This window comes from Canis lupus, chromosome 34, assembly GCF_048164855.1.
Source record: "Canis lupus baileyi chromosome 34, mCanLup2.hap1, whole genome shotgun sequence".
NCBI classification, from domain to species: Eukaryota; Metazoa; Chordata; class Mammalia; order Carnivora; family Canidae; genus Canis; species Canis lupus.
In genome coordinates this window covers 2,533,201-2,677,379 of record NC_132871.1, presented here as the reverse complement: position 1 = coordinate 2,677,379, position 144,179 = coordinate 2,533,201, and the positions used below count along the sequence as shown (strand labels likewise).

Sequence of the window (144,179 nt, the reverse complement as noted above, 5' to 3'; positions counted from 1 at the left end):
GTTTCTATTACTATGACAAATGACTGTAAATAAACAATGCAATGATAGTGAACTCAGAATTTCAAAACAGTTCATTATAAACATACATCATGCAAGAATTAGGAAATTATCTCTATGATTTATTTTGATCAACTATGTTCATATCACAGTTGAGAAAGAAAAGGGAAAATCAGTATGAGAAAAATGTAGTTCAAAAATTATCCCACATTAAATTCTGTGAAGTTATTTATTCTGAATTAAAAAGAAAAACATCTGAGTCTCATGACACATCAACTGTCTTAAGAATGATGGACAGATACAAAGGTAATTGTATTTCTAGTGAAATGAATGAAAACAAAGGTAAAGGGAACACTTTCTGACTCTAAGAATAACTGCATTGTAAGCATGGATTCAATTATAACTGGATTTGTCCTGTTGTTTGTGCTCATGTCCAAAGTAATGATAATCTTGTGAGAAGCAATTTCAAACGCTGAATATGACTGTGAATTAATACAAGTGTTATATTTAGACATCCACGACTTGTTTTAATACTCTATACGATCCTCGACAGGCCAAGGGTAAACATATAGCCCTCATTACTGCTTTCATCCAGTCATGGGGTAGGTTGCTTCATTTTCAGTAAAATAACTTTGGGTATCTTAACCCTTAAAATATACTTTTGTGCATTGCCTTGTTCTAGCTCATAGGGCCCACTATCATTTGACAATTTCACAAAGTTTTTTTTTTTTTTTTTTTAAACTCTATCTCCATCTGGCACATACAACAAACCAAATGCTGAAAATGTGGTCAGATGGGATTTCTCAGGTTTATTTGAATACTCTAGATCTTTTGTGCTCTTATTTTGAAAACATTATATTTTAAATAGAGAATATATGATATGTTTCCAAAATATAAAACCATATTTTATTAAGAAACAGATCTGAGGGGAAAAAAGTGAAAATGAATCAAGTTTCCTGAATACAAAATTACTACAGAGATTGTTTTAACTGAGGATGAACATATAATAAAGACAAGGTGGAAAGAATAAATGGAGAAGCCCTGGGATACCTGTAAAACGCCTACGTGACAAGCAGCTCTATAAAGAGCACATGTGTGAATGACCATAGTGCAGACTGAACAGTTGAAAGCTTTAGAAGACAATGGGTTGTATATTCCCTATATCTTAAGAAATATAGATCACGAGTACCCGGTGCACATCTACTGAATGGAGAGGTCATACCAAGGAAAGGGAAAATATCTTAGCATAATAACTTCAGTGTTCTTGGAAAAAGATACCTAGCTAATAACAATAACTATAATAGAAAAAGCACCATAAAACATAAAGTTCATAAGGGCAAATTCCATTTTGCCTAAAAGTGAAAAGACTTGTTAAATAAAACAAAAAATATTCAGTATGTACCTAAGAAAAAAAAAATAGAAAAAAAAAAAACAAGTGCCAGACAGAAAAAGAATAAATAAATTCAGAAGAATAGATGCAAGAAAATGGCCTGGTTTTGAAGCAGATTTAGATCCTGCAGAGGGTAGGAATGTGTGGATTTTTAATACCTACGTGGCCATCCTTTCTGGCTCCATGAGGCAGGAACTGAGTTGCCATGCCAGATTTCAAAATATGTTTTAAAGCCAGTGCTGTGGGATACATTTTTCTTCCTTATAAAAGAAAACTTGAGTGAAGTTTTATCTTTGTGAATAGTGATGCTGAGGAGAAAAGGGTAAAAACATTTCTGGAGAGACACAATTAATTCATTTTGATGGGATAACAGCTCAAGGCCTCAATGATGACTGGGAGACCTAAGTCTACGGGAATTTACATATTTAACAAGATTCCAAGCTGATTCTTAGTCACACTACAAGTTGAGTCCCACCGACTTGGGGATATGGTCCAATAAAGATAAAAGTATTCTATTCTAAATAGGTTAGCCCAAACTGACTAAAAAAAAAGAAAGAAGATGTATTCCATTTGATTCACAATCAACTCTCAAGTTATTTTGTACATGATGCTAAAATGAGATTGCATAGAATATCCATTGTCTAAACTTTCCTTTCATGCAAATACCTACTAGAGAAATTATTTCAATAAGCCGATTTTATTTCATAAGTTTTAAGTTAATATTTTAATGGCAGCAAGTAGCTAAATTGGTGTCATTTTAAAAAGCATAATAGTTTCCAGAAGTATTGAAATAAAATGTTCTCCGTAACCAGAGACAATGGAAAAAATGATTTTATTGCCCTCCTGGATTCTTTCCTTTTTCCCAGGAACTACTTAATGAGCCAAAGACATCACTATTTAGGGAAAAGGTTTGATTATCAATTGCTTAAATAATAAATTAATGCAAAGTGATTATGTGGATTCTGAATCCGACAGCTCGTCAATTTATAACAAATACCTATTAAATGCCTTCTGCATATAAGTTACTGAATAGTACAAATACTCTTTGCTTCACTGAATTTACCTTCTTGTATGAAATAATTGTCATTGGTTGAATTCAATTTGGGGCTGAAAATTCACTGTTTTATCCTCCCCTATGTTATCATAGGCAATATATGAATATTGAAAATTGGATTGTTTGGGAGGACAAGAGTTTGTTTATCTTCTGAAGGGAATTTGAATTTTGGTCATAAATGCTTGGAGCACATCTGGCATATAGGATAAGGAAAATGATAAGTCATTAGACAAACTGCAAAGGGTCACAGTGGAGCATGTGCCCGTGCGTGAATATGAGGACTACACCCTGGGGGAGTGCAAGGCAAGTTTGGCCTGCTGCTTTAATTTGTCCTACATGATTTGTTAAGCAAACAAAAGACTATGGGAAGCTCGCTCGTCTGAGTGTGCCAGGGCGGCAGTCGGGCACTGGCCCCATTCTTTCCAGCCCACCAGCCCTGTGAGAGCTGCAGATGCAGGAGAGCTGGCTGCTGCACCAAGGTAAAGATGGCACAGTAGCCACAAAGAATTACCAACTACAGAAATGTAAACTGCAGCTGCCGTCCTGGAAGAGTAGACAGAGAGGGAGAAAGCTAAAACAAAAAACAAAGCAGGCATAAAACACGCACAGAAGCCAAAAATTAAAACCCACTCTCTTAGATGTGTATTTAAATACATTAAAGGTAATCGATACAAATATCATAGAAAAGTGTATGACATATATATATATATTTGTATATATTGAGTTTGTATATATTGAATATATATATTTTTTCAATATATATATTCAATATATTGAATATATATATTTTCTTTTTTTATATATATATTTTCAATTCAATATATTGAATTTGTATATATTAAAAATATATATTTTATATTATAAATATATAATATAAATATATAAAATTATATACAATAAAATTATATATTATATAATTATAATTTTAAAATTATATATATTATATGAAATTATATATATATATATATATAAACTGAGACATGAGGAAACTGAATTGATAGAGGAGAAACACCTGTCACCTGTGATGGAAAATGGTTTTCTACGTAACACCATAAATTTGAAGCAAGGCCAGAATTACAACCTGAGACTCATAATTTCTAGTGTAATCCTTTTTCCACAAAGCGTGCTGTGTCTTACCAACACTACACGTTCTCTGTATCACCAATATCACTCATGTTATGATGCAGTTATTTGATTATTTTCTCAAATAGTACCACTTAATAAATTCAACTGATTATTTGATGTTCTGATAATATGTGGAATGAACATGCGCCACTTTTGTTAAATTTCTCACTTTATTAAACAAATTATAATAGTGGTTCTAAAATATTTTAAGTACTATACGTTATAATCTTTTCTGTGACAATGTTCCTTCTATTATTTAACCCTTTTGTTGTTTTGGTTTTATTTTAGTTTCTCAAAAACTAAATATGTGGTACCCTTGATCCTTTTAGGAAAGATTAATTAAGTGTAAAAAATTCTCTTCCATTCTTTACATTACCTCTGCATGTTTTGGGAGCTGTGGCTCAATTTTTATATTCTGACCTTGCTTTTTCTGCTGCTGGCTATCTTCAAATACTTGTTAATCTTCAACCGGTTTTTAATATTTACAAATGAAGGACTATGTTGTTTAGTATTACCATTAGCATTTTATTCTTTCGCAATGGTAGAGGGTTGCAAACAAATTACAACAATGGTGGGAGGTTGCAATATTCTTTGCATTATGCAAGAAATAAGTCCAAGCTCTGAAAAATGGACAAGTTCTAAGTAGAGGCAGCCTTCTACTTAGGGAATGTTGTTAAGGAGATGTGTAGACCCTTCGAAACACTACAATAATAAAAAATATGCTATTCTGGGGTTGGCATACTTAATATTTATTTCAAAAACGAGTGGCATGAAATTCTTTTCTTCCCGCCAGCCTCTTGACTAATTTGGGGATGGAAAATTGTCTGAGCCTTTGTTTGCTCTCCAATTCTCACACTAGTTCCCTTCTTTGAAATGACTATTTTAGAAAGCATGTCTTAGTGTCATAGCTCCTCGTACACAGAACATATATGCTTTCAAAGATAGGTCTTTCGTTCATTACTGTGATTGCTCCTCCAACAGCCCATCACCGCATTCAGATTCTTTACCACATCCTCTTCTATGCAAAAATCAGAGTTATACCTTCTTTTTAGAGGTCTCAATCAATAATCATCCACTCTATTCTAGAAATTTGTCAGTGTTTCTCTTCTGTTGAGTCACTATTTCTTATTTTGAAATGGATTTATTCTTTTGTTATTAGTATTTTGTATACATCAACTCCCACTTCAGTTAGATTTTATGAATGAAAAAGGGTAAATCATATACTCTGCCATCTTGAATCAGACACTCATTTGTTCTTCATGCTAGTTTTTAATAGTTTGTTTTGACTAATTTTTTAATTAATATAAATCTGTGTCTATTTTTTATAGTTTCTTTCTTGTTTTTATTAGAAAGATTTTGCTCTCCCTAATATTATGTGGTATTTTATTGTTAATTACAATTATTTCAAAGTTTTATCCATATTTTCCTCTTTCTATATGACCATGAGAAACACAATGGATAAAATAAATAAATAAACAATAATTATGGACACCAACATGTGACTTACTTGGCTCCACTTGAAGAATTAGGGGGAGTTCTAAAGGGTAGTGAGTAATGAAGAAAGAATAAGACCAAGATGGCATAAACTTGGGTTTTAAGTAGATTAAACTGTAATGAAAATGCAATTAAAGCATTTATAGGACATCACAGCTCTATAGATCTCCCAACTGGCATGGGTTATAATCAATGTGAATAAATTAAGTATTAAGTATCCATGTATTTACATCCTCTAACTTGGCATTGCTTCCAGAAGGAAACTGCAGAGTCAGGAAATGATGGTGCAGATTTCCTGGCTTTTTCTGTCTTCTGGCTTGAGCTACTAATCTCTTGCTGATTTGTTTGATCTTACTTCGAGTTTTTACCAAAATAGATCACATAAATCCAAAAGAAAAGTCACCATATTGAACACACAGGGTTTTTACCTGAAATTTTGGATTCTATTAAACTCCCTATGGGAATATAATGAATGCTCGCTTTGACATAATTATGTGATGACTCTTTCTTTGTCTAACACTATAAAATCTTTCAAATTTTCCTAGGGATAATTTTTTTTAAGTAAATGGTTAGAATAATTTATGCTTGATACATTAAAAATTGCATATTACAGGTTTTTTTAAATTACAACTATTATTTAAAGCAGTTTAAAGTTCACCAAAAAATTGACAGGAAAGTGCAGAGATTTCTCATATACCTTCAGTCCCCACATGTTTTTTTAAACCTAAGAATCTGTGTTTCTCTCTCTCCACCCCCACTCCACCCCACTCCAACTCCATACGGGATCTCATTCAATAACATACGTAATAAATAGTATACTCAGACTTGCTTTCCATATCTTGCTTCAGTCTTTCTGGTTTTAGGTTCTTTTTCTTTTTTGTCTTTATGTGTTTCATTTTCCAAAATATAGTTTGTTTTAGAGCTTTACTAAATTTCTTAAAGATTATTTATTTATTTTTAATTTAAATTCAATTAGCCAACATATAGAACATCATTAGTTTCAGATGTAGAGTTCAGTAATTCATCAGTTACATATAACACCTAGTGCTCATCACATCACATGCCTTTCTTAAGGCCCATCACCCAATTACCCCATCCTGCTACCCACCTCCACTCCAGCAACCCTCAGGTTCTTTCTCAGAACCTGAGAGTCTTTCATGGTTTGTCTCACTCTCTTTGATTTCTTCCCAGTCCACTTTTCTCTCCCTTCTCCTATGATCCTCTGCACTGTTTCTTATATGCTTCATATGAGTGAAACCATATGATAATTGTCTTTCTCTGATTGACTTATGTATTTATTTTAGAAAGGGAGAAAGACAGAGAGAAAGTTGGAGGGGCGCTGCAGAGGGAGAGAGAGAGAGAGAGAATGTCAAACAGACTGCCTACCAAGCACAGAGCCCGATGTGGGGCTCAATCTCATGATCCATGAGATCACGACCTGAGCCGAAAACCAAGAATCAGATGTTCAACGGACTCAGCCACTCAGGTGCCCCTAAGCTTTACTAAATTTAAAAGGGAAATCTTTTATATTATGTAAGCCAACTTGAAACTAAATTCTGCTTATTCAGCAATAAAATAAATGAAAAAAAAATCTATTGACTAATCCCACAAATAATCTCCACCTGTTTCCTAGACTTTGATAATATACACTGGAAGGTTCAATGTTGAAGAATAACAGTAAAATATCTTAGTTTATATTATGCATTTTCTTTATAAAAAATAATAGCTTCTTTTGTTTGCCATTTATAATCAACAACTTTATAGATATTTAGATCTTCATATTCACTTCAAATGTTGTCAAAGTACGTCATCATCCACTTGTTCTATTTCCCTTTCCTTATCTACTCCTAATACACACTGCACAAAGTGCTCTTCCTCCTCAGTTATCTCTTTCATGAACCTACCTACTAATTAGTTGCACAGGCCAGAAATATGGAAGTTATTTTTGATGACTTCCTTTTCCTAACTTCAACATTTAATTAATCAATCAGCAAGACCTCTGTATCATTCAAATCTATCTACTTTTCTCCTTTACATTGCTATAGTTTAAGTTCACACCACCATGTTTTCTTGTTTTCTGAGCCTCTGAGGGTTTCTTGCATTATTCCTGCTTACATAATTTCACACACTGTAGCTGTAGACATTTTTTTTCTTTCTGCATTATTTTAACCCATAATTAAAATATGTTAATCATAGAAGAAAATATTTTCCTATGTTAATAACTATACAGATTTAATAAATAAAGTGGGTTTATCATGTTTATACTTCTGGATTTTATTATATGTCTTTTTTATTCCTACATAATTGTAACTTTTAGATATGAGTACATTTTGCTAGTAATTATTTTTATTAAAGTTGAGGAATCTTGCACAATAAAATCAAATATTAATATATGAGAAATATGCTCAGGTACACTTTTTCTAAACATATTTTCAAAACTGTCAAGTAGAATTAATTTCATTTTTAAAAATTTGTGAATACTTATTTTTTAATATATCATGATAAATTGAAACTGTCATTAAAATTTTGTGATATTTCAGAATCAGTTCCTTGGTAATATTACATTCAAGGATAATTTAGACATAAAGAGAAATATGATATATTTTCTAGGCAATTATGCATAATAACCTTGCTCAAAATTTGTAACAAATTAACATTTTAGGAACTAACTATCCAGAATGATAAGATGGAAGGTGAGAATAAAAGAAAAATTATTAATTCTGCATATTTCTCTATCTTTAAAAGATTATTATAGGTTATTATAGATACTATATATTATTAAGAGATTATTACTTATGAATTCTTATGATCTGTTGGCATCAGGGTATAATTCTTATTTAAATTTGCAGGAATAAGAAATGACCTAATATAGCCCACTTCCTATTTAATAATGAGTTATATTAATTTCCAATTATTTCTTCATATAACTCGTCAAATTGTAATATTGGAAATTAACATTGCTATTGCAATTTAACAGTATTTGTACATTCTAGCAATACTCTCAATCTTATAATAATTTAATAAATTGAAAGTCTGTTCTGAAAGTACTCCTATAATATTAGGATCAATCAGAAAAAACACATTTTTATTTTTGTGAATATATTTTAGTGTCTTTTCTTTCAAATGTAAGGACGTTTCTTTCCTTCAAGTAATTTATCTAGGAAAACACAAAATTGAGAACTTGGGTTAATAATGAAAGAAGATATTAAACAATCAACTGTGTTTTTTTCCTGATTAGTGAATCTCTACAAGAAATCTAGTTCAACAATAACAAAAATTTACCTAAAATGAAATACTACAGAGAAGGAAACTAAAAAGAAAGGCAACTCCAGAGATCAACCGCTTGTTGACAAAGAAGCAAAGCAATTTAACTGAGAAAGAACAGTCTTTCCACAAATGGAGCTAGAAGCCCTGGATATCCATATGCAAAGAAAACAAAACAAAGCAAACAAAAAGCAAAAAGAAAAGCAAGAATCTAAATTTTAAAACTTTCCAAAAATTAACCCAAATGGATCATAGATATAAATATAAAATGCAAAGCTATAAAACTCCTAGAAGATAAAAGAAAATCTAGCTAACATGGGGTTTGGTGATGACTTCTTTGGTACAACACAAATTTTTATGATCCATGAAAGACAAAAAAAATTGACACATTCAAATTTAATAAAATTAAACACTTCTCCACTGTGAACAACTGTTGAGAATGAAAAGACAGGCCACAGACTAGAAGAAAATATTCATTAAACACATATCTGATAAAAGACTAGCATCCAAACTATGCAAAGAACTCAATAATATACAAAATATTTTTGAAGGGTCAGAAAGAAAATAACTCAATTTAAAAATGAAAAGACTTGAAAGACATGTCACCCAAAAAGATATACAGATGGTAAATAAACATGTGGATAGATGTCCAACATCATGTATCATTAGGGAACTGCAAATTTAAAACATTAAATCCCACTATCCGCATATTAGAATGATTAAAATCCAAAACACTGACATCAAATCTTGGTGAGGAAGCAGAGCAAGAGAAACTTCTATTCATTGCTACTGAAAGTGCAAGACTGTGTACGCACTTTGAAAGACACTTTGGAAGGGCCTTACAAAATCAAACACACTATTAACCATATGATCCAGCCATTGTGTTGTTTGGTATTTTCTCAAATGAACTGAAAATTTATATATTCACAAATGCCAGCACATAAATGTTTATAGCAGCTTTATTCATGATTGTCAAAACTAGGAAGCAGCCAAGATGAACACTAATAGGTGAATGAATAAACAAATTGTAGTACATTTAAAAAAAATACAATACTATTCAGCACTAAAAAGACAAGAGTTATCATGTCATGAAAAAAGACATGGAAAAAATCTTAAATGGTGATTTCAGAACCATTTAAAACAAGCCAATCTGAAAAGGCTACATACATTTCCAACCATATGATATCTGGAAAAGGCAAAGCTATGGATACAATAAAAAAATATCAGGGGTGTAGAGGGAGGGAGAAAAGGATAAAAGGGAAGGAAAAAGGAGGGAGGGAGGGAAAGAAGGATAAAAAGGTGGATCACAGTGATTTTGGTACACCAAATCTATTCTGTAAGAGACTATAATGGTGGATACATTATATATATATATATATATATATATATATATATATAATGATAAAAAATGTAATAGAGTGAACTCTAATGTAAATTAAGTATTTCAGTTAATAATAACTCATCTATGTTAAGATCATCTATGGCCCATCTATGTTAAGAAATGTACCACCATGCTGATGCAAGATGTTAGTAATAGGGGCAGTGGAGAATGTACTCGGGAATTCTGTATTTTCTGCTCAATTTTTCTACTCTATATACCTAAATTTGTTCAAATAAAAAAAAAAGACTGTTTAACTTAAAAACATGGACAGGGAATTGAACAGACATGTCCCCAGAGAAGATAAACTGAAGGCCAATAAGCATATGAAAAATATTCATCATAGTTAGTCATTAAGGATCCTTCAAAACCACAATGATATACCACTTGATACCCACTAGGACAGCTACTATGAAAAAACAAGAACAAAAGACAAATATTGGCAGGGAGTTGGAGATATTGAAAGCCTCTTACAACACTGGTGGGACTATGAAACAGTATAGTCTCTGTGGAAAACACTTTGACAATTTTTTGCAAAGTTAAACATAGACTATACCCTATGACCCAGAAACACTGCTTCTAAGTATATTTCAAAAGTAAATTTGCATCTTGATTTTTTTAAAGAGATTTTATTCATTTATTTGACAGAGAGAGCGAGACAGCACAAGCAGGGGGAACAGCAGAGGGAGAAGGAGAAGCAGACTCCATGCTCAGATCCCTCCTGGGATCATGACCCGAACCAAAGGCAGACACTTAACCCACTGAGCCACCCAGGCACCACTGTTCTTTCACAGTCTTATACTTTTATAGGATTCTTATATTACACTATGTAAAGTAGTTTAATAGTATTTGTAGGTAGACTGTGAAAGAATAAAGACATAAATGATATTCTTCAGAGCAGTGAAAAAAAAATAAAACCAAGAGATACAGATAGGAACCCATAGAGGAGAGAGCATGGAATACTAAAATATTTTAAAAAACAACCAGATTGGGCAAAGAGAAAATCAGAGCAGTTGAGTCCCAGATATGATATGTCCTAAAACAGTTTCTTCCTTGAGCCTTCGTGTCACTTCTTTCAAGTTATGTTCAGTTGTTTCAGTTTCCAAAACTTCTGATATATATATATATATATATATATATATATATATATATATATATATATATATATATTTTTTTTTTTTTTGGTCTATATTAGCTAAAATTTCCACCCCACCTCACTTCTCAAAAAGTCAGGATTTAGCTCCTTTAGCTATAAAGGGAATTTCCTTCTCGATTGAAATAGGCCCTTATGTTAACTCTGAACCATCTGACTCTTAGGCACAGCTCATTTAAAGCCTGTGTGTGCACACTCAATGCTCAGATGTTCTTTTTTTTATTTTTTCTAGGTTTGTATTTCTATTCAATAAGTATTTTGCTATAATTCCCTAGATGTAAGGAGTAGATTTGAGGTTATTTCTGAGGTTTCTATGTTAAAACTAACTTTCCACTTAAATACAACTCATGATTTTGTGTCTGTTTTGTGTTGATTCTGCTTTCCTGAGTCTCTGGAATCCAGGCTTCATATTCCCCGTCACTGTTTGAGAATTTATGTCTAGATATTTTGTCATCCTTTCTGTATCAGTTTAACAACTGGGTTTAGCTAAAAAAAAAAAAAAAGAGAGAGAAAGCTGCCTACAGAAGCTTTAAGAAATAAGACTATTTTTCTCGTGCAATTAAAAGTCTGGAATAGGTAGTACAGAGCTCATTTAGCTGTCAAAAATAAAAATAAATAAAATAAAATAAAATAAATAAAATAAAATAAAATAAAATAAAATAAAATAAAATAAAATAAATAAAATAAAATATAAAATAAAATAAAATAAAATAAAATAAAATAAAATAAAAAATAAAATAAAATAAAATCTTCCTTCTATCGAAAGATAACATTTGAACCTCTGTGACTTTTTCCCTCATGGCCTAAGAAGGCTATTCTGAGTTCAGTCTATCTATATTTTAGGTGTAAAGAAAAGAACAGGATGAAGCCAAAAATTTTCCCAGAAACTCAGGTCTACTGATTTTGCATCTTTTTATCCAGAACTGTAATACGTGGCCTCACTGGCTGCAGGACAGTCTGAAGAGGTGAGTGTATTTAAAAGGACACATGCCTCTCTGGACAAAAACATGGGTTGTAAAGAAGGGGGACACTGGAAAACAAAGATGAAATTAGTATAGCCAAAAAAGTCTATTTTAATAACTACTTTCTGGGTTCTTCAGTACAATCCAAGTAGTAGAATCTCTTTTGATCCATATCAGTAGTTTACACTTCCCAAGGCAAACAGCAATTCACTCCCACAAACATTATCCTCTTGTCAAAATCTCTAAAGATCTAGGAAATGCTCCTGTCCTCCATCCAAGGACATGCATAGACTCAGTAGTCCTATTGCATTCTTTTTCTTTATGAAATCTCAAGTTGATATGAAATCAGAATCCAGATAATTCAATTTCTCATTCTTTTTCCTCCAGATGATCACATTTTGTCCATTTCAGAACCTTTCCTCACAGATCTGAGCTGTAAAATCCTTGATCTATATCAAAAATTTATTTAATCTGTATGCTATATCATGAGAATCTTAAAAACACTATTGTGACTTCTATGCAGATATTGCTGATATTCTAAAGTTCTACTGACAAAATTTTGATATATCTAACAAATTATTTAAAATATGTAATATTTGGTTATTATTTGGTCATTTATCATTATCCATTAATCTGAACAAATTTTTTTCTTTTTTCTTTTGGGAGCTGACATGGCAAACTGCATCAAACTAAAATTTTTGAATCAAATATTCATGGCTTTCTTCTTATAATTTTCTCATCAAATGGCTATTTGTTGGGGCACCTGGGTGGCTCAGTGGTTGAGCATCTGCCTTCAGCTCAGGTTATGATCCTGGGGTCCTGGGATCGAGTCCCACATCGGGATCCGCATAGGGAGCTTGCTTTTCCCTCTGCCTGTGTCTCTGCCTCTCTTTCTGTCTCTCATGAATAATAAATAAAATCTTTTAAAAAGTGGCTATTTGTGGCTCTTTAATTAGTTTTCCCATAATTCATTTTATCTTTTCCTTCATGCATTTCAAAGTGAATGCTAGTATCATTATATTTAATGACATAGTACTGTCTGTATTGAATACTGGAGTATGGACAGAATTCAAGGATTTTTTTGATATAAATATTCACCTGCAATAAAATGGATGAATTTTAAGTGTACATTGGCTGGATTTCGATGAATGAGCATTCCTATGTAACCCAAATCCTTACCAAAGTAGAGAACGTTATCATCACCTCAGAAATTTCCTTTATTTCCCTTCTCATTCAGCTCTTACCCACACTCCTTCAAATGTCAGCATTGCCATGATTTTTCCCCTTTAAACACTAGTTTTACTTGTTCGACAAACTCACGTAAATGGACTCCTTCAGTATACATTCTTTAGAGAAGGCTTATTTTACTCAACAAACCGTTCTTGAGATTTATGCTGCTGTTGTGCATATTATTAGTTTGTTCCTTCTCATTGCTGAGCAGCGTTCCATGTGTGAATATACCACATTTGTTTAGCAAGTCTCCTAGTGTAGGACGCTGGGCTGTTTCCATGGTTTGGACTATTATGAAATAGAATGGTTATTAACATTCATCTGCACCTCTATTTTGAAAAAAATATTTATTTCTTTTGAATAAATACTCAGATGGGGACTGCTAGGTCAAAGAGTAGTTTAGTTTTACTTTAAAGAAAAAAGAAGGAAGGAAGGAAGGAAGGAAGGGAGGAAGGAAGGAAGGAAAAAGCTTCCACATTGTCTTCCAAAGATATTTCACCATTTTACATTCCATCACCTATATATTTGTTGGTTATCCCAATCGAAAATCAAATAGGTTTGGTTATGTCACATTCTTGCTGATATTTGATATTGGCATTCATTTTAATGGTGGACATCCTGATGGGTGTGTAATAGATCTCTCTGCAGTCTTAAATTGCATTTCCTTAATAACTAATCGTGTTGATTTGTACTGTTTTGAGTCAGCTTCAGGTATGCATGGCTTTCAGAGTCAGCCAGAGATTTTACCACAATTTATACATACAATTTGGAGCTCCTTATCTCTGTACTTTCAGAGCTAATATTTCCACTGAATTTTTTTTTCACTTTGCTATTTTCTGCTTATACTTCCTATATTTTCTCATTGTAAATATATGTTCCTTTACTTCACTGAACGTAGTCAAAATAGTTGCTATAAAGTCTTGGTCTGACAATTGCAGCATTGCATTAATTAGCATTTACCATTTGTTGATAGTTTTTTTTTTTTAATACTAGATCACATTTTCCTCCCTGTGTGAATAATTGGATTTTGTCCCGATCATTATGAATAATACATTGGGTACATTCTAGATTCTGTTATTTTGCTTGAAAGAGTACTAACGTTTTTGCTTCAGACTGTTTTACTTAAATTGCTGATTCATGCTTGCATTGAATGGCAGCGTAGATTTCCATTCAATTTCTTAATCATTGGTTGCAAGTTGCTTTCAATTTGACCTTCACATGACTTGTTCAGGGATCATTCAGTGACTTGGACTGAGGTTATGAAACAATCAGGAATTTTCTCCTGGCTTTCTCTTTTCTGGTGACTCCTTCTCCACTTTCCTGTAGCTCTGGTTTACTGGCGCTCTTTCATTTGGTTCCTCAGCTTGAAAGATTTCACATTTTTCTGTTAAACTTTTGGAAATCTGTGCCGCCACTTTTGCAACTATGGTGGGAATTATTCCCTTTTGATTGATTCTCCTAAGTTTTGCCTCCGCACACAAAAATTAATAACATAATTGCTTACTTTTTAAAGCTATAGAGCCCTAATGTAGTATTTTGTTTTCTCCCAAAGTTATTAATAACTTACCTAGAACTAGTACATTAGGTGCTCATTCCTCCAAGCCGAACAACAAATTCTGGAAGAATAGGCTACTTTTAGTATCAGATTAAGACCCTGCCATTTCAAGTGTCACAAATATCACCTAATGACTAAGGAGACTAGCTTATCTAATAAGACTTTTTATGGACCTTTTCCTTTTATTTAAACTATATTACTGAACAGCATCAAATGAATTCCTGACCTTTCTCCTGTATTTGCAATAGACAGCCATTCTATCGGTCCAACTATTTCAGTAGTACCGTTTATTTCTACAATTCTTTATTATTTTTTAAGATTTATTTATTTATTTATTTATTTATTTATTTATTTATTCATTCATTCATTCATTCATTCGTTCGTTCATTTATTCATTCATTTATTTATTTTAGAGAGAGAGCAAAAGCAAAGGGGAGGGACAGAGAATGTGCAGCAGACTCCGCACTGAGCCTGAAACAGGGCTCCCTTTGGGGACATTGAGATCAGGACCTGAGCCAAAGCAAGAGTCAGACATTTAATCCACTATGACTCATAAATGTTTAGACGAGTGGGATATTAAAGAAGGGATACAGGCGCGAGTAAAGGAAATGGAAAAAATGAATATTAATGTATGTCTACAATGTACTAAGTATTTTGTTAGAGCAGTGAACCCTAAATATCTGGTACTGAATAAGCTTAACCCAGCTACTGGATTTTTTCCACATGGCTCTCATAGCAAGACCTCAGTTTTAACCATGCAAATATGACTTAAGCAAATTAAATTAAAAAATGAATTCTATTTACTATATAGTTGTCGAATTTAAAAGTTCTCATAGTAATTTAGTACTTTTTAATCCAAGTAAGGGGGAACTTTAAAATATACTTCTGGAGACAGGATGGAAGGTGAAATGGGTTCATAAAATATAAACATGTAGAATAATGTCCAAATACAAAATAAAAGATTCAGAAAGATAGGATACTGTTCATGTGTACATAATGTCACTAAGAATAAATATGCCTTAAATTTTACCCAGGTTAATATCTGATGAACCTTTGTCTAACAGGCTGATTAAAATCAATGTCAAGTGTAAATTTTTCTTTCTTTTCATTTTCATATCAAAAGGATTTATATCTTATGAATCATAAAGATACATCTACTTCACATTTTAGAAACAGTATACATAAATATTATATAACTTAAATAATAAAGGAATCTTAGATTCCCTGTGATTATTTTACAAGTATACAACCTTTGTTATGTATTTTGCAGTAAATTTAACTTAAAAATGCGATTATTCTTTTGAGTTACTCTATTAGTATTTTAATACATTAAAAATCACATTAAACTTAATACCAGAGTGAGAAAAGACCTTCCATTTAGTGAAATCCAATCATTCTTTGTGCTTCAGTCTACTTTCGTAAATCTTTTCCTCAGTTCTGATGATATCATAAAACGTCATTCACTTGCAGAGTCAATCGTGTGCCATCTTGTGATCTCACTTTCATTTGTGGCATTATTTCTATTTTTCACACAGTTAATGTCCTGTTTCCCTAAATGAGCTTAATCAGTCCCTGAGGGGACTTCACATTGTACTTCCGGCTGTTTCTATACAGAGACACACAAAAGACACACACACACATCATATGGTGCCTACATACAAAAATGAAATATATTAATGTTTGAAAATGTGAAATGTCTATTCTTTTCTTTGGTTTGAGTAGAAGATTTACTAGAAATCTTACATTTCTGAAGATATAGATAACAAAAGAATTCTATAATTTCTATAGCTGAATTTAGCTAGTTATATGTTTTCTGTCATCCTAAAAATGTTTTAAATTATATATGTAAATTCAATTTAGTTAACACATACTGTATTATTAGTTTCGGCGTAGAGTTCAGGGCTTCATCAGTTGTGTAGAACACCCAGTGCTCACTACATCAAGTCTGCTTCTAATGTCCATCACCCGATTACCCCATCCCCCCACCCACCTCCCCTCCAGCAACCGTCATTTGTTTCCTAAAGCTAAGCATCTTTATGGATTGCCTTCCTCTCTGTTTTCATTCTATTTTATTTTTCCTTCCCTTCCCTTATGTTTTTCTGTTTTGTTTCCCAAATTCTACAGACGAGTAAAATCATATGGCATTTGTCTGTCTCTGCCTGACTTATTTCACTTAGCATAATACCCTCTCGTTCCATCCATATCATTGCAAATGGCAAGATTTCATTGTTTTTGATGGTTGAGTAGTAGTCCATTATATATATAAATATATTTATATATATTTATATAAATATAAATGGTATATATATATATATATATATATATATATATATATATACCACATCTGTTTATCCATTCATCTGTCAATGGAAATCTGGGCTCTTTCCATATTTTGGTTATAGTGGACATTTCTGCTATAGACACTAGGGTGCGTGTGCCCCTTCAGATCACTATGTTTGTATCCTTTTGAAAAATACCTGGTAGGCAATTGTTGGGTCCTATGATAGTCTATTTATAATCTTTTGAAGAATCTCCACACTGTTTTCCAGAGTGGCTGCACCAGCTTGCGTTCCCACCCATAGTGCATGAGGGTTCCCCTTTCTCTGCATCCTCACCAACATCTGTTGCTTCCTGAGGTGTTCATTTAAGTCATTTTGACAGGTATGACATGGTATCACATTGGGGTTCTGGTTTGTATTTCCCTGATGCTGAGTGATGTGGGGCATATTTTTCTGTACCTGTCGGCCATGTGTATGTCTTCCTTGGAGAAAGATCTGCTCATGTCTTCACCTATTTCTTGACTGGACTTTTTAGGTTCGGGGGTATTGGGTTTGAGAAGTTCTTTATAGATTTTGGATACTAGCCCTTTATCTTTTTTTTTTTTTTTTTTTTTTTTTTTTTTTTTTTACTAGCCCTTTATCTGATAACATATTCGCAAATATCAGAGGCTGCCTTTTAGTTTTATTGACTGCTTCCATTGCTGTGCAAAAGCTTTTTATCTTGATAAAGTCCCAGTAGTTCATTTTTGCTTTTATTTCCCTTGCCTTTGGAGATGTGACTAGCAAGAAGCTGCTGTGTCCGAGCTCAAAGAGCTTGCTGCCTGTGTCCTCCTCTAGGATTTTGAGGGTGTCCAGCTTTACATGTAAGCTTTCGCCCATTTTGACTATATTTTTCTATATGGTGTAAGAAAGTGGTCCAGTTTCATTCTTCTGCACGTGGCCGTCCAAGTTTCCCAACACCATTTATTGAAGAGACTGTGATTTTTCTATTGGATATTCTTTCCTGCTTCATCGAAGATTAGTTGACCATAGAGTCAAGAGTCCATTTCTGGGTTCTCTGTTCTCTTCCACTGATCTCTGTGTCTGTTTTTGTGCCAGTACCACACTGTCTTGATGACCACGGCTTTGTAATAATACAGCTTTATGTCCAGGGTTCTGATGTCATCAGCTTTGATTTTCTTTTTCCACATTCCTTTGGCTAATTGGGGAAATTAATTGGAAATTCCTGGTTCCATACAAATGTTAGGATTATTTGTTTCAGCTCTGTGAAAAATGTTAGTGATGTTTTGATAGGGATTGCATTGAATGTGTAGATTGCTTTGGGTAGCATAGACATTTTAACACTATTTGTTCTTCCAGTTCACGAGCATGGAATGTTTCTCCGTTTCTTTGTATCTTCCTCAATTTCTTTCACAAACACTCTAGAGTTTTCACAGTGCAGATCCTTTATCACTTTGGTTAGGTTTATCTCTAGGTATCTTATTGTTTTTGGTGCAATGGTAAATGGGATCAATTCACTGATTTCTCCTTCTGCTTCATTGATAGGGTATAGAAATTTAACTGACTTCCGTGCATTAATTTTATGTCTTGTGATTTTGCTGAATTCCTGTATTAGTTCTAGCAATTTTGGGGTGGAATCTTTTGGGTTTTCTACATACAGTATCATGTCATCTGTAAAGAATGAAAGTTTGACTTCTTTCCTGCTTATTTGAATGCCTTTTATTTCTTTTCATCATCTAATTGCTGAGGCTAGGATATCCAGTACTATGCTGAGCAGTGATGACAGTAGACATTCCTGTCATGTTCCTGACCTTACGGGAATTGGTCTCAGATTTTTCCCATTGAGGATGATATTTGCGCTGGGTCTTTTGTATAAGGCATTTATGATATTGAGGTATGTTCCCTCTATCCCTACTTTGTTGAGGGTTTTATTTTTTATCAAGAAAGGATGCCATATTTTGTCAATTGCCTTTTCTGCATCTATTGAGAGGATCATATGGTTCTTGTTCTTTCTTTTATTAATGTCGCGTATCACATTGATTGATTTGCAGACGTTGAACTACCCTTGCAGCCCAGGTATAAATCCCACTTGGTTGCGGTGAATAATCCTTTAATGTACTTAGATCCTATTGGCTAGTACCTTTATGGAAATTTTTGCATCCATGTTCATCAGGGATATTGGTCTGTAATTCTCCTTTTTGGTGAGGTCTTTGTCGGGCTTGGGGATCAAGGTAATGCTGGCCTCGTGGAATGCGTTTGGAAGTTTTCCTTCCATTTCTATTTTTGAAAACAGTTTCGGGAGAATAAGTATTCATTCTTCTTTAAATGTTTGGTAGAATTTCACTGGGAAGCCATTCAACCCTGGACTCTTTTGTTGGAAGATTTTTTTTTTTATTACTGCTTCAATATCTTTTTTAGTTATGAGTCTGTTCAGGTTTTCTATTTCTTCCTATTTCAGTTTGGTAGTTTACATATTTCTAGGAGTGTATCCATTTCTTCTGGGTTGCCTAATTTGTGGGGCATATAAATGCTTATAATATTTTATTACAATTGCTTGTCTTTCTTTGGTGTTGGTTGTGATCTCTCCTCTTTCTTTTATGACTGTATTTATTTGGGTCCTCTCTCTTTTCTTTTTGGTAAATCTGGCTAGGCTTTTATCAATCTTATTAATTCTTTCAAAGAACCAGCTCCTACTTTCATTGATCTGTTCTACTTGTTTTTATTTTTTAAATTTCTATATCATTGATTGCTGCTCTAATATTTATTATTTCACTTCTGCTGGATTTAGGCTTTATTTGCTGTTCTTTTTTCCAGCTCCTTTAGGTGTGAGGTTAACTTGTGTATTTGAGACTTCTCTTGTCCCTTGAGGAAGGCCTAAATCGCCACATTTTTCCCTCTTTGGACCCCTTTCCTGCATCCCAAAGGTTTTGAACTGTCGTGTTTTCATTTTCATTTGCTTCGATGTATGTTTTAAAATTCGTCTTTAATTTCCTAATGACCCATTCACTCCTTAGTAGGATGTTCTTTGACCTCCAAGTATTTGTGGTCCTTCCAAATTTTTTCTTGCATTTGACTTCAAGTTTTAAAGCATTTTGGTCTGAAAATATGCATGGTATGATCTCAATCTTTTTGTACCAGTTGAGACCTGATTTGTGACCTAGTATGTGATCTGAAGAATGTTCCATGTGCACTTGAGAAGAATGTGTATTTTGCTGCTTTAGGATAAAACGCTCTGAGTATATCTGTGAAGTCTCCGGTCCAGTGTGTCATTCAAAGCCTTTGTTTCCTTGTTGATCCGCTTAGATGATCTGTCCATTGCTGAATGGAGTATTCATTCCCCACTATTAATGTATTATTACAAATGAGTTTCTTTAAGCTTATTATTAATTGGTTTATATATTTGGCTTCTCCCAAGTTAGGGACATAAATATTTACATTTGTTAGACCTTCTTATTGGATAGAGTCTTTTATGATGATAGAATGTCCTTCTTCATCTCTTATTACAGTCTTTGGCTTAAATCTAGTTTGTCTGACATAAGGATCACCAGTCCAGCTTTCTTTTGATGTCCATTAACATGATAGATGGTTCTCTGTCCCCTTACTTTCAATCTGCAGGTGTGTTTAGGTCTAAAATGAGTCTCTTGTAAGCAGTATAATGATGGGTTTAGTCCATTTACATTCATAATAATTATTGAAAGATATGAATTTAGTGCCATTGTATTATCTGTAAATTTGCTGTTCCTATACATTATCTCTGTTTCTGTTTTTTTTGGTGGGGGGGCTCTCTCTTTAGTCAAAGGATACCCTTTAATATTTCTTGCAGGGCTGGTTTAGTGATCATAAAATCCTTTAGTCTTTGGTTCTCCTGGAAACTCTCTCTCTATTCCGAATGACAGCCTTTCTGGATAAAATATTTATCCATATTTTTAATATGGCTGCATATTTTTCACATCTGTACATCAAATAGGTCATGCCTGGCAGTTCTGGCCTGTCAGGTCTCTGTGGTCACATGTGCTGCCCTCCTCGTAGGTTAAGGACTTCTTGTCCTGAGCTGCTTTCAGGATCTTCTATCTTTGAAATTTGCAAATGTCATAAGTGGGTGACTTTTTATTGATTATTATATGTCAAAGTGGGTGACCTACTTTTATTGATTTTGAGGGGAGTTCTCTACAGCTCCTAGACTTGAATGCCTGTTTCCCTTCTCAGATTAGAGAAATTCTCAGCTATAATTTGTTCAAATGAACCTTACCCCTCTCTCCTGTTCTTCATCTTCTGGGATCCCAATTATAAAGATATTATTTCGATTTATGGAATCACTGAGTTCTCTAAGTTTCTCTTATATATCTAATAGTTTTTTTTTTATTTTCAGATTTCTTATTTTCCATAATTTCATCTTCTATATCACTGATTCACTATTCTGATTTGTTCTTTCTTCTTTTTATAGCCTCCACTTGGTTCTGCATCTTTGTAATAGCATTTTTTTAATTTCAGTCTGACTAGATTTCAGTTCTTTTATTTCTTCAGTAAGGGATTCTCTAGAATCTTCATGCTTTTTCTTTTTTTCCAAGCCCAGCTAGAATCTTTATAACCCTTATTTTAAATTCTAGTTCAGGCATCTTACTTATATCCATATTGATTAAATCTCTGGCAGTGAGTTCTATCTCTTGCTCTTTCTTTTGGGGTGAATTTCTCCATCACATCATTTTGTCCAGAAAAGAAAAGAAATGAGAAGAAAACAACAATAATAACAACGATGGGAACCCCTGGGCAGGGCGTGATCCCAGGTTCCAGGATTGAGTCCCACATCTGGGTCTTTGGGGGGAGCCTGCTTCTCGCTCTGCCTAGGTGTCTCTCTCTCTCTCTCTCTCTCTCTCTCTCTCTCTCTCTTCCTCTTTAAATAAAATCTTTAAAAAAATGGAAAAACAAAACAAAATGAAAAAACTAGACCTGGCATGTATTTTGGTTTACTTGTTAAAAGAAACTAGATTCCAAAATAAGAAAAAAAGAAAAACTTTCTATGTATACATTAAAAAAAGAATTGAAAAAAAAAATACTGAAAGACTAAAGAATAAAAAACAAAGAATGCTATATACTGTTTTCCCCAAGAGCGGAAACTTTGCAGTCCTTTATGATTAGTAAACTTGGTGTGAGCGGGTTGTTCCTACTAGGCGTCTGGGGGAGGGACCTATTGTGCTGAATCTCAGGTGCACTTGCCCTTTGCAAATGCGTCTCCCTTGCCAGGAGGCCAGGCTCAGTGTAAGCAGCTCCAGGTTCTACTCGGTGGTGCTGTTTTGCTCCCTGAAGACTTTCAGCCCTGATGAGTGGGATGAATATAGCAGCACCCATTCTCGAGCCCCAGGACTGAAAGTTCACAGCCCCGACTCCTCAGTGAGCCTCACAGGAAAACAATCACTCATCTCTCTGGTTTCCATCAGAACCCTGTAGTCACCTGGCCCGTGACCAAGTGTTTTTACCTCAGGCACACAACTGAGTTTCAAAACTCCAAATCCTACAGACTCCTGTGGTGTGGATCCATGCTACTCATCCTGCAGGAGGGAGGCAGGTCTTGCCACTCTTCTGCCTTTTGCTGGGCCCCTGCCAGGAAAGCAGTTGCACAACCACACAGTGGTTTGCAGTTTATGGCAACACAGAGCAGAAGAAAGCAGGCACCTAGACTAGCTGGCCTTCCCACTCTTAGGCCTGGGAACCCTGCCACTATGCTTCCTGTGACCCAGGGAACCCGGAGATGATGCTGTCACACCTGGGACTCCACCCTCCTTTGCTAGCCAGGGGTGTCCTCCACTGCAATCGGACTTCTAAAAGTTCTGATTTTGCACTCCACTGCTTGTTATATTTTGTAGTAACCTCCTTACACAGGCTCCCTCCCCTCCATATGCTTAGACATATCACCCGGGTTTCAAGTCTCCGCACCTCCTACCTTCCAAGAAGTGGTCACTTTTCTACTTGTGGAATTGCAGCATTTCTTTTCCCAGATCTCTGACCGATGTGTCAGGTGTTCAGAATGATTTGATAACAATCTAGCTGTATTCAAGGGTTGAAACAACGGGATCCCCTACTCCTCCACCATCTTAACTTCTCCCCCCTGTCATCCTAAGATTTTATCGTGTATGTGGATTAGGTTGTTAGTTGGTGTGCTCTTTTTTTTTTTTTTTTTTGGCTTATAAAAATAATTTTGACATGTTAAATCTTGTAAATTTAAGTTATAGAGCATATTACTTTTTTAAGATTTTATTTATTTATTCATGAGACACAGAGAGAGAGAGAGAGGCAGAAACACAGGCAGAGGGAGAAGCAGGCTCCATGCAGGGAGCCCGATGTGGGACTCGATCCCGGGACTCCAGGATCAGTCCCTGGGCCAAAGGCAGGTGCTAAACCACTGAGCCACCAGGCCTGCCCAGCATATTACTTTAATACATTTATATATTATAATACGATTGCCATTGAAGTAATATTTATCACATCACAATAGTACAGTATTATCGTCTGTATTCATCATACTGTGTATTAGATCTCTATGACTTATAGCCTGAAACACAATCTTAATCCTTCACACTCCATCCCCTGGTAACCACAATTTTACTCCATTTTTTTTACTGGTTGGACTTTTTTAGACTCCACATATAAATTGTATTATTCAATACTTGTCTTTCGCTGTCTCACTTATCTTGCTTAGCATGATGTACTCAAGGTCCATCCATGTCATCATAAATGGTAGGACTTCCTTGTTTTTTATGGCTGAATAATATTCCATTGTGTGTATATACAACATACTTTCTTCATCCATTCATCCATCAAGGAACATTTAGTTTAAGCTTAATTTGTTTCTTTTTCTAGTTCTTTGAGATATAAAATTAGATTATTTGATATCTTTCTAGTTTCTTAGTTAAATAAAAATTGCTACAAAATTCCTTCTCAGAACTGTTTTTGCTGTATGTCACAAAGTTTGGTATGTTGTATTTTCATTTTAATGTGTTTCAAGGTAACTTTTTATATTTTCCTTTTGATTTCTTCTCTATTACTTGTTTAGAAGCATGTTGTTTAGTTTACACAGATTTGAAGATCTATTCACTTTCCCCTTGTTGATTTCTAATGTCATGCCACTGTGGTCAGAGAAGATAGCCAGTATGATTTCAATCTTCTTAAATTTGCTAAGATTAGTTTTGTGGTCTAATATATATTAGGATCTATCCTGGAGAATGTTCCATGTGTACTTGAGAAGAATCTGTATTCTGCTGTTGTTGGATGGAGTGTTCTATGTATGTCCACTAAGTCCATTTGTTCTAAACTGTTGTTCAATTCCAACATTTCCTTGTCAATATTCTGTCTAGACAATCTATTCATTGTTGATAGTGGGTACTAAAGTCCCCTACTACTATTATATTGTTGTTTATGTATTAGTTAAGTCCTATTAGCATTTGCTTAATGTATTTCAGTGGTAGGAGCATATATACAGTTGACTCTTGAACAACAAAAGTTTGAATCATGTGAGTCCACTCATACATGGATCTTTTAAATATAAATATCATATAGTACTGTAAATGAATTTTCTCTTATGATTTTCTTTTCTTTGTAATTCTCTTAATAACATTTTCTTTTCCCTGATTTATTTTATTATAGGAATACAGTATATAAAATGTATACAAAACACATCAAATCAACAGTTTATGTTATTGGTAAAGCTTCCAGTCGATACTAGGCTCTTTATAGTTATATCAAACTTTTGAATCTCTGAAATACAATATTAAAAGTATATACTGAAAATGCTTATTAGGCAAATTCCTAGTCTCTTTTTTCCTAGAGTCTCTGGAACCCCCCCCCCCCACGAAGAACAGTAAACCCAGAGCTATATAAACCTCATAAGAAGGGCAAAGAAAAATTCCTGTGACTGGCAGAATCAGCACCATTTGGGGGTCTCCTAGGAGGTCACACACACTGTGGTAGCACATTATGAGAGCTCACACTTCCACATACCTATCAATAATGGCTTTTTATTGAGAAATCTGAAAATACCACCCTCACCAGGTAACTGAGTTCAGGGCACAAGTAGTAGGGCAAATTAACTTCATCATCTGCTGATAAGATATATTGAGAGAAAGGTGGTGCGGCATCTGTGGTATTCTAGTCAAATATGCTTAACCTGAATCTAATGACCAGGAAATGTTATACAAAAACTAAATGAGGAAAAAATCTACAAAATAATAGGCTTCAGCTTGGAATTATATCAAGAACTCAAAAGACAAGTAACAACTGAGGAACTGTTCCATATTGAGGGAGTCTTAAGTAGAAATGCATCCTTTAATACATGATCCCAGATCCTGGGTCCTGGATTAGAATGTGTTTGTTTGTTTGCTTTGTCATAATGGGTATCTTTGGACAATTGGTAAAATATGAATGAGATCTTTGGATTAGAAGGTAATATTAGTGTTGAATTTCTGATTTTGATTATTGTGCTACGTTTATACAGAGAATGCCTTTGGCTTTTAGTGATTATACACTTAAGTATTTAGCAATAATGGCACATCAGGCTTTCAAATTACTATCAATTTATTGAAAAAGATCTAATGGGGGTGTTTATCAGGGAACTTAAAGGGTGTGTGTGGAAAGAGAGAGAAAAAGAGAACAAATGTAAAATGGGGAAACACTAGAAACAATTGGGGAACCTGGAATTTCTTGTAAGATTGAGATTATTTCAAAATTTAAAAAGTATAAATAACATCAAAGGAATGAAAAAGGAACTTAGTAAGTGGAGAGAATATTTATAAATATCCTTAAATGGAAAGCTGTTCTCGGAATGGAAGACTGAATACAGTAAGATATCTATTTTCTTCAACTTTATCTATAGCTTCAATGCAATTCCAATCAAAATTATAGTATATTTTTATTTTTGTAGAAATGTAAAAGCCAACTCTAAAATCTATATATAAATGCAAAGTTCTAATATGTCTAATATTGTTTTGAAGAAGAAAAATGAATCTAGAAGCTGTACAATACCAGATAAGTCTACAGTAATTAAGAGAGTGGGGTAAAGGTGTAAGGATAGACAAATAGCTCAGTGAAACAGACGAGGAGCACACTGATTCATGTTTTGTCACCTGATGTATGCCAAAGTGCCTCTGCACTGAAATGAGAGAAGCACCTTCAATAAAAGGTGCTGTATCAGTTGGAATCTATATGAAAAAAAATACAAGTTTTCACCCCCACAACCCACAGGCATTAATTCCAGCAAACATCTCCAAGAACCTAGGATAGGCAACAAATCTCTGAATAAGTATATAAGAAGTAAAGTATTAAGGGAAAGATGGAGAAATTGAATGTCAAAAACTAAGAGACTCTTTATCAAAAGACACTGTAAGAAAATGAAATCAGGCCACAAGTGATAGAAGATATCTGTAATACATGGAAACAAGAAAGAACATATCCAGTTACATGGAGAACACCTCAAATCAATAATTAAAAAGGCAAATGTCCCAACAAAGAGTGAAAAAAAACCCTGAACTCTTCACAAAAAAGTATACACAAATGGCCAAAAGCAAATGAAAAAATGTGCAACATCATTAATCATCAGAAAAATGAAAATTAGATACTACTCCATATCTATCAGAAGGCTAAAATAAAGCAACAACAACAACTGATTATACCAATTTTGGGTGAGGATGTGGGGAACTACAATTTTTATACTACTAGTGGGAGTGTAAATTAGAAATCCACTCTGGAAAATAGCTTGCAGTATTTACTAAAGCTAAAAGTGTTCATGGTACTGCTCATCAATTCCATACCAGAAATAAATATGTGCATCAAAGAACATGTACAATAATTTTTATAGCATCATTATTTGTAATATCTCTAAACTGGAAAGAACCCAAATGTTCATTGATAATAAAATGGAAAAGTATGGTTTGCTATACCCGTACAGTGAAATGCCCTTCACGACCTACTCGTATATGCAACAGGGATGAATCTTACAAACATAATATTGAATAAAATAAGCTAAGCATAAATGATACACACCCTTACACTTCATTTATGTAATATACAAAAACATTCAAATTTCACCAATACCTACAAATGTCAGAATATTTCGCTTGGAGACATCATTGATAGTCCTCTGGTGTGCTGATAACATTCTACATTTTGATCTAGGTGACAGTTACACAGGTGAGTTTATTTTGTCAAACTCAGAGACATGTGCCTAACAATTGTGCATTTTACTAGATATAGAGCATACTTCTATAGAAAACACTAAATGAACAATAAGAAATCAAATTCTAACCCATGCACAGTTTGGTCGGCTTCATTGCAATTTGTAGCTAGTAGAAATCTTCTATTTATTTTAGTAAGTTAAAGAAGCTGTTATAATACTTTTGAAAGCAAATATCACAAGTGTGAAATGCAAATTGATGGTAATATGTGATGCTCAACATTGAACTAAGAAAACATTTGTAAAAATTTTACGTTTCGTAATTTTAAGATTACCTTGTGCAGCACATAGTGCAATGCTGTTAAAATATTAACAATGCCAACGGTAGTGATTATCATCATTATCACTAATAATTATCATTATTAGCGACACTATTTACATTGGGAGTTTACATATGGGTGACAATAATGTAATATGAGCTAAGATGTACTTAGTTTTGTGAAATGCAAAGCTGTTGGTATCCTCCTGCATTCATTTTGGTCTAATGACTTAGTGGAAAATATCTTCTCAGCAAGTATATTTCAACAAAAAAGTCACAAACCACAAACTACTATTTAGATACACTACAACAATGAAGCAATGAAGGGAAGAAATAAGGAAAGAGAATGAGTGGGAGGGGGAGGAGACAAGAGGGGAGATAGGAAAGGAGAGTGAATGAAAGAATGAAAAGAATCAATAATGTGAAAGATTTAGATAATTCAATTTATGGCAATGCTACTATGCTGGAGTAACACAAAATTTTGCCAGTAATTTAACACTAACTTTCTTCTAAATGTTTAATTCAATGATACATCACTAACAGTTCACTTTCATTTAATAAAATGAATAATATAAAACATACTTGCTTCACATTTCAATTGCATTGTTTAATATTACCAACTCAGAGAAATTATAAAAATAATCATCACTATTATAATCTAACAATCATCATATAAAGACACATTTGCAAGTCTACACATGTTGCAAAGCAAATACATTTTATTACAAAACTAAATCATTTGTGAGATGAAATTATATGTAAAGAAAGTTTTCAAATTGCACACTTTTGATAAAACATGGTGCAAGCATCTGAACATTAAAAGCTAATTTAAGCAAATCAATTGCTTTATTCTTTGTACTACTAAACAAGAAAAAATCTGGGGAAATTAGTTTAATAAGCTATTATCCAACACCCTAAAATCTTCCATTGTAGGAATTGTTTTTTTTAAGACATAATTGTTTCTCCATAATTCAGTACCTACAAAAATAATGGTTTCAATGATTACCAAGGTTATCCAAGGCAAACACAATAAATTTAAAATGAGGACAAATCTAAAACGTGTCTCTAATATTGAGAGCCATCAGAGGCTAATAAGATCATACTGAAAATGAAGAACCTACATAATTGAGGGCACGAGGAATATTCGATTCGTAAATGACAAACTTTCTCTGAATTTTCTTCTCTTCCTCACTTAAAACATTTTATTTTCTGTACTTTCAAGATCTTAGCAAGAAACCACGGATCTGACAATCTCTTAAATATGGCCAGAATTGTCAGAGGACATTATTCCCTTTTCAATATGCACTCCCTGGGCCAGAATGGAAATATTAAGAGTGTACCCTTGTGAGTCCATAACTGAAGATGACTTTACTATTACTATTTGTATAAAGATATCAAAGAAATTTAGAAACAATATTTTAAAAGGCAGTAAAGGCCTTTAATAAGGGTTAGCAAAAAAGACAAAGTCATCTAAAGAATCTTAGTAAATATAGCATCAACTAATTTGATTATCATGTACACGTTATTTATGGTAATAAGTGAGCTGCTAGCATCACACAACATAGAATTCAGACAGAAAGCCTCAAATAAGGAGGAAAAGAAATAAGGGAATTTATTTTTTTCTACAGAATTTCTTCTAAGGTCATTTTTATTCCCACCATTACTTTTTAAATCATGCTAAAAATAAAACGTTTCTCAGACTGTTTGCTAATTAGGTGAAAGAACTAAGCATCCAAACAAACAAACAAACAAACAAAAAAGCCCCATAACTGATAAGCTGCTTTCTGAAATAACCCTGCCATGTTAATATAAATGACCAGCTGGCTGAAGATGATAAGGAAGTAGTAATATTTTTAATTGGCACTTATTCCGAATACTTATAATACCAACTACATGAAAGGCTAAAAAATTATTCCATGTTAACAAAAAACAAATTTCTCTTAATTCAATATCAGAAGGATTCAAAAGTAAAGATATATAACCACAATTAGAGGCACTTTATTTAAATGGATATTTATTCTTCAAAAAAAAAAAAATGAAAACAACCACCACATTTCCATGGTGATTGCACTTACTGTAACAAATGTGTTTATTGGGAAAAAAAACAAAAAACCTTAACTTGATGCCAGTTTCAGCTTAATAAGTAGAACAGATCCAGAGTTATACTTGGACAGCATTAAACATTATATTATCTTAACTTTTATGATTTGATGGTAAATTGACCGAAGACTTGAGTTATAGCTTAAAGTTCCCACTAATCTAATTTCTAATGTTGGAAGATTTCATTTTATTAATCCCTATTATCCTTACTTGTAAAATAAAAGTACTCACTTAAATAATGTCTAATAACATATTATGTTCTAATATTTTGAAGGGTTTTCACTTTTTAGAATCTTTATTGAAATATGAAAGCTCATAATCAATTATCCTGTGTTACTTTCAAAAACTACTTCCTTAAATCCATAATACACATATTATACATCTTATATATTTATATAAGCAAATATGTAAATTTTATATCTATAATTAAAACAAATTTTCATAAAGTGATATTCTTGTTAAATCTGAAACACACTATTTCTATTAATTCCTCTTTTGTTTTATCTTTAAAAATATCGTCTTAATCTACTGAGTAAATTTCACAAGTTACTATTTTTTTCCTTCTTTTAACAAAATAGCTATGTTTATGTACATCAGTAAGCCTGGTACTTTTTCAATCTGCAGATACTTATAGTTTTTACAACCGTTCGCGTATGAATGCTGAACAAATGTGATTAAAATATTCTGATTCAAAGAAAGTATGCAACAAAGTTATTGCTACAGATTTAATGATGTACCTACTCTTGAAATAAATGAGAAAGGAATGATAAGCCATGGCATTGATATTTACTATTCTATAGCTCATATTCTTAACACTATTAAGACAATAATTAAACAATAATTCAGGAGTTAAAAACATGCTATCTTAAAGGAGACAGTGTCAATCAGAAGGATCACTGTTCAGAGATCAATGACAAAAATAAATAAATAAATAAAAAACCAGAGATATACCGAAGTAAAACATTGGCAATGTCCATTTAAGCGTGACCAAGAAAAAAAAGATAACTGACTCACTAACTGAAGTTATTTATTGAATTCCTACTATTGAATTTTTCCTACTTAATAATAATTACTGGGCACCTTTCTGGTTATTGAAGAGTATATAGGCAAAAATTGTATTGAAGAAGACAGGCATAAATCTTCCCCAAAGAAATTTCATTTTATTGTGATGAGACATACCCATGTCTTCACATGGTCTTCTTTCTGTGCCTGTGTCCTAATCTCTTCCTCCCATAAAAAGACCCATGCTATTAGATTAATATCCATCTTAATGACCTCATTTTAACTTAATTACCTTTTTAAAGAACCTTTCTCCAAATACACTCAGTTCTGAGGTACTGACGGTTAGGATTTCCACATATGAATTTTAGATGGACACAGTTCCATAACAATGCCCAAGTTTTTATAGTAGTTGATGATGTAAGCAAGCACCTGCTGCTTAGTACGTATCAATTTTCTAGACTCCCAGATAGAAAGCATAAGTCCAGGATGAACCACGCTGATTTTATAATCAGTCTAGGCACAGTGAACCAGTGTTACCAGTTCTTTAATGGCTCAACTGCCACGTTCCCCAATGCCAGTCACCAGGGGAGGGGACCTTTCAAGTAGGCTTTGCAAAAAATACCAACCTCAGATCTTCTTCATTAACTCTTTTGAGTATTGTCAGGCTGACAAGTTCAGCGTTATTTTTAATTTGGGATACATTTTAGGCCAAATACATACATTTTTATTACAATTACTAAATTTTGCATTGATTTTAAAAAAAAAAATACCAAATTTACTTTTTGCAAATTAGTCCATAATATGCAAACTGGCCACTATTTTCATTTTACTTATCCTCTAAGCTTGTATAATTTTAAAAATAACAGAAAATTATCCAGTGATTTAGCTAAAAGTCAGCAGAGTGAAGGTTTCAAAAACAAAATTAAAAATACAAAGAGGAAAGAGTCTCTATTGTCTCTGAAACAAAACAAAACTAGAAAAAACTAATTTTAGCTGATACTTGAAACCACAACCTATGAGAAAGATTTGTCCAGGATAGAAAGGAGATGCTAACAGCAGGCACATGCCTTATCAAATCTCTATTTGTGGGAGGATAAATCAGTGTAACTGCTTTGAAGGAAACATGATGTTAACTATATGAAAAATAGATGAAATCAACATACCCTTTAATCCATAAATCTATGTAATAGGATGCTTATTATAAAATTTTTATAACAGCATAAAACCTCAAAATCCATAAATAGAAGATTAATTAAATAAATTTTTGGTAATTACAGCATTAAATACCACTTATGTATAGTGAAAAACTAAATCAGTGTAGTCATATGGAATGATCTTCAAGATATATTGGTCAGTTAAAAATGGAACATGGGGAACCGTGAACACTAAATGCTTGATAATATAAGTTTGCACATGTTGGGGAAAAAGAATTTCCTCTGCCCCTCAAAATCCTTCTAGCTGGACTAAGAATCAAATGGATATGAGACAGAGTAACAGAGGAAAATCAAATTTAGTAGCATATGCATGGGGAGTCCACACAGATATGGAAATTTCCAAAGTGAGGCCACATGATGCTTATATGAACTGAGAAGAGGGGTAGGGCCCTGAAAATTTACAGCAGTGAAAGATCATTAGCAAGAAGGTAAGAGGGGATGTTTGGAAACCACAGGTTGCCCTATTATTCAGATCAGTTTCTTAGGTAAAGAGGAGTCTCTGTTAATAGCTCCATGCCTGGCACATAGAGACAGCTGGGGGTGGGGGTGGGGGAGGTAAAGAGCTTTTTTTTCTGAATCTGCTGTGTGTAGATTGCTTTTAACTCAAAATGATGTTCATGCCAAAGTGGCGCCTTGGGCAGAGGGCTGTCCTCGGCTTCTACGCATATGTGTAATGATACACAGGCTACTCTTGTTTGCTTGGTTGAGAGACTCAGCATCTGGGAATAGGATAAATTATTTTATTTTACATTGTTTTGATTTTTTTTACTCACTCATGTTATTACTTGGCCATTCCAAAATTCTGCGTCCTGTGCCTCTGAGGGACACCTACATGATTAAATCAATTAGATGGGTGAAATCTGAGGACTATCATAGAAATCGATGCATCTTGGACTTTAAGATCACATGAAAGGTCAGATTGAAAATTCAGACTCACAGGACTCAACGATCTTACTCAATATCATTTTAGTAATAGTTCCAAGGATATATGTGATCATGAGGCACAGATAGATGAGAGAGGTCCAGAGCCCCTAGTGCAGTTCCTTCCACAAGTTCTATTAAACCACATCAGATGGGCATGCTAGTAGGGGTTTCTATGAGTTATGGAGTTATTTATTTCACTTTCATATAATAACCCGCTCAGGTTATAAGACACTCAGATTTTATATTGAGAGGGTTATATTGAATCTGTAACATTTTCCAACCAGCCATTATCCATAACTCCGTATGTTACAGTTTATTTACCATAAACAATTTTAGACAATTAGGCACATTCTGCTAAAAGAATTCTGCATAAAAAGCCTCTTTTGCTAGCAAAAACATTTGTTGCATTTGCTGTGCCAGAAGGATTGTCAGTATGTTTATAAGGGAACTAGTTCAGGCTACTCGCCTTCTTTCTCTTCCTGGGGCACCCCCAGTAAAAGAAGAGATTGTATTGCAGACCTGTGACTTTTAAACTTCGTTCCATATGACAAACTACCTTGGACATACTGAGCAAATATATTTACGTTGGAATGAGAAGAGCAGTGGGTATATCTTAAGAGCCGAGAAAGAGACTACAATTTAATTCAGAATGTAGTGAATTTATATTCTTCTGTATTAAGAACAAAAAATGACTAAAATGGATAAAAGTAAACAGAGATTTCAATAAACAGATGTGTGAGATCCTAGTGAATTACTGAGGTGGTGAAGTAGTTTAGAGATCGTATCTTTGACATGTGAGAAAGACTTGAGGAGAGAAATCAGTACATGGATCGTGCCTCTCAGGTCTTATTCAGGCTCTGTCGAGGTCATAATGGTACTCAGCAGAGATAATGAAGTTTACACCATGTGGCGGCAATATTGTTGGTTTTCTATTATACTCCCTAATTTTATACTGGTGAAGCCCAATGTGAGAAGTACGTAAAGTACTTCAGTTTGTTAAGATTAAAGGGTATGGGGGACTGGAGAAAGGTGGTCAAAAGGTATAAAGTTCCAGTTATAAGATAAATACCAAGGATATGATGTACAATAGGAAGACTATAGTGAACGCTGTACTTAATACATAGGAAAGTTGTAAAGTAAGTAAATCCCAACATTTCTCATCACAGGGAATTGTTTTATTCTTTTCCTGTTTTCTTTTTTTAAGTATTTTATTTATTTATGATAGACATAGAAAGAGAGAGAGGCAGAGACACAGGAAGAGGGAGAGGCAGGCTCCATGCAGGGAGCCCAACGCAGGACTCGATCCCAGGGCTCCAGGATCGTGCCCTGGGCCAAAGGCAGGCGCTAAACAGCTGAGCCACCCAGGGATCCTCTCTGTTTTCTTTTTATTGTATCTACATGAGATTACTTACTGCAGTAATTATTTCATAATATATGTAAATCAAGCCATCATGGTATAGGCCTTAAACTTTTGCCATGATGTATGTCAATCGTATCTCAGTAAAACTGAAAAAAGGAAAAAAAAAGATTTAAGATCTAAGAAATGATTTTATTTAAAAAATGATGAGAAAAATAATTGTTTACTGATTAAGAATCCCTTAAAACAGAGCCAGTTTCAAATTTCAAAGCTTTATGATGACAAGCAAATTACTTTTTCCAAGCCCAAGTTTCCACTGTAAAATGGATATTGGAATAGCTAGAAATATGTTTGAGCATTACTTTTATTTAATATTTCACAATGATTTGTGCTATCACACACATACACACACGCATATATATATATATATATAGAGAGAGAGAGAGAGAGAGAGAGAGGAGAGAGAGAGAGAATAAATGAACAAATATCCCAGCCAACATTGCATTTGGCCCCCTTCTTTCTACATAGTCTGCACCACTTAACAAATCAGGAATCTGTATTCAATGTCAGCTTTTCATCATCAAGGTAAATATAATATTTTTAAAATAATGCAAATATAAAGTGAAGTATTTACATGGGTGGGATACTAATAAAGAGATATAACTTATAATATGAAAAGATACCGTGTGGTCCTTACCAGAGGCTGTGTGTGGGTGCGGGCCTGTGCATGTGGGGCCCTGTGCGAGTGTGTGTGTATGTGGGCCTGTGCATGTGTGTGTGCACATGTGCGTACACTACTTAGCAATGACTGAACGGTAATCAAGAAAGCAGCCTGAGTGCCCAGCACCACACTGGGCACTGCTGACCCGGGCAAGGTACTCACATCAAAGGACCCAGACTCTTATGGGGTGTGAGCCCCACAGAGCCTCATCGCGTATTGAGAGGTAAGAGCCAGACCATACAAAGCCCCGGCTAATCTGTTCTGCCCTGGAGGGAGTATTGCCCTAATGATAGAGACAAAATTTCTTTTTAATATAATTTTTCATTTTCTCCTTTGTAAAGATTTTACAAAAGGTTTTCCTTTTGCAATTTGTAAATCATTTGAAAGACTAGAAAACATCAGCAAATAAGATGTTTTACAGAAATCTAGAAAAACACCTGGAATGCCTGGGTGGCTCAGCGGTTGAGCACCTGCCTTTAGCCCAGATCATGACCCCGGGGTCCTGGGATCGAGTCCCTCATCGGGCTCCCTGCGTGGAGCCTGCTTCTCCCTCTGCCCGTGTCTCTGCCTCTCTCTCCGTGTCTCTCATGAATAAATAAATTAGATCTTTAAAAAAAAAAGAAAGAAAAACAGTTAACATTTGGTAAGTTATATATCTTCAGAGGATGGTTTACTTTAATATTTGAGTCCGTTTTGTCGGCAAAATAAGGAGGAATGTTTAATCAGAGGCAGTGACTAACCAGAAACTGAGTAAGCTTAAGTCACGTGGGAGAAACAGACCACTTCAGAAAGGAGATGAGGGTGGTTTTCATTTATCCTTTTTGCCTACTTTTACTGAATCAATTATGGGAAGTTGGGTAATTTTATTCTTTAAGTCTTGGAATCATTTAGAAACTCACATACATCATGATGGTTCTGATATCTATAATTTTGTTATTTCTAGACAGATTCTTATTTTGAGCCCTCTGCCTAATAGATGTCCCAATAAAGCCTTTTTTTGACATGTCAATATATCAAACTTTCTCCATTAGCAGGATGCTTTGTAACTTTTTGTACTTGGTTGAATGGTGTCCTCCCTGAAAATTTAATCCACTCAGAACCTCATTATAAAATTATTTAGAAATGGAGAATCTGCAGATGTAATCTGGTTAAGATGAGGTCATACTGCATCAGTGTGGACTCTGACGGAAGGATTGGCATCCTTAGAAAATTTTATACTGGTGAAGGTTTGAAAAGCACAAAAGCACACTCATGTTTATCCCCTCTTGATGCTGGAAATCCCAAGACTTCCATGTAAAAAAGCTTGATCTAACCACCTGGAATATGAAAAGAACATCTGTGGAGCAATCCGAACCATTTCAGCCGTCCCAGCTGAGGTCCTAGACAGGAGGGTGAAGCCACCGTAGATAATCCAGCTCTGGCTGAGCCAACTGAGGCTAAAGGAAACATCCACCAACCCAGAGAGCTGAGAGAAATAATAAGCCATTGTTGAAAGCAATTAAATGCTGTGAAGGGTCTGCTATGAAGGAAAGGCCCCAAAGTTCATAAAACTTCAAACGCATGCTCCTCTGTCATCTCCACGAATACAAGTACTTCTTTGCACAATTATCCTAGACCTCCTTCTCCATTCTCACTTCCCTGCTACTCTCCTTATAAAGAGAACTCACTTGTTTGATATGCTTTTCTTAGGGAATTTATTTACTTTTCTGGCTTGACTGTTCTCTCCAGAATTCAAGCTAATCATCTACCCTTATCAGCCTTACAACAGCAATTATTCCCTCCAAATCTGTTTTTTAAAGTAGGTGAGATAGAGAAGAACCCAAAGTTATGACAATGTTGCCTCAAATGTCTCTCAAATCCATTCTCTCCCCCACTTCATTCCTGTTGACTCATTATTTTAGGACTTTTTTCTTGCCCGTGTAACTACATGTCATAAAGTCTCCTAGGCCTTTAGTCTCACCCCTACAAATCCATCCCCTTTACGGTCGCCAGAATGATCTTCTAAAATAAAAATTTGCTTAAGACCCTTTCATGGGTTCTCATTCGGGTCTGCCTACGTCAAAAGAAACCAACAAAAAATAGACCGGGGTTTCACTAAATACTTGCTGGACGCTACACCAAGCGTTATGCATATAAAGTTGAATAAGCCAATAGCTGCTCTCATGGGGTTTCTATTCCCTTAAAGGGGGACTGACAGATAAAGACATATTTTTGATGTAGTATGAGAAGTGCTACAATGGAGGGAAGCACAGAGGAAGAAAATTGGCAAAAGCTTAGGATGTCAGAAAAACTCCCTAGAAATGATGATACTTAAGCAGTCTTACAAGCTGACTGAAATTAGCCGAGCAATGAAGTGCAAAGGGCTGCCAGGCAGGGGGACAGCACAGCAAACATAGAGTCTTGAATCCGCAGGCTCAGTGGAGGGAATAGACCACAAAGAGCTCCAAATCACTTGAGGTTCAACTTGAGAGGTGGTATAGGGAAGTCGTGTCTTAAAAAGGGAGCAGAGTGGTAGTAGGCAGTCCAATATCCTGCAAAGGTGTCTACATTTTAATTCCCAAGACTTATGCATCTGTATGTTCCATGGCAATGGGAAATTAGGGTTGTTTGGTGGAATTAAGGCTGCTAATCAGATGACCTCAAAATAAAGAAATTATCAGGGTGCCTGGGTGGCTCAGTCGGTTAAGCACCCGATCCTTGATTTTGGCTCACGTCTTGACCTCTAGGTCATGAGACTGAGCCCATGTATGCTGGGCATGGAGCCCGCTTAAGATTCTCTCTCTCCCTCTGCCCCTCCTCCCTATCCATGCTCTCTTGTTCTCTAAAGAATAAAAATAAAAGATAAATTATCACAGGTCATCTAGATGGACCCAATGTAATCAACAGATTTTTGATTATAGAAAAGGAGGCAGAGATCCTCCTGTCTTAGAGATCTGAAGACACTACATGCCAGATTTGAAGAGGGAGGACAGGCAAGCTTCTAGAAGCCATAAGGAGGAAGGACATAGGCCCCAGAAGAATGCAGGCTTGCCAACCCCTTGACTTCAGTAGGATGGGATTCATTTCAGACTGCTGAGCTCAGTTATTTTAAGACAATGCCTCTGTGTTGTTTGAAGCCACTAAAATTATGGTCATTTGTTACAGCAGGAAGAGAAAACTAATACAGGGACCCAGTCACAGGGGCTGTCATATGCTTCGTGGTAAGTTTTACAGCAACTGGGGATTTCCTAGAACAGGGAGAGACGGCATCAGAGGCCAGTTTGATTTAAAAAAAAAAAAAAATGTACTGTTGGGTAAAAGGTGGCAGAGAGCTAAGACTGGTGATCGCAGAAACCAGAAAATGATCGATGGCTTCACTGAGGGAGAAGAGTGCAGATGGAGAGGAGAGGACCAGTTAATTTGAGCGATAAAATCAGGAGGACAGAGAGATCCCCTGAATGTGGGGAGTCGGGGGGAAGGGAAGCATCTAGTATTATACTTCCAGCTTGGGTAGGTGCTGATATCATCGCCCGGATGGGAAAGGCAGGGAGAACAGGCCCTTAATTCTGCCCTGTTTTGGTGACGGGGTAGCTTGAGATTTGAATACACTGAATTGGAGATGCCTGTGCGACGTCGACGACGGGGAGCGCTGGCAGGGGACTGTCTCTCACCCAAACCCAGATTTCAGATTCAGGAGTCCCATGCATACGAGGGGCATTAAAACAGACAGAGCAGACCTACGACTAGCGGGGTGACTAAGAAACTGTCTCTGGGGCCACTATTTAACGAAGTAACTATCATTCTTCTTTAACCTTTGGGGAAAAAAGAGGTCATTATCGGCAAGGCTGTTATAAAGATGGAATGTGGGGAGCACTCAGCACGGTGCCTGGAGTTCGCAGAGTCTCAGTAAATAGTAGGTTACTATTACCAAATGGGCCAGAAAGAAGAAAGAACAAGGATGAGTTAAGGAATCCTAGGGGCCGAAGGCCTCACTCCTGACAAATCATACTGTCCGTGCCCTCAAGGTCCTCATGGTCTGGTTGGTTCCTCCAAGGAAGGGCCAGGTTTGACTCAGCAGCGGGTCCCCAGTGCCCCTTCCAGGACGGGCCCCAGGAGTCAGGCATCTTACAGACCCTAGACCCTGTCTGGAGGGCTGAGAGGAGGCAACAGAGGGGTGTGGGAGAGAGCAAGCCTGGGTGTGGGGTGTGACCCGGATTCGGACCCTACAATGGGCTACACGGTCACTCCTGGTTTATAGTAGCAGTGGGTGCTGTCCCCACCCCCCCAAACTGCAGCTCCTTGGCGGCCAGGAGCCCTTAGCCCCCTACCCTCCCGCAAAGCGTTCAAAGCTTGGACTTCGGTTTGCGGGACTGATGCGGGCCTCTGGGACCAGGCCCCGTGTGGGGCACCCCCGGCCCAAGCCCCGAGGGCACCGCCCTTCCCCGCCCCCGGGTTCGGAGCCTAGAACGCCGCGGCCACCGAGCCTCGCGGGCGGGGTACTGGCCAGTCCGGGTCCAGGCGCCACGGAGGGAGGACGACGAGGAGGGAGACGGGGGGCGCGGAGGGGGGCAGAGGGGCCCGGGGGGCATGGAGCTGTACCTCAGCGCCTGCTCCAAGGCTGCCAGCGACGCGGCCACCAAGACGGCCAGCAGCAGCCTGGCGGCGGACAGCCAGCGATGCGGAGACGTGAGTGCCCGCCCGGTCGGCCGGGGGGGGGGGGCGCACACCTGCCCGCGTTCCTAACCTCCGCCTGGGGCGCGTGCGGGTAGGTCCAGGCCGGGGGGGAGGGCGAGAGGGCACCGCACACCTGCTGCACGTTCCTAACCTCCCGCCTCGGCCACGTGCGGGCAGCTCCAGGCCTGGGGGGGTGGGGGGGGCGGGTGCAGGGGCATCGCACACCTGCCGCGCGTTCCTAACCTCCTAACCTCCCCCCTCAGCCCCCCCCCCCCGCCATGGGGACAGCTCCAGGCCTGGGGAGGGGGGGGATTGCAGGGGCGCCGCACACCTGCCTGCGTTCCTCACCTCCTAACCTCCTGCCTCAGGCCCCCCTGTACCGGCAGCTCCAAGCCTGGGGGGCGGGGTGCAGGGGCGCCGCACATCTGCCTGCGTTCCTCACCTCCTTACCTCCTGCCTCAGCCCCCCCCCCCGTGGGGACAGCTCCAGGCCTGGGGGTGGGGGGCGGGGGGATGCAGGGGCGCCACACACCTGCCCCACGTTCCTAACCTCCTAACCTCCCGCCTCAGCCCCCCCACCCCACCCCATGGGGACAGCTCCAGGCCTTGGGGGGGTGCAGGGGCATCGCACACCTGCCAGGCGTTCCTCACCTCCTAACCTGCTGCCTCAGCACCCCCCCCCCCCCGTGGGGACAGCTCCAGGCCTGGGGGCGGGGGGCGGGGGGATGCAGGGGCGCCGCACACCTGCCGCGCGTTCCTAACCTCCTAACCTCCCGCCTCAGCCCCCCCACCCCACCCCATGGGGACAGCTCCAGGCCTGGGGGGGGTGCAGGGGCATCGCACACCTGCCAGGCGTTCCTCACCTCCTAACCTCCTGCCTCAGCCCCCCTCCCCCCCCGTGGGGACAGCTCCAGGCCTGCGGGCGGGGGGTGGGGGGATGCAGGGGCGCCGCACACCTGCCGCGCGTTCCTAACCTCCCAACGGCCGGTCCTGAACCGCAGGTCCCGGGCTCCCAGTGCGGCGGCGGGTGGCGGTGGCGCGGGCTGCTCGGCAACCGGCTGGGGAGGCGGGGGCTGCTGGGACGGGACCGGGCCGGACTGCAGGACTCTCCGGCCGGCTCCCGGGCTGGAGGCGAGCGGATGGGCCGCGGGCCTAACATCCAAAGGGCTTCAAAGGCCCAACTCCCCGATTGCATCCGCAGGGCGTGCACAAAACCCACATACGAGGGGTCGGAGCGGGTCAACTCCTGGATCTGCCTCTCGGGGTCAAGCTGCCTGTGATCCCGGGGAGCAACACTTTATACTATACCACGAAGATAAGTGAAAAGGTAAAGTGGTTTTTAAGGACCTGATGTTGCTCTTCTTTGCTCTTTCCTACCGGCTGTTGGATTGGGGCGCTGCAGGTGCAAAGTCCAACAGGAAACAATAAGGATCCCACACCCAACCTAAGACAGGGCTGAGGATGCACATCGAGCAACTTCATCTTAGTAGACTTTGCCCGGAACCTTGGGCTATATATAAAGTTTAGATTCTTAGTTCTGTCTTATAATGCATGGGACCACATTAACTTTCCTTTATAATAACTTTATACCTGGTTAGTGAGATTTTTGTCAGAAAGGCCGGAGGTTACTGGTGCCAGCTGGCCATCTAATTGTGTCATGATTTTAAGGCATCATAACCTGGACAAAACTCGCATTGCACAGCACTTCTCTACGATTTTGCTTTGAGCTGCATTCTATTTCGTACACTAAGTGAGAAAAAAAAGTGAAGTCGGAATAAGCGAACATGTTTACTATTTAACTAATGACTCCATGATTTGCCCCAACTTCCGCATCCAGTCCTTTCTGTAATCCCACCTGTGGTCTCCTGTGCCTTACTCACACATACCACGTTGATATTTCTGGGAGTTTGTTGGCCTTGCTTCCCGAACCTGACATATCCTTTCCTCTTCTGCCCAATCTCTGAATCTGAACCGCCCTTTGAGATTCTTTCTGAACTATTACAGCCCCCAGTTAGCTTATCTTTCCTTAAAATTTGCATTGTCCTCGGTTTGTATGATTTTACTCAACACTTATGATTTTATAATTATGATTGTATAATGAAGTCATCCTGGGGTACAGTGTGCTTCCCTCAAACCCTTTCATGCTTTTAGTCCTCAACACTACCTCTACCTTCAAACCCCCCCAGCCTTTGACTCAGTAAACTAAAGCTTAAGGAGGCTCAGGACATTCTTTCTCAGGTGGTTACTTTGGTCCATAGTGCAAACAAACAATTTTACATGAAAGAATTCCGAGTGACCTTTGTGCCCTCCTTCTATCTATGATGTCATCAGAAATGACTAGGGCCCCTTGGTATCTGATACTTGCCTAACCAACATGATGTCTTAAAGTGAGTTTTGTTTCTGGGAAACACATAATTTCCCTTTGTTCTACTAGACTAAAGCAAGCTAAGGAAAAAGATGCCTCCTCACACTGTTCGAGCCACATCCAAACCAGCTCGCTTTCCTACGCGTGCACAAAATCTTTCACAACCCCTTTTTAGGATGTAAACTTAGCCCTGCCTTTCGTCTGCTTATTCAAATATATTGGTTGCCCAATTACCATTTCTGTCAAATAGTAATTCACTTTTCAACTACTCTTTTCAAAGATGTTCCATTCTTTATTACATTCATTCCTCACCAAACTGTCTTCATTTAATCATAGTTAGGAACCAGACTATTTTCTTAAAGACTGACTTTGTGAGTCCTTCTTTTTCTTTCAGTACAATCTCCTCAATAAAGTGATGCTTTGCGTTTACACTTTTAGTGTTTTTTTTTGTTTGTTTGTTTGTTTGTTTGTTTTAAGAGAAACCAATCGCTTTAATTGACAACAGAATGCATACCCTGGCTGTAATGAATGATGTGTCTAAAAGGTGTTCCTCATCTACAGGTCAACAGCCTAAGTTTGGTCTTGAGAAACATATTGCCATCATAGCTAAAGTTCAACAGCTAAGAGATGTTGACAGCTAAATGTCAAGATCTTAAAAAAAAAATAAAATAAAAATCCACTCTTGAGTCATGATTGTTGATTGTTCTCCTTACAGGAAAGGTATGGGCTTTATAACTAAATTCAAGACACCATCCTAAAAGATTCTTTTCTTTGCCTTCTCAGAGAAACATTAGTAATTAGGGAATTCTGCTGTGTGATGTACACGCTTGGAAGACATTGAAACCTCGTGTTAAGCAAGAAGTCAGAGACTTATCAAGGAAGCTTCTAAATGGAAAAGGAAAGCCGGCATTCTATCAGATTCCTCCCGTCTGCCCCTTTGCCCACATATGAAACATCCTCCCACCTGAATCTTGAGGGAGTTCTTTATAGGGTCCTACCCAGCCAGGCTCCTCCACTTTAACCCTCCACTTTTTCCTTTCACAGGTTCCCCAACTACCCATCGTCACCATCTTGCCATTGAAAAATGGACTAGGAACTCACACACCCACACAAAACCCACCCCACTCTGGTATTAATGTTTTCATTTACAAAGGAGATGAGATAATTCAGCTGTTTCCTCTCAAGTAACAGAGAAACGTGGCTATTAGCTGATATTTTCCTTCTTTTATATGCTAATGATTACTGTCGTTGGTCTTTACATGTATGTAGAAACCTCCATCCTTATCAATATCTTTTATAATTGGTTTTTCAATATATTGAACTTTATAATACAGACCTTGGTTTTTTTCCCTGACTGTAGCACTCCGAGACCTATGGGTTTCTTGCCTCAGAGAAGACGCCAACACAAAATGACTTTTATTATCTTTAACATCTGAGTTTTGCTTCTACTTTTCTTGGTTAAAATTGTTTCCATGAGTCTATTTTCTTCATTTTCAGATTACTGAGATATAATGATCATAATTAATATCATCCCTTTATCCTTTTAGATGAAGTGAGTACCTTGATTTGAAAGAGGGAGAAGGAAAAGGAAAAATCATAGCTTTTACATCCTTTATACATTAAAACAGATTTTATTCATTTTCTTTTCCTTCTTTCTTTTCTGGCTCAGGACTAGGGACTGATAGTGATCAGGGGAGGAATTAATTGAGTGAGGGTAGGTTTTTAGAGTAAGTCAGGTCAGTGGGGAGAAGTCGGGATAATAGATTCATGTTGCCTAATCCAAATCTTTCTGCTGCTGGTTTTTCCCCCACTTCAAATTCTTCTGGTGTGCTTTATTTTCAGTGAACAGTCTAGTCATTTCAATGGATTGACATTTAAAAGTGAAATTCATTAGTTTTACCTTTTAATATTTTAAAATCTTGTATTTGCAGCTTTTTCGACCTTCTTACGGTTTCAACCTGAATGATCCTTATTGTCGACTTTTGGAAAACCAATATAAAAGTCTCCATGATCCACATTTAAGAGAATACTATAAGCGCAAAGATATCCTGAGAAGATTAAAGAAAGGTGGCTATATCACCAGCAATAATAAAGTGGGTTGCAGATTAATTCTTTTTAATCATTGCAAACCTCCGAGAATTGATAAAGTTTGCTTCTGTACCTCACTGGGGGGGTCTGTATCACCTTTAACTTGGTCGTGAGAAATATTTAATGGGAAATTTCACAAATTACTCAGGATTTGGGTCAAGAGAAACCAGACAACTGTCTTTTCTAAATGAAACTACTTCTTCCCTCGCCATTTTTTCTTTATAATATCAAAAGATGATTACCAAAGAATATGAGGATGTAAAAGTAATTTCCCCAAATGTAGCATGGTCCTCTTTCTCTGTCTCTAATGTCACTGCATGCTTGTCAAGAATTATGTCCCATAAGCTTTTTAAGAAATTGAGACAAAAGAGGAACCTAGAAAAATCAGCCTGATAGAATCTTGATGGACTATATTCTTATTGGGGTTAAACATTATTATTACACTGCTAGTTTCTTTTAATAACTCTATTTGTATAATAAATCCCTTATCATGGGATAGTGCATATTAATGAGGTGATGTTATGTGGATAGAAACTTGCTGTTGACTAAAAATTGCTTTTAGATACTGCTTACAAAATTGTTGGCAATCTATTGCTCTTAATACCAAAATATTATCAAATGGTATGTTATTACTATCTTTCCTTGGAAAGTAATTGCTATGATTTTTAAATAATTGTATTCATATATTTTTGCTATTTTGTTTTTTAGATTGTATGTACCTTGAGGGAATTGAATAAGTACAGGCAATATCTTACCAGTATAAAATTAGACTTTGAAAGAAACTATATAAGAGATCAAGTAAGTTAAATACCTAAATTTGGTTTCTCTACATAGGGTTTATTTGTATGCAAATAAATAAATAAAGCTTTATTTGTATGCAAAATATTTTCATATAATATTTTTATTATTATATTTCATGTAATATTTTTACTTTTACTCTTAATTTTTATCAAGAACTTTTTCCAAATGAAAATTTAGAAGAGGAATAAATAATATTTTGAGGTTGCTATGTTAAACCAAGGAAAGGAAAAGGGCCAAGTCATCTATTAATATGCCAATGGGAGCTTTCATAATTTAGCAATTAAATTACTACTTAGATATGTCATTCCTACCTGAGCTAGGAGCAATAGGAAGAGTCTTTTGTGGCAGCAAGATTCTTCGGCTTGAGTAACAAGAGAAGGAGTATGACTAGTGACTATGTCCTATAAGTGACTAGAAGAACATGCACACTGTGTACGTGTACCCACACATGCGGCTGTGTTTGTTCAATAAAAATGTTGTGAAGTGGAATGATTTGGTGTAGAGTGGGTGTGGATAGTGACTTCCTTTCAATTTTTGACTCAAAGTTTGTGTGAGAGTGTGTGAACACATGCAGGCTTTGGGGTCAAGAGAGTTGGATAAAAATGAGAGATGTGTGTATACATTTATAAATTTATGTTCAAAGGTTAAGAGAGTTGTAGACGGGCACCCGGGTGGTTCAGTCAGTGGAGTGACTGACTCTTGGTTTCAGCTCAGGGTCATGATCTCATGGGTCACGGGATGGTGCCCCATGTCGGGCTCCACACTCAGCCAAGAGTCTGCTTGAGAATTCTCTCCCTCATCCTTTCCCCCGACTCATGTGCTCCCACTCTCTGTCCCTCTAAAATAAATAAATAAATCTTAAAACAAAAGAGAATTGTAGAGAAATGATAATGACTTCCTTACACTATTAATTGTTCTATATTTTCCCCAGTTTCACCCTTGTCCCTAGAGCGTCTCCTCACCTCTTTCCTTATTTTCATTTGATTTTTAAAGAAAAGATAGAAAAATAAGATGAAATATTTATCACTTATTTTCAGCGAAAGACAACTCTATTTTGGGTCAGTTGTCCTTGTCTATAATAGCTTTAAATGCAGTTAAACAGAATGAGCTATTCACAAAGTACAGGAATTTTACTAAGCATATAATAGGACAGTTTTATTTCTGGAGGATGTGAAAAAAAAGGTTTTATATATACATACCTCCATTTACATACCTCTATGTATATATGATACACACTTTTTTTTTTATAGGAAATGCTTGCAAAGCAAGTAAATAGACTACATGAAAACAATCAAATACCTGGACGTTCTGATGTTGCACAGTTCCAAAACTGGTTGTTACAGGAAGGCACCCAATCTATGAAGGACCAGGAACAATTAATAAGGCACAGGTAAGACTGAAGTTAATGCAAATTTTACTTAAATATTGTGGACCCAAATACGTAGGAAGATACTAGAAAGAAGTGAGGGTAGGATTTTTTTTTTTTTTTAGAGAACTAGACACTGTTTAACACCACTGTGGTCCTTACAATGAAGAAGAAAGGAGACCAAGAGGTACAGGGATTGGGAAATTATGGCAGCAAGGTTATAAAGAGAAATTTCCACTAGGGAAGACAGGGTTACTGGGAGTCCACAAGGTAATCTAAGCTGGCAACTGAAGAACAAAATCAGATCCAAAGCCCTTCCCATTGGAGGAGATAGAGGGAAAGTATCCTTAAGCACAGTAGCTCTCACAGTAGCTTCTTCTGATCATCTTGAAGGACTGATGGTATGAAGTCTGAGGAAGTTAGTGAAAAGTCAAAAAAGGAAACTTTATCTAATGCCAATATAAATACGCGTTGTCTCTAAACTTTCTAAGTTCTTCGGATGTTACCTACTAACGTTCAGTCATTACCATCCTGTGATCAAGACCATTTGTTAGGAAGTGAAGGGATTTTATAGGTCTTTTTCCTCCTCCTCCATTAAAGTGAGAGATCGGGCTGCAGTACCTGACTTCTTATTTCCATAGTTTCGTTTCATGGTAGTTCCGCAAAACACACTGACATACCAGAGACCCCGACAATAGATGGAAGATTTGTTTGAGGCCTTGTAAATTACAAGGGAGCCAGAATACATCGTTTTCTTAGGAATTCCAGATCTGCTTTGCTCGTTTTCCCAGAATCAAAGCCAGTGTTGCAGTTGTTTGAGCTTTCTTTCCAAACCAAAGTCATGTAAACTTACTGCGCAAAATCTTTTCAATCAATCAATTTACTCCACAGTTTACCATTAGCTATGCCATAACAGGTCCTTATATAGTAGAGAGATTCGTATAAGGAATAACGTATGATGAGTTGGTGGGCCAGGCTGGCTTAAAGGTCCATGAGCAGAGCTCATAGAAAAACTGTAAAATTCCTGTAGTTTAAGAAATACAAAGCTAGCAAGAAAGGTGGTTTGGGAATATCAAGGCAGATGATGCCATCATAAGGGACGCACCTTGACTTGTATTTGCACTTTTACTTAGATATTTGGATATGATAAGTAGGGAATTAGAACAACTTGAGCGCACAGCAGAAGAGCAACGCCTACTCCAGATGGACAGAGAAGAAAGACGACAGCGAGAATACACCCGAAGAAAACTTAGCCTTCGCAGAAAAATTGAAGAGGTGAGATGACAAATTGAAAATATTTAGAGGAAAATTGCATACAGTTGTTTCATTTGTAAGAAATTTAGCTGTGCATCATACTTCTTGAAGTCATCTCAGGTCTGAATCATTTATCCGCATTACTCTTCTTTTCACCCCTATAGTGTGCAAGTTGTTACCTAAAATAATGAGGCTGACACCACAAACTATATACATAAGCCAATATCTGCTTTTAAGGAGATGATGGTGAAAGTGGCTAGACACTATTTAACCCCCTAACATCCGCATTGTGGGGTAGAAAAATTTTAAAAGTTAGCTTTATTTAAACATAACCACACGTGCATTCCTAGTAGGAGTGGGTAGGAATAAGGCCATCCCAAACCCAACGTATGGCTTTAATTACGCTTGACCTGATTTCTACTGGGCCCCTGCCTTGTGCTAATATGCCTGGTGCTGTGGACAGAATACAAAGGTTTATTGTGAACGTGTACTGAGTACAGTAACACCGTGCTTTCTAGGAATGGAAGACAAAGGAGATGCTACTCCTGACCAGGATCGGAGAAGACGTTAGAAGAGAAGCCAGGATAGAGGAACAACGGCGTAGAAGCAGAGAAGAGAGTGACAGGAAGGTAGGCTGAGCCCCACCTCTCACTGGGGCTGTTTGACGAGAAGCGTTTGCCAGTTTTGATATTTGGGAGTCCACTCTGTGACATAACAGTGGACCAGTTACCCCGAGTGATATGCATGGTACAGAACGGAAGGTTGTGGAGTTCACTATATTTTGCCTAGATTATATTCCGACAATAATCTAAAAAGTCCTGCCCCACTGTTTGATGCGACTGCTTTTGGCTTTATCTCCCACCGTAAACTAATACTTGGAATTCCTCTAGAAGAAAAATGATAATGATTTTTCCTACACTCAGAATTTCTCGGAACACAAGTTCTCAATATTTCCCCACCAGCTAATTTTTTAGAGTAACTTTTTAATTTTAAATGACACATAATATTTTGTGAGAATATAAATTGGTATAAAGAGAAAGAAAACTCATTTGTAATCCCACCCTATCATACACACGCACATTTTACAATGTTCCTATGAAAATCTATTACAAAAAAAAAAAGAAAATATCTATCACAATAAATAAATTCATGTTATTATGTCTTTCAGGGTATTTTATAGATTGCTTTTTCATTTCATAAAATAACATTGACAACCTTCCTTGTCATTTAATGCTTGTCAACAATTCCAAATAATTTAGGTAGCTTATTGTTGACAAACCTAGATATGTAGTGTAAGATAGATGTAATTTGGTTATATTGATATATACTACTATGTAGAAATTATTTTAATATTATAAATATAAATATGTATGATAAGCTTTTATTCTACTTTTGTCACATGTACCTGTTAGTATTGTCAGGGCTGGTATGCTTAGCTCAGCTTGCTCCACTTTACCATAATTATTATTTTCCAATATTCACCCCTTTTTATTCAGTGGCATTCTCTCCAAGTTGCCTTTTTTATTTTTATTTTTTTATTTTTTGTTTTTTTGGAGAGCAACAGAATGCCCCAGGTCTCCTCTTTTTGCCTGATAGCAATTAGTATTCAGTGAGTCCTGGCCAATTTTAGTGACAACTAGTGCATTGGGAGAAGTTCTGGCTCTGGGAGGGCCCATTAGACATGACCTGATGGTAGGCTTGGGAACTCCACTGGCTGCTGGAGCCAGGTTATTGGCGGAGCTATTTGAATTTTAGATATTTCCAATGGAGTCATTCTAAATTGTTTTCTTTTGAATTTTGTTTTAATAAAAACAGATTTTCAGTCCTCTGCTATAACTTCTTAATATCTTAATATTTTTCTTCCATTGACATTTTTTACTCCAAAGTATGTGCTTAAGTTACAGTTAGCGAAATCTTTCAAAGAGTTTGCTTTTGCATCTTTGTCAAAAAATCAGTTGTACAGACTGATTTTTGACTCTTTTCTGCTCTTTGACCTCTTTGTCAATTATACTGTCTTGATTATTGTACCTTTAATGTTTTTTTTTTTTAAATCAGTAGTGTTAACTTTCTAAGTCTGTTCTTCTATTTTAAAGTCGTGTTGGCTAATTTAAGCCCTTTGCATTTCAATATAAATTTTAGAATAAGCATTTCAATTTCTACAAAGAAATTCTGCCAAGACTTTGTTGAGAATTGCGTTGATTCTATAGGTCAATGTGGGCACAACTGATCTCTGATTATACGGAGTCTTCCAACTCATGAACCAAATTTCTTTAGGTTTCCTTAATTTTTGCAGTTAATTGGTCTTACACATCTTTCGATAGATTCATCCCTAGGTATTTCATAATTTGTAAGTTATTATAATTGGTATTTTTAATTTCAAATTCTGGTTATTTGATATTCGTCTATAGAAAAGGAATTTTTTATATCCATCTTGTATTTCGCATTGACAAAATCGCTTATTATCACTTGTAATTTATTTCTAGATGCCAGTGATTAATGATTATGGTATCTACCAATAAAGGTCGTTTTATTTCCCCTCTTTAGATGTGGATGCATTTTTCATTTTCTTGCTTGATTGCACTGACTATAACCTGTGTTATAATATCGGATAGAAAAGGTGATAATGAACATTATTATCAAGCATTTCCTTTGCCACCTCTCTCCTCTCTACAGGCATATTAGGATGCTTGATGTTGTTCCACACCTTCTTTTTATTTTGTAACTTTTTTCTCTGGTTTCCTTTTGGATGGTTTCTTTTCCTGAATGTGCATTAATCTCTCCTTCTGCAATGTCTATTCTATTATTAATGCATATCTCATATTACTCATACATTTAAAAAATTGATTCTGATCCTTTTTATATCTTCAGTCTTTTATTTACCTTATAAATATATGGAATACAATTATGTTTTAAGATTCTTATCTTTAATTCTAACATTTGTGTCATTATGGTTGACTGATTCATTCGTTTTATGAGTCCTATTTCTCTGCTTTTTGTATGCTTGGCACTCTTTGATTGGATACCAGATATTATGAATTTTACTTTTTGGGTGCTGAATGTTTTCAGATTCTTATATCCTTTAGCTTTTTTCTTGAATGTAGATAATTTCTTTGGAAACAGCTTGATTGCTATAGGTTTTGGTTTTTAAGATTTGTTAGATGAGGCCAGAGCCATGTTTAATCTGAGGCTAGTCACTCCCCGCAACTGAAGCAAGACCCATTTTAGTACTCTACACAATCCATGGCTTAGGAACCTCCTCCAAGGTGGATGGTGAAAACAGGCATGATAGATAGATGCCAAGCACTGTTCTCTCTCATCCTTTAGTACTGTCCTTCCTGCGGCTTTGGTTAGTCTCCTCACACACTTGTACTGACCCATTCTATTGCTGAATCCTCTAGGGAACCCTTTGCAGATTTCTATGGTTCTTTCTCTGTGCAGTTATTTCCTTTCTGGTACATCTAGGGTCAACATTACCCGGAGATTCTCAAAAGGAAGTCCCGTTTCATATATAACATGTATCTCTGGTAGGCCTGGGTGATACTGGTTTAGTCTTTCAGAAATCCTCCTGTTGAAGGTGATTTCTAAATTGCCTAAGCTCTCCAGGATAGCTAGCTCTGATTAAGAGATGCCACCTCATTTGTAACTGGACCAGTGTGTGCAGTGAGGTCATTGTATCTAAGCGCTCATGTTTGATCACAGATGGAAACTGACCCCTTACTGCACTCCTAAATTTGTACCATGTGACCTTACAAGTCACAAGACAGGAGTGACTACTGATTTCCAATACATGCTCATATTTAAATATTTGTCTTTCATTTTTAAGCTGATGTTAACATATATATATTTTTTAATATTTTAGAAACAGGCCCTTATAGAGAAAAAAATGGCTTACCATTTACAAAAAATGCAAGAAAATGGCTTTAAAGGAGAAGATATGAGGAACGACACGTTTCATTATAGAGGACAAGATGGAAGATACTGTGAACGTGAGATATTAAAAGCTAATGGAGCTATGTAGAAACGCTTACATATATATATTGATTATTTATATATTGATGTAAAAATCCTTTTGTAAAATTCTGTTTGCTTACAATTGCTATCTGCTTTGTGCTAGGCACAGTTTTAGGCATTTATTATAGTTCAAGTTGAACTATAAACACATAAAACTTTTGTGTTCTGTTGTTGTAAAAATTAAAACCAAGTAAAGTAATCTTACCAAGTGGTTCAGTAGACAAGCTTGCATATACTGCAGTTCTAACCAACTTCCCTATGCTAAAACTAATGTGTTTTGTTACTGAAACTTTAAAAACTTGTGTGTACGATTGCTATCATATACCAACATAGTAATGTACCGGGTTGCCAGTCAGAAAGGACAGTGCCAGAAGAAAGGGGGAGAGGGAGGAAGGAAGTTGGGGAATAAGGATGGGAGGAGGTAGAGAAGAAGGGAAAGTAAGGAAAGGAAAAAAGGAGGAAATGAAAAAGGAGGGACATCAAGTCACGACTCTACTATGCCCAATCTCTACCAGCTTTCTTTTATTTATAACATTAGAAAAAATAATGAGTATTAGATTGAATTCATTGAAGTTATTAATTACAATTTCGTTGTTAGAATGCAAAAATGTAGACTTGCTTTAATTATCATGACTATGTAGTATCAGGAAAGAATAAGATCATCTTCCATCTCATCAATCCTCTCTCTCTCCCATCAATCCTGTTTCCAGGTGAGAGTAGATTGCATCCTTGCATCACTCTAGTAGATTGCTAACTAGTCTCCATTGGCTGTTTTTCCTACCTACTTCAAATCCATTTTTCACGCTACTACTAATTACACTTTAAATCTGTTCTGAGGCTTTCTTCAGGCCCCCAAATGTAAAGATCCCCAATACCTCTTAAATGAAGCTCAGACTTTTGAGGCAACCATTGACCATCACCTTTAGCCCAACTCAAATCTAACTTCTAAACTTAACTTCATACCACCTCCTTGAGGAAGGCAGCTATGATTTCGGAGTGATGTGCATGGGCTCTGGAGACAAACTGCTGAAGTCCAAGCCCTGCTTTATCATCATCTAGCCATGTAAATAGCCTGGCCAAATAACCTCTCTGAGCTACAGTTTCATCATCTGAAAACAAAAATAATACTCCTAAATTCTCATAAAGATCTCAAAAGCTCTGGCCCAATGTAAGCACTCAATTTATTTCATTGTCCAATCAAATGAGACTATGGACCATTCCTAAAACACAAATAACTTCTCTGACTTCTGTGCCTCTCTTCATCAAGTTTTCTCAGCCTGCAGCGATGTGTTCATCGTCCATCTATCCCAATCCCACAATTCCTTTAGCTCAGCTATCAAGGACACTCCACAAAGTCTTTCTTAATAATAATCCTTATTGGAAGATTCTTCTCCTTTGAACCCTTTATAGTACTTTGTATCATTCTCAATACACTTATTACATACTTCCCACTGTCTTAATCACCTGTAATAGTCTAACTCCCACTTTTGTGTTCACAGAATAGTACGCTACGTGAGTGTATGTGTGTGTGTATGTGTGTGTGTATTTGCTAAATGGACTAATTCAATCTATTCAGCTCATTGAAATAATGACAACAATCTCATGTTTTGGGAAAGAAACCACCTTAGGGGCACCTGGGTGGCCCAGTCAGTTAAGCAGCTGACTCTTGGTTTCAGCTCAGGTCATGATCTCCCAGTTGTGTGATCGAACCTTGAGTCAGGCTCTGGGCTCAGTGTAGAGTCTGCCCCAAATTCGCTCACCCTCTCCCTCTGTCAAATATATAAATCTTAAACAAAAAATAGAGAGAAAAGAAATCACTTTAGCAACAATATGTATCCCTACATCTTCAACTGTTAACTTTCCCATTTACTAGGAAGAGAGGTTCAACTAGACATTTTAGACATTGGTTACCTTAAAACCCCTTTTTTGAAGATGCTAATGAACTTATGTTGTCAAGGTGACAAGACTATCTACTTTGCAAATGAAATTGAATTACCATTCTGAGTAACATTGTCATCTTCCACTAAGTAGACAGTTTCCAGAGGGACGGAGAACGAGAGGGGAAGGGAATACGAGGTGAATTTGCTTCAGTGGGGAGACAGATCACTCTCACATCACATCTCTAATGAAAACCCACTGAGTGCACTTGATGTGAGGAGACTTTGCCCTCCTTAAACAGTCAGAAACAGGAACTACAACTGGGTCTATCACAAAGGAGGAATATGCATACAGTTGCTTGTGCCAGGCTGGGGGGCACATCCAGGAAGTGCAACACTCACTGGGGGCTGACAGGTCTCCAGCCAGTAGCTACCTTGGTTGGTATGCATCTCCACAGATGGGAAATGACATGGTACGGGGGTCTGCATGTAGCTTTTCTCTCCACCAGAAGAAAATTCCATCCTTCCAAGTGTATCTTTTAACCCAAAGTGATAATATTTCAAGAGTGTCTTCCCATGTCATATCTCTCTGGCTCCTCTAATACCACACCCCATCCCACATACAAATTAGCATAAGGCTCACTTCTTCTTGGGGATGAAAAAAAATAGCCTATCTTGAGAATTCATCATCACTATCATTAAAAATAAATATCTTATTACATTTCTTTAAGCGTATTCTCTAAAGAAGAAAAAGAAGATTTATGACAACATGAACTTAGTTTACCCTGTTGGTGACCAGAGAGCAAATAAAGCAGTAAATGGTAATTGAATATTTTGATAAGAAATACTAAGTAATAATTTTGGGAAAGACTGAGTTTGGATAGCACTGTTTGCTTAGATGCTTTAAATGCTTGAATCTTCTGTTTTCTGTTGTCAAGTGACTGAGGAAGAGTGATCCCTACCAACAATGACACAACCTCTATGGGTTTCAGAATTTGATCTCTATACTGATTTAGTGTTCTAACCCTAACATTATGTCCTTGTTTTAGAAAAATCAAATGTACAGTCTACTGATGTTAAATAAGTGGGGTATACACATATACACACACACCTAACAAACTGCAAAATAGTTTTAATAATGTTCAAAATGATTTTAGAAAACTCTGAAATAGGTCAGAAATGAACTCCAAAGCCACTGTGAACTCTACTCATACTATATTACTTGATGTTGTCTCTTACAGCTCACTGGACTAAACCAGGAACCCAAATGACAGCATTAAACTCCTCCAAATAATACACTATCAAAAGTGTGAGATTATTCAAAATTGAACAATCTGAATTATCAAATTTCCAGGGAAAAAGTAAAGCGTAAAGAGTTAAAATTCCTTTGGCTTTATCAGTTCAAATCTAAAACAAACAAAAAAAGGTCCAAAATCTTTCCTCCCTGATAATGTGATTTGATTAGTCTTAATCAAGAATTAGAAACCTGGGGAGCCACAGGGTGCCTTAGCGGAGGCTGTCTTCCACTCTTAGGACCATGAGGTAGACTTAATTCAACTCTAAGTTTCATGGGTCCTATTTTTAAAGTTTAAAGACTTTTTTTTTTTTTTTGGCACCAAAGTTATTATTACCATGTACAAAATTAGGACAACACCAGCCCACCTCTACTAAGTATAGACAATATAAACTTACTTTCCTTCAATGAACCCTGAGTATGAACTCTGTAGAGTATCACAGCTTTTATATAGTTCTATGGCCAATTTGCCCTGTGTTTTGTGGTTGGCAGCTCCCCAATCAGAGTTGTGAGCCCTGAACTCTATTCCTTGCTTCTGATCTTGTGTCTGTATTTTCTTATGTCCTCGAAAAAAGTCCTGACATGTTTACCTTGATTTTAAATCACCTCAGGCAAAATGGAATTTTTTTTTTTTGTATAATTGCATCCAATCACATGTATGGATTTGTGTGATCTCTACCACAGTCACACAGGATTCATACAATCACACCATTCCAAAACTTTCCTTTTCCTGTCATACCTTGCTCCCTCCCATTACTAACCCTAGGTAACCACTGATCGTTCTTCATCACTCTAGTGCTTTTTCCCTTAGAGCATGTCTTATAAATAGAATCCTATAGTATTTGACGTTGTGATAACGTCTTCTTTCACTCGGCGTTCAGAATTTATTCAAGTTATTGCAGGTACTGATCATTTACTGATCATTTACTACTAGTATTCGATAGTATATATGCACCAGAATTTTTGTGTACATTCATCAGTTGAAGGACATTTTGGTTGTTTCCAGGTTTGGTGATTATGAATAGAAAAAATCAGAAGTGTTTACAAGTCAGATTTTTGTGTAAACAAGGGATCGTGGAGTCGGATGGTGAACGTATGCTTAAGTTTGTGAAGAGCTGCCCAACTGCTTTCCCGAATGCCTACACTGTTTTGCATTCCTATCAGTAGTGTAGGAGAGATCCATTTGCTATGCAGTCTTGCAACCATTAGTATTATCAGCAATTTTTTAATTTTAGTCTCTCTAGTAGGTGTAGTGGTGACTCATCCTGATTTCCGTTTCCATTTCCTTAATGGCTAATGATGTTAATATCTTTTCATATGCTGTTTGCCTTTTGTAAATCCTGCTCAGTTCAGTTATATGTTGAGGGGTTTTTTGCTCATCCTTTATCAGGTAGTTTTCTTACTGTCAAGTTTAAGGAGTTACTTATATATTCTGAATACAAGTGTTTTCCAGATTGCAGTTTGAAAATATTTTCTCTCCGTCTGACTTACCATTTCATTTTCTGTTCCAGTCATCAATTAATGTGTCTATCTCTTTGCCAGCATTGCCCCATCTTAATTATTGCAGCTTTTCACTCTCTTAAAATCAGGTAATATAATTCTACTACCTTTATTTTTTCCCTCAAAATTTAAGGACTTTTAATTCATTTGATTTTGCATATAAATTTTGTGATCAGCTTGTCTGCAAAAATTATGCTGGGATTTTTTTAAATGAAGTACATTAAATCAATCTATAGATCATTTTGAGGAAAAAAGACATCTTTACAGATCTTGGTCCTCCGATTCATGAACATAGTATCTCTTTCTGTTTGTTTGGGTTATACTTGATTTCTGTCCCAAGTGTTTATATAGTTTTCAGCATAGAGATCTTGTATGTGTTGTGTTATACATAAGTACTTCATTTTTTGGTACTATTATACATGACATTCTTAAAATTTGTTTTTCAATTGTCTATGACTTTTTTTTAAGATTTACTAATTTATTTTAGAGAGAGAGGGTACTCGAGATAGAGGAGGGGCAGAGGGAGTGGGACAGAGAGAAACCCCAAGCTGACTCCCTAATAAGTTGAATGTGGAGCTTGATCTCATGACACTGAGATCATAATCTGAGCTGAAATCAAGAGTAGGACGCTCAACTGACAGCCACCCATGTAACCCTGTCCATGACTATGCTTCCTTTGTACAGATTTTTTTTTCCCCAGTGGCTATTCCAGATAACAGTGTACTTAACTTTTCACAATGAACTATGAATAAATATTTACCCTTTAAATGGAATATGGAAACCTTACCACTATATATGACCCCTTATCCCTCCTTCCCTTTGTTATAGTTGTTCTACATATTACATCTATTCATCAAACATCCACTCGGACAATGTAATACGTTTTATTTTAAATAAGTAGAAGACTAGCTTATTATATTACTCAGATAGTTACCATTTCAAATGCCCTTTAATTTCTGATATCCCAGGTTTCTCTCCCATATCATTTTTTTCAATCTATAGAACTTCCTTTTAGCATCTCTTTTAGAACAGATTCTCTGGCACTGAATCATCTTAATTTCCATTTTTATCTAAGAGTGTCTTTATTTTACCTTTCTCCTTGAATGATAATGTTTTCATTTGATATAGAATTGTGTAAGTTGACATTTTTTTTTCCAGAACTTGAAAACTGTTATTTTATTTTATTGTATTTCCTGGTGCTGATATCAGCCGTAATCGAGTTGTTGATGCTCTATAAGTAAGGTGACATTTTTCTCTGCTTGTTAAGATGTGGGGGGGGGGGTGCTAAATAGTTGTTAGCAACTTGATTCTGATACATTTTGATATGGATTTCTTTTTCTCCCTCCATTTTCCCTGACTTTCCTTAAGCTGTAAGTTCATAGCTTCTGCCAAATTTCTTTTAAGCAGGCATCCTTCTCCCACAGAAAGAAACACTATCTAAATCTGGTGATTGCTATAACCATCATTTTTTCAATATACTTACAATGTGAATGTATATCCTTAAACTACACATATATATAAACACAGATACCATTAAACTATTTTAATGTGACTTATATGCTGTTCTTCCCAGTCTTAGGTGACTTGCTTTTTACACTCAGCATTATATTTCAGAAGTTTTATCTCTGGGCTGCCTGACATTTTATTTCATTTCACTACTGATCCTATCCCATTGTGTGAATATACCACAATTTACACATACATCTGTTTTCCTATTGATGCAAGTATCTGTTATTTGAACAATATTGCACTGAACATTCATATATGTATGTTCATATATATTATATATATATATGAATACTCATATATATATAAAATCTCCTCATACTCATAGACAAGAGATTCTCCAGGGGTTGTATGTCTAGATACACGAGTTCTGGGTCATGTTTCCTCTACTAAGAAGTTATCTTTTCAAATCTCTTGTCCATTTTTCCTACTGGGTTTTCTTTTTTCCTATGGATTTGGAAGATATTTAAAGCTATATTAGACATTTTTCTATTATATACATAAATATAGTATAATAAATAACTTCTAATTTGTGATTTTTTTTCTGTTCTTTCTTTTTATCTTTTGATGATGGAAATTCTTAATTCAATATGGCTGATGTTAATTTTTTGTCTTATTTGGAGCACATATTCCCAGTGTTGTTAATTATTTTTTTTAGCTTTTCTTATGGAACATTTCAAACATAAATAAAAACCAGCAGTTCCTGGTTTTTAATGTGCCTATCATTCAAGTTGGACATCCAATCGTGAATAATTTTGTCAATGTCCTCAACCTTTCTCTGCTGCCTTGTTGTTCCAAAGCTCATCCCATCAAGATGTAAATAGTAACTAAAAGATATTTTAAATGGGTAACAATACCATTATCACATGGCACAAACAATTCTTTAGCATAACAAAATATTAAATCACTCACCCCCAACCCTGCCCTCCCTGGCAAGGATTAATCTGTTCTCTGCATCTGTGAGTTTGGTTTGGGCTTACTTGTTTTATTTTTTAGATTCCACACATGAAGTGAAATCATATTGTATTTGTCTTTCTCTGACTTGTTTCACTTAGCATAATGCCTTTTCTACATATAAAATCATGTTATTCACAAATAGTGACAATTTTGCATCTTCTTTTCCAATTTTGATGCCTTTTGTTTCTCTTTTTTGCCTAATCGGGGTCTCAGCAGGTCCCTTAAGCAACCCATAAATTTTTTTAATCTATCTTTTAAAAATCCTTTTTTCTTTTTTTTTTTTTTTTCTGCTCTGGGTGAGTGGTGCTGCCCTGTATTCTAGATCCCTAGCCCTTCCTTCTGGTTCATCCAGTCTGCTGTGAACCCCTCGAGTGTCTTCTTCAGTTCAGTTATTGTATTCTTCAGCTCTATGGCTTATGTTTGGTACTTTCTTATATTTTCCCTCTCTTTGTTGATCCTTCTGTGTTCATCCATCTTTCTCTCAAGATCCATGAGCATCTTTATGACTATTACTTTGGCCTCTTTATCAGATAAATTACTTATGTCTGTTTCATTAAAGGTTTTGTTTTTGGAGGCTTTTCTTATTCTTTCGTTTGGAACACATTTCCTCATTTCCTCATTTTGCTTGATTCTCTGCTTCTATGTTTGAGGCAAAACAGCTCTCCCAGTCTTACGGGCATGGTCACAAGAAGATTGGGGGTGTGTTTCATCTGTTATCTGTGCAGCATCCCACCAAGAACTGTCTCTCTGACTGTTTCAGTCCCAGGGGCCCCAAAATGCAGGACCCCTTGGCCTCTGGAGACAGGCATTCAAAGGGTGCCTCCTGTGAACGGTGCATACTGCTAGCTTTGGCAGGGCCACAGGGTGGCATGGGGGCAGGCAAGCCCAACCACTGGCTTTCGTGGGGCAGGGCCACCGGAGTGGCACTAGCAGGGTAAAGAGACTACAAAAAATGGCATCTGGCATTACCAGCACTTAGCAATGTCGGAGAGCGTAAAATGGCAGTTACCAGCACCTCCTTCCCTGGAGAGAATTGGAACAGACCTCTGCCCTTCCAGCAGGTGCCATAAGAATAGCTGGGGGAACTCCTTCCTGTATGGTCTAAGTGCTCTTCAGCCTGCTGCTTTTGTGCTGGGTCCCAGGGTAAGCAGTCTGTGCACAAGCCCTTTAAGAACAGAGTCTCAAGTTCCTAATGCTCTTTGAATCTCCTGGACATACGCCATGTTAATTTTTAAAGCCAATCACCATACTTTTTTTTTTTTATAATGTTCATTATTATTTTTAGTACTACCTATAGACTTCTGTTTTGCTGTTACCTCTAATTTTCCTGATGCTCCTCTATCTAGTGCAGGTCCCAAGGGTTAGTAGGGAGCTCAGACTCAGGGATGTGCTCCATATTTGTGAAATCCCTCTCACCTGCGGGTTGTTGCACTGGAGTAGGGGATGGGGGGTGTCGGGTGGAGCATGCCTCTGCCTCTCCTCCCAACCCATGTGTGGCCTTTTATCTTTTGTCGTGGAGGAACTGTTGGGCTAGCTTTCAGGTCTTCTTCAGAAAGAGTTGTTCCAGATGTAGCTGGAGATTTCCTGTGTCCAGGGAGGAGATGAAATCGGGGTCTTCTTATGCTGCCATTTTGCAGGTTCAATTTCTCCGACAATACTGATTCCTAGATGGTGGTGAGTCCTTCCATCAGGAGGCGTAGAACATCTCCTTTTTCTCTTTGTAATGTTAGCAGCCATTTATGTTCAAGGCCTAGATCCAGGAATTAATTAGGGATTGCAAACTGGGATATTTTAATTCTGTCATTCATTCTTCATAGATTAACTGGAATACTTGTATAAAATAAACTTCCTCTTAACTACTCTTTGGTTAGGTGTAGTACAGGATAGTGGAGAAAAGCAAATCGATGCTTAATATTTTACCATCATTTATCAGTTTTCAGAGTAGTAAATTGTTTCAGTAGCATCCTCCAACAATGAGCAATTAGCTTTGTTTTATGTCAGTATGAATTTACAGATTTAAATAAATTCAGTGTGCCTCAATATAATTCTGTTATTGTATTAATGCTGAAATTGTGATAGCTTTAGCCAGTGGGATCTCCCTTTAGGATGATGACTCTTGAGCCCTTTGTGACATAACTCTGATGATTTTTGATAGCTTCCTTGCTATCTGAGAAGACAAGATTATTCAAGCTTATCTTGTATACGTTCAATTGCTTCAACATTCAGTTTCACTGGCATTTTTGTAAAGATAAAGTGAACATTTATAAATGATAAGTAGATAGACAGACCTACTTGTGGGCAGTCTCCCGTTTTATTTATCTATTTGTTCTTATATGAATACAGTGTTCTCTGCATCTTTGGGATGATCATCTCAATTTTTTTGTCTTTTAATGTTGTTAATCATTTTGACTTATTTTTAATGTTAAATGTTAAACCAGTCCTGCATTCTCAGGATTAACCTTACTCATTTATTATGCACTATCTTTATCATATATTGTTAAATTCAATTTATTTTATTTATAATTTTTGCATTTTTGTTCATGGGAGGATGTTGACTGAGGTTTTCTTTTCTTGTAATGTCTTTTAATGATCGTAGTATCAGAGTGATCTTGATCTCAAAGTATAACTTGGGATAAGAGTTCATTCCTCTTCAATTTTCTGGGAGAGTCTGTGTGGAATTTTTGTGTTTTCTTCCTTACATATTTGGCATATAAAAGAGAAATTAAATCATTTGAGCCTGGAGTTTTCTTTCTGGACATTTTTTTAGGAACACATTCAATTTCTTTAATAGATATGTAGTTCTTTATATCATCTATTTATTCAGGAATGAGATTAATTTGTGTTTCTCAAGGAATTTGTCTTTTGTATGTAAATTTTTAAACATACTGCCGTACATTTTTTTATATTATTCATTATTATTTTTAGTACTATCTATAGACTTTTGTTGTGCTATTATCTCTAATTTTCTTGATGCTGAAAACTTGTATCCTCTCTTTTTTCCTGGTCAATCTGGATATCACTTATTTTGAACTTTTAAAAAAAGTCAGCTGTTAGTTTCATTATTTTCTCTCTTTTTTCTTTTTCTTTGATCTTTACTATTTTATTTATTTGCTTACTAAATGTTGACAATGATGCGTAAGAATTGAAACTCTAATGCATTGCCGAATGGTGTGCAAAAGGTATAGCCATTTTGGAAAACAAAAGTTACACATACAGTATGATCCAGTCATTCCACTACTAGATATTTACCCAACAGAAATGAAGACACATGTCCACACATGACTTGTACATGAAAGCTCATAAATATCTATTGTGAGAGGCCAAAATGGAAACAACCCAAACAAGAGGTAAATAGATAAAAAATTGTGATGTATCCATATAATAAAACACTTCTCAGTGGATGAAAAAAAATAAAGGTATTAGAAAAGTTATTTTGATTGCAGTGATAGTTCCACAGTTGTAGATATATTTTAAAATTGAAGAAAACTTTCAATTTAAATAAGTATAGTTTATTGTATTTCAATTACACTTCAATAGGTTGCTTTAAAAAAAAAAAAAACAACTATGGTGTTTCTCTCTCGCTTTTAGGACCTACAGCGAATGTCATTTATCAATGTCTAAGTACTTCAAAGACTGTTAACAAAAAAACAGCAAATCCAGCTGGTCTGTCAGATGTACAAGTTAATGATACTGGACAAAAGGTATAAAATTCTGTCTCCAACTTTTGTATGGTGATTTTCTAGTTAAGTTTTCACTTCCATGACCTATCTTCTTCACTAGCATGATACTGACTGACTAAGGATATTAGGATCTATTCATGAGGCCAGATCTTTCCTTTAGAATATTGAGTCACTTTGTGATATAGCAGAAACTAATCCAAACATTTAGTAATTGCAATAATAAGAGCTACAATTTGTTGAACATCTACTGTTGGCCAAGCCCTGTGCTAAACCAGAAAGAAGGGGAAATAAGGAAGTTGGGACATATAAGATAAAAAGATGAATAAAACATAATCACTCCGCTTGAGGATCCATTGCCTGATGAGACAGACAGACACAGAAAAATGTCATCACAATGAAATGATTTTGGAAAAATGTTTGCTAAGCTGTAGGCTGGAAAGGAATGGGTTATATTTTATTTCCCTGAAACAGATTGAATGACTCTAACTTTTTAGAACCAACTATTGAATGGATTACTATACCTTTAAACAAAATATGGAATACTAGAAAAGGAACAACTTGTACATTGTTATATATTGAACTCAATTTTAAACTAGTTAAGTTTGAGGTCCCTATGTAAGATCTTCTAGAAGGAGACAATTTGCATGTAAAAGATAAGAGGATAAATGGGGGGGGGATTTTTATAAATTTGGTTGATTGATTGAGGCAAAATTTCTCTTAGAAGTAGTTACTAATGAATGTTTTTCTCTTTAATGTACCATATAGAAAGAGAAAATAACTCAAAAATCAAGTAATTTTGATGATAGAGGTAAGAAAGTAGAAAGCAATCATACTTGTTATTTTATTAAATTCATAATCATAGTCTTATCATGTAGCTTTTCAAGTTGTTTTACATGATTATAAAAACCATGATTATTCTATACAATGCTTTACTTTCCAAAATAATTTATGAACATAGATATTATAATTGGGTTATATATTTTAGTGATTGCTTGTTGAGTATGACTTTTGAATTTTGTAATCTGTGGAAAAATTAGGGTCCATGCTGGGGCTGTTTTTACTGCTAGACCATATTACTGATTTACTGGAATTCAGAGAGTTCTAGGACAGAGAACCATCTCCAGAAAGGTCCTCATACTCCACTGCCATCAATTCTCCATAAATAATACAACTTATTTCCCATCTCCTCTTCAGTGCACTACACATTGGCTAAATTTTTCTGTGCCTTGTGAGACTCCTGAAAGTCACTAAAAATACTTCCGTGCATATCCTACGTATACATACAGAAGATATTAGACACCCCCATCCAGTGGCCAATGATCACCTCAAATTCAAAAGAGTATCAAACTCATCATCTTCCTGGTCCTCTTTGTGTTTTCACCCAGGCACAAAATATGAATTATCTTTGACTCTTCTTTTTTGTATTTGCATCCCAAAGTTGCCACTTTCTGTCTAATTTACCTCCTTAATTTCTTTTGCTCTTTCCTATTTTTTCATTCCCACAGCTTCTACCCTTGTTTCTTTCATCCTTGACTATTTGAGTGACCTTCCTCCATTCTACTCCTCCTCTTTTTAATGCACCATAAATTTTACTGTGAAAGCAATCTTCCCAAAACACAGCTTTTCTTCCCCTATCCAAGTAGTGGGTGGTTTACCACTGCAGACTGAGTGAAATGAAAACAACTAATCCTGGGAGTAGTCCATGTTTCATTATAGGGATTAAGTGGCCTAATAGTAAATAAATTAGGATCAGAGGTCAAGGATTTCAGACATGTCTCTGAAGGCTAGAGTGAACCATTGGAAATTTGTAGTTAGTGAACATTTAAAAAGGTTATTCTTGGAGATACTTCTCTTTAAGTCAAATATACCCCTAATTGTGGTAATTTAGTGATTGCGGCAGCTCGGCCGAGAGAGCACTAGATTAAATCTATTCATTGGCATTCACCCTTGTTCCAGAAATATGATCTTCTCATATGTAAAGTTATCTCTTCTTTCTCTAGGAAATGTACACATCTCAGCTCAAAATTCAGTTGTTTCACCTCAAACTTCCCCCACAAGAAATTGTCCAAAATCTTCACCGTCTTACTTGGATCCTCCAAAAGATGAGGTATGTAATATTTCTCTTGCTCTAAATGCAAGTAGAGTAAATGAAATACGGTCTTATGATCAGCATTGGTATAAAACCTTTCGTCATGAAGTGACCATACCAACCACTTCACTCCCTGAAATTAGCCATACCATAACAAAATTTTAATAGCCCTAGGATAATCTTCCTAAACATAAGCTACAACATTGGCGCTCACAGTGCATACCCACAGCCCTCAGAGGAAGTATTAATTTGGCCTTTGATTGGGCTTTGACTAGTACTGATGGATTGTTCAGAGATAGCCATGCTACCTGTCCTCTTTTTGCTTTTGACTGGCCATCAGTCACCTGCTATTGGAAAGTTCCTAGCAGATTCAAAGATTGTGATATAAACGAGAATTTTTTTCTCTGTGAGTTGCCTACTTTGTGACAGGAGTCAAAAACCACATCATTCCATTCCATTAGTAGCACAGCATGAATTGGTCTAACTATGCTACAGAGTTCACGTGATTTGAAAATGGCAATTTGCTAGGTTCTTTCCAAATGAATTCTACTTGAATAGGGTAGGAAGTGGCATCATTTTCTGTTTCTTCTAATGCACGATAATTGACAGACTCTGTTATGCATAACTTCTAAGACGTATGTTTACCACAACATGCTTGTCTGACACGCAGCCTTATTGTAAACATTTTGCAGGTCAGTGTTCTACTACATCGATATCCATTTTATGTAGGCTAAGAGTCAATAAAAGAAATTTCTTAAACTTCAACATTTAAAATCCTCGTATTGCCCAACAGATTGCAAAAGCTATGTCCTTTACTAAACAAACAAACCTCTTGTAAAAACAGTATCTAAATTTTATTACTGACCTTTTATGGTTAATACATTCGCCACCCATGTGGATCTCAAGTGAATACTAAATGTCCACCAAGTCCTAATTTATTATGAGAAATAGCATGGCCATTTTTTTTAAATAAATTAATTTTTTATTGGTGTTCAATTTGCCAACATACAGAATAACACCCAGTGCTCATCCCGTCAAGTGCCCCCCTCAGTGCCCGTCACCCAGTCACCCCCACCCCCCGCCCTCCTCCCCTTCCACCACCCCTAGTTCGTTTCCCAGAGTCAGGAGTCTTTATGTTCTGTCTCCCTTTCTGATATTTCCCACACATTTCTTATACTAAGTATTACACTCTGCTTCTGACATGTTGTGCACAGCCTATCACTGTCGGAAAATGTATTTCTAGGGGCCTATGTTCAGCTCTCAGATCTGAGGGGGGAAAAAATAAGCCTATTTCATGGATTTACCTCCCTCAGCAGGTTGAGTTCCGGAACAAGTCTAGAGAACAACACGTCTTCTCTGCTTCAGCTCTACTTAAACCTTTCTCCTATTGTAGCTTTGTTAAAAATAATACTAATAACGATGCATCCATTCTTTTGTCCATTGAGTTGATGAACTTACTAATCAGTGCATTCTACAGAAAGTTAATTTTAGGATGCCAGTGAGTACTGCTGTGTAGGAAAGAGTTAACGTAGCAGGCTTGAGACTGCTGTCTTTAGAAGGGCCTGCTTTCAAGGTTGCCCTTGGCTAGTGTCTGGGAAGTTAGCTTTTCTAACAGTCCCCAAGTGATATGGAACGTCCCCTCACTGAATAGATGGTGCACTATATTGCAAATACTGTGATTTTTGCTGAACATCTGATTTCTTTTTAGGAGGCTGGAATCTTGATAGGCACTAAGGCAGAGGGTGTCCTCATGACCAGCCTTCCATAAAAACTTTGAGTGCTGAGTTTCTAATGGATTTCTCTGGACATAAACATTGTACATGCTACTGTATATATATATATTTTTTTTTCTTAAAGATTTATTTATTCATTTATGATAGACATAGAGAGAGAGAGGGAGGCAGAGACACAGGAGGAGGGAGAAGCAGGCTCCATGCCGGGAGCCCGATGACGTGGGACTTGATCCCGGGACTCCAGGATCGCTCCCTGGGCCAAAGGCAGGCGCCAAACCGCTGAGCCACCCAGGGATCCCCTACTGTATATATTTTTTTCAACTGCTAGAGAAAAGAGCATACTCATGTGTTCTCTCACAGTAGGGAATGAATATAAGAAAAATTGTGCATAGATTTTTCCAGACTCAGCCTGTGTCTTTTCTCCCCTTCTTTATCCTATAGTGTATCCTTTTACTGTAATAAATCTTAGATGTGAGTACAACTATATTCTGAGTCCTATGAGCCTAAGCATATCACCAAATGTGTGGGCGGTCTTATGGACCTCCCATGATACAACAGTGAACTTTTAAATACTGTAAATAAATATAACATAAACATCACAAAATGTGTGCATTTAAAAAAAACTGACATTTTAGAAGAGTTCTCAAAATTTTAAGTTTCTATATTTTAAATATAGAATAATTATTGATGTTCAAATCCTGGGGAGAAAAATCCTTTGAGGATGTTTGTTTGTTGTTTGGATTATGCAGAAGGGGATAACTGCTGACTGTAATGGAAGATTAAACAAGAGCTCAAGCTACCTCTGTGAATCAGGTAAACATCAATAATAGCTATTGAGTAAGTTATGTAATCTCTTAATTCATTTTTTCAACTAACATTTATTGAGCTCCTGCTTCATGCCTGGTATGGTGCTAAATATTCTTTGAAGGTTTGGTACAAATCACCAGCAAAATATTTAACCTGGTCCTGGTTCTCTTAGTGAGAAAAAAATTTAAACCATATATCTAATTAGATGTGAAACTACATATTTTGTTTCTTTTTGTTTTCACAATTTACACTTTACTTGTAAATTTACTTATCTGAATTTTCCAACTTCCAGGCATAAAGTTATCGTATATCCTATGCATGTGGGTCAGATTATTGGAAGGCAGTACAGCATAATGAGTAGGAACATATATTCTGACACAATTACTTAAGTTGAATCCACACACCAAAACTAAAAATTTACATCTGGCCAAGTTATTTAATTTTCCGTTCTTTGTTTTTTTTTCCACCTATAAAATGAGAATGTCATGTAACCCAAATTCACTGCCCAATCACTGGAAAGGCCAATAATGAAAAGAAGAGTTTTGATAAGGAAGGTACTTAATTGTTTTGTGGACTGACAACATAGCCTTTAAGGTAGCAGATTTTTGAAATATCTACAAAATTGCTTTATTGGCTTAACACACATGATCAATTTATTATATGTTCTGATTAATTTATTATATGTTCTGTGTGGTTGAAAACAATAAATATTACCAATTTGGTGGTGCCATGTTCTAAATATTTCCATTCAATCAAGACGTTGAATTGTGTTGTTCAAATGTTCAATATATTTATTTTATTTACTCTGTTCTGATACTATTATAGCTACATCAGCTTTCAGTCTTGAATCTTTTTATGTATAGATGTGGCTTTTGTAAACACTCTACCCCTGCATCTTGTTTTATTTTTATTGTGTATTGGAAATTTGCTTTTAACTGAATTTAAGCTATTTACAGTTATGTTAATTAAACCGTTAGATTTTTACTGCCTTATTGGTGCTTTTGCTTTGTTATGCTTTTTTATATTTTGCTTTAATTTCTCCTTTCTTGCTTTGTTTCAGAATATTAAACTTATTTTTAATCCATTTTTCTCTCTACTGTTTTAGAAACTGTATGCTATGTATATTCCTTTTGACAATTATCCGAATTCTGGAATGTATAAAGTAAAAGTCAAAGTTAAAATAATTAACTTCTAAACCACCATCTCATATCATATTTAACCAATAATTTAGTTTTTATTATTTTTTACCAGCTAAATATTGTTCTGATTTTTGAACAGTCAGGTTTTGTTTATATTTGTACATGTTTACCAATAGTTTTTTGTTCACCATTCCTTTTTGCATTTCCTGCTTTATAGAATCACCTTCATTCTTCCCTAAGTAAATCCATTCTTTAGAAATGTCATCAGTGAATGTGTTTTGGGAATAAATCGTCAGATTTTATTTGATAAAGTTCCATTTTACCATGTTCTAGGATATAATTATGGCTGGGTATATAAGTTCTTAAGGGCAGTTATTTTTTTCTTGGTACTTTAAAGACATTGCTCTACTTAAATGTTCTACTTTTTCTCTAATAATCCCTGTGTGAGTGATTCTCCCTCTCCCCTACCCACACACACTTCAGTCTGCTTTTAAGGTCTTACTTTTGCTTTTCTGCAGTACTACTATGATGAACAGTTCTGGACAGGTTTCAGCTATTTTTCTCTCCTGTATTGCCTCTCCTCACTTTCTTTATTATCTTCTTCTAAAATTCCAGTTACGTATATGTTAGACCTCCGTTTTTTCTTCTACATCTTTTAACAATTAGATTTTTCATTTCTCTGCTGCATTCTGGTTAATTTCTTCAAATTTGTCTTTCAAATCACCAAATCTTTCTTCAGTTTATCTAATCTACTATTTTATCAATTCAATGCATTCTGAAATTTTACTGATTAATTATATATATGCATATATATATACACACACACATATATATATAATTTCTGAAGTTATTTTTCAAATTTTACTAGATTTTTTTGACAAGTTCTTGTCCCATTCTTGTGTTCTCCAATCCCTTCTTTATATATTTAAATATATAAATGCACTCATAAGATATTCCTTATTTGGTAATTCAAATATCTGATATCATTAATGCCTAATTCTAATTTTGTTTTGTTTTGTTTTGCTGCTAACAGTCATGGGGATTTGTTTCTTCATATTTGTCTTTGTGTGTGTGTGTGTGTGTTTGTAAGGGGCATCATTGTTTTATGTGAGCTCATTTTTGATAGAAATGTATCCTTGGGAATTCTATGTTTGTATAGTATGTATTGCTCTATAGAACTCAAATTCAACACATTAAATATGTACAGTTTTTTGAATATCAATTATACCTCAATACACCAGTTTTAAAAATGTCCATATGCTTCTGCTAGGCATCTGGAAGAGGTATAAATACAGATTCATTTTAAATTCTCACTTAGAGTTTTAAGACCATATAGTAGATTTGAACCTCAAAGTCATACAGGAATTCATAATCACAGATTATCTCTTAAGAGATATTTTTATTTTTTCCTCTTCTTCCTCTATCCACAGCTGAAGCCAAGACATAGTTTATGTGTGCTGCTACCTCTGTGGCATGAGTTTTTTTTTTTTTTAATTCTTCAATGAAAGGTATAGCTCTCCAGCATCCAGTATGTTTTTAGAGGCTCTTACTTAGTTTTGATTCTCCATTTCGTTTGCAGGTATTGCCAATGTTCATAGAGCAAGCATCAGCTTCAAAATTTGCTTAGATTTGTGTTACTCCAGACTTTTTACTGTCAAGGATTTTTTTTTATTGTGTTTCAAAGCTTAGCTGCTTTTAAAAGGATAGTTTTAATATTTTATATAGAATTCTAAGCAAATTTTTCAAATATCTACTCCAGCATACTAATGGAAACAGAAAACTTTTTGTATTTTGTTTTTATAATAGTATTGTCTTCACACTTAATATCTCAGAGATCCGTGCTCTCCTAATTCCAGTTACTTCTACCAAACTGAACACACACATAAAAAGTATCTACAAAAACAAATTCAAAAAGGTTCACACAATTTAAGTAAGACTTTTTATACACATCGCTAGAACCTACCGGTTACTCATTTACTGGAAGAAACGAGTTACCATCTAAACTTGACTTTGAACTGGTTCTAATCACTAATACTACTTTCTGAAATTAGGACAATCTTTTTGTTTAAAACTTTTATTCATGTCCATTTTTGCATAATTGACATACACCAATTCAGTATGCCTGTAGAGATGGACAGAAAGACTTCCTCTATCACTTCAATCCAGAGTATTTAACAAAACTCAGTAATAGAATCTTGCTGGATTATATACAGAGCAAGTTAGGTAATACCCAAGTAGGAGAAGATTAATGGCAGACAAATCAATGAATAAATTTTGGTGAACATGTTAAATAATGGACTCAACAAACAAATGTTAGTGAATACTTACTGTGTTATGCGCTGAGGATACAGTGGTAAATTTGTGGCATAGGAAGACAGAAGAGTAAACATTTAATCATGTTATAACGTAATGAGTTTTGTAATAGAACTATGTGTGGAATACTTCAGGCTCACTACAGAAGGATATTTATTTACTTTGGCAAAGGTTTCTAGTGGAATTAACACAAACTGAAGCCTAAAAGACGAGTGGTTAAAAAAGAAGTCATAGGGTGCTCCCAACAAAGGGAATGGCAAAAACAAAGGCCCAGACACATGGAAAATATGACATATTCAGCAAATTATGTCATTCGGGATCTCTGAACCATAGAATATATATGAATATATAGAGACCAGCCAGAGTAGACACTGCAGAGATAAGTGAGAACATCAGATTGTATGGTATATTTTATGCCTTCCTAAGGAATTTGGGCTTCATTGTGGAGAATCTCTGGAGGCTTTTAAACAAGATGCAGTACCAAAGAATAAAGATCTACTAGAGGATATTAATTTCCATTTTACAAGTTGCTGGGGGGAAGAATACAAACTAATTACAATTTTCTTTTTCTAATAAATAGGACCTCCAGTTCATGCCACAGCTCAGGGTACTTTCCCTTCCCGTGTTTTCTCAAATATGTAAGTATCTAAGAAAATTAATGTGTAATTATAAATTAATACTTTAATAATTACATGAGTGCTATTCAAAAGCAAATGATTACATGGACTCCTCTACTAGTTCTACTTGGATTTAGTGAAACTTCTGTCTTTTGCAAACTCTCAGCACTAAGCTTAAATTGTAAAGCAGACAAAGGGAATGTTTTTTGTCTTCCTTCTCTGTCTCCTTATCCCCACTGTGTTTCTACACTTCCCCCTTCACTTCAGAGTCTTCATACGACATTCAAGTATATCCTGCCATAATCCTTCCTCTTCAGGAAATTTCTGAGTTTTGGACCTTGTTACTTTGTTCTTATCTCCTTTGAAATATTTACCATTTCTTAGGCCGTTTGCAATTATTGGCTTCCCAAGGATAGTATGTTAGGTTACTACAAATATTAATGGCTTAACCAATTATTCTTGTCCTAAAGGGTGTTTACAGTAAAATCCCAAATAATGACCTCTGATGATGGAAATTGCGAGTCTCTGGAGAAGAAATTTGGGGGTCCTGATGGATTTTCATTCCTCAAAACTCAATAGCCACTATTTTATTGGTGGTTATAAATGGTTTTTCCAACTCTAGGGAAAAAAACTACTATTTTAGACCCAATATCATCAATTTCTAAAAAGGTAATTTAAAAAATAATGTCCAGGATATACTTTAGAAACCCCAAATCTCTAACAATATGATAGAGCAACGTTAAGTGATGTATGGTGGCAAAGGGTATCAAAATATTCAGGTCGAACTTCCTTGGAGGAAGAATCTTGATTTAGGATTGATGGATGTCAGTTTGACTGACTTACTGAGAGTGCACAGGATATGTAGCGCTGTAATAGATGCAGAAAGAAGAAAACTGACAAGTTCAGTTTAAAGCAATAGTACAAAGTGGAGGAATGACAATCATGTGCACATAATGACCATTTTTATTTTATGTATTGAATAAATACATTTTTATTTATTGGAAATATACTTGCCTCTTCATTAAAAAGGTTAAAAGAGGTTCATAATAAAGTCTCAATTCTTGCCTCTTTATTTTGCCCCCACCCAAGATAACAGAACTACAAAATCATTTGAATCTCTTAGCAAATATTTTGGCTACTCTTTCATTAAAAATGTTAGCTCAGCTAAGATGATTAACTCTACGCATGGCCTGGAGTTTCTTCCCAGTCCCTCCCAAATTGACAGTAGTAAAAACTTTTAGTTGCACGTACCCAGCGTAACCTCAGGTCAGGGTACAAATAAAACAGAACTAACAATCCTTTCTGGTCTGACTCTTCTCGTCATATGCATATCACAGTCCTCTTGTTCTGATTTAAATCAAAATTTCATAAGACTTTATTGTAGAATCATCACATTTGATTTACTGTCCACCTCATCTTCCCTTCTTTTATTGCTTAGTTCTATTTTTCTCTAGTGTTAATACAAAAGGCATACAGGAAGGTTTATAAAATAATAAATGGAAATTCAGGATTAAGAGAATGAACACAAAGCAAATGCCATAACAGTGGGGGTAAACAGAGTTGCCATAATTGTGTACTGCACTTAGATAATAAGTACGTTCACGTTAGTAAGAAGGGAGACATAAGGAGTAATAGAGTGAAGGAGGCAATAAGTCTGCAGCTATGCAGACTGTGGTCAGGAATTTGTAGTTTATTTATTAGGTGGCACTCTGATGGTGTGGATGGGGAATATAATGGTCATATTAGCATGTATGAGAGACAACTCTGACAAATATATAAGAAAAATTGAAGGCAAGAAACCAGGAATCAGTTCTAGAAGTCCATTAGTGACCTGCATTAAGGCTCCATTCTGTATTAGAGAGTAGGCCTAGATCCAAAAGGCTGTAAATGGGAATTTATCAAATGTTATTGAGAAACTCCCATGTTCAAAACAGAATGCTAAATGGTAGGCAGATACCACAATGAACAAAGCCATGATATGAAGGTGGTGTTTTTCAAGGATACCATGGAGCTGGAGAAAAAGGACAGAAATAGGGCAAGTGAAAATTTCACAAAGCTCACTCTTTTTACTTAGATCAACCATTTTTCTTGGATAAACGTTCTTTGAAAAGCTGAAAGTCCTATGGTTAATTTTCAGAGTTCAGAAACTGAAACAAGAATTCTCTAAAGACGTTTGCTATGAAATTATTTTTAAAACATTTTGCCAGTTTTCCCACCGCTTCTATGGAGTAGTAAGTTTTCAGAGCTCCTTGCTCTGCCTTTTTCATACTTCTTCTGGTTATTACAGTTGTTCAAAGTGGGCTTCATTAAAGCTTTCTGTTATTTGGTCAATTTTATTCTTTGGTCTTTGCTCTGTTTGGACCTATATGCATGTCTTTGGGGCAGAGAGCCTTTTGAGGACAGTTATCAATCAATAGGTTGGACTCCTCAAGTTCCATTTGGTACCTACAGTATAATGTAGAGAGAATAGAAGAATGAATCTGGGAGAATTAGGTTGCAGAGTGTCTGCAAGAAGAAAACTATGCTTAGGTTGACCTGAGAAAGCAGATCCTAGAAAAATAAAGGCCAAAAGACAGAAAACATGTCACTGATATCAGCTTTCATGTTCCCAGTTCCATACTACAAAAAGGTTTTAATCTAAATATGAGTTGTTGCTACCAAGCCTAATATCTGAGCTGAAACCAGTGAATTTGGGGTTTGGGACGGTATGTGTGTGTGTGTGTGGGGGGGGGGGCATTGTTGTTGTTTCTGCCAAGATTTAGGATGTAATTCTCAGTCTTGCTGTTTCTCATGACTGAATTTTAGACTTTGGGAAAGACTTTGATTGTTTTAATGTATATTACAGACCTACAACAATGAAAAAGAATGTCAATTTTCTTTTAAGAAACTGGGAAGAGGGCCTATGTTAAAATATATGAGAGTTCAGATATCTGATCATATGCAAAGAGCCAAAGTCAAAACTTATAGAAGCATCACGTGGTCTTTGATCTGGTTTTATTGTTAATAAAACAATAATATTGTTTTTTATTAAAACAATAAAACAAATTTGTTTATTAAAACAAACAACAAATATTTGTTTTTTTTTCTAAAATCGTCATTATTTTATTTGTTACAATTCAGAAACTATACTTTTAATTTCATTAGTGTGTGTTGACAATCCCATTAGAACACACGATAGAATATGTTCATACATATAAAAGTCTACATCTAAATTGGTATTGCATATGACTAGGAACCTCTTATTTTAACCCATATTGAAAAATCATTCACATATTCCCTTCCTGCTGTTTGATGAAAGTGTAGGTGGGGCTATGAGGTTTAAAAGGGTAAGTAACGATTATCAGAAAACTCTGGTCAAATACCTTTCCTCATGGTGCTTTTTAGAAAACGGAAAGGACTAGCCCACCATCCTCCTCCAATTCTGTGTCCTCCTCCAGAGAACCACAAAGCAGGCATGGCGAAGGTGGCTTAGAAGTAGGATTTTCAGATAGATATATTTTGTATGCAGCAGCTACAATTCCATCCCCCAAGCAATAAAGTACGTGAGTACCAAAGAAGCAGGATAAATTATGGAGAGGGGGAAGATTGGAAAAAAAAATAAGTTTATTCTTCCTTTTGGATTTCTGTAGAAAAACTCTCAGATAAAAGAGAAGAAACAGATGATTCAATGATTAGAAATTTTGAGAAAAGTTATATAACTTCTTGCCCGTAGGTAATAACTAAATGCTCAATCTTTCTTGACTTTACAGAGACCAGAGCCTCCTAGAAAATTGCTTGCAAGAGAAAGTATGTACCATAAAATCTATTGATAAAGCAACATACTTTTAGTACTTTCTAATGTGGCATAACAGGAAAGAAACTGTGAATTGAATAATGAGTAATCATCTATTGATATTAGTCTTTTATATTTGCCTTTTTTTCCCCCTTAAAGCTAACTTTCAGTTAATTCTTAAATTTTGCGGTGATCTAAAGTTCTTATCAAAAGATAACGTTGGCCCGCCAGGAAGAGTCTCACAGGTATAGATAGAAGTGTGCGGAATGACATTAAAGGACCTAGCCGTCACAGCAGCACGAAATCCCACAAGCCCATTTTATCATGGGAAGCCACTAGGTGACATGGCTTTGCAGCCTGGGCTGGTGAGCTTGGGATGCCTGGGTCTGGCTCTAGCCATTTTAGTGAGAAGTGCCCTGGTCACCTAAGAACGTCACATATAAAAGTACCTGGTCACCTATGAGCTGAGTCTTGGAACAAGCAGATAAGATGGTGCAATTTACAAAGCCCAGGCCTGGAACTAGTCAAACCAGTCAGGAAAGACAAAGATGTTGGAGAACAACACATTCTCTGACATACTTTTTCACACGGACACTCAAGTCATAGGATGTGTAGCAAATATAAAAGCTTTGCTTCAAGAGAATATTTCTCAGTCTAATTTTAAAGTGGAAAACAACTAAAAACTAGGTTCTAATTACTATATTTCACTAAGTGGAAAATTTTTGGAATATCTCTTTTTCATATGTCAAAGTTGGAAACTCTCACACTTAGCCTAAGAATAACAATGCAGGGTTTTTTTTAGTATCTGTGGTAATCAGAAAAATAATATATACTGAATGTCTTAGTTTATATGTGCTGTAGTGCATTAGAACAACTACTTTCTCTGTAAAAATTTAGATTTCATTTTAAAAATGTTTGATTTAGGATGTCATTATATAAAACAAGTATTTTACAACATAGGCCGTCATCCAAAATCTGTTTTCAAAGCAGTAGCCATTGTACAATAAAGGGGAAAAAAAGTACATTAGGAGACTCCTGGATAAGAGCAAGATTGAATTGCTTTTCCTAAGGTGCTTCCAAACACTCTCAAATGTGTCGGGAAAGAGTGTGTTGCAGAGGTGTTAAATTTTCTTTGAATGTTGATCTGAAATGTGAATATTTCCATGCTAACCTAAGGTCATATTCTGGGCATGAACAAGCTCCATTATGGGGATCATATTGTTTAACTTGGTGCCTACATACTGGCCTTCCAGGCTTTGCTGCCAATTACTGATATCTACAGCCTTTATGTCTTAAGAGAAATAATTTAAAAACAGACTACTCATTTATCAGTAAAAGGGTTTTTTTGCAAACCCCAAATTTATTTGCAGTAAATAAGAGGTGGCTTACAGAAATGCTGCAGATGCATTTTCTTTCCACTTTTGGTCCAGTTTAAGCTGTGACGTCACCATTGACTTACTAGGAAAATGGTTTCCCAAATCTGGTCCCCAGGCGTCCATTTCTGGATCAAAATGAGGAATCCAATTTCCCTAACCTTTTTCTTCTCCTAACTCTTTCAGACCCCAGCCTAGTGGGACCCTTTTTTTTCTATCTTAACTAATTTGTTCCTTCATTATACCATCTTTTCTCAGCCTTCCTATCTAAAACAGTTTGCACTGATACTCTTTTATTGAGTACAAAACCAGTCAGTCTCTATGAGGATTAACATTTTTGTGCCTATCAGAAAATTGTTAACAGTTAGCTGTACTCATTTTCATATATGCAAATCATAGGTTCATCTCTGCAGCAGGGATTGGGAGAGAGCGATGGCTTATTTTTCACTCTTACATCTTAGCTAGACAGATGCCTCTGAAGACACCCAAATGTTTTGACGACATCTGTTTTGAGAAACACTTTGTTATAAATAATCTGGCATATTATTAAATAATATTGTTGGATTGTAGACACCATTTCTTCTTGCATGTTATGTGGCTAGCCAGCAATTTGGTGATTTTTTTTTTCTATTTTTACCAAAAAGTAATTTATCCCAGCAACAAATGTTGGGGAAAAACAAAAAGACTTGGAGGAAATATGGATCAAATGGAAACCTATAAAAAATATTTTACTCCTGTACAGAGTAAACCAACTTGAAAGCAATCTGAAATTCTAAGTAAATTCCTCACTATGTTCTCTTTATAACCATGATAGTACCCAGCGAGGCACCATCTGATATAAAAAATTAAATGTTACCCTCTGTTCCAGAATAATGTAAGAATGTTACATGATTCTTCTTCATTCCTGCTTGCCTCTTCTCCAGGTAACCTCTGAAGAACTGAATAGTATAATTCAGAATATAATGACCTGGGTTGTAGCTACAGTGACCAGTATATTATACCCAGCCATCACAAAGTATGAAGAAAGATTGCGAAATAAGGTGTATCCAGTGTCTGAGGACTCCATCCTCTCTTCAGACAGCTCAAGTTTCTGCAGCACATGCAGTGAAGAGTTTACATATGGAAGCTACACATCTGCCACAACTCAAACATTTCATAGAGAGCCCTGTGCATTTGCAGTTGACATATCAGTAAGGCGACCAACCACACCCTTAAAACCACCGTCTGCTCACGTGGAAAGAACAATTGTGGGTAAAACATATGACGTGGAAGGACAATCTATAACATCTGAACTCAAATATAATAAAACCAGTATGATATATGCATATCCTAAGGTCAGAACTTGTAAATCTGATAGTCACCTCCTGACATCATTTGAAAGATGCACCAAAATATCTAAGGATGCCACCACTGAAACAGATGGCTTAGAGAGTCCACTGTTTCCTGATCAAAAAGCAAAAGCCACGAATGAAATGAAGAATTTAAAGAATGTTTTTGTTAACTTTAAATGTCACTTAAAAGGGGAAACTGAATTGATTTTAGAAAGTATTTTTCAAGAAATAATGTCTGATTTAACACAGGCCATTCCTTCTCTTTCTTCTGTTACTGCTGAAGTTTTTGTTGACCAAAGTGAACCGGAAAAAGAAGACTTGCTTTCCAATATTGATATCTGCTCAGCAGCCTCCGAGATTGTAGAGAATATGCTTGAGAAGCTACAGTCTGCAGTTGAGAAAAAATGTGTTGAGATATTTTCCCCAGAAGATCTGTCAGTTGACATTAAACCAGGTTTACCACTCAGTAGAGAATATCTCAGTCCATCGAATGCAAAATCTTTAAAAGCTTCACTGCCTTACAATTTGGAGCCCATGTGTGATATTGCTGAGGATATGGTACATGCCATTTTAGAAAAGCTGATGGCTCTTGCATCTTGTAAGCAAAATGAACTTCCTCGTCTTGAAGATACAACCAGACTTTCTGATCAGCAACCTATGACAGACCCAACATGCACGTCCCTCAAAAGAGCCAGCAAAAAGAAACCTAGTCCCGAACCTGATGCAGCTACTTTAATGGTTAAAGATCAGATACAAGATTTAATATCAAATATTTTTTCTCAGTCCTCTTTGGTTGGATATATAGAGGAAGCAATCAGTACTATACTAGGATTTGTACAAACCGAACTTAATAACGAGAGGCTTATTGCATCTGAAGAAACCATAGTCGTCCTTCAGCTTCTCGATGACGCCTTCACTCAGCTACATCAGGAGCCAGTAAAGGCAGATGCCCCAAAATGTAGGCACTCTAGACTACAAAATCCTTCTGACACTGAAGAAAAGTACAGACTCACTGGCACGAGATTATCTAACGGTCCTAGGTCTAAAAGATCCTTTCCACCTATTAATGTTCCTGGCATGGTCCTTTATTCTGAAGATGATAATGAAGAAATCGACAAAATTGTGAAAAATGTACTCGATTCATCTTTCAGAGATGAAAAGCCAAAATCACAGGCACAAATTCCTGAGAATCAGTTTACAAAAGGCAACACCTGTTTTGAATATAAAAAAAATAGCAAACCACCTACAAAGGCTGCTTCTGGAAGAAGCAAAGTCGAATTTTGTGAGAGGGGATTAAAGACTGAGCTACCATCTTTTAATGATAAAGAAATTCTAAAGGAAGAACCCTGTTTGAATAGGGACATGTTGATTTTCAGCCAAGATGAAAAGCATCACATACAAAAGGCTTCAGAAAACATAGTTAAAAGTATTTTAACAGAAATGCTCAAGGACCTAGCTTCTGTTCCTGGCCACTTAGACAGTAAAACTGGCCAAGAAGCCTCAGTTCTTGTTTCAGAAAAATCTCAAGGTCTGTCGCATCAAGAACGGACGGACCAGATGATCTCTGTGTCAGAAATTAGTGCGGTGGCTCAAGAAATAACAGATGCTGTGCTAAATATACTCCAAAAGGCTTCAAGGTGCATTCTCAATACCACCAAAGGTTCCATTTCATCATCAGTTCAAACATCTCTAGGTAGTTCTGATACTCCACACACGGTCGAAGGAGCACCAAATAAAAAGCCACTAAAAATATGGTTTGACAGTGAAAAGAAAGTGAAATATTTATCTTCAGTCAATGTAGATCCTGCAAAGCCTTCTCCGTTAAAATCTGAAAAAAGTGAACCTCAACCTGTAGGTGACGTTACTGATAAGATCATCAATACAATTTGTAAAAGGCTGAAGTTATTCATTTGTCAAAAATTACAAATGGGCTTCAAACCTTCAGTTGTGGAGCAAACATCATTAAAATCTCAACTTAGTGGTTACACAACTAAAGTGGTAAACATTGTTTTGCGTGCTATCCAGAATGAACTAGAACTCAATAAGAGAAGCCTAAATCATAGGGAACTGGACCCTGCCAAATCCCTAATAGGTAAAGGACTTCTTGCTGGCACTGATAAATTGGAATCTCTTGTCTCAAATCTCAGTGATGACATTATGGAATCTCCATTATTAACTTGTATTTATGAAATGTTATCAAGTGGACATTGTGACCAAAGCAGTATATCACTTCCTGCAGAGAAGCCAAAGCCTGCAACTTCATATGGATCTGACATTATTGATAAACAAGATGTTTTGCCAAGTAGGCAGGATCAAAAATCTTTTCACAGATTTTTGGCTACTCCATGCGCTCTCCATAGTGTTGTAAATGGAAAAGATCCCAAAGACAATGCTAGATTGCAAGTGTTAGACAGCATTGGGGAAGCACTATATGAAATGTTATGTACGCTCATAGCAACCCATTCTCAGCATCAGCCACCTTGTAGTAAACCAAACGGAGAAAAGAATGAAAATTCCCAAATGGCTGCTACGTTAAAGTCCAATATTCAGCACATTTCCAAAACAATTTTGGAATACATCCTTGCAAAATTATGTAGTGTTGATACGGATACCAGCTTTGCAAGTTCTGGATTTAAAGCTGTCTCAGAGTCTCTTGATATCGACAACCTATCATTTGCTTCGATTATTGAGGAAATGGCCAAATGCACTGACATAATCTCCGGCATAATTTCCAGGATGATTCAGGAGGGTCCTAAACAGGTGACAAAAAGCAAAGCAAAAACTATCACGCCTGCGTCTTCCAAAACAGGAAGCACAAAAGAAACACCTCCCAATGAACTGAAAGCTATAGCTTTAGATATTCTTAATATGGTTTTTGCTAAACTGGAAGGGTTTGCTAATGGAAATTTAGAAACTCTGGGGTCTCTTAATGATGGAAATGAAGAAAGCGGTAAGAGAGCCTTGGAATGGGAAAGTCCCAGTATTTTCACAGACACACATGAGGAACTGCTGCAGTCTGCTTTATACACGAATGCAAAGAGGATCTCTAGTACTATTTTGAAAGCTATTCAAATGGAACTGAATGTGAACTCATTAGATTTGAAGACAAGTGTAAATACCCCAACACCCGAGAAACAAATGCTTAAGAATATAGTCAATTTAATTTTAGATGCAGTATCCTCGGATATGTTCAATGAGACTGAATCTGAAGAGGGAGGCACTGAAACTTATCGATACCGGCCAACCTGTAGAAATTCGCTTCCTGGAGGAGCTGAATCAGATTCATTTCTAGAAGATGCCTCCTGTACAAAGAAAGAATTCACTGGGGAAAGAACACTAGTAAGAGAAGAAGATAAATCAGATTCTCTTAAACAATGGGTTCTAGAAAAAACCTTAAGCAAAATTCAAGTGAAACTCAAAGACCCACAGAAATCTCCAATTGTCCCCATTATAAGAAATATTTTGAATGAAATTTTTCAAAACGCTTTGGTCAGTCAATTAAATGTGCTTTCTCTCTCCCATTGTCATTTAAGGAGCACCGCTCACGATGTTGATGAGCCAATTCCTCAAACATCTGTTCAGTTTATAGATAAAATGATGGGTCCTATAGTGTCTGAAGCAGACGTAATCATAGTGGCAGACGATGTTGTTAGAACTGTATTTCATAAACTTTTCTCAGCCGCCATGCTGGAAAGAAATGCAAGTGAAAATAGGTATAAAACCATCACCTTTAGAGCCAATGTTTCTTTACATGAACACACCCACGGAGGGAAGTCCTCTGTTAGCGTGCTAGATAAGAACCCGTGTACTCTTACGTCCAGACTCAATGATGACAAACAGGCCAAAGTAAACATAGTTGAAGATATTGTGCAGGCAATATTGACAAACTTAGAGACTTTTGCTACTTCCAAAGTAAGATCCCTCTTTTGTCCCCAAATCAACTTCACAGTTCCAATGGCTTTCCCTACTCAGGATAAAAGTGCATTAAGCAAGGCATTATCAGCCAAAGATTTGTATTCTGGTGATCAACTGTCCACTTGCTCAGTGGATCATATTACATCAGAAGAGACCAACTCAGTGTGTCAACTCCCTCTAAATAAATTAAATACATATGCAACAGAGGTGGCTAGAAAAATTTTACAAGGCATCAAACATGAGTTAGATAAAGAAAGGGAAAGTCCCTTCTTAACTCATAACATTGTGGTTTCTGAGAGCGTTGCGAGTCACGTCGTTAACACAGTGTTAGATATCGTATCATCTAAAGGCAAGTGTGGCAAAAACAATTCCGAGGAAGAGAGCAATTCAGGTCAACAAGAAGGAATCATTGAAAAGCTGTTTAATAAGACCGAATATAGGAAAGTACTTCAGTTTCAAATACAAGATATCATTGAAGGCATCTTATGTGATATTTATGAAAAAACCTTGTATCAAAATCATCTCTCATGTGCCACAGCCACTCTGAAGTGTAGCACAGCTGGGAAACATTCCGGAGCAAATTCTGAAACGGTCACTGAGGAGGCGAATAAGATTATTCCAAGACTTTCAGTTCCCAAATCGGATGTCATTTTGGTATCTAATGACATGGTCAATATTGTTCTTCATAATCTCAGCTCCGCTGTCCTACTCAGCATAAATGCAAAGAATCCTACTTCTGCAAGACTGCCCCTGAACTTCTGTGACATATTTTCACAAGCCGAGTGTCAACAGCCTCCTCTTATGGGGTCAACAAATGAAAGAAAAACAGAGTATTTGCCACCCTCAGGAAGTCTGAAATCCACTTATGCTGATGATTGTCAGATAACTGCAGTAGAGAAAGAAGATGCCAAGAAATCTGCTCCTGACCCGAGTGAGGAAAATGCTAACTTCATTACTAAAACTGTTTTCAATCGGTTAGAAGCTTTTGCCACAGAAAGAATAGACTCGTTAATTACTGTTGCTTTCCAGGCTAACGAAGAGTCCATTGCTGGCCTAGAACTGGAAAATTATAAACGAGACGATAGCGCCTGTCATGAATCAAGCCAAACTGAATCAAATGTGAACGTCCTTAAAGTATCCACTAAAACTATCCTTGGCCTCGAGCTCACAGATTCCACTTTTGCAAGTTACAGAGAAAGTCTTCGGTCCACAATTCATCTACCACAAGGTTGTCTTAAGAAATATGCTGACATCATTACCAGTGCCATATTGAGACTTATTAAAAGCGACCTAGACTTAGAAATTCAAAAGATGTATTCATACCCAAACAACATTTCATTCCAAGAAAATATCCTCGTGAGTGGAATTGTCAACAGTATCTTAGAGAATTTATATGACAAAAGATCTGCTAAGGAAATCAGTGTTTACTCAAAAGACAATCCTAAGTCGTTTTCACCACTAACTGTACCAAATGAAATATGGCTGGGACAAAGAGAGCAGGAGAAAGACAAACTACCTCGGGTTTCAATATATCCGTTGGAACAAAACCAAATGACATTGGAAAAAGAAAGCCAGGGAACTGTTTTGGAAGAAATATTTATGAGAAATGGAGAATCAAAGCAAAAAGAAAAGACAGTATTACTCAGTGCAGTGGAAGACGTTTTAACTCAAGTGCATCAAAGAATAATGGAAATCATTGGCCATTTGTCTCCATTTAATGAAATCCCCCACTTAGTATCTAATTCTAAAATTAGAACATCAGGCATAACACAGAAAAACCTCTTCCAGTCACAGATTAGCAGCACAGCAAATGACGTGGTTGAAAGTGTTTTTGGGAAAATGTACTCTATAGTTGTTATCTCATTAAACAAAAGTAACAGACAAGTAGGAGCACCTGACAACAACGATACGTTGTCTAAGAAAGTGGCATGCGCCAAAGAAACCAAACAAACAGGAAAAGGAAGTAACGCCACCAGATATGTGATACCACAGGTTTATTCTTATGCAGACAGTCAAAATGTCTCTCTATTAGAAAACAAATGTTTGCAGTACTCCCCGTCGCAAGTGGGGAAGGATTTAGTCCAAATGGTTCTTAATAAGATCATAAATTTTGCCTCAATTCATCTAGAAGAGACTTTGTCCCCTGAAAATTGTTCTGATGAGTTGCAACCTGTAAAGCTACACAGTTCTAAAGTGAGCTTTAAGGGCAGCCCTAAACCAGATTTTAAAACGGGTTTAAAAGCAAGACCAAAAGTTACTCCTTTGTCTAAATTTAGAACGAAATCACACCTAGGACCTGGTGGTACTAAGGTCAAAGGCAAGGCCAGGTTGGGTGCTAGAGAGAAGACCCCAAGAGACAGCCAGTCCAAGACCTCCACTAAGCTGTCGCACTCCCTATCAGCAGGAGATGCCAAAAACTTACTGGACATGAAACTGCCTACCTCGGAACTAAAAATGTACGCCAAGGATATAATAAGTACCATCCTGGAAACAATTATGAAAGCATTTGAGAAGGTGAAGCAAACCAGAACAATGATGAATGTTGAAGCTTTACCGTCGGATCAAATCATGGCAGCCAATGAAACAGTTACTATGGTTTTGCAAGAATTATATGCTACAAGTAACCACGATTTGGCTTATCCAATCAAGTTCTCACACGTGGACCACCTCAAACTTTCACAAGGGCATTTAGATGCGGAGTACCTTGCCAAACCACAGGCGTGTTTTTACTTGGAAAATGTTTCTTCACAGCTAGAACAGATTTTTCCCAAAGAAGGTATATTTAAAAAAATGTTTGACAAATGGCAAGCGGAATCAAATGACATGGAAAATGAAAAGTATAAGCTAATGATGATAGCTGAAAACGTCTTGACTGAAATTCCAATAAAAGCAAAAGAATTAGAACATTCCCTCTCGCTTTTAAGTTTGCCGCAACTTGAGGATTGTGAAAGCAGGTGCTATAGTCATTTTAAAGGAACTTCTACTAGACTTGAAGATACCAAAGTGCAAATTAATATATTTGGAAGGGAAATTGTAGAAATGCTGTTTGAAAAATTACAGCTGTGTTTTTTGTCCCAGGTGTCGCCCCCAGATAGCAAAGAAACTCTAGCAAGTAGGAAAGAATACAGTCGTACCAGAAGTAAACACGATTTGCCCATCAAGGACATCCTCAGCAGTGCGCCGGTATATAACACAAAGACAATAGACCAGATTTCTTTGGGCTCCAGCAACCAAATTGTCCGAGACATTGTAGAAAGGGTTTTAAACATTTTGGAGTCCTTTGTCGACTTGCAGTTTAAATATATCTCTAAATATGAGTTTTCTGAAATAGTGAAAATGCCTATAGAGAACTTTTTTCCCGCCCAACAGAGCCTATTAAGCAAAAAGATGTTGCCAAAACTGCAACCGCTTAAAAAGTTTTCTGATGAACCCAGTTCAAGTACTATTGCTTCCAAGGAAAACATACAGGACACCCTTCTACAGCTCCACTCGTTCCATTCAGAATTACTTACATATGCTATTAATATTGTCAGTGACATGCTCAGTACAATTAAGAACAAGCTAGACAAAGAAATAAGTCAAGTGGAACCATCTTCCATTAGCACATTGAAAGAGACCGTCATAGCAAGTGAGATCATTGGCACACTGATGGACCAGTGTACTCATATCAATAATCTTCCGAAGGAAAGGTGGTACCAAGGAGCAGAAAATAGCTATGTTGCTAACCAGGTTGAGTTAGCAACTAATGTGAAAATGCCCACATCGAAGTTGAAGGAAGTTCGTTTTGGGGATAATCCTTTGCAAATCATACCTGGTGTCGTGTGTCATTCAGAGGAAAATATGAAAAGAAAGTACAGGGCTTCGTCAAACTTACCCTCATATGCCAGAGCGTCTATAGAAGATACAATTAAAGGCTCAGAGCCAATGGGAAGGCTTGATTCAGAAAATACAGTGTCGTGCTTTAAAAACAAGGTACAAGACTACAGCGCAAGGGACTCAGACTTTGGCCATTTTGACCAAACCGTGCGAGGAAGTAGCTCTCTCCCTGAAGCCAGTGTCTTACAAAGACTGTTTAAGAAAGCAAATGAGTCCACAGAGACAGCATTAAAGCAAGTCATGTCGTTCATAGAAATAGGAAAAGGTGAAAACCCAAGAGTGTTTCACTATGAAACTCTCAAACCAGTTGAGCCAAACCAAATTCAGACCAATGTTTCTCCACTCAAAATATGTTTAGCTGCAGAAAATATTGTCAATACTGTGCTGTCGAGTTCTGGCTTTCCAAGTCAACCACACATTAATGAAAAAAACATGGAAACAATGAAACCAATTTTCATATCAAATCAAAACCCTTTGTCTGTAATATCTGAAGGGCAAAAGAATGAGGAGAAGAGTTTGCTTAGAACGTGGGATAAAAAAGTCAGCTATCTACCGGAAGAAGAAGAAAAAAGAGCTGAAGCCAGCTGGGGAGATTTTTCTTTATTGCAAAAATGGGAAAGTCAGAGATACCCAAGAAGAAAGAGTCTGAAGGAAGTTAAAGTCATCGCTTTTGCTGATCATGAGCTGGGTTCAAAGGAAACTCATTTGGTAGCAAGACATATCACCACATCTGTGGTCACATATTTCAAGAACTTTGAAACTAGAGGTAAGCAAGAAATAACCTACTTTAAAAGTTGGCATAATGTATAAATAATAGATTTTTTTAAAAAATAAAATATCGTATCCAAGGAGCTGAATTTACTGGTTTTTGGGGGGTTTTGTTTTGTTGTTTGTTTGTTTGTTTGTTTGTTTTTCCTGAAAATAGCCTCAGAAGTGGAGTATCTAATTACTACTTAATATATCAGGATACAAAAGAAAAAAAAAAAAAGCAAAGTTTAACCTCACATGGTTTGAATCTGAACAATTCTGTTGCTCAGTTTTCCATATCTACAGATGAGGGAAGAAGACATTACTATAAAGCAGGGGATTTTGGTTTAATATAAGATAGGAGTTCCAAATAATTTTTAAAGGTTTTATACATGACCTCTTTATAATCTTGCCAAGTACATAGTTAATTGATTGAAGTTAGTGGTTCATCTTTTCAAGGTGTACAGTTGAATTCTTTGCATCATTAATCATGATTTCTAAGAACAGTGGTATTAACCATTTGTTTTGTATATATTCCAGGATTCTTAAATTCCTTTATGCCCAAATACAACCTCACAAAGTTATTTTCACTCCTTTTCTAAGAGGTTGAATCATATGTAAGAGCCATTTTTTTGTGTATCAAAACCTATTGATTATTGGCGGTTTCACAAAAATGTAATCCAATAATGCCATAGTACCCCTGAACCGGATCAGTAATTCCAGTTACCAGTTATGAGTTGCTTCAATACCAGGTCAGATACATCACTTGCCAACCATTCAGATGGGGAAACACATCGCAGCAGTCCTATCCACCTGCCTGGGGGTCATTTTTCATCCTCAAAACGAGCGTTCTTTCAAGATGGATAGCTGTGCGTCTGCATTTCAAGCTCATAAATAGGCTTTCCCCAAACATAGCTTACGTGAACTTAGAGAATAATAATGAAAAACAAGAGAAGATCCATGATTTCATGCCATTGGTATTTATCTCTATCACATCTATTCTCTATTTTCAGACATGTTTGGGGCCTTCCACTGATTTTACTTCTGCTTCTTATTCCTCTTGGAATATGCTTTCCTCACTTTCTTCATCTCAACATAACCAAATCCTATCTAGAAGTCAAAGCTCAGCTTAAAAAGCTGCCCATCTCCACGGAGTGTTGCCTGATTTTGCATGCAGAGACGTAATAGATGATTATGTGTTGAGGAAGTTTTGAGGGGGGAAGAAAGTTCCTCCCCCAAATAAATAAGAATAAATAATAAATATTTTTTTAGGAAAAAAGTAATGGATAGCCTAACATTAAATGTTTTCACTGAAAAAAATAATTTTAAATAATTACATGAGCTCTCTAGAGATCATGGCAGATAAGCTAAATTATAACATTAAACTAGGAAATGATAATTCTGCTCCATGATTTCCAGCTTCTTAGGGCCCCTAACCCATCTTAGCAAGACAGATATCAGCACTTAACTGGGAGATTTAAATTCTTCAGGGTTACTTGATTTCCTGGCTAAAATTAAGAGTCTAAGGAGGGAAAGAAATTTCTGATAATTAAGAGTCTAAGGTGGGAAAGAAATTTCTGATGAAAACTCAGTTTCATTCCTGATTACGTTTTTTCTTCAGTGAGATATCCCAGAGGAGAAAGTCATATGAAAATAATTACCAATACATTGAATTGTACATATTTATTTTTATGCATGCTAAAAGTAGTCATTTCTTTCCAGCTTCCAGTGAAGAGAAGGTGTCTGTTATCTCTACATTGTCAAGTAAAAAATGTGAATCAGAACAGCCTCTAAGAAGTATCTACACTGATTCTTCACTTAATCAATTTTGCGACCATCTCACTGAGTCTGTTATTTGCCGTTTAACTTCAAGCATTTCTGGTAACATCAAAGATAGTAGAGCCAAAGGGAAAACATTGGAAAGCCAAATTGCATCATTTAACAAGATTATTTCAATTGATTCCCAAATGTTTGAAAGCAGGTCAATTTCTATTGGGGAACTTGCTTTAAGTATTTCCAATACCATTACTGAAATCCTTTTAAAGAGTAACGTTATAGAGGTTGACACCGCACAGCAAATGCTTCCTTTAGAAACAAAGTACATTTACTGCCCGGGAGTAGCTCCTGATGACTTTGATAATCTCTTTCAAGATCTCTTAACAGGAGTGATTCATGTAATGTCCAAAGAAATTGGAATAAACCATCACCTTGAAAGCAATGGAAGAAAATCATTTTCCATGCTTAGAAGAAATAGGGTGACTGTTTGCAATGAAACAAATACCTTGGAAAGACAGAAAGGCTCCAAAGATTGGGAATCATCTAATTACCAAATTGATCCTCTCCTTCAAAAAAGTAAATTAAATTATCTGGCACGTAAGTTAGACAATCTGGCTGGTACCCTAAAAACTCATGAATCCAAAGAAGTAGTCAATAAAGTTTTTAATATTGTTTTAGATTTATTTTTACCAGATGAACATCCAGATGACGTTATGAATTCTGGTAAAACAGCAGGAACATTTTACTCATCCTCAAATGATCAGCAAAGTAACGGCATTCTTGAAAATAACTTAGGCCTCACCCCCAAATCAGTTTTTCTTCTCAATGTCGTATGTGAGAAACTTATCAGAACACTTTTGGAAAAATGCACAAACACGGTTTCTCTCGATAATAGCCCTCTATCCAATGAAATATCAGCAGAAGAATATAAACTTTTGAAAACATTGCAAAATGTAGATGAAGAATTTGATTATTATAAGGGAGCAATGGACTGTGAACAAATTCAGGATTATATGTCAGACTTTTTAGAAAATCTGGCAGAAACAGATCAAGATTTATTATCATCAGACTCTATGCTTACTATTATTTCCCACAACTTGGTTAAATCACTGATGGAGAAACTACATCACAGCGTACAGCTCCCCCAGACCCCACCTTTTGCGTGCACAAGAAGAGAGATGCAGGCTAGTTTCATAAAGGCAACCAGGCCAGAATTAACAGAATTAGGACAAGGTAAAGCCTTTTTAGGATTCATGAGTTATGATAGTAATGCTTTGACGGATTCCCTGAATAATCCCACTGCGGTTAGCTCCAAAATAGAAGCACCACTTGGCAAGAAATGTTCCATAAATTCTACTTTTGTGTCTCCTCTCAAGAGACAGGGATCAAATGATATGGAGACAATACCCATCCATAATAAACCATATCCAGGAGATATAAATACAGGTGTGTACTCGGCCACATTTTTGGAGGAAATAATTTCTGAACTATTTTTTAATCTCTCTACTTCACTGTGGGGCAAAAATGAAATCACTGAGGGCCGGCTCAATGAGATGAATACATTATTTGTCAACAACATAGTGAAAGAGTTTAATAAAGCACAGGTCACTGCTTTACGGAAAGTTGAAGAAAGGCTGTGTTTTCCACCAATCCATGAGGAAACTATTAGTAGAATTGTTGGCTCAGTTTATTGTGATGTTTTTCAGCAATATAAATTGAGAGTGACCTGTGATGATAATCTAGCATGTGACAATACCTCACTAGCAGAACAAATAACTAATGGCATATTGTTAGAGATTCTAGACTACCAACTCCCATCTTGCTTCAGAGGAAAGCTCGCACCAAATTCATATTACCCTCTCCAAGCCGAAATTATATTGCAGAAACTTCATAATAAACTGAGAAAATTTACTTCCTCATTCAGTTCTTCAACAGGCTACAGTACCATGTTGTCCCATTCATTTTTAGAAGACATCATCCGAAGACTTTTATCTCAACTCATTCCTTTACCCAACAAGGCTTCCTCTTTGGGAAACAAATATTTCATGAGTGCCGATTTCAATGAAATGTCTACCTGTATAATAAATAAGGTTATATCAGCCATTTCAAAACATAAAATTTTGTTCACTATATATGATAATCAGTATCTATGTACTGGAAAAAACCTCCAGAAGATGGTGGATTCTGTTTATAGTAATATCATGCAAATGTCTGACTCTCTTGTTTCAATACAGAAAAGTATAGTCAGCCGAAGCCCAATTATGATTAACCGAATAGCCAGTTTTATTATCCAAGAGATTATTGATAATCATCTTCAGCCATTTTTGTGTGGAGAAGGTTTACCTCGTCCGAAGATTCCACTGGATGCAGTTTCAAATATGGTTAAGCAGGTTCTCAATGAAGTCACAGAGTCACACAGACTCCAGACACCATCACCCTTAGGAATATATCCTGATACATTTGTAGGGGAAATTGTTTCCAGACTTTTATCAAGGATTTTCAGTCCAAAACATAACACTGAAATTGAACTGGAAAATATGACCCAGAAAATAGTAAACTCAATCAATAGCCATTTTAACAAAGCTAAAATTCATTTTCTGAATGATGACAAAGAACAGCCTTACACTTCAATAAATACAGATATTGTGGACCAACTCGTCACCTCGATTTATAGAAATGTTTTAAAACAGCATGGGCTAGACTCTGAAGTTGATAAAGAGTCTGAAGGCAGTGATATTTTTGTGGAAAATATTACCAATTTAATTGTAGCAGCTATTTCAGATTACCTTCTTCATCCACTATTTTCTGGGGATTTGTCGTCATCTTCGCATTCTATTCCAATGGCTGAGAACATTGTTCAGGACATTCTTAGTAACATCAGTAAATCTACCAAGTCAAGTCAGAGTTTATCTCCATATAACACCTTGCTGCCATACACATTTTTAGATGACATGATAAGAGGACTGTTATCTAGAATCTTTCCTTCTGCATCTAGCAGTATTCTAGACAGAGAAGCTCCAAAAGACAGATCAAGAGTGAATTTCAATGAAATTGCTTCCAAGATAATCAGCGATATTAGGATGAAAATTTCCCAACATGAAATACGATTTTCAAAAAATGAAGAGACTAAGTTAGTTTATTCAGAAGATGATGTTCAGAATCTCGTTGATTCAGTATTCAAAAATATTTCACAAAACTCTGAGTCTCAAGAACCAGTTGAGCAAAATATCACAGGCAGCAATGATATTCTTATTGATAGAATAGCAGGCTTTATCATTAAACATATCTGTCACCAACATCTTCAGCCATTTGTGGATGGAAAGTTATCACCTCCTTCATCATACACATATTTTGATGATGAAAGAAAGCAGTGGTTTTATGCCACTGTTTATTCCTCAGCTTTCTTGGAAGATGTAGTCTCAGGGGTTTTAAGCAAAATATTCCACAGGGTGTTAGGCATTGTGCAAACAAAATCAGTAAGAGATTCAGAAGATGAACTGTTTGATAAAGCTGAAAAACTCATACACTTGATAGCAGAGGAATTCCCAAAATTTGAAGTTAGCATTCTAGAAAATGCTGAGGAACAATTGTGTTTGCCTCCAGTGGAGAGAGATGTAGTCAAGAACATTATTGACACGGTGTACAGCAAACTTCTGCAAGAATATGAGATGGGAATAATGCCTGATGAAGATTTTCTGAATGACACAAAGACATTAGCTACAAGGATGACCAAAATCATCCTCGCTGAAACTTTTAATTTCCAAATTCATCCAAACCTTATAGGAAAGCTTCCTTTTACATCACACTCCAAACTCAATACTAATGTTTTGATGAAGAGAGTTCAATGTTACATTACCAAATCCAGATTTCAAAGGCAGGCATCAACAGTATATACTACCATGTTATCACATACCCATTTGGAGAAAATTGTCACTCAACTTCTATCTCAGATGAGTCAATTGGCCACCAGGACAGAACGCCCAGATACTTCTCAATCAGACTTAAGTAACACAGTCATAAAATTGATAAATGAAATCATGTCGATAATTTCAAAACATGCAATATGTATTGTTAAACAAGGACAAGGGAAACAAAGTATGATTTCAGAAAAAGATATCCAGTCTATGGTTGATTCCATTTATGCTGATCTTTCATATTCAAATCTATACCAATCTCTTACAAAAGATAAAAAAGGAATAAGTAATATACCTGTTTCAAAAATAGCAAGTTTTATTATAAAAGAAATCTTTAACCACCATCTTCAGTCATTTTTATCTGCAGATAAAACTCTTCTTTCACCTGCAGTTGATCAAACACGTAAACAGAAAGCAATAGATCCTAAACAAAGAGAGTTGTCTTTCATTGTGAATTCGGCTTTCTTTTTGGAGGAAGTAATTTCTGAGCTCTTATGTAAACTCCTCTATGCATTCTCACATAATTTATTGGCTGCTGAAAACCCAGATACAGTAAAAGCCAAAATTACTGGCATTGTTACAACACTAGTAAATTCAATTGTTCTGGAGTTTACCACATCAGAGATTCTAGTTGCAGATAACTTTGATGCTGATATCTGTTTCTCAGAAGGATATAGAGAAATTGTTCAAAAAACAGTCAACCTAATTTATGAAAAAATTTTAGATGAATATAAATCTCTGATTCAAGTATACAGGGCTCTACAAAGTGACACTGTTTGTTTTGGAAGAAAAATATATCACTTGCTATTGGAGGAAATTTATGACTATCAGGTGCAATCACTAGTTTCAGGAGAACTGGTGCCTTCTTCCTTTTCTTCCCCTCAAGCCGATAATATCATTAGAAATGTGCTCAATGTCATCACAAATGACAGCCATACCTTGCCATCATGTGTTACTGTGCTGCCTCGTTCCCTTTTGGAAGATATGATTTACAAGCTGCTCGTGCATGTCTTCCCCTCGTCCAACGGTGACAGTGAGCTAAAAGAGGAAGAAGTTGCATCAGACTGTGAGTTTGTAGATGCAACTTCAAAGCTGACAGAGGAAATTATCAAAGAAATATCTGCACATGAGGTCCGTCTCGCCGCAGCAGAAGAGCATGCTGAAAGTATGCAATTAGAAGTGATTGAGAATTTGGTTGACTCTATATGTAATAACATTTTGAAGAAATCTGAATTTCAAGCTGAAGTGCAGAAAGGTGCAGACAAAAAGGGGGGCTCGTTCCTCAGTAAAATAGCTGGATTCATCATGAAGGAAATCATGGATCATCATCTGCAGCCATTTTTACATGGTGAAGAATCATCTTCCAGGGCCATATCTGATCACGGGCGTATGTCTGTACTTAGTAAACCTGGTAAAGAAAAAACACAGCCCGCTCTATATTCAGCTACATTTTTGGAAGACGTAATCGTTGACCTCGTTCATAAATTTTATTCCCTTCCCAGTATTACTGAAGATTCTAAGAAAAAAGAAGTGCTAGAGCCAGACATTGTGGGCTTAGCTATAAAGTTCGCAAATTCTCTGATAGGAGAATTTAGGAAGAGTAAAATTAAAGTTCTGCCAAAAGCCGAGGAAATGTTTTCTTTTCCACCAATTGATAAAGAAACCGTTGACAAGATATCCAATTTTGTGTATGATCAGTTCATGGGAAAGTACAGATCTAGTGATATTCAGACAGATGATAAAAGTAACATTGTAATAGAAACGATTGCTGCTTTAGCCCAGAAGGCAATCTCTGCTTTCAAGATTCAACCACTCTTTTCAGGAGACTGGTCTGCCACCTTCTTTTCATTTCTAAATCCGGATAATATCACCCAAAGGGTTCAGCACCTACCACAGCAAACCTCTACACAGATAAACAGATCCTTGAAAGGGAACGAACTTGCTTTGCCAAAGCAATCGCATAAACACACGTCTGTAACCACAGACCAGAAAAATGTGTCGGACACTTTGGAAACAGACAGCGGCGCAATAGCTAGAAAGAAAAGTCTCAAAACCGAAAAGACATCAATGAAAAAAGGTGACGTCCAAGATACAGTAGTTAACTCTATAACTAGAATTATGGGAAGCAATGTGATTAACGTGCTATCCATGCCAGCTGCAAGCGCGGCAAATAAAAAGAAAGGGACAGAAAATAAAACAGAAGTTCCAGGTAATGAGAATGTATCAGGAGTCGCTTCTCTAACTACTAGTGTGAAAAGTAAAGCTAGGCCAGAGCCCGATTTGGTGGCAACTCTGGAAAGTAATGAAATTGAGAAGACGAGCATATCAGCTACAAAAGATGAGAAGAGACAAGATAATAAGGTACACATGCAGTCTCCAGTAGCTACTATGATAGTATATGAGGGGGAGAAACTTGGACCAAATGTTGAAATAAAAAATGAAGAGATTGACAAAATAAGTGTAGATACGTTTAAAAAGGAAGACAAGCCCTTCCAGTTATCTGTGACATCCAAAGCAAGAAATACAAGGACCAAACCAGAAGGTGGTTTGAAAACAGTTACCCAAAGGCCAAACAACGAGGATGGAAAAGACCCTGCATATCAAAAAGATGTAAATGAGGAACAATATTCAGATTATGAATATGTTCAAAATGTCACTGAAAACATTTATAACAATATTTTAGAATTATATCATTCCGCAGAATCGGCAGAGTATTCAAAATCCCCCAGTCTCGTAACTGATGCAACATCGCATGTAATTCAAGACGTTGGTCAAAATTTTACACAGTCTGTTTCAACAAGGGATTCATCCCTCTCAATGGTCAAAGAGAAAGAAGATAAAGACCAACAGAGAAATAAAGAGAGAGAGAAAGAGAGCGAGAGAGAGAAATGGAAAAAAATAGAAAAAGTGAAAAGTAAGGAGATTAAAAGTGAACCTAGTAAATCAGACAGTCCTCACTACCCACCAAAAAGTAAACCTGGAATTGTTCCCGCTAAATTTTTAGAAGATGTTATCACCGAAATGGTTAACAAATTGATCTTTTCTTCCTCATCAGAAACACAAATATGTAATAGATACCAAAATGTAAGTGATGATGAAAATCAAGCTGAACTTTATGACACAGCTCTGAAACTTATGGACTCACTGTTAAAGGAATTTTCAGATGCTCAAATTAAGGTATTTAGGCCACATGAGGAAAATCAGTTTTTTCCACCCGCCGATAAAGTGTCCTCAGTTCCTAAAGCACCTCCTAGGCATAAAAAGCCAACTGCAGAGGAAACATCATCCAACATTAAGAAAATGACTGGGGATAAAATGCCACACATGCCCAAAATGACTGAAAAACCTTCATCAAATAAGATACCTTTCCTAGATAAAATACAAGTAATTGATAAAACGCTGGTCAACAAAGTTGTTCATTCTTCTGTATGCAATATTTTGAAGGAATATAAATCTCAAGACTCCATTTGTAAGGATATAAAGAGCAATGGCGAAAATTTAGCAAGAAGACTAACCAGGGCAGTGATAAATGAAATTTTTCAACATCAGCTTAATTTCATATTTTGTGATGAGGTTCTAGCGTCAGCATGTTCGCCTCTGGAATCTAAGGATGTTGTGAGAAAGGTTCAAAAGGTGGCACAAACAGCCAGCAAAGAATGTCAAACATCATCGCCATACACCATCATGCTGCCTCACAAATTTTTGGGGAATGTGATTTCTGCGCTTTTATGGAAAATCTTCTCAACGGTCTCCGACGCTGGAGTAGAAACATCTGAGTACAATTGGTTCACAAAACTGGATTTCCTTCAAATGAAACTATTAAATACAGTTACAACAGCAATCTCCAAAGATAAAGATATGACCATACAATATGTAGAATCCTTACATCCCAATGATGATGAAATTATTCAACTAGTGATTCATTCTATTTATAATAATCTCTTGTCACAGTTTGGATCACAAGAGGTAATACAAAATTGTGTGGCCAGCAGATGCAGAATCCTTTCAGAAACCATAGTGGACTTAGTCCTGCAAGAAGTGTCCGGCAACCAATTGCAAAACTATTTTTCTGGAGAGCTGACTCCTCATCAGTGCACAGAAGTTGACAAAGTCGTTGAAAATATTCTTAAAGATGTCATCCAGACCGCTGATGTTCCCCAGCCTCAACCGTCGCGTGTTCATATCCTGCCTTATAACATAGTAGAAGAAATTACCGTAAAATTTTTATCAAAGCTTTTATCTATGTTTCCAAATGTGGATGAGGAAAGAACCAAATCTCTAGAAACTGACATGCAAACAATAAGCTCAAAAATATTGAATTCGATACAAGAATTTATGTCCAAAAGTATGATAAAACTTGTGCCACCAGCCAAAGAATTGCCTACTATACCTTTAGCTAACAATGAAACTATCGAAAAAGTGGTTAACTCTGTGTATGCCAGTGTTTTAAAGCACTCTGGCTCTCACACTTCTGTATTTAAAGATTTGATGGGTAAAAGCAATGTCCTCTCTGATGTAATAGGCCTTTTAATGGTGAAGGAAATTTCCAATTCTGAATTTCAACCTCCAGTAGAGGACAAAGTATCAAGTTCGGAATTAGTTCTGGAAGCTGTCAAAATCATAGAAAAAGTGCTCAGAATTGTTGATGAGTTTAAGTCCGGGGAAAAGTCTTCATCCAAAAAGCATCCTATGCTAGACGCCAGGCTTGTAGAGGAAGCACTGGCCTTGTTCTTGGCTAAAATAGTAAGGTTGCAAAGTATCTCATGCAAAGACTCAAAAAATGTATCAAAGCCTGAGTTAAACAAAATTGTATCCCAACTGATGACATCTGTGACAGCTGAAATTTCCCAGAGTAACATTAATCTTGTTGCTGCTGATCCTGAATATCTTTTAAATTCAGAAAGTATAGAAATGATTTCTCAGGTTATTGATTCTGTTTATAGTAACGTACTGCAACAGTCTGGAACCCAGGAGGAACTTTATGATGATCTAAAAGGAACAAACACTGTTTTCCCTAAAAAAGTGGCTAGTTTAATTATTAATGGAGTTTCACATCTTCCAGTAGATGCAGTTAGCGGAAAGAATCCAAATGCTAAACGCTTTGGAAATCTAGACGTTAATAGAATTATTCAAAAGGCCCAAAAGCACGCTGCTATTGATATAATGCATGAGTTACAGGAAGACGAGTCCTATCGAGATTCAACTGAAAATTTTCCGATCAGAATCGTTCCTCATATTGGGAATAAAGCAATCAATATAGATCCAGAAATTATCTCAGATCACTTAGCAGTGATTTCTGTAAAAACTGAGCCTCTTGAGAAACTCAAGATGGAGTGTTTAAGAAAAACTGGACATAGCATAACTGAACTGCGAAGAGCGTCAATCAGTGGGAGAAGCTACTCCTTACCAGATACATCTAAGGTGGAAAAGATCAAGAGAGAAAGACGGATCTCATTAAATAGAATGGGACGACTGGATGTAAAACCCTTGGAGGTAAGTGCAAAAGCAATAGCAAAAAATAGAAGTGAATAGTGAGACATGGTTGTTCCGTGATTCCCTTCCTCCAACAGATATATGGGAATGCGTTATTTGTTGTTATTGTCAAGCCCAATAGGATAAACTGGTTGCACGGGTTCATCCGTGTACTCATATAATTTATTGGGACTTGCCATATCAGCTTGGGGGCTCACTCTAAAGATCTCAGGCTAGTTTTCCTAAGAAAATCAGTTTAAACGGGCATTTTTTTTTTTTTTTTAAAGAACAGAAATGCAGGAACATACCCTTAACGGTAAAATAAGGTTGACTGAAATCTTAATCTTCAATGCAAATTTAGAAGAAGCAAAATCTCATGTAATTCCTATAGTATTTGATTGTGGATATCGAAAGCAGTTTTAAAAGGCCGCTTAATAGAATATCAGGACACATGAGGTTTCAAAAACTACCTAAAATACGTTTGACCTCTCAAACTTACAGCTCTACAACAGTAGTGCTCTCTTTACTTTTAGCAACATTCAGAAACAAACATTACACTACAAATGCTAGCGTATGCTTGTTTCTTATTATTTCATTTTAATTAGCCTTCCTCAATTTTCTCTGTGCTCTCAGTAAGTGCCCAGTTTCCTCTTTTCTCCCTATTCTGGATCCAGCTGCCCTAATGCTGCCATTTTGATTTCCCCTTGCTACGGACCTAGCTCTGCCCGAAAGCTTCATACCAGGGGCCCAAATATATTAAACCAGTTATGACTTTAAAAATGCCAAAACGATGGCCTTGTATCATGGAAACTATACCGCGGAGGACAAAGGGATTGTCTGCCTATACAGTTACATTAAGCTACACATTTTGATTTTTGTCAAATCCCCTTCCACTAATGGGTTTCCCTCATTAGACGACTGAGTGTGTTTAGAGATAATAATCCGTGGCCTAGACAATGAACAAAGTTTTCTAGAACCCTTCTCCCTGGAGCATAAACTTGAAGTGATTTTTTTTTTTTTTTTTCCCAATACTGTCCTACAACACACTGAAGTAAGTCTTAGGGCTAGTAAATATGTTAAGTAGTACTTTATGTTTCATACTCAGATACTGAGATCATCATGAGCTGAGGCACTGATTTAATCTCCTTTGCCCTAAACTTTTTGGCTCAGATGACAGTCCTTTACACCTCTAAGATTTGTTCTTCTCAAAAAAAAAAAAAAAAAAAAAAAGATTTGTTCTTCTCTATGTTCTGATACATCTATAACATTCTAATACAATGTTCCCATCATTGTATTAGCATATTACTTAGTAGTCTTCATTTATATAAAGTAATCCCTTGGGGGTAAAATTTGTGTGGCCTCTAGAATAACATTACTCAAAATTGTTTTTTAATTATCTGTAAAATTGTCTGTTACAAATCTTACTCTTAGTCACTGCCTCACTTTCTAAACCACTAGTTCCCTCTACTAACACAGAAAATCAAAATTGTGTTTTAATTTCTTTAAAAAGATGTTTCTATATTTTTTTCCATAGAAGATATTCTTTTAGGGCACCATTGTCTGAAAAACTGGCTCACCATATTACAAAGGGATGTCGAGGTCTACAATTAGTAAGTCAGTTTGGATGGAGGTTCTGTGGCATCATCAAAAGCTACAGAAATTAGAGCAATTCTAATTATAGTTATAGTTGTCTTTTTTTTAAATCTGTTTTTAGACATTGAAAATGGAAAGTAAGACTTGACTAGGAGGGTAAAAAAAAATTAAGATTTATGTTTTGAATATTCTTTTGGAAAATATAACCAAAGGATCGGGAGTGGAAGAATGGGGATTAAGGAGTCAAAAATCTTCACAAGTTTGGTTATTAATCATCTTTAAAAGCCAAGATCAGACAATACCTTGGTTTTTTGTTGAATATATATACATTGGTGTTCTCTATGATTGCCGATCTAGAATTTTAGAAAAATAGATATTTCTGTCCCAAAACTTTCAAGGTCAATGAAAAACAAAAAGTAAATTATGACACAGCAAAATATAAAGCTTAAGAAAAAAAAGAAAAAAGAAAAGAAACCAATGTCAGATGTTCCTCTATAATTTGGAGTAAGTTCTGATACATTAAGATGATCTCTGGCATAGAAAATAAATGCTAGATGCAAGCATGTTTTTTTTATAACTTTCATATGTTTCTTCTTCTTAAAACATTGCTAATATACAAGTATAATGGCATTTGAAGATAATATTTCTTAAACTGAAACTAAAAATCATATTAAAATAGCTATCTTACAATAGAACCACAAGAAGAGTGATTGAGGCATTTGTTTTTAATGCTTGTTTTACCTTCAATTCCAGGCTGTTTGCAGAAATTCATTTCAGAATATAAGAAAGCCTGATATCACCAAGGTAGAGCTTTTAAAAGATGTTCAGAACAAAAAAGATCTTATCATTCGGTTAGTAGCTCATGATATTTATCAAGAAGATTCAGTAAATGCCACAGAAGAGGGACTAATGTCTGAAGGTGAAGTTGTTTTGAAAGAGGTTACACAAGAAGGATCCTTAGAACAATTTGAAGATCAAGTGAAAGAAGCCACGAAGCCAGTAGAAAGCACAAGCAGCCTGAAAAAATTTTTGTCTCTAAGCAAATGTTGTCAGTCCACATCCAGTGTAAATATTGAATGTATTGAAGCAACCTCAAATCACATAATAGAACCTAAGGCGAGAAAAGTTAAAAGAACTATTGCTGAGCTTGACATGGCTATGTGCTCAAGAAACATGACTGAAACAGGCTCTTGGGAGAAAAAGCCACAGAGTAAGGTGAATGAGAAACATAACTGTCAGCGACAGATATCTATGTTTAGAGATCTTCAGAAATTCTGTCCAAGAATGTATCTTAATTAGCCAGAAAAGAATACCAAAATTGTTCTAGTCTCCTCCTAAGCCTGGTAATATTTATGGTATAAAAGAAATCATTAACAGACGAAGTCATGAAACTCAATGGAAGGACAGCAGATAATGGAAAGAGACCTAGAGTAGTTAGAAGCCCAAGGAGAATAGAGGACAGAAATCATTGAAAAGAAATGCAAGTTAATGGTTTAAATCCATTTATTTAACAAATCCCAGTCCTTTTGTATTTTGGCTGGTAAATACCCATTGAACATTTGTGTAAAGAAAACTTATATAGGTAAGATAGCCCTAGAAATTGGGTCAATGTTGGAGGAAGTAAAAAAGACCCATATGGATTTAGATTGAGTTTGAATCCTGACTCTCACTTAATAGCTATGTGTCTTTTGGGTGAGCTGCATAGCCAACTTTTTCTTAAAAGTTACTTAGCCAACATGCCCAAAATTAACAGGGCATCAAAATATCTTAAATATCACCCTTACAACTAGCCCATATGCTCCACTGTCCTCATGGGGTGTAGCTCTTGTCCCTACTATCATACACCCCTCAAATGACAGTCTGGATTTCAGTGATCATTAAGGTTGGCCCTGTCCAAAAACTGGTATCAAAACATGTTTTTGAAAAGTATATATGATGTGATATTGCCTGGTGATACAGTTCTATTGATTATCCAGTTGATAGGTTTCCTGGATATACACAAAAACTGAGATGAACAAGAGAAAAAGAACAGAGATACAACTCTGTTCCAATCATAACCTTAACAGGTAACTTAACACATATTCTGATGTATCAATTGGGAAGCTGTGCGTTATTTCATAACCAGATGCAGTCTTCAGAATAGCTTTCTTAAGCCTCATAATCAGAAAAGCTGACTTTATAGATAACTAAAGAAACATTATAATATTAGCAAAACTCAAAATGGATTATATGAACTATAATCCCAGTAATAGTAGCTATTTTAAAATTTTAAGAAATTCCACAATAAAGATATTCTCATAAAAAAAAATATGGCCATGAAATCACACTGAATTCCTAACAAATATATTAGAGGACATATTAAGAATGTTGACCAGAAAAGCTTCTCAATTGACCAGAGTTATGTCTCTGTTCCTTTTCTTTTTCAACTCAGTAAGATATGATTTAAAATATTTGTAAAGTGAAGAAATGGAAAATTATATTCTTCGAATACTGCTTAAATTTGTATTTAAAGTCTACTCAAACTCCAATATTATAATATATATCATCTTCCCTGAGTCATTTCCAAAAAAAAAAAGTATCAGAAAGAGACCTTTTCATTAGAGTTATGGGATTCATCCATCTTTTAAGTAATCTCTAGAAGTTTTTTTTTTCATTATAGTATAGATTAGAGCGCAAAATATGCCAATAAGGTGAGAAAAGTACATGTCAAACTGTACTTTATGTCACACATGGTTTTCACTTTTCCAGAAAGAAGACAAGACTCTTAATAATGAACCAACACATTACTTCATACATAGAATTATGAGTTCATCCTCATACAACCAAGAAGATCTGATTTCATCTGCCAGGTACATGAAATTAAAGCAATATAACAATAGAAGTCTGAGTAAAAATTATACTTATAGGAAGAATGGCGTCCCTGGTAAAATTAGGGTTGGGCAAGTATTCAGCCTTAGACTTTCTTTCCCTCACTCCTTATTCTTCCCTCCTATAGCTTCCCATTGAGTAGACTTGTTGAGGCCTTCCCCTTTTCTACATAATCCCTCATTTCTAGTTACCTGGTTTCTACATCTTTGCTAGTATAACAGTGTCTTGGATCAAGAATTTTCTAGTGTGTTTTGGTTTTGGTTTTCATTTTTGTTTTCAATGGGACATAGGCACAATGGTATCTGCACTATCAACCCAAAGAGTTCCTACTCAACTCTCTTCAGTAGTTAAATGTTCTAGTGCATATAACTGCCTGTAAGAAGAATTCAAAGATTAAAGGAGGCAGTGTAAGGTAGAGCATTCAGAGATGAAGTCTAGAAAACAATGCATCTTGATAAGGACCTCTAAGTATAGAGAGCATTTACATGAGAAGATAATCCAGGTTTGGACGACTATAGAAACAAAGTCTGGAGTGTGTGGCCATTACAGGGGACAGAGAGAGCAAAGCATGCTGTAGACTTGAAATCTAATAACTAAATCTAGGAGAGTTAAAACGTGTTTAAAATTTTTCTCGTTTCTGAATATTCTCATAAGCCAGAAGAGGTAACATTTTAAATTATAGGAGAAGAAAAATCTGCCTGGTTACATTTTTTTCCACACAGCATGAAGCAATTGTTTCTTTCTGACACTGACGCACTATTTTGGGGACCCCCATCATTGCCTCTTTTTCCTGCATAGTAGTTACTTTAAAATGCATTAGTAATACAAGCACCTCTCTGTTGTTTATATCAATGATGAAGACAGAGGGCACAGATAACATCAAATAAAAGACAATTCAGAGCAAGATGGCAGACCAGGAAACTGCAGGCCCTTGTTTCCTCAGGAAAACAAACAAACAAAAAACAAGTACAATCTGACAAAATAACTTTATATGAGCTCTCAAAACCAAGCAAGTATTTGCAATAATAAAGTGAATGTCTAATCAAGGAAAAGCCACATTCAAAATGGTAGGAAATTCCAGATTTTTGTTTGCATTTGCCTAGTGCCCTCTGCAACATGACAAGACACGGTTGGGAAGAAATGGCCCAATTCCCAGTTCCCTCTCTTGGGGTGGAAAGAGCAGATTAGAACTTGTTTGTATTGTGCTTCTATCCGTGGGCTGCCTGAGGGAATGTTTCTGTCTCACCTAAATAGACTGAGACAGTGGCATGGTTTGGAGCTCTGCCTGGAAATCACAGAAGGAAGCTCATGGGTGCCACAGTGTGTGAAAATCACAGGGGACTACAAAATGCACCTGAGAGCAGGAGATTATTGCCAAAAGTATACAATGAATATTGAAGACCCTGAGAAGAAGCACGATGGGAAGCATTCTTGGGAAATAAAACATTTAAAAGAAGATCAGAGGGAAGGGAGTTCTTGAAGTTTGGCTGGGAAGATGGCAGAAGGAGGACCCTAGGCTCATTTTGTCCCATGGACACAAGTAGGTAACACCCATGTCAGTGTAAATAACAATCAATTACCTGAAGACTGGTATGGGAAACTCCACAACTAAAGGCAAGGAAGAGGCCATGTTGAAAAAGGTAGAAAGGGTAAAAACATGGTCTAAGAGCCAAATGGACAATGGCCTTCATTGGTAGGGAGCAAGCCAATGGCATAGAGAAGGGCAGAAAATAGATTTTCATACTGAGAAGCCCACAAATGGGGAGGATGAATCTCTGTAATATTTGTCCTTGAAAGTGAGTGGGACTAAATTTCATGAGTTCCTAAAACCAGCAGGACTTAAAGTCTATTATTTTAAAAATCAGCAGGCTTGGCTGTGGTGCAGTCCAGAGGTGTTAGGAAGCGGAGTCCCTGTCCTTAAAAAGACGGCATGACAAACAGCCCATGCAGATACAGCCTAGAACCAGCAGTTTGAAAAATGCAGGGGACAGACAGGAGGAGAGTGATCTGCTCATGTCAGAGTGTACCTGAGAGAGACAGGGATCACGAGGAGACCCCTCTGGGAACAAAGGAGATGTCAGGTGTCATGTCCCTCCCCTGCCCCCAGCATAAACAACGGCCACCTGTGGGAACCAGTACAACACTGACACTCCTTACCTAACTTGGTTGGATCAAGTCCCATCCCCCAACACATCAGCAGATTTACCCTTCTCGGTCATGCTTACTTCAGTCTTGACACTGCAAGCTCTTCCCCCAGAAAACCAGCACAAACTCAGTCAATACCATATCACCTGACCCCTGAGTATCTTGCAGGACCTCAGTTCCAGCGGCAATGGGGAAAGGTCTCACTTTGCAAGCAGACCACTGCACACCTTGCTGCCCACAATAGGCAAAGGCAGCCTCTGCAAACAATTGGACTAAAGAAAAAAGAGATGGTCTCACTCTGCCTATGTCTCTGCCTCTCTTTGTGTCTCTCATGAATAAATATATAAAATCTTAAAAAAAAGAAAATGTCATAAACAAAAACGCATTTAATACACCTAAACTACTGAACACCATAGATTAGCCTAGCCTACTTTAAACATGCTCAAAACACATTAGTGTACAGTTGCACAAAGTCATCTAACACCTATTTTATGATAGAGTGTTAAATAAAAGGCAAAGCATAAGGAATATAATCAATGATAGTGTCGTATGGGGGCAGATGGTAGCTACACTTGTGGTAAACATGGCATAATGTATAAACTCGTCAAATCACTAGGTTGTACACTTGAAATTAATATAACGTTGTGTGTCAACTATACTCAAATTTTAAAAAGTAATTAAAAACTCATGGATTGGAAGATTTACTATTGTTAAGATGTCAATAATTATACAAAGTATTCTACGTATTAGTATTTTATAAGAATTATATTTGATGGCATTCTTTTTTTGGCAGAAGTAGAAAAACATTCATTCTAAAACTGATATGGTCTCTCAAGGGACTCCTAATAGCAAAACAATGCTGACAAGAAAGAACAGAGTTAGATTTACTAATTTTAAAGCTTACTGCCAAGACATGGTAATGAAAACAGCATGGTCCTGGCATAAAGACAGATATATAAAGCAATGGAATAAAATAAAAGGCCTATACATAGATTTTTCATATAAGACCAAATGATTTTTGATAAGCATGCCAAGGCCATTTAATGGGAAAAGGATAGTCTCAACAATGGTGTTGGGAAAACTAATAACTACACACACACACACACACACACACACACACTGAAGTTAGACCCTTACCTTATACCAGATATAAAAATTAACTCAAAGTGGATCAAAGATCCAAGTAAAGCTATAGACCTCTTATAAGAAAACATGGGGAGAAGGAGCATATGGGTGGCTCAGTTAGTTAAGCACCTGACTCTTGATTTCTGCTCAGGTCATGATCTCAGTGTTGGGAGATTGAGCTCTGCGGTCAGTGGGAAAGCCACTTGGGATTTGCTTTCTCCCTCTCTGCCCCTCCCCTGCCCCCTGCTAGTGCACATGTTCTCTCTCTCTCTCTCTCTCTCTCTAAAAAACAAACAAAAAACAACCAACACACACACAGGAAAAAGCTTCATGACATTGGATTTGGCAATAATTTATTGGATATGACACTGAAAGCACAAGCAACAACAAAAAAAATACATAAACTGGACTCCACCAAAATTAAAATCTTTTAGCTCCAAAGGACAGAGTGAAAAGTCAACTCAGAATGGGAGAAAACTCTTGCAAATCATCTATCTAATAAGGGTTACTATATATAAAGAACTCCTGTAACTCAATAACAACAAAAAATCAAACAACTTGATTAAAAATTGAGCAAAGGACTTGAATAGATATTTCTTCAAAGAAGATATACAAATGGGCAATAAGTATATGAAAAGATATTCAACACCACTAATCATTAGGAAAATGCAAATCAAAGTCACAATAAGATACTATTTTACACCCATTAGGGTATCTATTGTCAAAATAGAAAACAAAATCAAACAGAAACAGAAAATGACAAGTGTTGGCAAGAAAGGGAAGAAATTGGAATCCTTGTACATTGCTGTTGGGTAATTAAAAACGGTGCAGTTATAAATAAAATCTTAAAAAAGGGGGGACGCCTGGTGGCTCAGCAGTTGGGCATCTACCTTTGGCTCAGGGTGTGATCCCGGAGTCCCGGGATCAAGTCCCACATCAGGCTCCCTGCATGGAGCCTGCTTCTCCCTCTGCCTGTGTCTTTATGTGTCTCATGAATAAATAAATAAAATCTTTTAAAAAAATTAAAAAATAAAAATGGTGCAGTTGCTGTGGGAAACAGTATGACAGTTTATCAAAAAATAGAATTATCATATGACCCAGCAATCACACTTCTGGATATATACCCCCAATGTGTTGGAAAGAGTCACTCAGATATTTGTACACTCGTATTCATAAGCAGCATCATTAACAGCAGGCAAATCACGGGAGCAAGTCAAGAGTCACTGATAGATGAATGGTTAGGCACAATGTGGAGTACTCATTCAATAGAATATTGTTAAGCCTTAAAAAGGAAATTTTGGTACATGCGTCGCATAGGAACCTTGAAGACATTAAGCTAAATGAAATAAGTCAGGCACAAAAGGACTAGTAGTACATGATCCCTCTTATATGAGATGCCTCAGTCAAGTCATAGAGGCAGAAACCAAAATAGTGGTCACTGGGAATAGAAAGAGAGGGTGATATGGTGTTAATATTTAATGGGTTCAGAGTGTCAGTGGAGGAGGATGAAAAAGTTCTGGACAATGGATCGTGCTGATGGCTGCATAATAATGAGAATGTATCCAAGCACAGAACTGTACACTTAAACATCATTAGGTGGCAAATTTCGTGCTATGTATATTTAACCAAGATTTTCAAAGTGGGGGAAAAAGTCAATTGAAAAGTGATTTCACTTGGTTTGGAAACTCTGTGATAAATTATTTCAGGTTTTCTTCCATATGAAGAATAACTGACAGGTTGTTCATTTGATTAACCAGTAATTTCTTCATGTTCAATTAAGACACAGAAAATGAAATGTTCTCTTTCTTTTGTTTTAGTGAGACTGAAGATTTCACCACAGATTCAAGCGACAAATTATTAGAAGGTTGGATTTACTACTTTTCTTAAATTAGAAAGCATTCGAAAGGAGACTGCTCTACTGCTTTAATGAACTCTTTAGTTACTGCCTTTGTTTGTTTACTGCTTTGATGAATTTTTAGTGATCAAACCTGGGGTTGATACTTTTTCTTTTCCTGTGAATTTACCTGTTTTTTTGGAAAATAATCCAGTACTACATCACTCAGGTTTTAAAATGAGCCAACTCATTTGCTTTTGCCGAATTGTTATCAAGATTTTATTAATGATTTTGACCAAGCAAATGGTGACATTATGAATTCACATTTACCATGCTCATGTGAAAGATATTCATAAAACAAGAATGCATCACACAATAGCTTTTATCCATTATACTAGGATTTAATGATTTCTTACCCTTCCTTTGTACTTAGCCCTACCAAAATGTACAAAAAAAAAAGAAAAAGTATGTGTGTGGAGGGAGAGTTTTTGAGCTAAATTTATTTTCTCACATTAATATCTGACTAGTATGGATTTAACTTTAAAAAAAAAATCTATCAATACCTACTCCTTAGAACATTCACGAGAACTTTTTGGTTCTCTATTTTTTGAAACCTCAGAGAATCAATGTGGTTCTAACAGTGATCGTACATACAAGAGGGAGAATGTCATGTTTATTGCAAAGTGGCCTCAAAATCAAACCAAAGGTTTACCATTGGCTATTTCAAACAGACAACCCACTCAAGGAATTGCTTCAAAAACATATTCTCTCAGCTTGGAAGTAAAATGATTTTTTTTTTATTAAGATGATTCCTAGGATAGCAATAAATATGCCTGAATTCCATCAACACACCATAATCAGATGACGTCACAATAATCACTGATCATAGCTGTAGGATGGAATCATTAGGCTGCCAGAGTCAGAAAGAAACCATCATGTTACCCCATCTCCTCTGGGACACCAAGAACCTAAAATAGGCACATAGTAGGAAGACCATTTAGTAAAATGAGAGAAACAATGGGAATAACTTATGAGAGGCACAAGAATTCTCTTTTGGTTGTTTTGGGATTGAGGTACCCATTAGATATTCAAGTTGGGGTGTCACATCTGAAGCAATAGGATGTTTAAGATTGGAGTTTCATGGAGAGGTTAGAGCTGGAAAGTTATATAGTTTCCTATAGATAGACAACTTAAATCTGAATATCTGAGTTCCTCAATTAACAGGAATTTTTCTGTGACTTCTCATTAAAACATAGTGTATCCTGGGATGTGGACAGCCATTTAGCCTGGAAAATTAAAAGCTTGTATGACATGGAATGATAGCCCTGGAAGTAAACCCAACACCCTCAGTCATTTAAAAGTAAACATCAGTTCAATTATGTGCAATATGGAGATGGGCAGTTTAGAAAGATTATCAGCAATAAAATTTTACCAATACTGTCAGATAAGTGCAATAATCAGTTCCCTCTCGTATTTGGGTTCATTGAGGTTTTACTACTACTTTTCTTCCCAAAGCCTACATTGACCTAAAGGATAACGCAGAGAATGACCACTTGTGTTGGCCCTTGACGATTGCATGTCTATAAAATACACAATTTTTATATGTAAGATATCTCCTTGCATCCTTTTTGTGAGACAAGCAGGGAAGATGGTCTCATTCACATTCTACATAATGAGGAAACAGAGTCAAATAAGTTAGATTCAATTTGCCAGTGTCCACACAGCTCTAAGCAGTGAAGCTAAGACTCAAACTCAGATTTTCTGCTTCCCTAGTGGTGAGTCTTTGTGAAATGTTCACATCATCTCTTACTCCTTCAGCTAAATTTGTTTAACAGGCATAGTAACCTCCCCTGGAACTCAGGCAGCTCTTGGTTCTGCAGCACTTCCTCTTGATAGTATCTCAAAAGTCTCTTGGTTCTCAATGAAAGAATTTCATAAGACCACACTTTCCTGTTTGTTCCAATTATCTGCTTTTAATTAGCTATGTAGAATCAAAGAGCATTAGAGCTGGGAGGCCTCTAGGAATCATCTATAAGGTAATCCCTCAATTTACATGTAAGCAAATAGGCCTGTAGAGATTGGATAGTTGTGCAAAGATATGTGGCTACTAAGTTACAGAGGCTGCCTCTCCTACCAAGTCATGTCATCTTTCATAATTCCAGAAGGAAAGTCTAAGACACGCCTCAGAATTCTGGGGATCTCTCCCATTTCAGTTTTGTTCCTGTGGTCTGTACACTGAAACTAACAATAATTTCTTCTACCTGCCTGAATTCTAGAACTCTCTGACGAAAAATAATAAGACCAGGTATGTCTCAATATTATGCCTCCAAAAGAAAAATAATATTTTTCCTTCCTCCCCTCACCCCCAACAGGAAATTCTCAGGAGCAAAGGCCAGAGAATTCAAACAGTCTTAAGGTAAATATTCTTCAATAAACTGTAATTGCAGGATGTCTTGGTGGCTCAGCGGTTTAGCGCGCCTTCAGTCCTGGCTGTGATCCTGGAGACCCAGGATCGAGTCCCACATCGGGCTCCCTGCATGGAGCCTGCTTCTCCCTCTGCCTGTGTCTCTGCCTGTTTCTCTCTCCCCCTCTCTCTGTGTCTCTCATGAATAAATACATAAATAAATCTTAAAAAAAAAATAAAATAGTAAAATAAAATAAAATAAAAAATAAATAAAATATAAAATAAATAAAATAATAAAATAAAATAAAATAATAAAATAAAATAATAAAATAAAAAATATATAATAATTGGCATACAGGAGGTCCAGCTGACTATGAGCCCAGTTTTCAAGGTCAAATCAGGGCTTAGGTGGTAGACATGAGGAATGTCAGAGGCGCATCCCTATTCCCAATTTCCTCCTGCTCAGATCTCCCCCTCTCTGGCTGAGGCCTGTCCATGGGACTGGAGAAATCCCCTAATTAAAATTCTCACCTTACAGTTAAATTATTCCTTGCTTAAGTGCACAGAATAAGCCACTGTTCTTCCCTAGCCCCTAAATCCAATTCCATTCCTAAGCTCTGCAGCCTCTGAAGAAAGCCCTACAGGGAGTCACTTGTGCAGGGCAGGGAGGCCCAAGTGAGAACTGGTGGAGGCAGGGAGGGAGTAGAAGCTTCAAAAATAGAGGAAACTGGCTTGTAGCACATGAGTGCAGATCCCACCTATTTTTCTGTATTCCTAAGGACTATTAAAAGGCAGCTTTCCAAAGGGGTCAGCTACTCTCCACCATAAACTCAGATTTCCTCTTCCTTAATCCTTTTTGGAAGTTTCCAGTGAGGGCTGAAGCTATAGATCCTCTTCTGTTTTTATCACTTTGTTTGTTGGCTCAATTGAATCCCACTTTTAATTGAGTTTCCCCAACACCGTGTACCACATAATCTGTCAATTATCCAATCCCTTCTCATCACAGTAGTTTTCAGAACAAAATCTTACAAATCCTTATCTCATGCCAACCCCTGACGATGATGGGCTAGTTCCTCATTCAACCTAATCTTCATTTATGAATGTAAACATCTATTTCACAACCTCAGGCTTAACTTAGGCCGTATTTTCCAAGTAAACTCACATGGAAATAACACGGAGACAGAGAATTTCTAGACTGATGACCTGATTACAGACTATTCCTTGTGCTAAGCTGTATCTCTGGCAAACCTGGACCCTTTTGTCTCCCTGCCCTTCCCCTCGCTTGCACCTTTTCCATGGTGAAACTACGGTTGAAATTGTTGTTTCCAATTCAGTTCAATGTAAAGTGAAGTAAGCACATTCCACCCCGTCTCTCTCTCTCTCTCTCCCTTTTAAAGATTTTATTTATTTATTCATGAGAGAAACAGAAAGAGGCGGAGACACAGGCAGAGGGAGAAGCAGGCTCCCTACAGGGAGCCTGATGAAGGACTTGATCCCAGGACCTCTGGGACCTGAGCCAAGACGCTCAACCACTGAGCCCCCTGGGTGCCCACCCCCGCTGTTTCTCTCTTTTTGGCTAAACATTTTGGAGAACTACGAGGCTGCTGAAAAATAAATAATAGCAGGGGTTTGAGGAGAGAAATAAAAACTCAAAGAATCACCATGAGTTTCCTGCTGCTCCCCCTGCCATCTCCTGGTTTAGACTCAGAGCACTTCAAATCCTGGAATTATATAGAAAGAACAGGCAGAAAAAACCTTCAGGAGAAACCATTGCCCTCTCACCAGAATTAGGAAGAAGTTTTTGTGGAGTGGGAATTAGAGGAAGCTCACGTTCCACACGCACCCCCACTTGGCTCTGCCTCCAGGCAAGTTTCAGACATGAAGCTACTCAGCAATGGCAGCAGAGGCTGCTGAGGTGCTTGAAACTCAGAGAAAACACGTCCCTCTGACCAGGAGAATTAGGAAAAGGTCTCCAGTAACCTGAAGAATATTAGAAGGAGACCTGCTACTTTTTTTTCTCTGCTTCCTTTTGTCGTTTCACTCTAAGCATGATGCAGTTATGAGCCGTGGGAGATGGCACAGAGGGAGGGCAGCCACAGCATTCTAGCCAAAGAGCCAGAAAAGGAGACTTCTGAGAGATAGAGATACTGAAGAGGAAAAAAAAAAGTCAGAGGGGAATCATCAAAACAGGATCCCCTACAAATCTGTCTGAAAAGTCTCTCCTGAGCTGTGAATGTATGGAACTGATCTGAAGTTATATCAAAAAAAAAAAGTCTTTGAGATCTTAAACTATAGCTTTAATAATGGTGCACACAGATATACAAAAAAGTATTGCCAAGACTTTAGAAATTGAATTTACATTGGAAACACAGCCGTAGAAGGCAAGGTAGGATGTGTGGTCTGAATCTAAGTGCGTTACCTACTTGAGCAAACAAACAAACAACCATCTCCAGAGGAAAGAAATGCCAAGTGTTAGAGATACTGGAAAAAAAAGAAAGTCTGAGGATTATCAAAAAAGAGGATCCCCTACTAATCAATGCAGCCAAGGTTTTGGGAGGTGATTATAACAGTGTTCCATAAAGAAATGGCAAATACTCCTAAATCTAATGTAAAGACAGATGTTTGCCGCAGAACGTATGTGTATTTACTCATTTCAGACACTTGGTAGCATCTGCCTTCTGCTTTTAGATTAGAGATTCTCTAGTCAGTCTCACACATGTGGGCATTTAAAAAAAAAAAAAAGATATCAATATCTGCCTCACCCACAGAGATTTAAATTCTATTAGAGGTGTGGGACCCAGGGATTCATATTTTCTTTTCAAAAATGTCCACAGATAATTATTGTGCAGCCAATACTGAGAATCAGTGCTTTATAGCCTCAGTTTTATTCCTTAGGTATCCTGTTTTGAAATATATTAATTTATAAATTGCCTGAAGTCCTCTTGGAGAAACTATGATAAAACTCCTCTTAATATCTGGTGGTCTTTCCATAATCTATGCATATTTTATGTTCTATATATTTAGGCCTTCTTTTATTTCTCTTCGTTGATTTCCTTATTTAATACCTAGTATCATAAAATATATACAATGAAGTCCAGCAACCTATCCCAGTCTATTTTATGCCTTCCAGAGAAGATTACTGCTTCTGCATTCAAAGAGGTGATAATAGGCTAGAGAATAAAGCTAGTTTCTTTTTTTTTTTTTTTTTTTTTTTATTTATTTATGATAGTCACAGAGAGAGAGAGAGAGAGAGGCAGAGACACAGGCAGAGGGAGAAGCAGGCTCCATACACCGGGAGCCCGACATGGGATTCGATCCCGGGTCTCCAGGATCGCGCCCTGGGCCAAAGGCAGGCGCTAAACTGCTGCGCCACCCAGGGATCCCATAAAGCTAGTTTCTGAGCCATGTTCCCTACCTTACTAGGTCAGTCCACAGAACCACTTTATTGCTCCAGACCCCAAAATGCTTAAGATTTCCACAACAGGAGATTGCAGTTACATAGTGCACAGCCATTTTCTTTCCCCACTTACCATTATCTCTAGTATTAGAAAATAATTTATATCATTTGTTACTTATTTCAATTTACCCAAAAGATGGAGGGGGCAGACAGAGCTGGCATTTTTTGTGAGGTAAGATGCCTGGTCATCATTTAATGATGGGCTGCGGCCCACATCAATGACAAGGGTAAATCCTAGGTGCCATAATTGGCAAAAAATTTTGAGCCCAAGTCTCTGAGAATAGTCCTGAGATTTCAGAGAACAGAAAACTATTCATGTAAGGTTCTACATAAACATACATGGCTGTACTACATCTTTGGAGGGATTTCTAAGTATCTTTAGTGTGTTGTGTCCAATAAAACATTAAGTATGTACTTTGCTTTGCCTTGGCAGTTTATCACCATCTTTGAAGGAAACAAGAATATTCATGGCAGTGGGTATTCCTCAAAAGAAGTCATTTCAGGTACAAAATACATATCCTTTAACATTCCTCTTGGAATAACTGGCTCCTGCCTTGCAAAATTGACACCTATTATCCATATGAGATTGAAATAATATTATGTACATGTATGTGTGTATAGTAAATTACAGCTTATTATGAAGCTCTTTTACTTTAACCTCAAACCACAGTAATAAGTAATGGAACTAACATTTGTTAGGTACCAGATTTATCTCCATTTTATTGAAGAGGAAAGTGAAAGTCATTGAAGAGAAAAGTGAGAGTAGGTTACTCAAGGTCACCGCACAGCTAATAAGCTGCAGAGCTGAGGTTCAAACACAGATCTGCCCAACTTCAAAGCTTAAGCTCATTCAGTATGACCATGATTCATACATTCAAATGCTCACCGGAGCCAGACAAGTAATATAAACAAGAGCGGAGGTAGGTTGAGTAGGGGTCTCTGGTGCACTGGAGATGGCATGCCCCCTCTATAGGAGGGAGCGGCTACTCAGGTCCAGTCACTGACAAACTGGGTTGTTGCTAGATCTCCAGTTCAACTCTTGGCATTTTTCAAAACAAGCTGGAGATGAAAGTTTTATGTGAAAATCCCCGACTTTTAAATTTTATCAAATAATTCAAAGCTTTTGTGAAATATTTTTGTGGACCAAACAAAACTTGTCTACATCCCTTACACCATACTAATCTCCCTCTGTCAATCATAAAGCCCTAGTTTACAAAAGAGAAAATGGAGGTAACAATTGCCTGAGTTTACAAAGCCAACAAATGGAGAGCTCTCAGAGCTCAAAAACAGATCTTCTGACTTTGATCCTCCTTAAGGATGGATCCTTGCTTTCCTCCATAAGGTGCTTCCATATTGTAGCCGCTGCATTGCAGAATGAGCCCCACATTGGGTAATGGCCAAAGTTAGTCTATAGCTTTGCTATGAAAAGAACTATCAACAGACAAACACAGGGGCACCGGGGTTCACTAATCTCTCTAGGGATGAGTTTCACGTATGTCATTAACCTATGACACTAGCCACCCACAGGTCTTGAACAAGATAAAGGGAATCTAATAATAGATGCGTATTTGAGAAAGTGTCCTCAGGAGATGTCGTTCTTCCTATCTCCCTCACAAGAGTGTTAGAAGGATCAAATCAAGAGTCTATGTGTTTTTAAATCCCATAAAGTATTTTAAAATGTCTCTTTCTGAATTCTATCTGAATCATCAATGCTGTACTATAACTTCTCTCAGTTAGAATGTCTAATAAATAGCCGTATTATTTTTCCGCTTTGTCCACAGAAACTGCCAAGCCAAGTATTTCCAAACAAGGATCTAAAATGCTGGCGAAGGTATCTTCAGCTCTGTCAAAGGTGTTTTCTCGAACTAACACCAATATCTCCAAACCTTCCTCATCATCTCACCAGGATGAGCATGAAAGCTTTCAAAGCTGACGCTTACTTTCCTTTGAAAATAAAGTGGTTTTTACAGCAGAACATATTGTCCTATGAGGTGATGTTTATAATACTAAGCAAAATTTTAAGAGCAAAGAAAAGTGCAATAGTGATCTGGGTAAGAGAAAGTTTTGATGAATGCTTTTGATAAGCATCTTGGTATGAGAAGAGGCAGGGCATTAGTATTACCTGTGCACCATAAGGACAGAGACAAAAAAAAAAAAAAAAAAAATGAACCCAGTAGCCAGTCAGCACTAAGCAACCACCAAAAAATGACCTTGGATGTTTCCTGTTAAGTTTTTAGAGGGTGTTTTCACCAAAATAGTTAGGGAATTTAGATGACACTCAAATGAATTTTATAACACAGCTAGGAAATGGATTCGTTCACTATTAAAGGTGTATTTGGAGGTTCAAATAAAAGTATACCCAATATATAAAATCAGTCTTTCCCATCCACAGATAATGTCTCATCAGTTTGCAAAAAACCTCCCAAGCAAAAAGATCCAACTATGGATAAAACACAAATAAATTAATTACTGTGGATAAAATACTATGTATGCATAGAATGACTCCTGTAACTCAAACAAACAAGCAAAACAAAACCTTTTCAGAAAAGAGAAAGGTATTTTGTGGATAAAAATACCATCAATAAGTAAATTGTTGGTCAGCAGTCATTAAATCCTTTATATAAATATTTTTCATGAATATAAATAAAGGCTTGATTTGTAAGAACATAAAAAGTAATGAAAATTTAACAGGAACAACTGCCACAGTGATAAAAGAAACTTTTCAAAATCAGTTAATGTGCTACTCTTTGATATAGATTCAACTTCAGCATGTTTGCCACTGGAATCCAAGAATCTTGTTTAAAAGATCCAGAACAGCAAAAAGTGTCAATCATCATCACTATCTACCCTAATGCTGAGTCATGAATTTTTAGAGATTGTGACATCTCTTTTATCTAAAATTTTCTTGACAGTAGCCAGTGCTAAAGTAGAAACATCTGAGAAAATTTTGTTTTACAAAATTGGACTTTAATAAAGTTAGTGAGGTTATGATAGGGAGCTCCAGAGAAAAGGATGTGATTATATAGTAGAATTTCTACATTCTAACGATAATGAAGTTATTCAATTAGTAATTTAGTCTATGATAATCTCAAATTATTTGATCTCAAAGATCACACAAAATAATGTAACTTATAGATGTAGATGTTTTCATAAGTGATAGTTGATGAGAAATGACTGGCAGTCCAGAACTATTTTTAAAAGAATTCTACCAATGGGCTTAAATTGACAAGTATTAATTGGAAGTTTCCTTACAGATGTCATCAGAACCACTGATGTTTGATATCTTATACTTTTAAGCTGTCTTTTAACATAAGATTTTGCTGTAAAAATATTTACCAAAGGTTTTATCCACCTTTTCAAAAGCTGATAAGAAAATAAATCTCTCCCAAGGGAAATTCAGTTGGATTTCAAGGCACTCTGATTCACGTAGTTCTCAGATACTTTTTATGTAAAGGGCAAGACAATAAACACTATAGGTTTGCAGAGTATATGATCTCTTTCAAAGCTATGCCATTGTGCCTTTGTAGCACAGAAGCAGCCATAGAAAATATATAAACAAATAATGTGGCTGTCTGTGATCCAGTGAAATCTTATTTACAAAGAGTAAAACTTGAACTTTAATTTTCACATGAAAAATATCATTCTTCTGATTTTTTTCAGTGATTAAAAATTGTAAAACCATTTTTAGTTTGCAAGCTGGTCAAAAACAGATGGCAGGCTAGATTTATGCCATTGGTGGTAGTTTGTTTAGCCATTTAATGTAAAATATAAAGATTTGGGACCCATAAATTAATTGAGTATGATATGAAGGACACAGAATTTTCTAAAAACAATAAACTTTACTAGTGAAGTACATTACAAAAAAATGACTAATTATTCAAAAACTCAGTACATAAATTTCAAACATTCATCTCTTTAGTGATTTAGTTATTGAATATATTGCCAAGAAGGCACATAACCTTCTGTTAAAATATACCTTGAGTTAGAAAAAGAAAAGTTAGACCAAATTTAATTTGAAGCTGAATTTCTAGTGAAAGTTATTTCTTACCTTGGGAATAGCTAGTCAAAATCAATCTACTAAATGCTACTAAGGTATTCATTTAATGCTACTAAATTATACATTTTTAAATGGTTAAAATGGTAATCTTCTGATAAAATGGTTGCTTTTATCATAATAAAGTTTAAAAATATTTTGAAAAAGAAACCACACATATTCTGGAGGTAAAGACTCCAATAACAAATAAAAAATTTACTAGAGGTGTTCAACAGCAGAGTTAAGCAAAGAGAAGAAACAATCACTGAACTTGAAGCTAGGACAATTGAAATCATTTAGTTTGAGGATCAGGAAGAAAAGGAATGAAGAAAAGTATATATAGCCTGAAGGACCTATAGAAGATCCCATGAAGCAGACTAAAATATGCAGTATGCAAATCCCAGAAAGAAAGGAGGAAGAAAAAGGGACAGAAAGAAAATTTGAAGTATACCTTCATATATACCACAAATCTCTCTCTCTCTTTTTTTTTTTTTTTATTATTTTTTTTTTACTGTGTCCTAAAGCCAGATATCCTCAAGTTGCTAATTTTATACACCAGTTTTAATTTAGGAGCTTAGCTGGTCAAGAATTTTATCTCATACTCTATTTTTGGAAAAGCATAGATTTGATGACCAAATTCAATGTGCAATTTTCAGCATGGTCAGAAATGCATATAGAAGAAAACTTTAAGGCATTGTTTTCTTATATCAAACTCTTCTTTGTCTACATCTAACTTGCACTTTTTCCTAAAGGTGATCTATTACTGAACCAACAGATTATTGCATAAATAGAATTGTGAGTTCTTATTCAGATATCTAAGAGGATCTGATTTCATCTTCCGGTTATATTCAGTTAAAGCAATTAAAAATATAATTCTGAGATATAATTTATGAGTTTGCTAAGATAAGGCCCTTGACAACATTGACTACTTGAGCATTCCTCCATTCCCCAACTCCCTAGTAAAGTCAGTTCCTAGACCTACCTTTTCCATCTGCTTCCCCATTCCTGTTTCCCTAATTTCTACTTTCTTTTCTTGAGACCTACTTTGCTGTGCAATGATATGATGGATAAAATTGTTGCTAACGTGTTAGATTCTTTAATTGGGAGACAGGAACTTAGCAAGAGGGCCTTTGCACTCTATCCCTTTTTACTTTAGGCCCTTATTTTTCTTTTTAGTGTTCAATTTACCCAGTTTATAAATCTTAACTCTTCTTAAACTTGTAAACACGATTTATAATCTGTCACTTAAATGGTTACTTGCAAATATAGTAATTTATGTTAGAATTGAAAGCACTACTTTTACTCATATTTTTTTTTATTTTTTTTTATTTTTTATTTATTTATGATAGTCATACAGAGAGAAAGAGAGAGAGGCAGAGACACAGGCAGAGGGAGAAGCAGGCTCCATGCACCGGGAGCCTGACGTGGGATTCGATCCCGGGTCTCCAGGATCGCGCCCTGGGCCAAAGGCAGGCGCCAAACCACTGCGCCACCCAGGGATCCCACATTTTTTGTTTAATACTAAGTCTATCGTTTTGGCAGTGTGGAATTACAATAGACATTTACCACAGTTTACAAATTTCATTATGCAAATTCTTTAAGATATTTCAAACTACATTAAAAAAATAGTCTATTTTTCTCAAGCATTCAAAATATCTACATCTCAATCTAGACAACAAATGCTTCCTACTAATCAAACTTTTAAATGTAATAAATTGGATTTTTAAATTAGAAACAAATTCTAAAGTATTTCAACTAAAGCATAAAGAAAAACATAATGATTGTAAAATTTGTCAAGTACACCCCCACACACATATACAGATAAGCATTATTATGATTGCAAGACAGCTTTAAGTGTTGTGACCAAAAACAAGATTTTTGGTGATGGATTTCATTGGTGGGTATCTAATATGAGAGTGCCTGAAATGACTGAAGGTTGCCAGAAACAACTCAATGGTCAGCATTCTAAGGACCGAACCAATCTAAGAGCAGTGATCATGGAGGCACCCCAACTGACAATATTTACTCAAATGAAAAGTTATCTTCAAAAGACTATTTTTTCTCTGACACATTATTTAAATGGACTGAATATATAACCAAAAGAGACTACTTAGACAGGAAAGACTTAAGATGCTATAGATTAAGTAGTTTATTGCCCAATAAGCAAAATACGATTCCACAAAAGTCCATAGAAAGGGATATTCGAAAATTTAGAGAAAGACAAAGAGACTAATGTTTTTTCTAAATGCCTGAGTATCGCCTGAATAAATTTGCAAAGCTTGTGTCTGGAACTTTTGGCTGTGGCTTTGAAGAGTTTAATAAAATCCTCCTCTTCCTCAAAAAAAATATAAAACTAAATGAAATTGTTAAAGCAAACAATGTGAGGAATATGGAAATAGACCTAGGGCAAACAAAAAAATGGGAAGGGGTTATTCATAACAACCTGCCATAATTTCAGGTAAGAACAGAAAGAGATCTGGTTTTGCATGAGGCTGCTCCTATCATCTCTCTCTCCAATTTGGTCACCTGGGACAGTTTTTTCCAGGCATGGATGACCACCATAACCAGAAGCTTTTTTCTAGAACAAGCACATGATTTGAGGCAGAAGGTAAAAACCTGAGGTGATTTTCTCATTAATGGTAGTAAACTCAGTAGAAAAGAAAGGAGAAAAGCTGACACTGTGCTAGGACTGGTTTGTAGTCGTGGTTGGTACACAGAGAGCTCTGTGGGGATTGGCTTATAAGGTGAGATAAGCTATCCGCACATTCCTGGCTAACTAAGACACTAAGTACAAGCATCAGGGATACTTGAGAGACCCTGAGATCTTGGATACTGAGGTACCTCAGATACTAAAGAAGTGAAAGCCCAGAAAGAATAGAAGATTGGCTGTTTTTTTAATGGATTCTAACACACATACATGATTCAAGTGAGGTTTAAAGCCTTAAGGACTTAAGGCATCTGAGCATATTCTCTTCCCCAGTCATTGACTGATACATAGCTCCACAGCCCCAGAAGTGACCATTAAGATACCAGGCTAAGAGCTAAATAAATAAAATATATATATATATGAGGACAAATATATCCAGATACATTCTTTGAGGTGACAGATTTTGTGACTTAATCCAGAACAGTTACCAAAAACATTTTAAAAATAAAGCAAAAAAAATTTAAAAATTTAAAAATAAAGCAGACTTGTTATATTACCTAAAACGTACAGTTGTCAGCAAAGTTAGGAAACATGCAAAGAATTGGGAAATTGTGACCAATACTATGGAGGGGTGTAAGAGGGCCCAGATGTTGGACTTAAGAGACAAAGATTTCATATATTATGTAAATGCTTGAAAAATTAAGATAGCACAAAATGACTCAATAAATGGGGATTGGCTACTTTTCTGTTGTTTTTAGTTTAATTACATTGTGGTCTGAGAGTAGACATTATGTGATTTATATACTTTTGAATTTGTGAAGGTGTACTTTATGGTCTATTTTGGTGAGTGTTTACTGTATGCTTGAATGCATATTCTGTTGTTGGATTAAGGGGTCTGTAGATGTCAGTTAATTATCCAGTTGATTTTCCTTATTGATTTTCTGCCTGCTCAACCTATGCATTTATAATAGAGGAGATTGAAGTCTCCAACTGCAATAGTGGATTCATCTATTTCTTCTTGCAATTTCATTAATTTTTGCCCCATGTAGTTTGTCACCCTGTTATTAGGTGCACACATGTTTAGGATGTTACATCTTCTTGGAGAACTGACTCCTTTATCGTTATATAATGTCCTTCTTTATCTCTGGTATCTTTCCTTGCTGTTAATTTTACCTCTAAAATTAACATAGCTACTTCTGCTTTCTTTTGATTAGTGTTAGCATGGTATATTTTTCTTCATATATTTATTCTTAATCTATATGTATCTTTATATTAAATGAAGTTTCTTATAGACAACAAACATATCATTTTTTACCCACTCTGACAAATCTCTGCCTTTCATTTGGTGTATTGATATTCAAAGTAATTATCAACTATAAAGGAAATTAAAGATCAAAACCCAGTAATTTTACCAAACTTTATAGATCATTTTTTATCAGATAAATGTCAGAGCCTTTACTGGCAAATAAACTGGTACAAATATTGCTATATTATAAATTAAATTGATCATTTGAAGTTCTCAAAAGCACTAAATTATAAACATTCCAACATAACAGGAAAACTGTGCTCTCAAATATTTCTATGCTATGACACTTAAAAAACTAAGAATGCAAAAAAAATAAAAATAAAAAAATAAAAAAACTAAGAATGCACTCTAAGCTTTCAAACGTTGAAAAGTATAATGAAATATATTTTGTGAGGAAGATTATTTTGTGATAGTACATTTGGTAGTCGGCCTTTATTCTGAATAAAATCACATTTGGAATTTCTAAGAAATATCTTAATTCTAAATTTCTTACTGAAATTTTAAGAAAGTTATAGCAGAGAGGTAAGTTGGGGAAAATGGAAGAGTTATGATAATTAAGTGATTTTTAATGCATAAAGCACTTAGGGTAGACTGACACACAGTAAATTTAATAAATCCAGAGATACATTATCACTCAGACTTCATGGAATTTTATACTTTCAGTGGATTCTTCTACATAAATTGAAACTCAAAAATCTGACAAATATATTAAAAATGTAAACAAAAATGTGCATAGTGCTGTAATTTTAAATAGAATGAAATTTAACCATTGTTTATCTTAATATTTGAGTTCAAATAAATTATCATCCAGTCATCTAAATCAATTTCATTACAAACAACTTGTTCTTAACGGGCAAAGTAACATCATTATAACCTAAGTTTATTGGACTATCAAAATATCTTGACCCAAAACATCAGAATGAAGTCTGTTTTTTAGAATTTTGTTATGTGAATACTTAATTACATTGATCTTCCTTGTTTTTTATTAAACCTTTTTAAAATCTACTATTGTGTATTCCTTCTATTATGAAATGCATGTCCAAAAAACATAATTTTTGGTCAATCCACATCTAAGCATTATAATATGGTGGATAATTATGCAGAGTTGGGAAACACACATACCTACGTGCATATTCCCTCTCTGTCATCTACTAACTTTATTATCTCAGTAACAAAGTTTACTTACTCTCACTGAAATATTCTTATTTCATAGAGATGTTGTGAAAAAAATTATGGAGACATGTAATGATGTTCAATTAATGTTACTTTGAATTATTATCAACTACTGATGTTGTTTAGCAATTTCATTTTACAGATGAGAAGACAAAGATCCAGAAAAGCTAATAGGCTTATCCATAGCCAATAGGCTTATCTGTCATAGAGTGTAAAATTTAGAACTAGGTTTACAATTATTTACTCTAAATAACAATTACCTTGCCTTACAACATGTTGATGGACTGTAACTGAACTTAACCATTCCCTCAATTTTTTTTTCTAAAATTAATGAATTAAGACATATAATTCATGGACAGTTTTCACTCAGATCAAATGTCCTCATTACTATAACTTAGAACAAAGCCCTAATGTGGCCACACATTAGCCTAACAGGCCACAAATATTCACTCCACTATTGAGTTGTGTGCAGACATTTCATACTCTATAAAAACCTGAGGAGAAGGCAAAAATCTCATCCACCCAACTGCATATCCAGAAACTTTATTTGTGCTACACTCTCAAAACTGTTTCCAGATAATAATTTGGGAAATTCTTGGGACTCATCTTGTTTTTCTTTCCTCAAAGATCACAGACTTACACAGTATTTTGTTCAATGTCTGAAAACAATATTTCATATATTTTTATCTGCTTTTAAATTGTTTTTGCATAAGGAGAGGGTAAATCCGGATCACTACTCTATCATGGATAGAAAAAGTATTGTCGTATTTTTACTCTCCTTTTTAGAAACTTATTTTTTTTGGCAAATCATTAGGTAATTTTAGTTGGAAACTTTCTACAAGGTTCTAGTCAGTTGGTAGGCTAAAATATTTTATGCTCCAGGGGTTTTTCAGTTTAAGTATTTTATATACTTGTGTTTTATCCAATTCAGTTCATGATCAAGAGGGTTATATATATTCCTTGTTGAACTCCCTCTGAGCACATGAATTACCTCTGAACTTGAACCCCTACGTGTAAATATACCTGACCTTAGAAGACTAAGAGTATATGAGTTTAGTTTCTTATTGGCTGATAAGTGCAATTTAGATAAATCATTTTTTGATATTCTAAACTTGTTCATCCTTCATATCATTCAGGAAAATTTATATTTTGTGTTTCCATGTTTCCCATTGCTAATATGTGCCTGGTTCTGATATAATTTAATGTATTTATAACATTTTGTATCTTATCATATTTTAAAGATGATTACATAGAAGATTTAGTTTTTGTTAAAAGCTTGAAATATGGATCCTTTTTGTCTTAAATAGGAAATGAAAGTTTCAAAATAATACCACAACACACTTAGAATAATTGATCATTATCAATAATATATTTTGGGTTAAATTCTATATTCATTTTCTGAAAGCTACATATTCTAACTTCTGACAGCCCATTTTAAACACTGAATAAACTATTTTACTCTCTAATGTATTTCTCTTATGATTTTTTATTGTAATATAAGGAAAAAGAAAGCATCTGTGTTCGCCAGCTGTGACAAAGTGTTTCAATAAATGAGGCAAGCAACATCAGTAATAAATAAAGCAATTTACTTCTTTACAAAAAATGACTATCTATATTTAATATCAAAGCTGTAGCTAGTGGTACAGCTTAGCAGCTGGTATGGCTAAAGTGAATACTCACTGGAAAATTAAGTTGCCATTATATCAGCTATATTATACTGACAAGAGCATACTAACATTCCTGTGGAAAACATTTAAAAGCTTTCCTTTTGAATTCAGTACCAAGAAACGGTCTCATTTCACTTGGGTCACTGATATTGGTTGAGTGACAGAGTGCAGTCTCTTGCTGCTACCACAAGGCAATTAACTTCCACCTCCCACTATAAGCACAGAGTCCAGCGTGCTCTGTAATGATAAGAGGAGATGTGTTAAATCCATAAAATTGATGCAAAACATTACGTTGCTTATCCAGAGATTGCCATATTTCTAGAACAGCTAGAGGTTGTAGAAATAGAGCATGTTCCAATGTGAAGCTCTTAGGTAATTCATTATTTTTATAAACACACACACACACACACACTCTTCCCCTAGTTGTCAACTATCACAAATTAGACTATATAATAAAATCAAAATTTTCCAAAGTATCTTCGGAACCTATTGTATTTTCTAGTAACCACTAAATCTATGAGGAGCCATGGTGACTGAGTTTTGTAATGCTCACTGGAGAAAGCACACAACTAGTCAGTAGCTATTTATCACCTCTCAACCTGGATTCATATTCTCACACTAATATTTGGATATTACAGATCAAGGCATCACCTATTCATAGATCCAGATAAGTGTCTTAAATGTACATGTATCAATGATCAAGGACTAGTATCATTCATTGAAATATTTATAGCTTATATTTGTATATCACTTTGCAGCTTATCTTGTATTTTTGTATATATTAATATATTTAATAACAACGTAAGAAATATATGAAAGGAGTGGGATGCCTGGGTGGCTCAGTGGTTGAGCCTCTGGCTTTGGCTCAGGTTGTGATCCCGGGGTCCTGGGATCGAGTCCTGCATCGAGTTCCTTGCAGGGAGCCTGCTTCTCCCTCTGCCAGTGTCTCTGCCCCTCTCTGTGTCTCTCATGAATAAATAGATAAAATCTTTAAAAAAATTAATATATGAAAGGAGTCACTTCCCCACTTGAGATGAGACCACTCATAAGGGTAAAGAATACTCTAATGCTAAATATGTTTGTAATCTTTCTGTTTGCTAGACTGTGAAAAGGGAAAATTACACAAAATAACTGTCAAAATAAAGTCATCATTACATTAATATACCAAGTTTGGGAAAGAAGTTAATGACAGGATGAAAAAAAAGAGAGAGAGAGAGAGAGAATGCATATAATAGAGAACTTAAAAGGAAGTGATCACAAAGGAATTGCTGATGCATTTGTATATTTTCATCAACATTTCATTCTCTATTTTTTATAATATGGCCTGAAATGTGTTTCTGTACATAAAAACCAAATTATTATGCATATTATTTGTTGAAAATTTCTGCCTTCTGAGTGTGCTGACATTCTTGGCAACTTGCTTAAGCTGCTCAGTGCTCACCAGGTACACAGTGAGCAGAATTTTTATATTCCCAAGGGTGTGACACTGAGGACAAGTTAAAGAATTTTTCCATAGCTGTCAAACAGTACAATAAATGATTATAGCAAACCAGTAGGTAACTTAAAAAACTGCTTCTTGATTTTCTATGGTCTAAAAAATGGCCAGTGAGTTAAAACTATTTTCAGAAGAAGACAATGATGATAATGACAATGACAAATTAGCCTTTCTCATGCTCACACTCTTGTAAGTATTCTAGATGCACATGATGTATAATATTAAAACATATTAAATAAGCCCTCTTCTATTAGACCAAACATGAAAGTGATTTTCAAAATGATAAAACAATGTCAGTCTTCTTGCTTTTAAACATTTTTAAAGTTCTGGGATCCCTGGGTGGCGCAGCGGTTTGGTGCCTGCCTTTGGCCCAGGGCGCGATCCTGGAGACCCGGGATCGAATCCCAGGTCAGGCTCCCGGTGCATGGAGCCTGCTTCTCCCTCTGCCTGTGTCTCTGCCTCTCTCTCTCTCTCTGTGACTATCATAAATAAATTTAAAAAAAATTAAAAAAAAACATTTTTAAAGTTCTATAAATATATAGAATATTTTATAAATATTTCATAAATATACTTGTATTACTTGTTTATGTTATATAAGATATCTATTTTAAATAAATGAATAAATATACTAAGAACTCTGTTTAAATTTCTAACATCATAAATAAAGGTAGAACTTACCCACATTAAGGTTCTCAATAATTTTTAAGAAATTAAAAAGTTCCTGAGAACAATTTTTGAGAGCCACTGCCCTAGATTAAGTATTAGAGTGTACTACACCAGGTTCATAACTAATATATTCATCTTATCAAATGGGAACAGAGTTCTGCTTCTGCTACATATAAGTAAGTTTTTTTTTCAGGTCTACTAATTGAAAGTTTTAGGAAAATATTTTCTAATAAACATTACAAGTGTTGGTACATTATAATTAAGCTTACATAAATAAAAATTCATATTAATGATAAGGGTAAAATGTGTCAATTAATTTGATAGTGTACCATTATTGGCAAAGAACTTACCTTTTTCTTTTTTTTTTTAAGATTTTATTTACGAGAGAGAGAGAGAGAGATAGAGGTAGAGACACAGGCAGAGGGAGAAGCAGGCTCCATGCAGGGAGCCCGATGTGGGACTTGATCTGGAGTCTCCAAGATCACACCCTGGACCAAAGGTGGCACTAAACCAGTGAGCCACCAGGCTGCCCAGAACTTTCCTTTTCATAGCCATGAAAATCAATCAAATGTTATATTAATGAATTTCTATAAAACTTATCTACATCAGAAGTAGTATATTTTGAAGTAGAGGGAAACATGTGAACACTCTTCTGGCAGTGGTCAAAATGGATTATGGCAAATGATACCAATAATAGTGGCCTCTCCATTAGTGTTCACAATAGATAAATCTAAAAGGCTCCTGACAGCAAATTTTGAGAGCCATTCAAAAGTATTAAGGATTTTTTTAATGAAAATAATTCTACTCCCTTGTAACACAAAATATTGAAGGTAATCAGAAGTTAGAAACAACCTATAGGATGAAAACGAGAAAGTTAAAACTGAAACAATTTGAATGTACACTGTGGGAGGTGGATTGGCATATCTTAGACGACCTGAATAATCACTTAGTCCTCTCCTCTACAATATCTGGTACATGTATGTATATATGAAGTTAAATTTTCACTTAATCATTTTGTGTCTTCTGAGCAAAATTGGAATACAAAGTTAAAATGAGTCTCAGAACTAGACTTCACAAAATTCCCAGTCTCTTAGTATGAAAAGTGTATAGTTGTTTTTTGCTAAGTTTTACTGGATTATACATAAGAAAAAGGTTGTGAAGACAAAAATATTAATTTATATAGAGTCTGGGAAGACCTGAATAGACTAATGGGTTCTAACAGTCTACTGCGTCTCCTGAAACTCTCATATAGAATTACAGTTGATCATTTTCCATGACCTTTTTTGGGAGGTCCATTTCATTATGAAATTTAATTGAATACTTGGTTCGCTTCATTCTTCTCCCAAGGGAATCTAAAAGGACTAACTTGATCGGAGTTGTGTTATTTCTGCCTGCCTTAAGAGTTTTTGTTGTTGTTATTGTTGTCGTTTTATTTAAGAGTTAACCTTAGATTCTCTTCTGGTTTACATTGTTTTAGCACTAATTTTTGGTCCAAATTTAACTGTTTTGATCTTATTGGAAGAAAATTATATATTATTTAATTTTTCATGCATGAATCATAATAGTGATAACTATTAGTGAAGACTAATAGTGACCTATTAGGGATGCCATAACTAAATATGTCATCTGTACTTAAATTGCACTTTTTGTCTATACCACTTTATTCTCCTAACCACTCACTTGTGCTTCAACAGTTGAATAGATTCCCTAACTTATTGAAATCAACTGCGTACAACTGCAATTCTGCTAGTCAGAAATTATTACTAAGTTCATATATTGAGAATCCAGAAAAATCTAGAGATCTAGATAAAGGTAGCTAATCCTAGTTGCCAACAAATGACTTATTGATATGACAACAAGAGCATATGCAACAAATACTAAAAACAAGGGGAGCTACATCAAGCTAAAAGCTTGTGCGCAGGAAAGGAACAAAAACAACAACAACAACAAGAAAAAACCCACAATGGTGTAAAGAGGAAACCTACAGAATGGGAAAGTTATTTGCAAACCACATATCTGATTATAAATTAATTATAATTATAGTTAATTATAAAATATATAAGGAACTACTATAACTCAAAAGCAAAAAACTAAAACAAACAAAAAAACCTCAAAAAGTGGGCAAAGGACTTGAACAACATCTCTCCCAAAAAGGCACACAAATGGCCAACAAATATATGAAATGCTCAAAACTACAATGAGATATCACCTCACACCTGCTAGAATGGCCATTTAAAAAATAAATCAGTGTTGGTAGGAAGTGGAAAATTGGAACTCATACACTGTTGATGTTAAATAGTGTAACAGTTATGGAAAACAGTATAAGGATGCCTAAAAAAAATAAAACTATCATATAATCCAGCAATCCACTTCTCACTATGTATCCAAAAGAGTTGAAATCAGGATCTTGAAGAGATATCTGCAATCCTGTGTTCATCACAGCATCATTCACAATAGTCAAGATACAAAAACAATATGTGTCCATATATACAGATAAATGATTAAAGAAAATGTGGCATATACATATAATGAAATATAATTTAGCCTTAAAAAGGAAATCTTCTCATTTACAATATAGATGAACCTAAAGAACATTATACTAAGTGAAATAAACCATAGAAGGACAAATATGGTATGATTCCACTCATACAAGGTATCTAAAATAGTCAAATTCATAAAAGCAGTGGAATATAATAGTATTTGCCAGAGAGTGGGGATGGAGAAAATGGGGAATTGTTATTTGATGGGTATAAAGTTTCAATTATGCTAGATAATTAATTTCTAGAATTTCTGCTATACAACATAGTACCTAATTGTTAAGATTATTGTGCATTTCAAAGTTTAAGAGGGTAGATCTCATATTAAGTGTTCTTACCACAAAAATGATGATAGATAGATAGATAGAAAGACAGGTAGATAGATCGATGATGAATAGATACAAGCAAACATAAGAAAACTCTGGATGTTGTTGAATGTGTATTACCTTGATTGCAGTAATGTTATCACTGGTGTTTGCATAAGTTTAAACTCATGAAACAAATTCGTATTAAATATGTGTGGTTTTCGCATATCAATTATACCTTAATAAATCTGTTAAAAATAATAGGGATCTTCCTCAGCCTGGTAGAATGAATGTGACGATATTTACAGCCTAGATTTTCTTTAATAAAGGAAACTTGAATCACTTTCCTGTGTAATCAGGAAAATAATGATTTCCACTTTCAACATTCCTATTAAACATTGTTCTTAAGGTCTTAGGCTTTGCAATAAGGAAAAAAATAATAAAAGACACAAAAAGTAGAAAGTAAGAAGTAAGCTTTTCATTGATAGTATAATTGTTTTAACAGAAAATTTCATGGAATCTACAAAAAAATTACTAAAATTTATGAATGACATGGCAAAGTTCAAGGAAAAAAGTTTACAATACCAAAATCAGTTGTGTTTTTATTTACTAGTGGCAACAATTATAAAATATTTCCATTTCCTATATACCAGAAATAAAGTACATAGGAAAAAAAAAACAAAAAAAGATGTACCATATCTCTACAATGTAAACTATAAATCACTAATGATAGAAAAAATTTTAAAAACCTAACTTAATGGAAAGATAATAATATTCAATGACTAAAACACTCAATAATTTTAGGATAGCAACCTCTTTCATTTGAATTTTGCATTAAATGTAACTAATTATACAAATAGACAAGTTGATTCTAAAAATTATTTCTTTTTAAAATTTAATTTCAGTTAATTAACATATAGTGTATTAGTTTCAGAGGTAGAGGTCAATGACTCATCAGTTGTATAGTACACCCAGTGCTCATTACATCACGTGCCCCCTTAATGCCCATCACCCAGTTACCCCATTGCCCCACAATCACCCTCAGTTTGTTTCCTATCATTAAGAGTCCCTTATGGTTTGTCTTCTCTCTGATTTCATCTTATTTTATTCTTCCTTCCTTTCTTCAGTGCTCTTCTGTTTTCTTAAATTCCCTATATGAGTGAAATCACATGATAATTGTCTTTCTCTGATTGACTTGTTTCCCTTAGCATAATACCCTCTAGTTCCATCCACGTGGTTGCAATTCGCAAGATTTATTTTTTTTCTAAAAACGATTTCAAATAAAAATAAAAACATTTACTCCACCTTATTTCAAGAATAAAGCTACAAAAATCAAAACTGATATTAGTGCAAAGATAGACATATAGATTGGTGTAACAGCAACAAAAAAACATGCAGAAATAGACCCAAACATATTGGATCATTTTCTTTTGACAAAGATGCCAAAGCAATTAAATTTAATCTGTAAATGTAATCATAAAGGGTGAGCATTCTCCTTTTCCTCATGCACCGCATAAAATTAAATCAAAATGAGAAGCATATCTAAATTTCTTCAACCAAAAGCTATACAATTTCTTAAAGAAAATACATTTTATTCATGACCTTGCAAAGACTTCTTAGTAAGCTAAATAAGAAAATGATAAATTGGGACTTCAATTTAAAATGTTCTTCATTGGTACAAGAAGGCATCATTTTATACATCATTTAGACAATTAGAAGACTTCATTTATACAATTAAAAGAAAAGTTACTGAGCTGCCAGATATCAAAGTGGTAAGTTAGGACAAGGAACCCAACCAAAAGTAACAATCAAGCCTTTATTCACTTCCGGTGTGTATTAATTTGTTAGGGCTGCCCTAACGAAGTACCACATACTAGGCAGTTTAAACTTAGTTTTGGAGGACAGAAGTCTGAGATCAAGGTGTTGGCAGGATTGTTTCTTCTGAGGCTTGTAGGTAGCCTCCTATGTCCTCCTATGTCGTCACGTGGTCTTCCCTCTGCATGGTTCTGTCCTAAAATACTCTTCTTATAAAAACACCAGTCATGTTGGATTTGGGCCCATTCCAATGACTTCACTTAACCTTAATAACCTCTTTAAAGTCTGAAACTTACATTCTGAGGTACTAGGGGTCAGGACTTCAACATATAAATTGTGTAAGGACACAATTCAGCTCCTAGTACTGGGATAGTACAGGCAAGAGGCAAAGAAAAATAAGAGAGCAGGCGGGCCATGTTGCACAGGATGGTATGGAGAGAGGGTCCATCAGATGACATGCAGCATGATGACAAGAACCCTCCAGATTCATACACCCAGGTGGCCAAGAGGAACAGGTCAGGGATGGGCGAGGAATGACAAAGTACTGAAACAGAGTGGGGAAAACTCTCTTAGTGAGAAGGTTTCAGCCGACGCACCCAAAATGTGCCTAGGCTAGGAATGCTGACACACATATAACCACAGCTACCCCAGGTGCAGGTATCCTTGACCACCTCAACTTTCAAAACCGGGTGCTTATGAATACAACATATAAATAAATGCAGTCTACAATTTTAATATAATATTAGAAATGTGTAATCTAGAAGCAATGAAAATAAGTTGAAATTGTCAACTTACTAATAAAGGAACTGCGGAAACAAGTGAAGACGACCCAAATGAGAATCAGCAAAGGCTATTTATTCAGAGCTTGCTATGACAAGGGAGGCAGCCATCAACACTTCTGTTTGGCAGATATTCAAAGGCAGGCAGATGAACGGGAAAGCTTTATATGGCAAAAAAGGGAAGGCTTCAAGTATCCTCTGATTGGAGGCTGTTGCCATGGAGAGGCTCTAAGTGGGCTCACTAAAAGCAGGCCATCCAATGTGATTGGTTATGGGACCATATCTGGCTTTCTCTGGTTGGTCCTAAGTTGGAAACAGGAGGCAAAAATTAGGGAAGCTGTCAATTATTGATCAAGTTCTGACTCTTTTGGACCAATGGCTACTGAGGCTATTGTTCACCTCCCGGGACTGACCGTGGCAACTTGAGAATCAGAATCCTACTTTTGTATATGGTCTGGCTCTCGTCCATTTGTATATTCAGTCTCTCAGGCAGAAAGCAGTCAAACATTAGCACAGAATTTTATGACCAAATTATACTGTCAGTTTCTGAATAAAGCCCAAGTAATATATATTCTTTTGCATTTTTTTTCCTGGAAACTAGAGTTTATATGTGGAATTGAAAGTAACACTAACATGTCATATATAATTAGAATTAAAATTACATTGTAAAGTAGGAAAAGTGTTCATAAACCACAAAATTAAGTGCAATAAGCATGAACGTACTAAATATAAAACACTTAGGAGAAAAAAAAAATAAAAGCCTGGAGTTCCCCAGAGGACAAGAATGCAATGCAAATCACAAATAAGGCATTATACAAGGTCAGCAGATTAGAGATCCTAAAGGCAAATTATAATTTTTTAATTTGCCACAGTTTTTTTTTCTGGAAGAAAACAGCAGGTTAGAATATGCATATTTTAAAGCATTGATAAAATTAGTGACTGGAGAACAGACTAAACCTTAACGCTCTCCCTCAACTGGGGTAAAAATAAACGTAAATTGCATTTGCCCTCTTTATTTAAAAGAATGAACACCAAAACCTTAAAGAAGAGAAAGCAATTTTTAATTTTAAATACTAAAAGACATTTCTCATGGTTTGGTAGTTTGATACGATGATTAATAGTGTAGTCTCTGAAATCAGGCTGCCTAAGGTCAAATCCTACAGACTTATAAACTGGCCATTTCTCTGGATAACATAGGATTCCTGCCAGGATGCGGTATCATCTACTTAAACCACTTCATAACACTTGGCACATAGGTTACTATCTCTTCAAAGTTAGCTGTAAATATATAATTCGTGTAAGAAATAAATAGCCTAATACTTTCCAGTCACTGTTTTAAATATTAGTAGTAAACCAAACAGACACAGTGCCCGGCTTTGTAGTTGCATTCTGGAGCAATAAAAATGCTATAAATAAGATGAGAGCAAAGTAACAGCTAGAGAGTGTTAGGCAGGGAGAAAGGTCCCATGAAGAATGGGCCAGGAAACAAAGGAAACTTTGAGAAGAGACCTGAAAAGAGAGGGAAAAGTCCCACAGAGAGGCAGAGGAGTGTATGTGATAGAAGGAACCCTGGAGCATCAAGGGCATCTCACTGCATTCTTAATATGGCCTAAGAAAAACAAGGCCATTTTGGTAAAATGGACACTGTGGGGTATTTTGAGCCACGCAATGACTTGAATGTATCTTCCAAAGATTACACTGGCTGTTCTTAGTATAGACTATAGGAGGGCAAAGAAAAGATCATTATCTTGGTCAGTGCCTCCATCTCCCTTCCCTTCCCCTCTGTCTTTCCCTTTCTCATGTTTACTGCTTAATTAATTTTCATTTTAGCTTGTAAATTTCCCTCAACCTCTAACAAATTTTACGAACTTGATCTTATCGATTCTCCAAGACATCCCAAACTACATCTGAAAACTAAGTCTGTTTTTCTCAACCATTTGAAATACCAACTTCCAAACATAGCCCCCTTCCTAATGTTTCAAAAACTCATTGATGTCTAATAAATCAGATTCGGTTTTTAAAAATCCACTTCAGTGCTTCAAACAAACATATAAACAAGCATGAGGGTTTTAAAACTTGTCACTACCCCTGATGAATGCAATTTAAGCCAAAGTATTAATGTTTTAGATTTTGATTAAAAACATGCACACAAACCCTTGCATAAATATGGATAATTAGGAGCATAGAGGACACCTGTAAAAATAAATATATCAACTACTTAAACACTGATCCACTCATAGACACCTCCTACTTTCTCTCATTCTCACATCCATCCACTCTTATGTCACACTCAAACCATCTATACATGCCCATGTGAAGACCCATATATCCAGAAGCACACATAGACTTACACACATAAATATAATTGGAATTAAGATATAATATTATAAGTATTATTGGAATGGTACTAACCCTAAAATAATCTTATATATTAATATATTCTGATACTCTACATATATACCTGTGATATGATAATATCAAAATACTTCTAATAGTCGAATTGCTTCAGTTCAGTGTTGCAATATATTCACTCGAAGAATTCTTGTGACATTGGCACTATATTTGTTTCTTTTTGTTTAAGATACACCATTTCTTGAAGATTTGTTCCAGATCTCTAAGGAGTCATTTTTAATCTTCAATGTGAAGGTCATAAAGAATAGAATACTTTTATAGTAGACTTCCTTAGATGTCATCACTTATTTCAGCCATTTTATGATTATTTTAGGCTTTGTAGCTTTTGATCCAGCCATCAGAATTCTTGCTACAACTTTTGAACAAACGTATTACTAAGCCGTGGAGTTGGAAATGACTAGCTGACAGGGCTATTATGAAATAGCACCTGAGTTATATACTCAGCAGTAATGGGATTTGCAAAATGCAGCAAAACAAAACAAAACAAAAAAGCTAAAAAACTAACTTATTCTGTTAAGAAGATTGGGTGTTAAAATAGAAGAGATGATTTTATGTAGTAAATAGTTTGTTTCTCAAAATGCAAAACTCCTACTAATTACCCTTTGAATAAAAAATATTTTTGCGTTCCGGATACATATAAACAAAGTTTTAATCCTTTAAAATATATGTAGGTTTCAGAAATTGATCTAAAGATACACTGTATCTAAGGGTATTTTAATATTAATGTTGAATATGTTATACTTCATCAATGAGTTTATTTTTGGTTTCAGTGAGAATTCATAATGAGATCAACCATGGTTTGAACATAGTTTATATTTGCAACCAAGAAAGTAAATATTTTGCATAATTGAATCATAAATTTTACCCATTATACCTGGACTTTACATCTATATCCTTCACAAGAGCTCTAACATCCTTAATTGCATCCTGTATTATTTTTGTAAAATAGCTTTGTTTTATAGATTTATTGCACAATTATTTCAGAACAATATGAGGACACAGAGAAATCACATTCATTTTTATAAGCATATTTTTCTTTCCGTTATGTTTTATAGCTGTGTAAGGAACTCTAGTTCTGTGTTTTGTATTTTTTTTAATACTGGATGCTACATTAATTTAATTGAAATTTTAAAAAACTTATAGTAGTCCATAGTAAGGAAACTTTATTTCAACATTGTTGTTAGATGTGGAGATGCACCACCAGATCTCCCATCAGGAAGGCATGGCCCAGCAGTGGAAAGGAAGGTAGCACCAGCCTCTACATCCTAACCTCTGCCTCAGCTGCAGAGAGCTGGCTTCCCCCAATTTCCAGCCTTCCCAGGGCAACCTGCATCCCGTGACTGAGAGGAATGAGAGAGCAAAGGTCTGATCCTTTGGGCCCAACAAGGTATCATCTGCTGGGCAACAGTCTCCTAAGAGCTCCCTGCCAGGGTGACTGAGGATTTTCTTGAGCCTGCAGTATGGTATATGGGTCTTCTACCCAAAGCGCATGTCAGCAGCAGCAACTGTGACCTTTTGAAAAATTCAAATTCCTGTCCAATCACAGAACTACTGATCAGACATTCTGGGAGTGACCATCAGCAATGTCTGCGTAATTCTGATGGATGCTGTAGTTTGAGAACCACTGTTCTCTTTAATCTTTCTTTCTCTCCCTTCTCATTACAATTGTTAATCTTTAATAAATGACTTACGGCCCAATTCTTTCTCAGCATCTGATTACTGAGATCCTGACTTGTGACAACTCTGTTGTGCCAGTACCTATGTGAATCAAGCCACTTACTATCAATCTGAAAATGAATATGCATAACACCTTTAGGCACTCAGGTCTTTAGTATGGTCAGGTCTTCGGTAACCTGAAACCATTACAACATTGTGTTAGGGAGCACTTGCTTACTTTTCGTCTCTTAGTTCCATGCCTACCCCTCTATATGCTGCTCAGTGGTGCTAGGCTTAGAAATCTGCACACTGTCATTAGTCAACTCCCTTCCCAGCTAAGTTAACCCTCCTAGTGGTAGTCCCTGGTGGAAGCCTAGAGGACTGGAAGTCAGAACCGCTTCCAACTCCTAGGTCCGTTTGACCTCCCTCTGGTCAGGTAGGCTAAGTTCACAATCCAGCTTCTTTTGACACATTCAGTAGTCAAGTGTCACTCCCTCTAGAGAATGAATAACAGCCCAGGAATATGCATCAGGAGTTAGAGTTTCAGAAACACCAAGTTGCATTACCTCTGTTTTCTGAACACCATCAAACCGCAGGCCCTCATCAGAGGGTGAACACCAGTGGCAGGATGTCCTCTCCACCAAGTTCAGGTAATGCCACCTCTTCCCTTTAGGTCTCCACAGAAAGGGTGATGGGAGCCTTTTATATTGCTCTAATTCTCTGGGTTTCCTTAGCATCCCTTTTATTCTCTTTTAGACTTTACCCATGGAAACAGCCTGAATTTAATCTGTGTTTTATTTTCTTCAGTTTTACTAGACCCTAATTTATGTCGAATGCTTTCTCTGAACTGGGGGAGGAGTGGTCCAAATTTTTAAACATCAAGAACCTTTCGTGTATAAAGATGGAGACATGATGTGAAAAGATGCAGTAGCATGAGAGCATAAGCCAAGTCTTGTGAGAATACCTATACCAGAAAATAAACTTTAAAAACCCACATATTTAATAAAAGCACATTTAAATACAGTAATAGAAAACAACAGCTAGAAAGTACACACAAAAAAAGGGTAACCACCTATATCTAAGTATAATCTGCTAAATTATTATTTAAAGGGTATACTGTTCTTCAGGGAGAAGGAAAACTGTATAGCTGCTCTGATGAAACAGTAGGAAGTATTTTGAGAGTAATAGCAGAAATGTGTGCGAGATCATCATTTTGATGGGGTGTCCAAGAGAAACACCCTGAAGTAATTAGACATAAGCCAAGATATAAAGAATAAAAAATATTTGACTTTTGTGGAGGAAGGGATTTTAGGTAGCGAAAACAACATGTACTGAGTTCCTAAGAGAAATAACAGAGTGATAACCGGAGTATGGACAACACATGCGTTGAGGAATTTATATTTTGAAAGTTTTATGCAAGACAGTAAAATGTACAGATACTACCAGATTTATATTGCTGTTATTACTTGTAAATTGTTTACACTAAATAACAAAAACTAAGAAAAAATTCATTTACAATAGCATCCAAAAGAATAAAATACTTATGAATAGAATTACCAGGAAGGTAAAAGACTTATACTCTGAAAAGTACAAACATCAATGGAAGAAATTAAAGGAGATACAAATAAATGGAAGATTGCCAATATTCATGGATTGGAAACCTATTAGAATATTGTTGGCAATACTGCTCAAACTAGCCTACAGACTCAGTATTATTTTGATCAAAATCCCAATGACATTTCTTAAGAAATAGAAAAAAAAATCCTAAAATGAATTTGGAACCACAAAAGACTGAACAGCCAAACAATCTTGAGAAGGAAGAATAGGGCTAAAGGTATCCCACTTTGTGATTTCAAATTTATATTACAAAGCTACAGTAATTTAAAATATATATATATGGTACTGACATAAAGATAGACATATAAACCAATGGAACAGAACAGAGACCCAGAAATAAATCTACACATTATATTGGCACCTGCACTTCAACAAGAGTGCCAAAAATACCCAATGGGGAAAGGGTAGTTTCTTCAACAAATTATGTTGGGAAAACCGGTTATCAACATACAAAAGTATGAAATTGGACTCCTAGCTTATACCACCCACAAACATTAACTCAAAATTGATTAAAGACTTAAACATAAGATCTGACACTGTAAAATTCCTAGAAGAAATCGAAGGGGGAAGCTTTATGACACCAGTCGTGGCAATGATTTTATGGCACATGACATCAAAAGCACAAGCAATAAAAACAAAAATAGACAAGTGGTACTATATCAGACTGAAAAGCTTCTACCCAGCAAAGGAAACCACAAAAGAATGAAAAGGGAACCTACCAAATGGGAGAAAATGTTTGCAAACATCTGATAGAAAATTAACATTCAAAATAAATAAGGAACCTCTACAACTCAAGAGCAACAAGGACTTGATTTTAAAAACGAGCAAATGACTTGAATAGATAGTTCTCTAAGAAGACATACTATTAGCCAAAAGGTATATGAAAGGTGCTCAGCATCATGAATCAGGAAATGCAAATTGAAACTAAAATGAGATCTGTCTCACACGCATTAGGATGGCCATATTATTCAGAAAAAAAAAAAAAAACACAAGTGTTGGTAAGGATGTGGAGAAAAAGAAAACCTTGTACACTGTCAGTGGGTGGGCAGACAGGTGTAGCCGCTATGGAAAATAGTATGGACATTCCTCAAAAAATTAAAAATAAAACTACCATAGGATTCAGCAATCCTACTCCTGGATACATATCCAAAGGAATTAAAATCAGGATCTCGTAAAGAGATCTACACTCCCATGATGATTACAGCATTAGTCACAACAGTCAAGATATGAAAACAATTCAAATGTCCATTGACAGACAAATGGATAAAGAAAATATGGTATATACATATAATGGAATATTATTCAGCTTCCAGAAGAAGGAAATCTTGCCATTTGTAACAACACGAATAGCCCTGGAAGACAGGCTGAGTGAAATAAGTCAGTCACAGAAGTCAAATAGATGAAGCAGAAGGTAGAATGGTGGTTGTCAGGGCTTAGGATAGGAGAGAATGGGAAGTTGTTCAATGGATGTGACGTTAGAGTCATATAAGATGAGTACGTTTTGGTGACTTGCCATACAATATGGTGCTTTAGTTGAAAATACAGTAGGCACATTTAAGTGTTGGGAGGGGAGATCTCATGTCAATTGTTCTTACCACACACATACAGCTGCGTACACATGCGCAGAGCAAAGGGACACAAGAATCTTTGGGGAAGTGATGAACATATTTGTTACCGTGATTCCAGCGACGATGTCATGGGTGTTCAAATATGCACACAATTATCACATCGTATACATTAAATATGTGCAGGGTTTTTTCTGGTAAATCATTTATTTTTTTTTAATTTATTTATGATAGTCACACAGAGAGAGAGAGAGAGAGAGGCAGAGACACAGGCAGAGGGAGAAGCAGGCTCCATGCACCGGGAGCCCGACGTGGGATTCGATCCCGGGTCTCCAGGATCGCGCCCTGGGCCAAAGGCAGGCGCCAAACCGCTGTGCCACCCAGGGATCCCTCAAATCATTTAAACCTCAATAAAGCTGCACATAAAAAGAATGCAACAACAGCAAAAGCTAAATTTTAAAGCCAGAGCAATTGTAAATGTCAAGCAGTTCAGGCATTCTAAAATTTTATATAATTTAACAAGGGCCTGGAAGTTCCTTCTGTGCTCTAGTTGAGAGCAGTAAGAGAACATCATTGCCTTCCTGACACTGAGAAAGAACCAGACCATGTAAGAAGTATGAGTATCATACTGAGCCCTAAGACCATAGAGGGCTGATGTTGTAAAGCTCCCACATAACCCACGTTTCAAAAAAGTGACAAACCGCTCCGAGAAGGAACAGGTCACAGGAACTGTTTCAACTTTATTAGGGTAGGTCAGAGCCAACTGCCACAAAAATAGGTGAGAAAGAAATCAGTTATGATTTTAACAAATTTCTAAATGCTACGTGTGACTTAGTGTATCAGTTTAGGAGGACTTGCATTCCAGACACAGGAGAAGTTTGCAGTCACTTGCAAACTCTTTCCTTGAGAGACCCTGGTGGGCTCGTAAGAAAGGGTGGAGAGCTCTGCTCGGCGGGGCAGAAATGCAAGAGAGAGCTGCTTGGAGCAGGTACTAAATACTGCATGCTTCCCCAGACCCTTGATAATCCCTATGTTTTAAGTAATTTGTTCATTTAATTTATAAGATTTATGGGCATGACTTTTTCATAATATTTTATTATTATCCTTTAATTTCTACAGCATTTGTAGTGAGATCCCTCTCTACTGGTTCTTATATTTACTACCGTGTAATTTGTTTCTACTCTCTTTTATACCCTGATCGGTCTGGCTAGAAATTTGTCTATTTTAATAAAGTAATTCAAAGAATCATAATTTTAACATTTTTGAGATTTGATTCTGGACAAGACAACTTTGGGAATAAGCATTGGTATGGATAAGATAAAATCTGAGGTGAGCATTCCTACTTGGAGGTCAAGTAGATGAAGGGGTACCAGGAAAAGAGACTAAAAAGTGGTGGTTGATGAAGGGGACAAACACTAAGGGAATGATGTTCCGAGGGAAATAAGGTTCAAGGAGGAGGTTGTGATCAGCTTTGTCAACTTTACGGATACTTGGATGAGAGGAAACTGATCCTGGCTTTGTCTGCAGGGAGACAGTAGCATACCTAATGTACTCGGCACCAAGAATAGATCACTTCTTAATACTTTCCTCCTCTATATAATGAAATTATTTTCAGTTATAACTGTGAAAAAACCCAAATAATAAGAGTCTAAAAGAAATACTGACAATGACATTTTCTTTTATTGAACTTTATGTATATATATAATCATACCAGTGTAACTATACAAGGAATATATCTGTAAACCAAGACTATCCTGGGAAAATTAAGGATGTATAATAACCTCAGATTCAGGGCACAGGTGCAGTGTTTGGCCTCAGACAGGACCCGGAGCAGATTAGCCATAGAAACAAGAGGGAAGGCAAAATATACAGGAACAGATGCTGATAGTTAAGGAGACAAAAAGCTGAGAGTCATGTTTCTTTGTTTTAATCAATGACATAGAAATCAAGATCATCAGCAGAGAGTAAGGAGGAAGATACTAGAGTTTTAGAGTTTTGAAAAGAGAACAGAAGATAGGAAGGTAGTTAAAGATAGTTGAGCAAATGAAAGAGGAAAACATAAGTAAATTATGGAGAAGTATTTTCTTAAAATTAGTGTAACAGTTTGTGTGTTTGTGTGTGTGTGTGTGTGTGTGTGTGTGTGTGTGTGTATTGATGGATATATGCCAGATGAGCCATATAGCAGAGGAAAAAGTTGAGTGGTCATCTGCTGCCCATCTGGGACTTAAAAGCCCTTGAAAGCAGGAAAATGTTCTTATTCAGATTCCACATTTTGTCTCTGCATTGAAGGGATGGATGATCTCTTTCTGCAAGATGTATAAAGATGAATTATGTAAGGCAAACCAACGAATTTCAAAACATAAAATAAAAATACGAGAAAATGTACAACACAACAAAGAAGCGTGTGTATTAGTATTTCTGACTATAAAGAATACAGGTTCTTGGCTCAAGCAGAGATGACTGAGTCCACAAAGGTTTCACAGTACAGATGAGGTCTGTTCTGGGACATGAAAGACACACAGGTTTTTAATAATTAGAATAAGCAGAGGATGTCGTGTGATTTACACTAGAGGAACAAAGGTCACTAACATGGAATCTGATGCATCTCAGGTACTTGACGATTTGAGTAAATTATGTGAGTTATGTGACTGCAGGTAGACACTTGATTTTTCAATGCATATTTCCTGTAGGATATTAGTTGATATGGTTGAAAAACGATCTGTGCAAGATTATAAAAGACATTGTATAAGATAATGAATATAGACATTTTCCTCACAGGCAGTGGAGAATTGATGACTCTTGAACAGAGACATCATACGAGAGTGCTTTTGAAAGAATAAGCAAGTAGCGCTCTTCAGGAATCATTCAAAGGCGAGAAACTGGTGGTGAAGAGCAGAGTTAGGAGACCATTACAGGATTCCATAAGTTAGAGTATGTGTTATCTTTGTCCTAAGACAAAGGACAGTAGAAAATAAATGGATATTTACTGAACATTTATAATATGTGATTCATTGTGTTGTGCATTTTGGCAAGTGTTGGTCATTCAACACATTATAACTGAATATAACAGAATGAATACCACAACGTTACCTGGTTAAATCTTGATGCCACTTTTAGGGTACCCCACATAAGCTGAAGTGCAATAAAAACACCTAATTTTTGTGGATATAAAAATTATAAACCCAATTATAATTTATTAGCTATTTTTAATTCTTTTTTTTTATAACTAGACATGGGATAAGGACGTACATCTTTGCCAGGTTAAACAGGATGACAAAATGTTTAATTAAATCTAAGCATTGTAGTTAGTAATTTTATGGCTAGCTTGGGATGCCGTGGTTAATGTGATTTCATTGACATTAAAGTCCTAATTAAAGAGAGGAGTACAGCCTTTTGTAGTATATGAAGTGAATTTTCTTTGGTCTGGTCCACAGAATATATGGCTTACAGAGAAATTTTCATAATACAGTCATATGGGGGGCGGGGCGGGAAGCCTACACACTCTTAATGCAATATTTAAAGTTTTAGGTTAGCTTAAAGTTAAATAGAAATAAATAAGAGCTTTTGCTCTATTTAGTAAGTTTGATTGGTAGTATCATAAATAAGAATCCATATAAAATTGAACATATCTTTCATGCTGAATTATCTGAAATACAGAGAAGATAACATATGTTCCACAAATTGTGCTTTAAAAGATAGAAGGTGGGAGAAAATGATCAGTAATTTGAGTTTTTTTTTTTTTAAATCTATCAAATTCTACTTGGAATTATACTTATTCCTAATACACATGCACTTTCTTAAAAATGGATATTTGTTGTATTTACTTTTTGCATTTCCAGTAGCACTTTTTAGTATAGCACTTTTTAACTTATTAATTACATAATAATCATTGATGAATTTATATTGGAGGGCAAAAATTCAATACTGAGCCTGTTGCTAATTTCTTCCATGAAAATGTCACATCCTTATTCAGGATAGAAATCCTTGTTATAGTCAACGATGCAGAACGTGCAAGTGGCAAATGTTACTAACTTCCATATCTTATCACTTAAGTCCAGACACTATGTAACAGCAAAAAAATCAGAATTTTCCTCTTTTCAGCCACACTGGATGGAATATGTGGCATCCTTTTCTTTGAGGAATCACTCTCCTACACATTGAGTCACCCTAATGAGGGACTGCAAAGGTCTGGACTTCTAGGTTTTAGAGGAACAATAATTAAAATCAGGCCAAATATGATTTCTCTTTACTTATTTAGCAATATTTGTCCAAAAATGGGCATATAATCTAAAAAGCACCATTGAAGTACATTAAGTAACAAAAAAATACCCCTTAAAAAACTGGTACTCAAGGTAACATAGGGCCTCTGGTTGTCATCTCATCTGCAAGCCCATCTGTGGTGCTCCCGAAAAACCCACATAGTAGGAAGCAACACTAAGTCAATGGGAAACGAAAGGCCTGAATTTGCTTCCCCTCTTCAAATTCTCCTTTAATATAGGCACTATTTTGGGCCACCTGGGTGGCTTAGTTGGGTAAGCCTCTGACTTATTTTGGCTCAGATCATGATTTCAGAGTCGGGATCCAGCCCAGCATGGGGCTCCACACTCAGCATAGAGTCTGCTTGTCCCTCTCCCTCTGCTCTTCCCCTCCACTTGCTCACTCTCTCTCAAATAAATAAATAAAATCTAAAAAAAAAAGACAGAAGCTATATTTTATTTTATTAGCCTACGTTGTGGTGTATAAATATCATGTGTAGTCAAAAGCATCCTAAGGGGTGTCTGGCTGGCTGAGTCAGTAGAGCATGCAACTCTTGATCTCAGCATGGTAAGTTCGAGCCCCATGCTGGGTATAGAATTTACTTTAAAAAAAATCCTAATACTTAGTCTGATATTTGAATATAGAATGTTACATCTGACAGACTTTAAAGTATGAAATGTTCAGTGTCATTAGATGGACACAAATAATCCTCCATTAACAAGTGGGAATTTGACAATCTTTATTCAAATCATTACCTGATAGTTACATAATTTATGTGTGTGTTGTTGGAGGACATATATCATATGCCTCCAGGGTTTAGAAGTTTAGAGAACTGAAAAGAAAAATGTCACATTGTGGAAATGTGTTGGGTTACTCTTGGGGCCTTTAATCCTGTCTTGAAAGAATTGGAGACCTAACTACCAAGAATCAATAGTTTGTAAAATTTGTGAAGACTTTGCTGCTTTTGCTTTGAGTGCAATGAAGAGCCACTAAGCAGTTTTGGACAATAATAGAATGAGATGATCTGAATAATGACTTAGAAGGCTCTCTCTGGCTTTTGGGCAGAAAATAAATGGTAGAAATGCAAGGAAACTTTATAATGCTCTGAGAAATGGTGGTGATACAGGTTAGTAGCAGTAGATAAGGTAAAAAGAGGTCAAAGTTTCAGACATATAGACCAGTCTAAACCTACTAACTGTGAAATATGATTTGCCTATTGGCTATCCCATATTGACTATCTGGAGAAACCGAGTACCAGATAACCTAACATACCTGTAAACACTGACCCCTTCTAGCTCCCTGGGGGCCCTTGTCTGCTCTTTTCAGCTCAGTTAGTGGAAATGGTGTCAGGTTGAGATATTTCATTCAGAGCCTTTCCTCCCCAGGGGGCAGAACACTTAAACATATTACTTCAAGATTCCATGATCTCCTATTTCTATTCCAACCAATAAAGGTGCCAATGTCTAGGAGGCCTCTATATCAAGGCTATGTATTATAAATGTGGTCCAAGAGAGATGACAGGATGCTGTGGCTATTCATAAATGTGTTATTTAAACCTAAAAATTGTTTTGATGTGTTTCATTTAAACAGAGTTTAAACATGTCTATGAGAGCTATATGCACTTTTAAGTCAATTACTTTTAAGACAAATTGTTAAGGAAAACTTTGCTATTAGCCCTGCAGAACTATATATTGCTCTCTCTTGAGAATTGTGTCATCAAACTAATTAGGTGGTATATCTGAGAAGAATAAGAGTGCTAATTATGTTTCTAATGAAAAATAATATATAAATAAAATGTGTTGATGTCACATGAATGAGTATTAGGAACATTAAGAAGGGTCTACAGTATGATTATAGCAAGTCTTGTTAATTTGCACCAACATTTTAATTTTCACCTGTAATCGAGTGAGGAAGACACATT

General features: G+C 36.0%; 1 protein-coding gene across 3 annotated transcripts; it reads left to right on the top strand.

The window, feature by feature from the left end:
* Window positions 1–39,227: 39,227 nt before the first annotated feature.
* Window positions 39,228–114,303, top strand: FSIP2 (fibrous sheath interacting protein 2). 3 transcript variants are annotated; one of them, XM_072811450.1, is made up of 23 exons: window positions 39,228–39,342; window positions 40,531–40,656; window positions 43,626–43,787; window positions 44,491–44,580; window positions 45,834–45,973; window positions 47,083–47,224; window positions 47,722–47,832; window positions 51,063–51,189; window positions 53,823–53,912; window positions 61,937–62,049; window positions 62,794–62,836; window positions 64,029–64,135; window positions 66,600–66,663; window positions 70,690–70,747; window positions 74,476–74,512; window positions 76,795–85,759; window positions 87,463–96,923; window positions 99,249–99,299; window positions 101,244–101,344; window positions 106,451–106,497; window positions 108,840–108,883; window positions 112,762–112,831; window positions 114,110–114,303. In XM_072811450.1, exons 1-23 carry the CDS (start codon window positions 39,244–39,246, stop codon window positions 114,259–114,261), a joined length of 20,400 nt encoding a protein of 6,799 aa, XP_072667551.1. In that variant the 5' UTR covers window positions 39,228–39,243; the 3' UTR covers window positions 114,262–114,303. The 3 variants fall into 3 exon arrangements, with proteins under 3 accessions (XP_072667551.1, XP_072667548.1, XP_072667549.1); XM_072811447.1 differs by having other exon boundaries at window positions 99,249–99,710; XM_072811448.1 differs by lacking the exon at window positions 44,491–44,580 and having other exon boundaries at window positions 99,249–99,710.
* The last annotated feature ends 29,876 nt before the right edge of the window (window positions 114,304–144,179 follow it).

What these genes read in the sequence shown, in the direction of transcription:
- FSIP2 (XM_072811447.1), top strand. Translation starts at nt 39,244, where the DNA reads ATGGAGCTGTACCTCAGCGCCTGCTCCAAGGCTGCCAGCGACGCGGCC. An exon ending in ACAGCCAGCGATGCGGAGAC is followed by an intron (nt 39,343 to 40,530) that starts GTGAGTGCCCGC and finishes TTGCATCCGCAG; the next exon opens with GGCGTGCACAAAACCCACAT. An exon ending in AAGCGACAAATTATTAGAAG is followed by an intron (nt 106,498 to 108,839) that starts GTTGGATTTACT and finishes CACCCCCAACAG; the next exon opens with GAAATTCTCAGGAGCAAAGG.